Here is a 121,896-nt window from a genome sequence, read left to right on the forward strand (position 1 = left end):
GGGTTTGATCCCCGGTCAGGGCACATAGAAGAATCAACCGACGAAGGCATAAATAAGAGGGACAACAAATCAATGTCTCTCTCCCTCTCTCTCAACCCAATAAATTTTTTAAAAAGTCTCTCTTAGAAAGAGCGTTGCTTTAAACATGGAAGAAATGAGAGTACAGCACCTGGCACGTGGGGAGCGCTCAGTATGTATCAGCTGTGACTTCATCATTACTTTATTAGAAGACATAATAATATGGTACGTAATTCCAAGGTACAATTTTTTAAATCTCTCCATAAAATTCAGTGCAAGCTCAGGCAGTAGAAAAATCGTAAGTGACCAAGAAAGAGACAGCAGAGCCCAGGAGGTGGGCAAAGGCTGCGCCCGGGTCAGCCACACGGGTGCCGGTGCGACTCTGAGGGACCCTTGCCCGAGCACGGCCCGCCGCACCGACCCAGGAGTGCTCGCCGGTGGGAGGGGGCTTGGGCCCTTCCTCACTCTGCTGCGACCATTGATCACCGTCACCCACTGCTGTTCCTTGTCCAAATTATGACGCTGATGACTGCCAGATGGTGACCTACTACAACCATTATTTCCCGCATTTATTAGTTGACGTTTTACTATAAGAAATAATATTGTTCTCATTTATCTGTTTGTATGACTGTATCTATATGGACTCAAAGACTTCTATTTGACTCAATGGCTTGTCATTATTTATTTTGATCCTCAAATTGTCACAGATTTGGTCATAGAAGCCACATCAAGACAGTGTCTGTGTCCTTCTGACACATTCTCGTCATTCTCCGAGGAAGCCTTCACATTCTGGTAGGAGGTGTTCCACGCCCATCTCGGCACTTCCCTGCCTCCGCCCTGAAACCAGCGATCTGTTGGAGGAACCAAGTTTCTCTGCGGTGGAGAGCGGTGCGGGAACCAGGATCTGAGCACTAAGTGTACCCATTGCTAGCAGGACGTCGGTCCTCCTAGGTTCTTTCACCGCACAGAGCCAGAAAATACATACACGGGCACGCGCACACACACAGTCGCATCTGTTTGCATTTCTCTAGCTGTTTCTCTTTCTGTCCACCACTTACAGTGACACCACCATTTATGCCGACAGCTCCGGTTTCAGTCCCACTCCGTGAAGTTTGTTCCCGTTTCCCCTTGCCACGTTTATGCCCCACCACCAACAGCAGAAAACCAGCCTCCCATCTTCTCAATCCACCTGAAGGTAGCTACTCTCCGACACCCTTGGGTCACGCCCCCTGGCTCACTCCTCCTTGAGCTTACGCCCTCCGGACTGGGTACCTCCCTTGTCCAGGTTTTTTGATGAAGAAAGAAAGCAGGGAAGCCAACAAATGTTTTCCAAAGACAGGAAGATAAAAGAGAAGGGAATGGAAAGAAAGGGAGGGCAGGAGGAGAATTGGGTTACCTTCTGATTTGTATGCCGAATAGAGCGCTCGGCAGATCTTCAGAAAAAGAACTGAATAGGAGCAAGAATGGATTCTCCTGTTACTCGTCCTGGCATCCGCTGCCCTAGGTAGCAGGCTTTAAGAAAGGCTGTACAGACACATTTAGAGAAGGGAGGAAGTGGGGGCAGGGAGGTGGCCAGAAGGAGGGATGGAGACCAGACGCTTCCCAGAGGGATTCGCCACGAACTAAACTGTGTTTTTCTTTCCTGAAGCGAGAGTTGCTGCTCTCCGTGTAGTAAAGGACGGAAAAATCAAACTGAAGTGTGTCTTTCTTGTTCTGGGAAGAACCTCTTAAGTGGCTTCCTGCCGTTGCGTCCATACCATAGTGATGTTAGAGCCATTGTCCTGTAGCCGGGCGGGTAATCCCGATCCCTTACTCAGCCACAAGTCACTCACGGTCCCCTTGAGTTACACACACGTAGGGAAAGTCGGCCCTTTGTCCTGGGAGAAGGTGTGACAGCATGTTTTTTTCTTTAATGGAATTTTAGACTATGGGACTATCAGCAGTTCTCAGTTACACCTAAGGGTCAGACCATCCAGCTGCCGGGCTCTTTGCACCATAAAACCCTAGGTTTCTTGGTCATTGACTTCACCTTTCTGGCCAGTCACTCTCAGCACAGCAAATGCACGAAGTAGACACTTGCAGTGACCTGGAACAGCGGAGCACCAGTACACGGAGGAAGCTGCCAGTTGGGACAGACGGACTCACCACCTGCTGTAGAAACCTCTGCAGAGTGGTTACTCCGTTTTGAGGAACTTATTTTCTTGTGAAACATGCCTCACTTTTACTCCATTTTTTTAAAACTATGCAACCTTTGCATAGTTACTCTGGTTTAGCGGAGTTACGTTCTTACAAAATGTGCCTCATTTTTACTCCCTTTTAAAAAGTGCTTTTAAATGTACTTCAGAAACACTCTGAAAACTCCGAGCTGGGAGTGGCTGGGTAACGAACATACGGGAGAATCCGAGCGCCACATGGTCCCTAAGCGGACACAAATCTCTGTGAATGTTACAAGTGTACCTGCACGCATTGTCACCAAATGCGTACACAGCCGTGGAGTTTCTGTCCCCACATTTTTCCAGCAAAGTCGCTGTAGAAACTGGGGCATATTAACAACTTCAGAGTATGTGCATGAATCACTTAAAATATGGATTTAACTGCACTGAGGTAAAGAGAAGCTGCCACTTAATTACACACAGTTACCAATGCAGACTTTTATTCAAGCTTAAAGTAAAAAGTAATTTGATCCGAGAAAAATGAAGTACCAGATAAGCTGCGACATACAGTGTCACAATATGATGGCATTCATTCTTCCCTTCCCCTCTCTCTCCCTTCCATCCCCATCATTCCCATGCAGACCCGACAATCCGGTGCCTCCTGTGAGGGAAAGGATTAAAGCCTGTGTCCCGGCTCCCTGGGGTTCCAAGTCAGGACTCTATGGCCTGGTGGCAGGCTCAGGGGCTGGGCAAGAAAGTTCCCGTGAGGTTAGAGAGCGTCTGGCATTCCTAGCCCTCAGTATCAAGAGTTACCGCATGGCCGGATCTTCATTGAGCCAGACAGGCCCACCAGGTGGCAGGGGCTGGCACCAGGACAGTGGCTGTGTATGTGTGGACAAAAGAGTTGGCCGGGAAGAGCTATAAACCAGTGGCGTTCTGGAGCTGACTCATAACAGCTTGCAAGAGCTGACTGTTCATATTTCAGGAATTCTGCAAGCCAGTTGTTAAGTAGGATAGCCATTCTCAAATACTAAATTATGTAAACTCTTCAATTATATAAACAATTACATAAAACAAAGGTAATCAGCCTTGGCCAGGTAGCTTGATGGTTAGAGCATCATATTGACACATGAAGGGGTCAGGGCACGTACAGGGAACAAAGAATGCACAAATAATTAGAACAACAAATTGAGGATCTCTCTTCTCTCTCTCAAACCAATTTAAGTTTAAATTTTTTTTAAGATGGCAGCATAGGCAAACACGGTTTGCATACTCACATAACCATATCAAAATTACAACCAAATTATAGAACCATCATTCAGAACTCTCAGAAACTGAGTCAAATGGAAGTCTCACAACTATGGAATTAAAGAGACCACATCTATCCAGACAGGTAGGAGGGGCGGAGACACAGGATGGGCGGGTCCCACACAAAGGCGTGGTGGATAAAAATTCAGGAGGGATATTGCAGGAGGGAGAGTCCCAACCCACACCAGGCCTCCCAGCCCAGAGTTTCAATGTCAGGAAGATAAGTCCCCATAATTTCTGGCTGCAAAGACCAGTGGGGATTGAGTCTGTGGAAAAAACTTCTGGAGTCCTAAGCAGCTCCTCTTAAAGAACCCACACACGGACTTACTCAGTCCCTCACTCCCTCTGAGCACCAGCACCGGAGTAGCAGCTTGAAAGGCACCCATGGCTTCACACCTGAGGTCTGCCTAAAGCACTCCCCTCACCTCTTGCTGAGTGGCCCCAGGCCGGGCACTAGCAGCAGCCAACCTAGGTTCACAGCTTAGCTTCACCTGGGAATCTCCAAGCCCCGCACAAGTAGCAATCACCTCAGATTGCTTTATAACTCAGGCAGGGTGAACCTGGGCAACACACAGGTGGAGGCTGACATTGGCCAGCACCACCCAGGAAGCCCCAGGACCTGCACACCCATTGGGCAGCTACAGACCACACAGGAGCACCACCATCCTGCCCCTGCACAGCTGATCCTCCACAGAGGGAGGAAGTTGGTGGTCAGTGGTCACAGCCAGTCCTTGCAGCGGACAGGCCTGGGTAAATCCCTCCCATTGATCTTCCAACAGCAACCAAAGAGGAGGATGTACTCAGCCCACACAAAGGGCACACCTCGAGTACCCAGCCTGGGTGATAGGGGAGGCTGTGGCACTGGGCCCTACAGGACACCTACTACATTGGGCCACACAACCAAGACAGAGTCAAAGCAGCTCTACCCAATACACAGAAACCAACACAGGGAGGCTGCCAAAACCAGGAGACAAAGACACATGGCCCATGTGAAAGAACAGATCAAAACTCCAGCAAAAGATCTAAATGAAATGGAGATAAGCAGTCTATCAGAGGCAGAGGTCAAAGCACTGGTTATAAGGAGGCTCAAGGAACTTAGTGAGGACCTCAACCAAGTACAAAAGATCCAGTCAGAAGCAAAGGATACACTAATGGAAATAAGAATGATGTACAGGGAAACAACAGTAGAATGAATGAAGCTGAGAATCAAATCAATGCTTTGAAACATAAGGAAACAAAAAGCAACCAATCAGAACAAGACACAAAGAGTCTAAAAAAAATGAGGATAGTGTAAGCAGCCTCAGGGACAACTTCAAGCGGTCCAACATTCACATCATAGGGGTACCAGACGGAGAAGAGAAAGAAATTGGAAATCCATATGAAAAAATAATGAAAGAAAACTTCCCTAATTTGGTAAAGAAAATAGACATGCAAGTCCAGGAAGCACAGAGAGTCCCAAATAAGATAAATGCAAAGAGGCCCACTCCAAGACACATCATAATTAAAATGCCAAAGGTTAAAGATAAAGAGAGAATCTTAAAAGCAGCAAGAGAAAACAAGTTAGTTACCTGCAGGGGAGTTCCCATAGGATTGTCAGCTGATTTCTCAAAAGAAACTTTGCAGGCTAGAAGGGACTGGCAAGAAATATTCAGTCACGAAAAGCAGGGTCTTTATAGCCAAGATTGCTCCACCCAGCAAAGGTATCATTTAGAATCCAAGGGCACCCTGGCTGGTGTAGCTCAGTGGATTGAGCGTGGGCCTGCGAACCAGACGATCGAGGTTCGATTCCCACTCAGGGCACATGCCTGGGTTGCAGGCCAGTTCCCGGCAGGGGCCAGTTCCCAGCAGGGGATGCACGAGAAGCAACCATACATTGATGTTTCTCTTCCTCTCTCCTTCCCTTCCCCTCTAAAAATAAATAAATAAATATTAAAAAAAAAAAAGAATCGAAGGGCAGATGAAGAGTTTCCCAGATAAGAAAAAACTAAAGGAGTTCATCATCACCAAACCATTGTTACACAAAATGTTAAAGGGACTTATTTAAGAAAAAGCAGAAGATCAAAACTATGAACAACAAAATGGCAATAAATACCTATCTATCAACAATTGAATCTAAAAACCAAACTAAGCAAACAAGAAGAATGGATACAGACTTATGGATACAGAGAGCATTTTGGTGGTTGCCAGATGGGAGGGAGGGGTCGGGGAAGGGGTGAAGAGGTGAGGGGACTAAGAAGTACAAGTAGGAAGTTACACAATAACCATGGGGATGTACAGTACAGTATTGGAAATGGGGTAGCTAAAGAACGGATACACGTGACCCATGGACGTGAACGATAGTGGGGGGATTGCCAGAGAGAGTGGGAGGGACTGCGTGAAGGGGGGCTAAGGGGGAAAAAGTGAGACAGCTGTAATAGCATAATCAATAAGATAGAATTCAAAATAAAATCAATTTTAAAAAAGGTCATCAATACTCAAAACTCATCACTTACTAATTAATTTACTACAGTTTACTATTATCTATGCCCTTGAGATGATTTACATGCATTGTACCTGCATGGTGACAACTTTATACATAAAGGCGAGCTACTCTGCATCCCTCACTCTACTTCACGGGTGTCACACTGGGAACTTGAAACCACTCGTGGAGGGAGCATTTGCACCCCAGGAATTGGCAAACTATTCATCCGAGCTTCCCTCTAAGCCCGTAGCTCCCCAGGGGAGCCAGTTATTAAACATTTAGCAGCACACCCCCAACTAACCCCTGAAACTCATTCCTTCATCCCCTCTTTCCTGGCTGAGACGAGTTAGGCTGTGATGTGCCCATGACTTAGCACACACCGAAGGATCTGGAGCAGCAGACTCGGAACTATCTTGATTCTCCTGGTTTGAATGATTCTAGAATTGCTTCAACTTCCTGAAATTCTTAACTTCCATCCAAATAAATCAACTGCTATTATGTTATTGATCCAGCTTTGCTTCTACCAAGTTTCTCAGTCACCTTGAGGCAATATTATTCCTCAGGCCAAATCTCTGCTGTTGTGTGTCCATGAGATGCCCAACATCCCTTGAGGAAGCAACAGAATTGAAGGACCCCAGGGAATTTCGGAGCAGTCCTGGCCGTTGGGTTGAGTATACCCACCATTAAGCATAATTCTGGTGAGTGGGCCAGTCCTCAGAAAGATGCTATCACAAGACAAGGCAGGCCACCATGGATAGAACCCGTTGCTGTTACCAGAGGGGGAGACTTCACACAACTTCTATGTTTTAAACATGACCCACGTTGGCCCAGCAAGCCTCTCTGCCCAGTGAGCTTACTGAGAGGGGACTGAACAGGACTGGGCAGCTGTTTGCATGCTAGGACCCCTGGACACAAAACGTCGGTGACAGATGTGGAAGGTGAAACGCTGGCTTCTTCATTTGGACTTCCAGCTATTACCAACATGTGAGATCCTGAACGACACCCTCCGGCAACCAGCTGCACCCAATCATTGCATCTTCAACTGCAGAGAGAGACAGGCTACTTCGATAGACAGGCTACTTCCTTTGGAAGGAAGGAAGGAAATTAGAAAATTTGAAAGGATCTAATTCTCTCCAGTATCTTCCATCTCAGTTCACAGTATCTTCACTTTCCAGTGGCTCGGGTCTGGTATCATTCTTGACTCCTCTCCTTCTCTCCAACCCAGATTCAGTCCATCATCACCTACAACTTCAAAATGAACTCAGAATGCAAACTCTCCACCATTTACCACCGCCACCACCAGGTGCCACCTGCCATTATCTCTGTCCTACATGGTCACAAAATCCTGTTTCTGCCTTTCCCAGTTTTAAACTGAGGGATCTTACCACGTCACAAGCAAAATGACGATATTCTTCAGCTCAAGGTCTTCTAGTGGCTCCTGTCCCAACCAGAATGAAGGTCAAAGTCCTTCCTCTGACCTTCAAGGCCCTGCTGACGGGACCCCCACCCTCTTTGACATCCATTCTAGCTGCTTCCCTCTTGTTCTCTGTCCCAGTTCTGTTTGCACCTGTGTTCCTGACTCTCCCTGACACACTCCCACTTCAGAGCCTGCAGAGTCACTGTCGTCCCCCCAGGGCACTGCTTCCCAGGGGGCCCCACACGGCTACCTTCCCACTGTGCTTAGTTCTTAACTCACACATTATCTTCTCAGTGAGCCTTCCTTGGCAAGTCTTCCCCAAAGGAAGGCCAAACCTTCCCCATCCTCCCATGTTCCATACTCCTCCTTTCTACTTTATTTTCTATCTTTGGCTTTTATTCATATTTGTGTGTGTCTGTGTGTGTGTGTGTGTATTGATGTTCTCTTCCACTAGCCGGTGGGTTCACGAGAGCACCGATTTTTGTTTTGTTCACTTTCCAGATTCGAGAACAGTGCTTTGTGGGTGGAGGGAAGGCAGGAAGGGAGGCGTGGTGGTGGGAGAAAAGTAACTGGAAGCTTAGAAGTGAAAGAAATGAGTTGGGAGGGGGGGAGGAGAGGAGAGCGGAGGAGGAAGAGAGGGAGAAAGGGCGCACAGCCTCCCTTCCTGAGTGTGACAGCGGTGGCAGGACAGCCCTGGTGCAGAGCTGCCCTTCCCTGCCCGGCTGCCGCCCCCCATTGTCCCCCGTCTCCCTCATACTGCCCAATGACCTGGCTCGGAAGGAGAAGTTCATCAAACAACACACAGCAGAACCGGACTGCCCTTGGCAGAATCTTACACTTTGTATCCCAGGTTCAAATTCGAGCCAGGGCGTGTTTCCAAGGGAAAAACAACACAGCGCTTTATCTTGATGTAGCTCTTCCCCTCGGTAATTTCAAAGCAGCTTTAGAAACAAGCACTATCGTTGTAAAAAGGGAGGAAGGGGAAGGAAACTAGTAACATTTAAGTGACCAATGGCAAAGTCATTGAATTAATGGTATAGTGACGCACAGCAGGTGATTATGTAATGATGTGGCGGCCAGAGCAGGCTTCGACTGTATCAAATTAAAAACATAATTTGGAAGAAGTGTAATATAAAAATTTCCACATCAAAACCGAAGCCAATCGGGATTTAAGGAGTTAAGAAATAAAAATAGATTTATACCAAATTAGAGACTCAAAATGTAAAAGTTATTAGGATACTAAGAGTGGGTTTGCTTTTCAAAGAGTTTGGGACAGTTTAGTCATCTTCCAGGACCGCAGGTTTTCTGGGCCAGGGGGGCCAATTTTTCCTGAACCAGCCTGGCATATAGTTGTCTAACGAGGGGGCTTTGCAGACCAGCCTTCCGGCTAAAACCAAGTGAAGGAGGTGAGCTTGGGTTTCTGAAGTTCCAGCGCCTCAATCCAAAGGGACAGGCCTCCGTGTTTCCTGGAGATGCTGGTGATGCCCTGAATGGTGGTGTCACAGCACGCGAGTCCCCTGAGCGCCGGAGTTTCTGGAAGCTAATGGACCAGAGGACAAGGCAGCATCACATTTACTTCAACCCACGTCCTCTCCGAACCACTTTCAGCTTCTCACATGTGCTCACTGTAGAAAAACTGGGGCCGCTCAAGGAGTCATTTCTCATGTGTTGGTTAGCACTGGGTTTGGCAGCAGGAGGCGGAATTCTCCTTACCCCTCTCTCCTGCCAGAAAATGAAAGCGGCTTAAACAACACAGGTTTACTTCTCTTTCATAGAAACATGGGTAATAATTCAGAGACGGTAGAGTGTTCCACAGTGTCAGGAAAGATTCCTTTTCCTTAATTTTTTTTCTTGCCTAATCTTCAGTTCCCAGATCATCTTGTCGTCCCAAATAGCTGCAGCATTCCAGTCGGGGGAAAGAAGAAAAAGACAAGGAGAAAGGAGCACCTCCTTGCCCTTGAAGAACACTTGCTAGAAGTTGCTCACACTATTACTTAGATCCAAGTGACTGAACCTAAAACGGAGTCAGACTGGGAGGCGGAGTCTTTCCAGAGCACACGCCTGGCTAACTAGCAAAGGTACCAATACTAAGGACTAGAGGGGCAGGCAAATACTTCGAGACAACTGTGAGTCTCTGCCACAGTTTATCCCCTTGACCTTTCAAAAATACATGTGTACCCTTCTTCCCCCTCGCAGGACACACTGCCTCCCCAAAGGAGGAAACCCCAAATCTTGTCAAGGAACGTCCTCTGGTACAAATTCAAGGTCTCTGGGTGACGTGGAGTCTTCCTGTCTGAGTCCAGATTGAGTCCACGGTCTTGCAAACGAAAAGACTGATTATCTGCCCCTCCCGAGCTGCACATACAGTGATGCAGTAAGAGGAGGAAAGAAAGCCTCAATGAAAACCACCAGTCGGAAAACGGGAAAACCCCAGAAGTCATGACCCACAGCAATGACCGAATCCTGCTGAGCAGGAAGAAAGGGGGCTGTCTTCTCAAACAGAAGAGGTCAGCTGGCTGTCCTCTGGGAGGTGCTTCCGTGTCCACTATCCTGCGTGGGCTGCCATAGCTGAGCCAGAAAGTGGCCAGTATGCCCTTGGGGGGNTCCTCTGGGAGGTGCTTCCGTGTCCACTATCCTGCGTGGGCTGCCATAGCTGAGCCAGGAAGTGGCCAGTATGCCCTTGGGGGGGGGGGGTGCACAGCTCTCATAGCCTGTGTCCTGCTGATGCAAATTTGGAGGCATAGGGGTTGCTTTAGACACTGAAAAGTCACAGGCTTTCGCAGGTTCAGCTTACAGTTTCTTGGGCAGTGCAGTTCCCCAGAACCTCAGTGGGCACCTCTTCCATTTGTCTTCTATCACTTCTACCACAAGTAAGAGCAACCCCAGACCTTGTCGAAAAACAATTTTAAACTTGAAGACTCAGGTCTTTCACTTACAAACCTTTGTCCTCTGCCACCTTTCACCCTACTTTAGTGGCAGTTAGTTAAGGCCATCTAAAACAATAAGTGATGGAAGGAAAGTGACATCTTTAATTGGATAACTGCTGAGTTGTCATCAATTGTCCAGCAGAGAAGGTTTTTTTTTTTTAGATATTTTATTTATTTTTAGAGAGATGGACGGGAAGGAGAAAGAGTGGGAGAGAAACATCAACGTGTGGTTGCCTCCCATGGGTCCCCCACTGGGGACCTGGCCTGCAATCCAGGCATGTGCCCTGACTGGGAATCGAACCTGCGACCCTTTGCTTCACAGGCCCGCGCTCAGTCCACTGAGCCACACCAGCCAGGGCTCCAGCAGAGAAGTTTTAATGGCACTTACCTGAATGGAACTTTCTGTAGCTGTAGCGTTGCTGCCTAGGACGGAACCTTTTGGGGGCTCAGAACATTTATATTTTTCACATTTACGTTCCCAAACCACACCACTGTTGGTCAAGTTAGAGGGCAGGCCAGAGGCAAAAAGCATAGATCCCCCACCACTTTCCCCAACTTCTTAGAAAGACTCAGCCTAGAATCCCACTGCTTAAGGATTTTAGGATGGTAATAAGGAATGACACTTCCCCACCTCACCCCCAATCCAGGTACCAATTTATGCCGTAGCCAAGGTAGCAGAATTGCTGCCAAAGATAGACCTGAGAGTTTAACCATGCTGATACAAAGACATGTATTTTCCTTTCATGTAACTGCCCAGGATAGGGGCCCCAGAGACTGTGTCTGGGGGGCCCCTTGAGGCTGTGTCTTCACCAACCAAGCAGCCATGCTAATGTGGAGGCCGGGGCCCCAGCCGAGGCCTTTGCTTGTGAAGAGGTGTTGATGGCGTCTCCCTGCAATTTACATAGAAGGAAAACAAATTTTGCTGGTGCTCCAAACCCAGTTTTCAGTGAACAGAGTTCTGTGTGTGGCCGTAGGGCATCTCTGGTACAGACGCTCATTCTCCAACGGAGAGATCGGCTTCCCTCCTGCCCCCAATCTGAACCCACAGGCCCAGGGCGCTCCTGTGAGCTTTGCAGAAACCTGAATTCAAATGTCCCCCACTACCACTGTACACCACCTGTGTGACTTCGGGAAACTTAATTACTCTTTCTGAACCTCAATTTTCTTAACTGTAGACTACAGACTTAAAAAACAGAACTACCTATATTGTGCAGACATGATTTGACGTACATTTGCTATATACTTAACTAAATGAATTTATTTACATTTATAAATATTTTTAAATTATGTATATGCAATGTTTGGCACTGGGTGTGTATTTAATAAATGGTAGCTTCACTTATCTGAGGCACATGCAGTTTGGACGTTGGAACTTGGATTTGGATTTGGACGGATCCGGGTTTGCAGCCTCACTCTGCCCATTGCTACGTTTGTGACCACGGGTAAACTCTGTCCTTGCCAGTTTCCTCATTGGTGAAATGGGAACCATAACACCTATCTTAGAGTGTGGTTGAGGGGATTACACACAAAAGCACAATTAACACACAGCATGGCAATTAGTACATCATAGTCATTCAATGTGCAGTTATTAGTTTCTAAATTGTGTGTTAATTTCTTATTAAGGAGGTTCAACTAACTCTGGAAAATACAAAAAGTTAGAAAGGAGAAAATAAAAATTGACTGAATTCCACTACCCGGGATGACACGGTCGGTATTGTATCTCAATGACTTCATTACAGTCGTCCTTTGTCTATGGGACTATTATTTGTAAGGTTGGGGACTACAGGGGACCCTTTGATTCTATACATAGGCAGTTCCCCACTTTGTGTTATGAAAGGGAAGCCAGAGGTCTCGACCTGTCTGGAAATAGAAACAAAAGGGCCCACTTTGTAGACACTGAGTTCCAAGGGAACAGAGGATGGCTCTTCCCAAATTAGTCTGGATTTGCTGCCACCTTGAGAAGAACTGAACCCTCGGGGGCAGGAGGCACTGGGACCCACCCAGGGGCATGGATGAGTCTGGGGCTGCTGGAGATGCTGGGCTGGTTTTACAATCTCGCCTCCGGCTGTCTCTGCTGGGGAACATCCAGTGCCCGTCCCAGTCAACAGGGTATTCTGGTCACAGCGGGGGTAGTGAGATTTGGCAAAGAGCACGGAGCCAGAAATGCAGACAGAAACACTTAGAACTTGCAACTTGGCACAGGGCAGAAATAAACCCCAAATCTCTGGACACACATATCCTGACATACCCAGTTGAACTGGAACAAAGATCAAAAATGTATAGCGGGCAGCTACCATCAGGATTTATTTCTTCTCCAACGGGCTGTGTAGAATCGGTCCCCGAGGACTATTTTTTTTTACAATAATCAGTGATAATCTGATAACAGCATAACAGACCAGTTTGTCATTTTTAATTCCTATACCTTCCCTTTTTATTACCACCGCCTAGACATTCTGCATTAGCCTTTAAAATGTAAATTTACCTACAGCTGCTCATTCTGCCTATTCTAATGCCAGTCGGAGATGAAAGACAGCTACGCCAAGGCAAGTCTGAGATCTGCGTCTCAATCAGGAAAACCTTCCGTGGAACCTTGCACTACTCAAGCAAGCCAGATCTGAGCTCTTGATACAGTTCGAAAATGTGACCTACTTTAAAACCCCGCAGCGTGTGTGTGATGAAATGAAAGTGAATTGTTTTGCTGAAATCTGACACTAAAAATAGGGCACCGGATCCTTCCCCTGCTGGAAAAAAAAAAAAAAAAGAGGCATTAAAATGAGTGTGTGTCTGTATGTCTGGGACTATGTCTCCATGGCAACCATTGTCCCACCTCTCCTATCAACAGCATTACCCCTCTCTACAGAAAGAGGTCATATGAACGCCTTTCCCAGTGCCCCTCCCACTCCCTTACTCCATGAAATCTAATTAAAGAGTGAAATGAATTTTAGGGATGGTTCTAGAGGCTGGGAGAAGTCCAAGGTGCGGGGTGGGGGGGGCGGTGTTGAGGTAGGATCTCTGGTTGGGGGTTGAGGGGGGATCGGGGAGTCCTGCCCTTCCACACTGGAGCGCAGCACACAACCGGCTCTCGTTTTTAAAACGAGCCACAGCTCCCGCACTGGGGAGCTGCAAGGGAGCGATAAACCCGCCACGCAACGATGTTATTACTTTAATGGATACAGGGCTGGTTGGCACTTTATTTCCACCAGGGCTTTTCGCATTGTATCTTCTTCCCTTTACACAACACCCAGCTTTCCTGAGACACCCCTTCCCCTTTATGAAGGAACCTTGTCCCCATTTCCAGTCCCACTGGGTTGAGGGGAGCAGAAAGCATTACTTGAGGTAATAGGTCTGTCTCTAGAATGAGGTGTGTGAGAAAATCACACTTGTGAACAAGCCCCACCCCCAACCCGAAGTACCCTTTTTGTATAGATTAGAAGCCTGAAAAGAATGGGGGGCGGGGTGCTGGGATGGCAGGGGGTGAGGAAGACACACGGGGGGTGTTGAAGCTGATTTGTGCAGAAGACCCTCAGGGACGGGTTTTTTTTCAGCATCTGCTGGAAACCCCCCTTCTTCCTTTCAGCAGCTGCCCCCCTCTCCTGCTCCTTTCCCCTCCCCCCCCTTGTAGTGTCCAGTTAGCCATGGCCTCAGGCACTCTCTCTCCCTCACTCCGGCCACCCTGCCCTCGGCTGTATGCGCATCTGTTCCTCATTCCTGCATCTGAATGTGTTCTCCAGGTTGGCTCTCTGTCTGGCTGGGAGCCGCACCGGCCCGCTGGGGCAGAGCCGTCTGCCCAGGGGTATGGAGTCAGGTCTGGGCTAGCCCGCTGGCAGGCAGGAGAGGGGCCTCCTGAGAAAGAGGGGAGAGTCTGTCACGCACAGGCTCCAGCCCGTGCCCTGATTCAGTGGCGGGGTGACAGGGGGGCAGGGGCAGGGGTGCAGCCTGAAGAGCAGCACAGTGTTTGTCACACGGACCTGTCTCCACCGGCCGCTCACGTGTGGAAGGTGAAAGCCATGCTTCTCCAGGACGGGTGGCAGGCCACAGAGGAGGCTGCCATGAGGCAGCCACTGTGTGATGCTGGGCGTCTGCAGGGAATGGCACCTCCCCTGCCAGCCCTGCAGCTTCAGGAGAAGGCGCCTCCCTGGAGAGGAATGGACAGCCAGCCTCTCCCAGGTGGGCAGTGGACCTCCAGCTGGGGTGGCGGGGGCTTCTGTCTTGCCAGCCAGTGGAGGCAATGAGGACCCCTTGCTTGCCAAATGCCCCAGAGGCCTCTTGGAAAAACTCAGGGAAGCTCTACAAGAATGGGTCAGGCTTGAGCCAGGGAAATCCCTGTGACTGTAGTTTTTGCCAGGATGGTGTGTGCCTTGGAGCACACGACTTGCACAAAATATAATCACGGGAACTAGTGTTTACTGAGCACTCGCTCTCAGCCAGGAAGTTTCCTAAGCATGTCACATATACTTACTCACCTGGACTTCCAATTGCCTGGGAAATGGACGCCACTTGACGGGTGAGATAAGAATACGCTCAAGAATCTATAACTACGGAGCAGCAAAGTCAGGGTTAGAGGCCAGAGGCCGCCGCCAGCCTCCCGGAGTGGGGTGCGCACTTTCACGGCACCGCGCCCGCCCATCTCCGGTCTTCATTGTATCACCTTCCTTTGTTCCACATACTTAGGACTTTCCAGAACACCAAGATCATTACGCAAATATTATAATACCACTAAAGGCATGTTTAAATGAGAGGGAAAAAGGAAGTTGCTGCTAAACCCACCACCCCACTGCAGCCGGTTTTCCACAGGCCTGTTTCTCCAGTGCATGCGCTCACATATTCCACGCAGTGAACACGCGAGTCTGGTTTCTGGGTGTTTTTTAGGGTGGCATTCTATTGTAAAGGTATTTCCACAGGGTGATTTTAATTTCTGCATAGCGTTTCTTCTAACTGATGCACCACGGTTGACCTAGCCAGTGCCCTACTTTGGACACCAAGATTGTTTCCAGCTGGCTACCACTTCAAAAGAAAAAAAACAAACAAAGAAAACAATCTTTGCTTCCATTTTTCCCTTTCACTGACTATTTTGACCCTGTCCAGAGGAAATCTGCTTAACCTGTGCAGCTGGAGCCATTTTGATGACCCTTGACCCTTTGGCCTACATTGAGGTTCATTCAAAGGTTGGACGTGTGTGCTGGAAGGGTTGCCCTAGGTGCGATCCCTTATTGAAGGACTTGGGAGGAATGAAAGTGTGGATGGGGCTCCCTGGAAACACTACCACGGATGTGCAGGCTGAGGACCAGACTCACAGAAGTGATATTTTTAACTCGGTAACAGATAGGCAGCCAATGGTCACAGCGAGAAAGACCAGGGCTCCTTAACCCAACAGGATACAGGCATATGACTCAAATGCTGCCCACAGCAGAGGGACTGCCTCTGTTCACCTGCCGCAGGCCAGGAGGACACCTGTGAATATGCAAGAGACGTGAGTGATATCGCCCCCTGACCTCTGCTGTTCATACTTCTAGTCTCAGACGGAGCCCTGTAAAACTCTGAACCACCACCGACCACATTCTCAACTCCATCTGGGCTCAGCCCTCTGGACTAGCGGGAAAAACCTCCGAATCTGGTCTCTGCTTAGACCAGACAATTCTGCTTAAACCCTGATAGAAATGAGCCACCCCCCTTATCTTAAAAGCTCAATGTTGGGTGCTACCTCAGTCCAGAGAAGAAAAGGGACCCCTACAGCAAGGCAAATATAAGGAGGTGTCGCTGTCAGGTGCTGACCCTGAACTTGCACCTCTCTGGGAATGCCGCTTCCTTAAGCTTGGTGTCCTGGGCATCGAACATGCCTGGCCCGAGGCCTGGTTCTGCCCTAAAGTCACAGCAAGGCTCTGGCTTGATCTCTGCTGACCTTCTCAAGCCCCCTCCTCATCAGACGCTGAATAACTAGCCAAACCTGGGCTCCCGATACTGGCAGGTAAACGAAACTCGCATGCACTGCAAGGTGGCCGTGATGCAAGGGACAGACTGACACAGCCTTTCCATGACCAGTTTGAAAGTATAAGCTCATGGACTCCAACCAGCTGCCACCCAGGCTTGCTGACAAACGAGAGGGCCAGGCAACCCAAGCTGTGACTTCGGTAGGGACTGGCACCCATGCTTTTAAGCTTGCTGTGAGGATTAACATTCAACAGCTGTGCGTACTCACACCACCGCATGCGTATTACACAATATTATCAGACATTCTCCTACGCAGAGCAGCCGTCTTGGCCCACTGGGTGATTCACAAGGTTCCAACCCAAGAGAAAGGGAGCTATCAAGATTTCGGTGATGAGAGAAATTGTAGCACATGGTAACAGAGGCAGACAGACCAGGTACCGTATTTTGCCGAGTATAATGCACACTTTGGTGCCCAAATTTCTGAGGGGAAAATAAGGATGTGCATTATACATGGGTATAATGATTACACGCCATGGGTATAATAATGGGCATAACCATCCTGTGTATAATGCGTGCACAAATGTGGGTACACATTGTACATGGCAAAATAGGGTATCTATTTTTCAGGCTGGATCAAGAAAAGCTCTGACGGAATGGGACGTGATTTTCTTTTATTTGAAGCAGTATTGGTCTAAGGAACTTGGCACAATTTCTTCAGGGTGTGGCGCGATGCTACACCCTGGACAGCTGGGAAAAAGAGACATGAGAAACGAGAAGGGGGCCAGGTGAGTTCACGCTTGAATAATAGATTCTCTTGGTAACAAAACCACAAAGAGGGCTCGAGCTCTCCCAGGTCTGGAAGTAACAAGCACCTCTCCCTTGGGTCTCCACCAGCTTAGATTTCCTCCTATGCCACCCTGACCCCACCGCTCCCAGCAGCAGAACCCTTCAGAGCGTTCCCACTGTCTGGGCCAGTGGCCTCCGACCTGGGAGGTATGTGCACCAATTTACTGGAACACAGAAAAAAAAAAAGTTAGCATCATCTTTAATGATGGTTTGGGTCCTACCTTAGTTTTGTTATTGGAAAGGTAGAATAATGTACGTCATATATTAATACAGCAGTGATGAGTATTCCTTTTAACAAAGAGTGTCAAAAATATACTAATGTGTTGCACGATCAAAAGTGTTTGGAAGCCAATGGTCTAAGTAAGAAGATGGATTCGGGGTTCTCTGTAAGTTACCTATTAACCTCCTCTGTCACTATTTCATTTCACCCACTTGCCATCAAATAGAACCAGTCATCGGCGATTCCCGGTTTTGTTTTTGTTTTGTTTTTTAACACTTTCTTGCTTCTGTACCTTGGCTCGTGGAGTACTGCAAATGAGATTGTGTTTGCCCAGATACGCAGAGCCTGCAGCCACTTTAGTAGCAGAAACTCCAGTCCTTCCCAGGACATCCCTCCCCAATTAAGCTCTCTGAGGGTAACCCCCACATTTATAATTCTCAGTGAAATACAGCCTTACTACTGTCTGCCGAGGAGAGATGGTGACTCAGATGTAATCAAATCTCATGGACAAATACTACAGTTCCTGCCTCTCCCACTCACGGCTTCCCCCATGGCTTCCCCCACTGCTCCGTAGACTAGAGACCATCAACACGACAGGAATTATTACTATGGCACTGCAAAGTAAAAGTGATTCTGGGAGGTACAATCTGGGAACCCAGAGAAGACTTCCTCCCTCTGTCATTCACTCAGGCAGGGTCCTCCCACAGCCAAGGTGCGAAGGGAGGGGCGAAGATGCTGCAGGTGTTTCTGCAGCCTGTGCACAGAGATCAAGCCTTCGATCTGCTACCTTTTCCACAGTACCCCCACCCCGCCCGCAGATTGCATTTTCCAAGCACAGTAGCCAGAATAGCTCCCATCTATCATGATCTGATAAGGTGACGTGGACGCTCCTCCTGTTCAGTAGTGAGGTCACAGTCACCCTCCCCCCACCCTTTGGGCTTGGGTAGCTCTTTGTGACCAGCCCAATCAATAGCGTATGGCAGAAGTAATGCGACTTCTGAGGCTAGGTCATAAAAACACATGCACTCCTTCAAAGATCTCCCCAAGTCCTTCTTTATTATCTGGGGAACTTACCCCTCCAGACGAGCTGTGCAGCTGTGGGCAAGCTGCCTACATTCTTGGAACCTCGATTTCCTCATCCATAGAATAGGGATAATATTGACACCTACTTCATGAGGATGAAATAAGGCAATCCGTGCAAGGACTTAGTGTGATGCCTGGCATATAGTAAGCGCTCACGGTTAGCAATTATTATCAACATGTGGCATATGGTGGGGGCCAGTCCACATTTGTCCACTGATTAATCAAAGCATGCTATATACACAGAATGAAAAGATGAAGATCCGGTTTTTATCCCAGGCAGAGAAAGTTCTTCGTGGCCAGGCTCTGCCCGTTTCTCCTGCCTTCTCTGAATCAGCTGCTTGGGCGCACCAGCACAGGTCATCCCCGTCCCCACACCTCACACCGCTGTGCCCCCTGCCCCAGTCTTCTCTGAGGTTTTCCTCAAACTCCACATTGCCTTTTGGCATTTCCTTTTGCAGGTCCCTCTTCCCGAAGGATTCCCTTCATCTCCTCATCCCCAGTCCAGCTCATTTTATGGCTTCAGCTCTCAGTTTTGAGAGTACCTCTCTGGAAGCCTCTCCTGACCTCAAGATTAAATAAAGGCCCCCTCCCCACTTACCCTATCACGGCAGTAGTTCATCTTATGGCAACCACCTGCTCATTTGTCTGTGTCCCCCATCACCCAAAAGCTCTTGGAAGGCAGGATCTATGTGCTGTTGACCACCGGGTTCCCAGGGGTTAGGAGAGTCTAACCAATAATAGTTACTTAGTAAACACCTGTTGAACAAATCGTTGCCAATGAGTAACAACTCTAAAACATTAAAGAAAGGTTACATAATGTTTAGCACCATCACTTTAAGAAAACGGAGAGCTGTATAATGCATTTTGAAAAGATTTCCATCAAAACAGTTCCATATAAAATCTTGGCACCTAATGGAGCAAGTTTTAGTTATCTGGAAATATAATTTGCTTGCAACGCTTTAAAGGAAGATGGTAACTAAGCGAGAATGTTACTCTCTGATTTTTTCACGGGCTTCTCAAACAGATAAGCTCTTGGGAGGATGGGGGTGGGGCGGGAAGAAGAGACCACATAACTTCCACAGTGCCTCAAAAACTTAGTCGCACAGTGCATATTTGATGACAGGCTGTAGAAGTTTCAGGCTGAAAGGGACCTTGATGACTGACTGAAGACTGCTGGATTGGAAACCGAGCTGTCGCTGACCCTGGGGAGTGGACCACAGCGGTCCACTGGGTCCACAGCGGTCGCTGGCCAGGAGAGGAAGGGAACACCTCTGCTGCTCCAGGGATCTGGTCCTGGTGTCTGTGCTGAATGGCTTTCCAGGAACCCTAGCTGTCTCTGCCAAGATTGCATTTGCTGATTTAACTGCTAAGGCTTTTTGTACAGAACAAGGAAATATCTGCCATATATTTGGTGCAAATTTGATTAGCGCAGCATTCTGTACTATTCGCTTGCAAGGAAAGCGCACCCTGCCTAAGCTGGGGAAACACCCAGAATTTCCACTGTGGTGAGACTCACCAGGGCGAGGCTGACAGTGATTTCTCACATAACCGAGGCCGTCTCCCACAGGAGGGTTTCTGCCACTCAGGTCTCCACCTTGGTCTGTGTGGCCGGAACCTGTAGGGGCACTGCATGCCGGAACCTGCGCTTCCACAGATGTGACCTATTGTGAAAAAACCTGAGACTCTGACATAACGGCAACAATCTTGGGAAAGCTGCCCAGGTCTCCTTCCTGCCTGGGAGAGCCTTCCTCTGGACAGGACGGGACACGCTGGCCTGGGAGGTCCCGGTTCACATTTTTCTGCTGCTACCGCGAATAACACAGAGGTAGGCGTGTCCATGCAGATAATGCCTCTCCCTCCTTCTTTCTTTCTCTTTTCCTTTCTTTTCCTTTCCCCTCCCTCCCTCCCTCCCTCCCTTCCTTCCTTCCTTCTTTCCTTCCTTCCTTCCTTCCTTTCTGTCTTGGTCCCCTCTACTCAGTCCCTTTCCCCCCTTTGTTTATACACATCTATATGTACCTTCAATAGTACTTATACCATTATAATGTAGCCCTGGCCAGGTAGCTGTGTGGGTTGGAGCATGATCCCGATACACCGAGGTTGCATGTTTGATCCTTGGTCAGGGCACGTAGAAGACGCAACCAATGAACACAGAAATTAGTGGATTAACACATCAGTGTCTCTCTGTCCATCTCTCTCTCTCTTCTTCTCCCTCTAAAATAAATTTTAAATTACTACCATGTAATTGCTGGCTTGTATATTCATCTCCTCTTTTAGACTCTTGTCTCCCTGATTCACTCCTATTCCTTGACTCTAATGCTATGAATGCTGTTCCCATGTGTCAGATGGAGAATGTGGGGTACAGAGCCTTACTAGCCAGAGTGTGACCTGAGGACCAGCAGCATAGTCACCACATGAAAGCTAGTTAGCCCTGCAGACCCTCAGACTCCACCCCTAGTCAATTTAATCATGATCTGCATTTTGATAGGATTCCCCAGGGGGGTCTGTATGCACATCTCTATTCGAGAAGCCCTGGGTTGGAGGCTGACACCGGTGGATGGTGAGCAGGTGTTTGTGCGGGTGTTCCCACACTCTGTATGGGGTGTGACCACCCTCAAAGGAGGCCCTAATTGGGAGCCTCCGGAAGCACCCCCTCTGATCCCTCAGCCTGGCTCTAGTCTCACGCACAGCCCTCCCCCGGGGTGAGGGCTTGTGTAAGAAGTAGAGGAAGGTGAGCCTGCTGGTGGGGCTCCATTCAGAGCAGCAAAGTCCTTGCTGCTTCCTCAGAGCAAGTCTTACTGCCACAGCAAAACCGGCATGGCAAAATCCCTGGCACCGGGAAGGGTTCTAGAGTCCCGCTGACCATCTACTTCTTTCAAGGCAGACTTACACCAGTCGGTTCACCTGCTTGTTGGTGAAGTAGGCTTGGCATTGGATGAAAATTACCAACTGGCAAAATCCTGCAAGTTCTCCGGGACTGTAACTGGGAGACCAACCCACTGAGTTGTTACATGATCAGGCTTCGTCGGGCAAGTCCTGGGACTTTCCCAAAGCTTGCTCACAAAAGGCGGATGAACCCGCGCATGCCTATTATAATTGACCTGAGATTGCTTTCGAAGAAAATTCTGGATCTTCCTTCAGATGCTCATTCCACGTGAGCAGCTTTTAACTCTCTGTCTATTAACAGACTGAACCAAGACCTTTTTTATTTTTTTTTTCAGTTAAAAGGACCAGGATGGAGTGGGAGACCATGCCCACTCCAGGTTGGGTCAACTCGTCAAACCAGCTTGCTCATGTTCTAGATGAGTCAACTGAAAAAAAAAAACAACACTGAAATTCTTACTTTTTGACTCTGGCACATGAAGATCCTTACATGAAATCAAAACTTCCTCATTTCTGCTGTTACTGCAATGAGCCAGGACATTGGAAAAGAGATTTTCATAAATGTGTCAGACCTTTGGGCATCGTTAGCCTTCCAACCAACCCTTCCAATGCCCCCGCAATCCTCCAAGGAACTAAGTACAGGGGCGCTTCCTAAGCCTCCTGAATCTGCTTGGAGAAACTACTCCAGCTGAAGAGTAGTTTCCATCTCTGTCCTCACTGAGACCGGTGCCCCCTCCTCTGCTACACAGCAGTCCCTGGTGTCCCAAACCAGCCAGCGGGGATCTCCAGCAAACCTCACCAGGTCCCTGTCTCTGAATCCACCCCTTTTTGTTTGGGCCCTTTGAGAGACACCCTTTTCTCCTTAGCTTAGCTCCTTCTGCCCTTACTCATTTAGTAGGATGAGACTTCTTAGAAGAGTATCATGCTAGCGTTTCTTCCCCCAAATGGGGGAAATAATTCCAGAATTTAACAGTAACCATCAAAATAACTTATCAGGTAAATTAAGTGGCCTTTCAACATCTTTTATTTGCTCCGTAGCTGGATCTGGGAGTGCTAATCACGTGTCCCTGTTGGCTCAGCTGCCATCACCTTTATGGGCAAAATCTTCATTGACATGGGCAGATTCCATAGTGTCCCTTCTACTGAGATTTATACAGGTCCCTCAAAACCCCTTCCTAGAACCAGTGAAAACCCCCTAAGTGGAGAAACCATTCAAGACACAAAGTCCACAATAGAGTAAGACTCAGGGACCCGTTGTCCCTCGTGCTCATCCCTGGGACAGTCCTGTCCAGGACCTTCCAGCAATAATCAATGTTGTCACCCCATGGCGCCCTGCTGCTCCTGACCCTCACACACTGCTAACATCCCTCCCAATTGAAAGTGGATTATTTACTGTGATTGACATATGCAGTGCATTCTTTAGCAGCCCAGTTGATGAAGCTAATCAATATGTTTTTGCCTTTGCTTCGGAAGGAAAACAATTCATTTAGGCAGTAATGCCTCAGGGTTTTACTGAGAACCCTTCTTACTTCTCACAAACCTGAAGGGTGATCTGGACGATACACTGTCCCATGGGGGTTCTACTCTGCTACATGTGGAAGACATGTTTTTTCATTGTCTCTCCCATGCCTCCTCACAAGAAGACAGGATCCGCTTGCCAAAGCTTTCAGCCATAAGGGACACAGAGTCACCCCAGAAAAACTGCGGTTTGTGCAAACCCCAAGTTCAATATTTAAGGCAACTGACATCAGAACAAGGTCTGCACTGAGGTCCAGATAGGGTTTACAGTGTCCTAAGTTTCTCCCAGCTCACAACCAAGAATCAACTGTGAGATTTCCGGGGGCTAATTGGCCACTGACAAAACTGGCTTCCAAATCTCTCCCTATGGCCAGACCTCTGTGTGTTTTACTAAAGAACAACCACCCTGACCCAATTTTATGGGAAGAACTTTGCCCTTTAAATAAAGCCTTAAAGGAGACTTTAATAGGCCCACCTGTCCCTGGGTATCCCAATGATCAGGTTCTTTTTTTATACATGAAAAGAGAGAGAATGTCCTTGGGGGCCACCACTGACCCTAAGGGTATTACAGCCAGCCACTGAACCCCATGGCACGGAGCATCCCCTTTGCCTTGGGGCCATTACTGCTGCTGCCCCTTGGGCTAAGGCCACCGAGGAAATCGTCTGGGATCCCCTTTAACCCTCACTGCGCCCCGTGCAGTAGGAGCCCTCCTGAATTCTCATCACATGGGACATTTCCCAGTCGGCCGCCTCACATCTGTGAAACCCTTTGTGACTGCTCGTCACATAACTCTGTCACTGTGCCATAACGTTAACCCTGCCACTCTTCCAGCCTGTTACTGACAACGCCCCGTGGGACGGTTTGACACTGACAGATCCCCTCCTGACCCCGCCCGATGACCTGCTGGGAGCTCCTCTGAGGAACAGCACTTCTCACGGTCTGCAGGTGGCTCTTACGTAAAGGGTGGCAATGGCAGATACTGGGCTGCATAGGCAATACCAACACCCTTGGGCGTAAGTGAAGCGGCGCCTCTGCCGTTGCGCCTTCTGCACCTTTGCCAAGGGCCACACTGCTGACATCGATCCTGATGGTAGATGTGCTTTTGCAAGTAGCTCTTGACTTCAGAATGTCGTGGAAGTGCTGTGGTTTCTCTTACCTCTGGTGGAAATGACATTTGAGATGGCCAGTATGTTCAGGAATTATCGGACACCGTATTTTTACCTGCCGCTTTAACCCTCTGGAAACTACGGGAGCTCACCTTCCTGACATTTCTGCAAGGAAGGCCGCTCTTAAAGGGGCCAACGGCAGCTAAACCCTCATCATGGTCAAAGGGATCGCTCCCAAATGATAACTTAGAAAACCTGTCCAGAGAAGCCCGACACTTGGTCTCAGAAAAGCAAAAGCAAGATTGGAAATCTGACAATTGTTGGTTTTATAAAAACAAGAAAGCTTTGGTTCAGGCCAAATAACAACTCAGGCTTACTGAGGACCCTAAAAACATCACTGCTAACTACTGTGCGCACACTCAGCCATTGGTCCACGGGCAGAACCATCGCATCTGTGAATCCGCACCTGCGGAGAAGTGTTAACAAGGCTGCGGAAAGCACCTACCTCACTCACCCCACTTGTCCAAAGCATAACCCAGGGAAGCGTGTTCACACGGCTCCATACCCTTTAAGCTGCTGAACGGACCGTTTGAACTTTAGTGAATGGATTTCGTCCTGTTTCCCCCAAGGTGTGGATACAGATATGCTTTAGCTATGGTCTGGATGTGTTCTCGCTGGACTGAGGCTTTCCCCTGTAGACAGGCCACTGCTCTCTGTGGCTAGAGTCCTTTCAGAAAAGACTGTCCCTTCCTGGAGAACACCTCTCAAACTCGAGAGTGACTGGGGAACCCATCTCGCCATCCAGGTGTTTGGACAAGTCTGTGCGGTCTGGCTGGTTTTACACTTTCATTGCACATACTGTCCTTAATCCTCAGGTTTAGCCAAATGCACTAAAGGCATTATTAAGACTCAACTGGAAAATTTTGTAGAAACCCAGCACGTACCTTGGCCAAAAGCACTGCCACGGGGCCTTCTAAATTGCACATCCACCCTCTCTGACACTCATAAACTCTCCCCTTTGAGAGTCACAGGGCGCTTGACGCACCTGGCCCTGCGTCCTGATCCGCAGCTGATGAAAGACATACTTCAATACTGTAAAGGCCTAATTGTTTCTGTCAACATTAACCACATTCCGATAGAGCAATCTTTCCACAATGTGCTCCATGAAGATGAAGACCTTAAGCAAAACACTTTGCAACCTGGAGATCTCATCGACTGGAAAATGCACCTCCAGAGAGACTCCTTGACCTCACCAGAAAGGCCCTATCACATGCTGCCAAACCAACCCTCACCGCCAAACTCCAGGGGACAGGCTCCTGGACTAACGTGACATGCGCAAAGAAAGCAGCTAACCCTGACTGGACCTGCACACCATCTGGTGACCCGAAAGTGAAGACTTCCCCAAACTGAAGCAGATGACACCTAATGAGACACCTTTCCCCAGCTGTTCAGAGCAGGCCCGTCAGAATGTTGAAAACCCACAGAAGTCTCCCTTTCTCCTACACTGTTCACTGACTAGATTCTCATCCAAATTCACAGACCCCGAATTTGCAAACTGCGGGCTATGTCCCTGGGGTAACAATACTGTTGATTTGCTTCATGTTTTATTCCTGCGTTGTCTTCCCAAAGTACTTACTCCTTTCAGACCTGAGTGTACCTTTGCTAAGATACATGCTTTCGATGGAAATGCCTGGCGGAGCTCCCTCCCCCACCCTCTTGTTACTGGAAGGTGACCACAATAGGCTTCCCACCTGTGCACTTCCCCTTTGAAGAGGCACACGGCACCCAGAAAGGGTCCTTCCTGGGGGCACTGAGGGACAAAAAGTCACTGAATTCAGAAACACCAGACTCTTGATTATCGATGCTTTGGGAGAAAGATCTTGATCAAAAGGGGGGAATGTAAACCAAATAAACAGAAACCTCATTTTCAAAGGAGCTGGGAGGCTGGAAGGGAGAACTCCTACGCACATGTCACTCAACACACACTACTGACCCCGCCAGGAAAAGACTACCTTGCGTCTGCAACAAGGGGTGATGCCATTTGACTAAATCAGCAAGAGGGAGAAATAATTCCTCCTTCCCCGGGAACAGCTCAGCCAATGGGACACTGCCATGACTCAGCCAATGAGCAACCTCTCTACTTGGAACTCTTGGTTTCTTCCAATGAACTCTTGGTTTACACCAGCCCCTCCAAAGTCTGTAAAAGAGCCTTCCTCCCCTTTGTTTCTCTGGTTTTGGGTGTGGTTTGGCATTAGATGACGGGTCCCAAATTGCACTTCTTTGTTCTTCCTGAATAAACCCATTTCGCTGGAGAACTACCTGGCTATTTGTTTAAGGTCAACACATTGCTTAATTTTAAATTAGAAAACGTTAATTAAGTAGTACAAGAGATAAGAAAGCCTCTAGGTTTTCCTGGCTGGAAAAGGTGACTGACCTTCACGTTGGGGAATTTATAAGCTGGGTTAGTCTTGCTAAACCTCCCTACCGGGTGCTGTGAAGGTGAAGCTGGAAGGTGGGCTGTAAGTCACATCATTTTACCCAGGCTGGACGGTCCGCTTGCCAAGGAGACTGCCAGGCCTTTGCATTCCTGACCAACCAGCCCGGGCCTTTCAGGAAGTCTTTCTGCCCGACCTGAAGCTTCAGAAAAGAGAGATGGGCAAGGCCAGTGCAGCATGGCTTCCTCGCACAAGAAAGCCCAGGGACAGCGAAGCCAGCAAAGCTCCTTATGCCAAAGGCAAGATGGTTTCTGCAACTGGTGACACTGGCAGTAACGTTTTCCAGGAAGCCGATCTAACTCAGTGATGGCCAGAGCTTGGGAGCGCGGGCTGCCCAGAAGCAGAGCTCTGGGAGGGCGTGGCCAAAGCTAATGCCTGGAGGTGCTGGTCTGGCAGCTGGAGGCTATTAAAATGTGGCGCAGGCTCCGTCCTTTGTTCTCAGGCTCAGTGTGCAGTGGGATGAGCCCCTCGGGCAGGGAGTTCAGTTCCAGGAACAGGGACTCAGGACTATTCAGAGGAATCCTGACTCAAACACAGGAAGCCGTTTTTAAAAACTTATTTATTGAAGTAACAGACTTCTTCAAAAGCATCCACAATTCCACCCTCCCCCTCAAGCAAATTCACTGTTTTCATTTTTCCATGTTCTCCTCCATAACTAATGCATTTTTTATTGCCCTTTTAGTCATGCCTAGATTTCTCTTGTCTCCTCCCCACTTCTAAAGGCAGCACTACTCAAATTATTGTCATTTGCAGTTTTCTGGGATTAGTGGGAGAAGGGCAAGTTTCCTCCATTCTCTGTGTCTCTTGGCTCACCGCACACCCAAACACACACACACACACACACACACCCCTCCCTTCCTCCAAGAGCCCTCCTTTCTGTTGGCGTGTTTCATTAACTCACTCTAGGTTATTCCCCACTTTGATGGGAAAGACACTGGTGAGGAACAGAAATGTGCTTTTTTAGCCTCGTGCCCATTTTCACCTTCGTTCTGCCCGCAGTGTCAACCCGTTGCAGACGGATGGACAGAAGCAGCTGAGCTCCCAGATCCCAGCTCTGGCCAGGCCGTCCTGTGGCCAGTATTGCCCTCCAGCTCTCCCTGCCCCTGAGTTCTCCTCCTCCCCACTGAAAACAGCTCTCAGAAACGTCACTTCCATTAAGAGACTCAGGAAAGGGTTTCCTAAAGGATGTTTAGTGCGTGTGTGCCATCATAATGCATTCCGTCTTTTACAACATTCAAAATCTTAAAATTGTGACGTTGGCCTTCCCAGCAGGGACAGGGGAAGAGTCAGGGACTGTAGTCCTTTCCTACCCCTCTAAGCTAGCACCACTCGGGATCTTGCACAAAGCAGGACCAGGACACAGGACTCGGGGCTTTTCCCAGAAACTTCTGCTTCCCATCTCCTGTGCCACAGACTCTAATTTGAAAACTCCCTTCGGCCCAGGTGGCCCTCATGATCCTCTGGCTGCCTGTTTCAGCCTTGCTGCACACCCGGATCTCTGGCACATCTGAACCTAACCCTAATTCCCGGGTGCTTGTTTGCTGAGGTTTTCTGTTCAGGTGTTCCTTCTTAAGAGTAGGTCAGCTGGCACGAAAAAACACAGAAATGGGCAGAAATGGGCAGTGAGGATGCAGGTCACAGATTAGAATTTACACTCCACCCACTAAGTCTGGGCTAATGTCCAGTATTCTGGGTCTCGGTTCTTAAAGGTACATTTTTCAATTGCTAGGTTTTCTCTTTTTAATGAATATGAAGATGGTCTAGATAAGTTCAGGGACTTGAAAACCCGTATTAGGAAGATGAAATAATAGTGTACGTTGAAGTCAGAGAGGCCTGTGATGGGACCCTGACAGTGCCACACATTAAACTTGATAAACTTGAAAAATGTGCTGTTTCTTCAGCCTCGAGTTGTGCGTCTGTGGTTACTCTAACTATATCCTAGTGACATTAAGTGAGATAATATATGTAAGACACTTAGCACACTGCTTAGGCTGCACACAGCCCTTCACAATTTTTTTTTGAAAATCACTCATTAACAGCAAGTGAGAATGCACTATTTAATTAGTAAACTAATTTGTATTAATTGGTATAAATTAGTATACACTTGATGTCAAATAACAAAAACCCCAACACAAATGGCTTAAAAATTAAGAAAAAGTTTTTTACATAACTATTAGTCTCCGAGGAGGGGAGGAGGGTCCAAGGTTGACAAGTTCAGTGGATCAACAATGTCACAAGGACCCTTGTGATTTCCATGGTCCAACTCCACCATCCTCGTCCCATTGGCCTCGTCTGCAGGTCAGCTCCCCTCCGGTCTATAACTGGGCTCACACACAACCATCCTCACGACCAGGGACAACAGCATCCAAGAAAGAAGACACCATGTGTGCAAGTGGGCTACATTTTTTTTAAGATAAAAGAGACTTTTCCATTTTTGGCAATAAATGTAACTTATATTGGAATTGCCTTCCTGCCAATAAAGAACTACAGAACTGAACAAAATATATGTATTTTTAAAAACCCATTTTCCACTACGTAGACAGGCAGTGCAGAGAAGGGGGGCAGGGATAACCCCCGCAATCGCCCCGACTGTCTTCCTGGAGATGTTTCTGGATCACAGCGCAGGAGGGGACCAGGGCAGAGCAGGGCAGCTCTCTGAGCTCCGGAGGCAGATAGCAGAGCCTGCGGATGTGGAGATCGGGAGCGGTGGGGAGTGCTGGAGGGACAGAAGCTACACAGAGAAAGACACCAGCAACCTGTTTGAGGGGAACCTTTGAGCCTTTGGTTGAATATTAAGCTGCATACACAGAGTGACACTGTGCGAGGCCAGGCAGTTGAACAGCTCTCCACGCTGCACAATCCCCAGTGTCCACACAGGAGCGAGGGTTGTTTATGTCCGGGCCGACCGGGGTGGGTGGAGCATCTTCTCAGGGTACCTGGGCAGCATTCAGTAGGGACGCCAGGGGTCATGCCTTCATGGAAAGGCTAAACTAACCCAAGAGTAAAGGCTGTTTTAACGTATGTCTTTAAAAAATCATCAAAAGAACGAAGCTGTTTTTTTTTATAGAAGTATGTCTCATGCAATATTTAGACATGCTTATAATAAAAACTGCTCATTGTTTGAGGTTCAAGATTCACGGTGTTTTCTGTGCTTTTATTTGCTAAGTATGGCAACCCCAGAAAAAGTACTGTGGTTATAGAAGCGATCAATAGGGAGCAAAGCCGGACGAAGGAGACACAGAAACCCTGGGCTGCCTCTGCACTCTTCTGGAAGTCTAAAATCACTTCAAAATAGGCTTAGGCGTGGTTTAAAAAAGATTTTTAATGGCAAGAAAATGTTAAATGGGGAAAAAGCAGAAAACAGAGCAGTGTTTTCATTATGATATCATTTATGCATTTTTAAAAAATGAAATGCATCCTGAAAGGCTAAAAAACACTACAAGGAAATAAATAAATGTTAAGGGTAGTTATTGGTAGAGGATTACATTTTATGTTTTTTTTCTTTTTTATACTTTTCAGATTTCCAAGTTTTGTATAATAAGCACACATTACTTTTAACAATAAACAATTTTAAAATACTTTTTAAAAAATGAAGCTGATCTGTAAGTGACTTAACTGCCTGACCATACCAAGCCTACCACTTCTTAAAGGGAAGACAACAAACATGAATAAATAAACAAGTCAAATAGAGGAAGACAAAAAATCCAGATGCTCAGCAATCTAATCCGCCAACGCCTCATGTCCAACAGTTACTGATGCACAGAGAAAGCAGAGAAATACACCTCTCAGCCAGGAGAAAGGTCAGTGAACAGAAACAGACTCAGCAGTGTCATTCAGAGTGAAGTTTTGGAAAAGGGAATTTGAACAGCTAGTATAAATAAGCCCAAGAATTCAAACAAAGCAGGAAGACAATGAAAACTATAAAAATAATGGAGTGGAACTTCTAGAACTGAAAACACAATATCTGACATGAAAAATCCACTGGCTGGGCTTACCAGCATAATCAATGCGGCAGAAGAAAAAACCAATGAACTTGAAGACGGCAATGAAAGTATCCGAATTGAAGCACAAACAGAAAAATAATATTCAAACAATGGGCAGGGACCTATGGAAGCATATCAAGTGATTAACATGCATATAATTGGAATTCAGAAAAACATAAAGGATAATGGGGCAAAAATATATTTGAGGAAACAGTGGCCAAAATATTCTTAAATTCAGTGAAAACTAAAAACTATAGATCTTAAAATTTTAATAAATCCCAGATAAGCCCTGGCTGGTGTAGCTCAGTTGGATTGAGCACGGGCCTGCAAACCACACGATCGCGGTTCAATTCCCAGTCAGGGCACATTCCTGGGTTGTAGGCCAGTTCCCAGCAGGGGACACACAAGAGGCAACCATACATTTTTATTTCTCTCCCTCTCTCCTTTCCTTCCCCTCTGAAGATAAATAAATAAAATTTTTAAAAAATTTAAAAAAAAACAGATAAGACAGACATAAAGCAAATCACAGCAAAACACATGTTAAAATTGCTGAAACCAGTGATAAAGATGAAATCTGAAAAGTAGTCAAACAGATACATTATATACAAGAGAACAAAGAAAAGAGTAATAAGTGCCTTCTTGTCAAAATCAAAGCAAGCCAGAAGACAATGAAATGACATCTTCAAAGTACTGGGAGACAAAGAAACGTTACACCCTAGAATTCTACATCCAGGGGAAATAGTATCCTTCAAAACTGGAGACAAAATAAATATATTTTTAGGCAAACAAAAGCAGAAGTACACTATAAGAAATGTTAAGTAAGTTTTTTAAGTGGAAGGAAAATAATACCAGATGGAAATTGGGAACCACACATAAAAATGAAAAGCTTTGAAAATGTAAACATATGGATTATTGTGAGAAAATTTTTCTTACTCTAAATTTTCTTGAAAAGATAATTGACTGTTTAAAGAAAAAGAACAATAATGTAATATGAGATTTATGGCACATACAGAAGAAAATTAACAAAAACAATAGCACAGAGAAGGAGAAGGAGAAACAGAAGTAAAGTGTCGTTGGGCTCTGATATTTGCATGAAGTAACCATGACGAATTAAAGACAAAGACTGTAAACACAAAAACCACCTTTTAAAATAATAGCAAGCAAGCCCTGGCTGGTGTAGCTCAGTGGATTGAGCACGGGCCTGTGAACCAGAGTATCACGGTTCGATTCCCAGCCAGGGCACATGCCTGGGTTGCAGGCCAGCTCCCAGCAGAGGATGCATGAGAGGCAACCATACATTGGTATTTCTCTCCCTCTCCCCTCCCCTTCCCCTCTAAAGATAAATAAATAAAATCTTTAAAAATAATAGCAAGCAGAGTCAAAAGAAGAGATAAAAATGTAAAAAGCACAATTCAGATAAAGGTAGAAAAGGAAAAGAACTGATGAGACAAACCAAACAAATAGCAGAATCACCGCGTCTCAGTCACAAGGCAGAGATTCTCAGGGTAAGAGAGTAGCTATACCCTGTCTACTACCATTGCCCTTTGGATATAAAGTCACAGACAGGCAGAGGTTAAAAGTGAGAAGAGATGTACCACACAAACATGAACCTGAAAAAATATCTGCAAAACATATATCTGGTAAAGGGTTTGTATTCAAAATATACAATGAACTTATAACTCATTAACAAGAAGAAAAACAACTCAAAAATGAGCAAAGTAGAGGTGACCCTTGAACAACACAGGTTTGAATTGCATGGGTCTACTTGTATGCAGACTTTTTCCAATAAACACTATAAACATATTTTAATGTCCTTATGATTTTCTTAATAATACTTTCTTTTCTCCAGCTTTATTTCAAGAACACAATATATAGCATACAAAATACTGTTAGGCCACGGCTTCTGTAATCAGTAAGGCATCCAGTCAATGGTAGGCTACCAGTAGTTAAGTTTTTGAGGAGTCAAAAGTTATAGGTGGATTTTGAACTGCACGTGACTCGGTGCCCCTAACCCCACACTGTTCAACAGTCAACTGTATCTGAATAGACCCTTCACCGAAGAAGATATACAGGTAGTAAACAAGCACATAAACATGCTCTCCACACAAACAGTCACTAGGAAAATGCAAATTAACACCACAGGAAGATTCTACTACAGACCCACCAGAATAGCTTAAATTAAAAATGTCTGAGAAGACCAAGTGTTGACAAGGGGGTAGAGTAACTGAAACTCTCACATGCCAAATAATGTGTTCCAAGATGTTACTTTGGAATACAGGGTGGGCAGTGCCCTATAAACTAAAGTGTAAACCCACCGTAGGATCCACTAATAAACCTCCAGGTAAGAGAGATGAAAACATGTCCACACGCTTTCTTAAACACATGCATGTCCCTTTATCCACAACAGACAAAAACTGGAATGAACCCAAGTGCATCAGCTGAGGAACGGGTAAATCAGTTGTGTTATATCTGCAGAATGGAATACCGGTCAACAATATCCAGGAACACGCACGCATCTTGAAGCACCGTCCTGTGTGACAGAAGCAAGACATGCAAAACTATATACGAATCAATTTGTATGGAATTTCAGAAAAGACCAAAACCACAGTGACAGATAGTGCGGATCAGTGGTTGCCCAGGCCCGGGTGGAGGGAGGGCACCGACTGCAGAGGAGTCCAGGGACCTCTCGGGGAGAAAACGGAACGTCCTTTATCCTCATAGTGGTGGTGGTTGTATGACCGTCAAGATTTGCAAAAACTCATCAAACAGTACACTTAAATTGGCGAATTTTATTATATGTAAATGATACCTCAGTAAAGCTTAAAAAATAAATAAAAAGACACAAAAACAAGAAAAAAGTAATCATAAGAAAGCTGGAGTGGCTGTATTAACACAAGAGAGGATCATTCCGAGAACCTCCCCAAGAAGACTTGCCCTCGCATCTCATTGGCCAGAGTTCGTCACATGTCCATGCTGAAACCAACCACCGATGGGTTTGGTTTCACCAATCACTGCCAATATGCGAGAATTCGAGTTCAGAGTGTTAGAGAGCTCCCACTGCAGAGCAGTCAGGTATTTATTACTCATTGTCGGGGACGGGCAGGATGGAGCCAGCTCCCCTCCCCACCCATAAGGCACGGGGCTCAGGAGAGGTGGGTGGTGTCCTCACCGACAGTGAGGGTCTGTTGTGAGGGTGGCTTTAGCAGCTGAAGCAAGGACCCACATTTCCGTGACTTGGCACCATCAAAGCTCACTTCTCCCCAGCATAAGAGACCGGTGCAGGCGTGCCTGGTTGGAGGCAGCTTTCCTCTTGGTTGAGATTCAGGGGCCACTGTTTCTTCCTCATCTTCTGGCTCTGTCATCTTAGGCCTCTGCTTCCAACCAGCAGACAGGGGGAGAGAGTCTGAGAAGGCACATAACTGCCTTCTAACTTGCTCCCCTAGGAATTACATATGTCATTTCTGCTTGCACTCACTGGCGGGACCTGGCCGTGTAGCCGCATCTAGATGGACCCCCACACCGAGGAGGCAGCTGGCCCACCACTCTCAATGTCCACACTTTGCCTGCCGTGGTGGACAGGTGGACACTTGTGGCTGGGTGACAAAGCAATGGCTTCTGCCACAGAAATGTGTTCTTTACCCTTTCTCGATTACTCCGGAAACAGCATTTTGCCATAAATATTATTATTGTCCCCATTTTACAAATGTGGACATTGAGACCCAGAGAGGTGAACTGACATGCACCGGCCAGGTCCAGTGGCTTCTGTAAGTGGCAGAGTGTGACTGTTCATTTACACTGTGTGACTGGTGACTAATACGAGTTTCTCAACCTTTATTCTAAATGGCCTGAAGACAAATGTCACCACTTCTTTCCTCATCATCTGACTTTCGCAGCTTCTGGCTCAAGTGAGTGTCAGAAGGGAAAGTGAGAGCCGGCCACAGGGACGAGGAGCCCTGCCTGCCTTCCACTCACCGAGTTCTCTTCTGTCGCGGGTCGTGGACCATGGAAACCCTCCATCGGCCCTCCTTTCTGGAGTAATGTTGACCCATGTCTGGGCAAATAAGGAGAGTTTGGTATGAGTGTGTCTGTTCAAATAAGCCCGAAGCCTCTCGTTTTACAGGAGTGAGCAGTTCCCACAACTCACATGACACCTTCCCCCCGAAATAGATTGTTTTCCTGGGTTTTTATATTTTATGTTGCCATGCAGTGAGGAGTGCCAATTTTTAAAATTTTCCTTGGTTTTCATCATAATCTTTGACGATCCCTGGCATTCTGTTATCACACGTGCCCAAGACTGAGGCAGAAGGATGGTCTAGAGGGAGGAAGGGTGCAGAAAATAAGGGGAGGGCCTGACGAGGGTTTTTCCAGTTTATTAAGATAATAGCACCATCCGTACTTTATTTTTTAGTTAAAAACGACCCCCCGCTTTCCCTATAGCTGCCACTGTCAGATGAACAGGTTGGAGACGAGCACGCTCAGTTCATTCAGATTCAAAACCCCTGGTATGTTGCCAAAAGATGTGTTTACAGGGGTGAATTTCTTCTCTGAGAAGAGAGAGTCTCATTCAAGCTATTCACCTCTTTAATCAGAGCTCAGGAACTTCCCAAGTTAATTTTTTAAAGCAATTTTCAGCTGGAAATTCAGCTCAGAGGTGGTCATACCCTCCATTTGAAGTGCGAATAATTCACATTATAACTCCAGCTGGCTCACTTGTCTGCACTTTACATACTTTGTGAAATCATTTTAATATTCTACAATCACTGTAATATACTGGGTAATCTTTGACAAGTTACTTAGGCTTTCTGGTTCTTAGCTGCCTCATTTGTAAAATGAAGGGGTTGGACGAGGTAAGTGGCTTTAAATTATTTTTCCCCAAATAAAATTTTACATGGCACTCCATTAGATAAGACAGATGAAACTATACTAGTTGAACCTGGAGCATTCACTGAACAGACCTATTTGTCACATGCTGTGCTGGATACTGGGACACGCAGCTGAGTGGGCCACAGCCTCTGCTATTGCTCTAGGGGGGCTACAGTCACAGTTAGAGATGGGCCAGGGCATTTGGGAGACACCAGCCTGAGGCAAGACGGAGGGCTCTCCGGGGAATAGCTGTAGCAGATGGCCCCTCTCCATGCGTCTCCCTGAACCCATGGAGGACAGTCCCATGCAGGCTGCCAGTGGCCTGCTTCACACACCTGCCTGCATCAGAACTCCAGACCAGGACAGGTGCACCCCAGAGGGACCTTCCACACAGGGGGTCCGGGTGGTACCCACTCGGTAACACGCGCTTTATCGACTTTCTCCTGTTTCCTGACTTGTTCCCCTCACCCCCTCTGCACTGCTCTCTCAGATCACTTCCCACATCACGACACACACCCAAGTCAGCGTGTCGGGTCTGCTTTCAGGCAACCTAACCCAGTGGCCCCTGGAAGAAATGTGAAAGGCACTGCAGAGGGAGGCCCTGGCAGCAGTAAATGCTCAGAAGTGAGAAATGGCAGAGTGGAGGGAACCCTCTTTCCGGGGCTGGCCGCACCACCATCGAATCTGAGCCGTCGACCACACAGCTCCCAGGGTAGACCGTCCTCCATGCGCTCAGGCTGCTCGCAGACCACCAGTGCAACCCTCCAACCACTGTGAGCTCAGAGAAAACACGGGGGAGTCTGCTGTTTGCTCACCAGTGTGGACGGATGAAGAGTGCGCTGGGGCTCGGGGAGGAAAGGGCCAGGCTGCCACTCTCGGAAACAATGTCCTTCCTCAGGGCTCCTGTGACTGACAGGTCTCAGTGCCCTCTCTCATCCCTCCGGGCCTTGAGTTCAAGGGCAGCTGGCACAGCCTAATCACATTCTAGCCTTTCCCTGGAAGCAGGCTTCACTGCGATTATTACCTCATTGTATTTAATCTGCAAATGAGGAGTTAGAATTTAAATGTCTCTCGAAGGGCAGGAGGTGTGGGATAGAGTTTTATGGCAGGGAGGAACAGTGCGCCGTTCCTACTTTGTGCAGCCGCGCGGACGTCATAAAAGACGTGAAAATGACAAGAGTGAAATGAGCGAAAGGGAAATCAGGAGCGGCAAGGTGAGGCGGAGCTGGGAGTGAGGCGATTCACAAGCCCTGTGAGCTGCAGGTTGGACCATGAGCTCTCTAATAGCTGCCATGAAAAGAAGGACCCTGGCAGTTACGACGTTCACAGAGTCCAGCGGCAAAAAAGAAACGAGTCGCTAAGGGCAAGTGCGACTATCTATAGTACTGAGACCGGAGTGAAACTTCTCCGTGGGTCCTGAGCAGGGAGGCTGCTGCCTGATGCAACCAGGCTGTAAACCTGTCCTCCCAGGAGACACCGTGACACAGTGCGTACAGCTGTTCCTTCGGGCATCCCTCAGTGCAGACTGATGGCATCGTGGCAAAAGGCAATTCCGTAAAAGCAACTATATGGGGTGCCGACATGATAGAGCCAGATATCAAGCTTACCGATGGCCTACTTAATCATAGTTCTGGGATAGATCTTAGGGCACCCAGAAGGTACAGACTGCATTAACTTCAGGCTATCTTCCACAAATACTGTTTCTCTGAGCTGAGCTTTTAAGAGCATTGAGAAGCAATAAGTTTGAAGTCAGCACCTGGATGGTGTCTGTTCCCAGTGGCTGATTAAGCACAAAACCACCTGCTCTGTCCATCCACCGGCCCACCTGGGGCAGGGCTGACATCCTCCTGTGACTATGCAGGGGCCACGGCTGGACGGTGGCTTGGAAGTGGACCTGCAGGGTGTTCGTGGCAGGGAGCCCAAGACTCTTGCAGAAAGTAACTTTGCATTCTTCCCAACTCAGAGCAATGAGAGGGTGATCTAGCCTCCACAAGTTTTGTGTCGTAAAGCGTGGACACAACAATTTTAGTCCAAGGGAAAAAAAGCATTAAAGCAGGGGATATAAAGCCACCAGTAAAGCACAGCAGTCCCCCATTATCTGCAGGGAAGACGGTCAGAGACACCCTGTGGATATCTGACACCACGTATAGTACTGAGCCCTATGCATACTGTGTTTTTTCCTATACACACACAACGATAAAGCTTAACTTATAAGTCAGGCACAGTAAGACACACCAAAAACTCATAAAATGGCACAATCATAACACTGTATGGAAATAAAAGTTATGTGAATGTGGTCTGTCTCCCCAAATATCGTACTGTGCGGTACTCACCCCTCTTGGGCTGCTGTGAGATGCTACCGTCTGGCGGTGATGAGACGAAGTGAGGCAATGAGCAGGGACTGTGAGGTACCGTCAGGCTACTACAAAGGTTACTTGAACGCAAGCACCAGATTTGGTCTGATAACCGACGTGCCTACTAAGTAACAAGCCAGCGGGGAGCGTCTGCGGTGTGAAGACGATTCACATCTCGCAGAATGGAGCGGACGACATCGCGAGATTACATTGCGAGATTTCATCGCGCCATGTAGAACCGCACACTATTTCAAATTTATGACTTGCTTATTTCTGGAATTTTCCATTGATATTTTCAGACTGTGGTTGATTGTGAGTAACTGAGACCTCGAAATGTTAAACCCTGGATAAGGGGGACTACTGTACCCATGACGCGGCTGCCTGGCAAAATGCCACTCCCCAAGCACCTCCCAAGATTGACAAATTCCACGATGTATCCCTGTGCTGTGACTTGCTAGAGGGGATATGAGCTACAAGTGGGTAAAAAAGGAGAGATGTCCACCAAAAATGATGGCTTGGTTTTAGAATAATGAGTCTATGAGTCTTCTCCAGTAGAGAGGAGGTAGGTAGCAGGAGTAATAATCCTAGTTTTTCAAAATAAAGCTGGAGTCACGCGAGCTTGCCCTGCTCTCTAACACTGCGAGACATACATCCAGCCCAGCCCAAGGGGTGGAAATTCAATAAGAGGAGGAGCAGGAAAAACAAAGGTTTAACTTCAGAAGAGAGACTGGAAAAGAGTTGCTGAACTTAGATAAATCGCACAATCTTGAGGTTGCGAAGGACTTCCTACAGGTCAACTCCTCTAGGGCCCACCCAATGCAGGGATTCCCTTATGGCGGTCCTGCTGTGCGGGCGTTTGATCTCTGGCTGAATGCTCTTTGGAGGCCAGAGGATGGTGGCATCATTGAGCTAATCAGTGATGCTAACTCAGCTGGGGAGCAGCTAGGCCAAATCTGTCTCCTGGCAGTTTTTACCTGGTTACACAAAACAACACCTGAAGCTAGTCCATTCTGAAGATAACTGCCCAGAGGCCCCTGTTATCTTATCTGAGTCATCAGAAGAACCCATTTCCATTCGAGGTTAACTCCTCCCTGAATGATCAAACAGATTTATCGAAGAAAAACAAGGAATGCCCTAGTTGAATTTGAGTTTTGGATCAACAAAGAATCCTTTTTTAGTGTAAGTATGCTTCATGTAATATTTGGGACAAATTCGTGCTAACAAAGGGCACCTTACTTATCTGAAATTCAAATTGGACCGGGCATCTTGTATTTGTAGCAACTCTCCTTGAATACATTTTAGTTTGCTTTTTTTCAAAAAAAGTATATTTTATTGATTATGCTATTACAGTTGTCCCACCCCCCCCCTTTATTCCCCTCAGCCCTATACACCACCTCCCACCCACACTCCCCGACTTTAGTTCATGTTCATGAGTCATACATATAAGTTCTTTGGCTTCTACATTTCTTATACTATTCTTACCCTCCCCCCCGTCTATTTTGTACCTACCATCTATGCTATTTATTCTCTGTGCCTTTTCCCCTTCTCTCCCCACCCACTCCCCTGCTGATAATCCTCCATGTGATCTCAATTTCTGTGATTCTGTTCCTGTTCTAAATATTTGCTTAGTTTGTTTTTGTTTTTGTTTTAGGTTCGGTTGTTAATAACTCTGAGTTTGATGTCATTTTACTGTTCATATTCTTTATCTTCTTTTTCTTTGATAAGTCCCTTTAACATTTCATATAATAAGGGCTGGGTGATGGTGAACTTTTTTAACTTGACCTTATCTGGGAAGCACTTTATCTGCCCTTCCATTCTAAATGATCATTTTGATGAATAGAGTCATCTTGGATGTAGGTCCTTGCCTTTCATGACTTGGAATACTTTCCAGCCCCTTCTTGCCTGCAAGGTCTCTTTTGAGAAATCAGCTGACAGTCTTATGGGCACTTCTTTGTAGGTAACTGTCTCCTTTTCTTTTCCTGCTTTTAAGATTCTCTCCTTATTTCTAATCTTAGGTAACTTAATGATGATGTGCCTTGATGTGTTCCTCCTTGGTCCAACTTCTCTGGGACTCTCTGAGCTCCTTGGACTTCCTGGAAGTCTATTTCCTTCACTACATTGGGGAAATTCTCCTTCATTACTTGTTCAGATAAGTTTTCAATTTCTTGCTCTTCCTCTCCTCCGTCTGGTACCCCTATGATTCAGATGTTGGAATGTTTAAAGATGTCCTGGAGGTTCCTAAGCCTCTCCTCATTTTTTTGAATTCTTGTTTCTTCATTCTGTTCTGGGTGAATGTTTCTTTCTTCTTTCTGGTCCACACCATTGACTTGAGTCCCAGTTTCCTTCCTGCCACTGTTGGTTCCCTGTATATTTTCCTTTCATTCACTTAGCATAGCCTTCACTTTTTCCTCTAACTTGCGACCATATTCAACCAATTCTGTGAGCATCCTGATTACCAGTGTTTTGAACTGTGCAGCTGATAGGTTGGCTACCTCTTTGTTGCTTAGTTATATTTTTTTCCTGGAGCTTTGATTTGTTCTTTCGTTTGGGACATTTTTTTTTTGTCTCAGTGTGCCTGTTATGTTGTTAGGGGTGGAGCCTTAGGTATTCACCAGGGTGGGGCAACTACATGTTTCATTGTGATGCTGTTTGTGGAGGAGGGGCCCAAGAGGGAACTATGTTGGTTGCTCTACTCTGCCGGTTTTCAGTCACTTCCTCAGCTTCCCACAAGCAAATTGGGCCCTTCTAGTGTTGATTCCTGGGTGGGCGGGTTTGTACACGTTCTAGGACCCTGTGGGTCTCTCCAATGAACTCTCCTGTGAGGCTGGGAGTTTCTCCTGCTGCCACAACCCCCACAGGTGTTTGCAGTCAGAGGTTTGAGGCTTTATTTTCCCACACTGGAGCCCTGGGTGTGTGGTCTGTCTCACTCCCCAGCTGTTCCTCCCGGTTTATCTGCACATGAATATGGGACTAACTGGTCCACCACTGCCGCTTCACTGGGTCCGCCAGCCGCTGCCTTGTCGTGAGTCCTCTCTGCCTGGCTGCCCATCTCTGCCCCTCCTATAGGTCTGGATGAATGTTTCTTCTTTAACTCCTTGGTTGTTGGACTTCCATACTATTCGATTTTCTGTCAGTTCTGGTTGTTTTTTATTTTTACATTTGTTGTACTTCTTATGGTTGTGTAAGGAGGCACAGTGTGTCTACCTATACCTCCATCTTGGTCAGAAGTCTCTCTTTTTTTTTGAGAGAGAGAAAGAGAGAGAAACATCACTTGCAACCCCACCAGGACTCAAACGCACAAACTTTTGGTGTAAAGGATGATGCTCCAGCCAACTGAGCCACCTTGCCATGACACAAATGTTTTTAAACGCAGGGCCTAGAACTTAAGACAATTTCAGTTGAGCTCAGAAGTAGAGCTTAAGTGGGTTAACAAGGCTGGAAGGGGAATGAAGGACATTGCCCACCCCTTCTTCCCCATCTCCACCCCTGCTTCTGTATGAAGACTAGGATAAAATGCCTCCGCAGAGGGCATAAAGCCCCCTCCCCCAGCTCGGTGTCAAGGCACAAGGTCAGTCCAGGTTGGGCACCTTTGGGTACCACCAAGGTTAGCAGCTCTGGTCTTAGTAAAGAATCGCTTCCGACATCTCCAAGTCCCTCTGGCTATTTCTAACTTGCTGTGGCAACACTTCTTTTCCTAATCAACTCTGCAGTCTCTATTCATTGTAGGAGGTTATTTTCAGACCAATTGATAGCATGCTTGCAAAATATTATGCACACAATGGCCTGTGCCTCTCCTATCTACTTACCTCCCTTTGAATTTCCTTCCCTCTTCTGGCATTAGTGCTTTGGACCCCTTTACAGCATTCCAGGTCTTTTGCTATGTAAAGCTAGAATCTAAGCTTGTCTAGGGCAAGGGCCAAGTACCCTGTTAACATAGTAACACCTCACTTTGGTAGAGAGCTTTTATCGTCCCATTCCAGTTTCTTAGTTTCTCCTCACACCCTTCCACACCACTGTCCCTGCAGGAGCAATCGCTAGGGGTGGATACTCAGGGGTACTCTGGCCTGGCCAAGGTGGAAGAGGGGACCTAGTCATCTACAGACACTTTCTCCACTATTCTCTCTTTTCAGTCTTTTAAGGCCAGAGGTCACAGAGCACAGCCCAAGCTTAACCCATCCCAGACCCCTGGCTGTTTCTGAAGCCTGTCAGCTGAGCATTCCACGACTTCCCTCCAGGCCTCAGCAGTATTGAACGGCTCTCACTCATCAGGAAAGGAAGGCTTCCTCTCCCCACCCCTCCCTTTTTTACTCTTAATTCCATGTTCTAATTCTATGATTACATCTTAAACTTCTGATAAGTAATCCCTTGTTTAACTTCAACAGGGGAAACATATACCTGGAAACAGAAGGAGAACTATTTTAATGAAAATAAGTAGTGGAATGAAGTACTGCCATGAAACACCCCCCTTTCCCTGCCACTCCCTGAAGCAGGGTTGCTCACAGCTGTCTGGAGACGGCACGTTGGGGTGGTGGGGGGGAGTGGTGAAGACTCCAAGTCTGGGTGGATGCCTGCAGCAATTCCTTCAGTGGGGCCTTTCACATTTCCATTCTCTACTTTAAATGATAAGGTGATTTCACGGATCTCAGCAGGGAAACCCGTTAGGAGTGTGAGGGTGAGGACCCTTTCAGCCGCAGTGCCTACAGACACACGCACCAGCGAGAGACAGTGATGGCTGGCTCCTGTGGCCAGACCTGAGAGTCACCATGAGGTGGCTAAGGAAACCCCTGGCCCGTCTGGCCTCCTCCAGGACAGGTGTGGGCCAGAATTGCTGGCGAATGAGTCTTCCTGCCCTAGGCAAGCCCATCCGCTAGGCAAGGCAAGGACACCTGATTGGGACAAAGGCCTTACCTGTAGAGGAGGTTACTCACTCTAGCTTATAAATATCTTTCATAATAAAAGCATCATCAGATTACAGAGTCATGAATTGACACATTGTGCCGGGCTGCTGTTTCTCTGGTTAGAAATGCATCTCATCCTTTGGTAGTTGTGGCTATCCACAGGGTGTGGAGTCATGACCAACTGTCTGGAATTATTAATTTATGCTTATTCTCTGCTACAAAAACGGCTGTCTTGGGCTGACTCTCGTGACACAGGTGACTGCCCACCACTGATGGGCTATCCACTTTAGTCTTCATTCCACTTACCCTGCCTCAATAGCCTCGTTTATTCTTTTTATCTCAACCGTTAGCCACCAGTATTTCCACGACTGTAAGATGCACCATCAGTTTTAATAATATCCAGAGGTGGGAAGGGGAGGGGAGAATTGCTCTCATATTACATACACAACATCTATTGTCAGCTCACAGCTACGCCTCACAGCCAAAGACCTCCTGATCCTCTGAAATTCATCTCACAGTCCTTTCCTATCACATCCTTTCCCAGCACTGGCCACTCCCCTGTGTCACAACTTGCACATGCTGTCACACCTAGTACAGTCATGATGTCCAGGCTGTAAGCACCTCAAGGGCAGAAACTGCCATATTTGTCTCTGTATTCCCAGGGTTTAGCCCAGTGTCCGCCATTAATTCGCTCTATCAATGTTGATGGAAGACCTACCATGTGCCAGACACACTCCCAGACTCGCATTTGTTCATTAAGCAGAAGCATTTTTAGCAAACGCCAGCTCCGCAGTGACATGGCAGATAGCACAGGAGAGGGTGACAGTCTCTCCGGCCCTTCTGTGATTAGGCAGAGACGGGAGCAGCGTGCATGCTGTGCTGACTTAGTTGGCTCAGGCTGCTGTAACAAACACCAAAGACGGAGTGGCTCAGGCAACAGACATTTGGTTCTCACAGCTCTGGAGGCTGGGAAGTCCAAGGTCAAGGCACCTGCAGATCCTGTTCCTGGTGAGGGCCCTCTGCCCTGCTGTGTCCTTACATGGCACAGGAGAGCTCATCTCCCTACGTCTCTCTTCATAATGGCACTAATCCCATTCCTGAGGGTTCCATCCCTCAGGAAGAACGGCAAGAATCCCCTCAGGTGATTTGGTAATCACCACCCTCCCATCCCCCCATGCCAAGGTCCCATCTCCAAACACCATTGGGCACCTGGGCTTCAGTATACAAGTTTGGGGAGGGACACAAACACTCACTGCATTGCATGTCCTGAGAAAAATGTAATTAAGTGCTGAAGTGCGTGGTTCAGACAGTCAGTGCTAGGGGTAGTTAAGAAGAGAAAAGATCTAAGGGGCCTGGCTTCACTCTTCTTTGCAGCTCCAGCATCTCCCGAGGACCAACGTGAGGCCTACATTTAAGGTGGATCGAATTAAACTTCCCAAAGAGATTCTAGAGGGTTCTGTGGGGCGGGAAGTGGAAAATAATGGCAGAGTGAGTGCACAGCACAGAGGAAGGCTTGGTGTCAGGGATGAATGAAAAAATTTTATTATGCTAGAATATAGGTAACACAGAATTTACCATTTTGACCAGTTTAAGTGTCCAGCCCCGTGGCACGAAGTCACCAGGTCCTGCCCCATTGTTGTGCCACCAGCGCTGACTTTCTGAGGATCTCTCTCATCCAGGCATTGCACACACCTGGTTGACCACGCATCTGTTAGCAGAAGCAATGACGCACCCCCGGAAAAGCAGTGCTCCCCTCCCCACGAGGGCAGGTGCCCCACTGGCATCCGTGATTTGCTTTGCGTGTATTAACCAGAGGCTGTGGTGTTGAAGGCCAAGGGCACCAGGGCTGCTCCCTGTGTCTTGTTTAAAACTTCAAACGATGGACACTAATTTCCCCCCAATACTGAGCGCCTTTTGTATTCAAATCAACAGCACAAAGCCCTATTGTGGGGGGAAAATAAGACTCTTCACTGGCAACCAGTTAAAGCACCAAATGTGAAGTCTCAGGAGGGCTTTCCCTATGAAGTACTGCGGCTACGGATGCACTCGGGGTGTTGTCTTTCTTTGTTCTCGCTTTTTGATGAGTGTGTTTGTGGCCAATATTCTAATCAGTGCCAAGGCACCCGGGGAGAGGGAAGAGGGTGGGCCAGGGAAGACGAGGCCCACCCAGAGGCAGGGCAGTCAGCACGACCTGTGATACCTGGGGCCTGGCCTTGTCACTTCGCGAGGAATCCTGGGGCAGGTCACCTGAACATGTAAGGCCTCGGAACTCTGCAGAGGTTGGAATCCAGGGCTTTCTAAAGTCCTTCCACCTCCGTCCTATCTGAATACTTTTTAACGAGGTCCCATCTGCTAATAGGTGGGGAGCTCACCTTGGGACCAGCGGGCGAGCCTGCGGGCAGTTTGCGGTAGGAACGATGGACACGCGTGGGGGCTCCACAGTGGTGGAACGCAGGGTGTCCCGGAAAGGAGCTTAAGTGATGGGATTTCCAGACAAGTCTTCCCACGGCCAACTTTTAAAGGTCGGAGGAAAGTTTGTCGTGGGGCGGGCGGGGGGGGGGGTGGCCTGGAGAGGAGTGCAGGGTGGGCTCCGCCGCCTCCTCCCCTTTAAGCGGGCGGCCCCGGGCTCCCTCCGTTACCTGGAGCGGGGAGGGGCTTGGGAAAGTTTGTGTTTGTTGCTGGCAAAGCGCCCGATGGGAGGCGCGGGCGGGCAGGCGCTGCGGTTCTTCCCTTTTGCTTTCGGGAAGCGGCTGGGGCTGCACGCTCAGCGCGGCGGGCGGCTCTGGCGCCCGGCTCCCAGTGCCCGGAGGGCCTGAGGAGGGCGGGAAGGAGGTAGGCGGGGGGCGGGAGCGAGGGGCGCACGTCCGCCCAGCGCTGGGATTGCTCGGCTGGCGGGGAGAGTAGAGCAGGCGCGAGGCCCAGGCGGAGGAGCGCTGACTCTGGAGCAGCCGGAGGTGGAGGAGGAGGAGGAGGAGAGGCGGCGGGGAAGGAGGAGGAGGCGGAGAGTCGCTCCCGCCCGGCGAGCGGCGAGCATGGGGCGCCTGGCGCCCAGGCCGCTGCTGCTGGCGCTGCTGTCGCTGGGTGAGTGCGCATGGGGTTTGGCGGGGCGCGTGGGACCGGCGGGGCCCGGGGGCGCTCGGCGGGGCGCGGCTGTGGCGCGCGGCCTGGGGCTCCGTGGGGGCCGGGGCCGTTCCCGGGAGATCCCGCCGGGGTACACCGGCAGCGCACCCCGGCGGAGAGCGGCCGCGGGGCCACCGGGAGCCAGGCGGGAGCCAGGCGCGAACGCGGGCCGGCCACGGGCCGGCCACACGCGGGGTGTCGATCCTCGCTCCGCTAGGCCGAGCCTCGCCCCCCACACGTGCGAGGGGAGTGGCCCGTGGCCGGTTGCCCCCAGCCCTCCCTACCTGTTGGCCACCGGGAGCTCGGCTCACCTTGAACTCCCGGCTTGGAGGGTGCCAGCGGTCCCTGGCCAGTGTCCTCAGCGTGGAGGCGGTAACGGGCGCCTTTGATCTGCCCGGCCGTGGCCGACACCGGCTGACTCGCTCCCCACACACAACCCGGGCTGAGGCGCCTTTCTAGGGAAGCGGGAGGAAGCACCAACTTCCTTCTACGAAGGTCTCGGTAGCCCAGAGCCCTACGGTGCAGGTCGGCGTGCGAGTCCTCTGCCGTGTTCGCTGAGGCTAGACGCCTGTGCCTCCGGCTTTTGCTTTATTTCTTCTCGAAGGTGCCTCCCTCCATATTTACACACAAAGACCGAGGAGCCTTGGCTTCTCCAACTTTTCCTACCTGTTACTTTCCCCTCCTTCACTGTGTCCCCTGCCTCCCACCCTCCCCAGGCCTTGGCGCCTCGACATAATTTGGCCCAGCACCCTCCCCCAACCGAAGGAATTTATGGTGGTTTTTTTTCTTCTCTGTGTTCCTTTTATACCATACACCCAGACACCATCTTCACATATACATATGGTTATCTTAAATGGTGATATAACCACAGAAATACATCTGTTTATTAAGTGCCTACCAGGGTACCCAGGGCCGACCTTTAAACGCTGTGATATTCTTGGAATCTTTCGGTCCCTGTCAACCAGAACAGAATGAATCCTCGGACCCCACCGTGGGTTTTCCTTCCAAGCCCCTTGAGAAGACGCATCAGAGTCTTCTGTGGAGCGCGTGGTGTGTGGTGTCTGTCCCAGCCAGGCCCCAGCTGCGCTCAGGGTAAATGACTGCTCTGCACTTACGGTCAGGGGGTCCCAGTGGAGAGGCCTTCCACAGCCACTCCCGCCCTGCTGGCACCCGGGCTTACTGGGCCCCGCCCCCATGACTCCTGCTGCGGGGCCAGCCTTTCTGGCTGCTTCTGTGTTTTCTTCCTTCACCCCTGAGGGGTTTTTTTGGAACTCACTCCCCGGGAGGGGAGAGCTTCTCCGGGCACTTTGCTTTAGCTGCAACCACGTGCAGGAGGCTTCCAGATCTTTCATTTAGTTCTGTAGCATTTCTTCTGCGGCCTGGGGACCTAGTGCCTTGTTCTTTCCCTTTCCTCTGGCACCCGTGTAAGCCAGGGTTTGCACAGATTGTGCCCCGAGCAACTCCAGAGTTGCTATTCACTTTACCGTCCGTGTGAGAACGACGCCCCCTAGAGTTGTGCAGGTCGCAACCTGCGTACCAGTTCAGGTGTTGCGGGCAGGTGCAAGTCTGAGAAATGAATGTCCTTGAGCAGCTCTGACTAGGGAGAAAAAAGGAGAGGAGAGGGGCCAGACAGAGGCTGGCAAAATCAAGAACAGAAGTGGGGAGGGGAAGGAGAGTCTTGCTTGTGTACCAGTGAATCCTGCCAGTCCTGACTGGGCATCTCACGTTCACTACACACAGGGAATGTCTGTGGTGTCACCAGCCAGTGCCTCTCCTCCTAACGGTTTCTTGAACTTGAACATGGATAACTCTGCCCCTCACTCAGTGTGGCTTTAATCTGACCTCTGGGATGCCCTCTCTGTTACACTCTAGCCCTGTTTTGATTCCGGAAACTTAATATGTTGCTAGGCAAGATCATCTTTCCTCTTGTATTGCAACTTGGGCATAATCTTACTGTCACGTTCGTTGACCTCCGTGTTCACACTGCCCCTCAATTCTGTGGCTTTTTCTGCAGTGCAGACTCCAGCTTCTTGCCGTTCTTCTGTTTCTTATAGCTGGTCCTCTGGCCCAGGTTCTGACGCTTCTGAACACCGTTAGCTTGGTCTACCTTTTCCTTCAGCTCCCGTTCTGAGTTTATTATTTTCCTAATGGCTGACTTTTGGGGAGGGGGCATTCTTTGCATGTTGGTTCCTTATGATTTTCTTACAAGGTCAGGCTCCCCACGTGTTCTCTCCCCTCTAGTCTCCCTTGGATTTAGACACTTCGTTCTAAACAACCTGTTTGCTCTCCTTTCCCTAGAATAGTTGTGAACTTTCTGGTGTTACTATTTCACTCGGCCTTGGAATGCCCCTCCTCTTGCCCATGTTTCTCCTTTTCCTCAGAACTCGCTTCCTCCATGAAGCTCCCCTGAGTCTAACTCTCGCCATCACATCCGAATCCTCCCAGCCTCACAGAGCACGTGCATGCTCCGAGGGCCTAAACCTGACTTGTCTATCCATTCAATGCAGCAGTTCTCGAGTGTCCATCAGACTCCGTGAAAGCATACAGACAAATGCCTCACTGAGTGGTTGGTGGAGGTGGGTGGACGGCGAATAAGACGGCTAACGACAGGACAGGATGAAATACCTACATAGAAACTGAGTGCTGGTAGGAAGCAAGGAAGAGCATGGTTCATTTTGACTTGGGATGGGGGAGAGATGGGACTTGATTTTGCTACAGAGGTAGAATTTGGGCTGAGCCTTGAGCACCAAGAATTTTGAAAGAAGGGATGGGAGAGCATTCCAGGCTCTGGGGAAAGGCGTCAAGTGTGGATGAGTGAAGGCTCCTTCAGAAGTGGCATGAAAGGCCCGTGTAATGGGAGGCAGGAGAGGGGTGTCATGGGAGAGCAAGCTGGGAAGGAGGGCTTGGGGCGGATTCTGAAGGCTTCTGGTGCTGTGTTGAGGAGTCTGGGCCACGGAGGGTGGGTTTGCTGGGCTTGGGGGTGCTGCCAGGCAGCCTGTGCACCTCCCATCATCACGCTTCCTTAGGTCACTGTGTGTAATGGTCTGTTCCTGGCCAAAGTTCCCACTCCGATTATAGCACCCAAGTCAGGGACCATGCTCATTTTTTTCACTGTAGTATCCCTGTTACTGATAGGGTGCCTGCCATGCAGTTAGTGTGCAGTGAATGTGGGCTCTGAACACATGTATATATCCCTTTATCTGTGGGTAATGGGCAGCCATTGAAAGTTAGTACAATGAGGCGATCTGTTTGAGAAGGCAAGTCCTCGCTAGTATGAAGCATGAATTAGAGAATGGAAGGTATGGAGCTTGTGGAGAGGGGTTAAGATATTTTTCATTTGCTCTGGCTGGTGTGGGTCAGTGGATTGAGCACCGGCCTGTGAACTGAAAGGCTGCCGGTTCAACTCCCAGTCAGGGCACATGCCTGGGTTGTAGGCCAGGTCCCCAGTAGGGGGTGTGTGGGAGGCAACCCATTGACATTTTCTCTCACACAATGATGTTTCTCTCCCTCTTTCCCCTTCCCTTCCCCTCTCTCTAAAAGTAAATAAATAAAAATCTTTAAAAAAAGATATTTTTATGTGTCTTTTTAAAAAATTTTGCAAATCCACTGAAGTAGTTTTTTATTTTTAATCCTCACTGGAGGACATGCTAGTTGATTTTAGAGACAGGGGAAGGAAGGGAGAAAGAGAGAGAAACATCTATCTGTTGTCTCTCATATGTGCCTTGAGCAGGAATTGAACCCATGACCTTTTGGTTTGTGGGATACTTCTCCAACGGACTGAGCCATCCCAGCCAGGGCTGAAAAGCATTTCATCTGTATTTTAAAATTCCTGTACCAGAGAAGACTATTACACTAACTAGGCAGGCCTTACTGCTCTAACAAATGGACTGAAAGCACAGTGGTTCCGACAATGGGGTGTCTTTCCAGCACTCCCAGGGGATGTTTCAGATGAAAAGTGTGGGTGGGACCCCCTGCCTCCCACAGCTGTTCTGACTCCCAGGCCAAGGGCAGTTCCATTGTCTTCAGCCTGTGGTGCTTCTAAGGTCACTTTGGTTGTCACTGTCACCTTTCCAGCCCCATAAAGGGTGAAAGAGCATGGAGGAACATGTATGGAGGCTTCGTGGCCAAGCCTGGAAGTGGCACATGTCATGTCTGCACACTTTCCATCCCACAGAATTTGGTCCATGCTACACTAGCTGCAAGGGAAGCTGGGAAATGCAGAGAAGCTGGGCAGCTGAATGCCAGCCTCCATGGAGGACGAGGCTAACAGATCGGCAGGATAGCTAGCAGTCTCTGAGTCAGTTATAAAGGATGTAAGGTGGGAAAAAAAAGTACCTACCTTTCCACTGCCCAAGCGCCCCACTTATGAATAGTGTACATTTGTCTGTCTCCTGAATATTTGGCTTGTTCTTTCTCAGAGCTCCTACACAGGGCTCTGCACCGAAAAGGCACAGAACGAAAGTAGCAGTTACTATACAGGGCGTGTGGATCAAGCGCCAGGCTTTTACATATAATATCTTACTTGATCCTCACAACCATGCTTGGAGGAAGGTACCGTTATTTTCTCCCTGTTACAGGTGAGGACACTGATGCCCAGAGCAGTTCAGGAACTCGCTCAGTGTCACCCCCGAGCTCCATATGCCTCTGTGGAGGAAAAGCTGGCTTGTGGTCGCTGTAACCTGATGCTGTGTGTATCTCGAGGTTCGTTTCCTTGAAAAAGCAAAAGTGGTTTGAAAGCAGAAGTGTGGTTGAAAATAAGAGGGTCTGGGGTGAGCGCAGTTCGGGGAAGGTTCCTGCAGCCTCATGGCAGGTCACCACGCCTTCTCTGAGAACAGGGACCGAAGTGCAGCTTCCTCCAGAGAGCACCGAAGAGGCAGGAAGCCTGGCGGGAGGGACCCCCGTGAATTCACCCAGCCTGCCGGCCTTTAGAGTGCTGTGGCCTTCAGAGATTCCCTGGCACTCATTGGAGCCTTGTTAAGAGAATTGCTGTATATGCCAAGCTGATTAATGCCTGCCCTGGCTATAATTATTCTTATTAGCTTGCTGAATAGGAACTCTAGTTGTCAGTGCTCATTCCTTACCAGGCAGTTGGGCTGGTCGGCATTTATATGGCTGTTTTGTTTTAGTGACGGGTGCAGAGCGAGTTTTAACCCGGGAGACAGAACGTGCATTTTCATATTGGCACTGCGTCTGGCAGTTAAATAAGGTGTGTGCTTGTCTGTCAGTGTGTGACTGCATCTCACTTTATCAAATGAAGTTGGGGGGAGCTGTCAGGGCCGTTCACAGCCACTCGGTTTAATTGCATCAGTTTCTTAAAGGCAGGATAGCAAGGCTGTTGGACTCACTCTCTGCTTTGGGAAAATAACTTGAACTGGCAAAAATTCTTCATAATTTATCTTCTGGAAAAGGCCAAGTGCTGCAGTTGGCACTGTCGGTGGCTCTTTAGATCTTGGAAGATTTCCCCCCACTGTGGTCTTCGAGAAGCAACAGAATGAGGCCCGGTAGTTATGGCTGACCTGGACCCGTGACGCGAGTTCCAGTAGACTAGAGGTGATGGCACCGCGTGCATGATTGAGTTCTTCAAATGCTGATTTTGCCAATATTCCCTAAGTGTGTGTGCGAGATTACGGAGTCACTAAGCAGCCCGGTTCAAGTTTAAGTACGATGTGCTGGGACCTTAATTGCGTCCTGCTGCGCACCTTCATAAGCAGCTGGAATGTGAAGGCACTTGCATCACTCGGGGTGTTGCAGAAGAACGAAGAAACACGCCTTGCTGAGTGTCGCTCAGTCTGGGGGGAATCTGGCTCAGAACCGTGCTTAAGCGTTCAGGGCACATTGCAGAACGGGTGCTACCTTTGAATCCTACTAAAACAGAGGCAGTGTGCGGGCAGATGGGTTACCTCTCGGGCCTTAAAAGTGATACCAAGCAGAGAACATCTTGATAGCGGCCCTTCCTTTTTTTACTTAGAGCTGGACTGGGCCAGAACTTCGCAGCTTTTGCTCCTTGGTAAGAGACCCACATGAGTTTCAGGTGGCTTGTATTTGTGTCATGCCACCCAACCCCTCAGCCCCCAGCCCCCAGGACCAACAGGTCAGCATCACCCCTAAGCTAGAAGCCGTGTTCACCCTGAGAGCCGTATGGACAGGATCACTTCCTGTGTGGGCTGTGATTTGATGGAGATTGGCAGGGAGCTCCTCTACCTGGCAAACCGCAGCCCTTTAGCCCCAACCTGGCCTTGACACGAGCTGTTTGGGGATGCACATTGAGAAGCGCAGGCACGTGAATAGTGGCGCACTTACTCACTCAGCCAATCCTGAGAGAGCTCTTGCTAAGCCAGGCCCAGCATCCTTCTGAGTGCTGGGGATTCTGCTGTGCACAGAGCCGACTTAGATCTGCCCTCTAAGGATGGGGCAGGATTCACCGGACCTGTGGTCAGTGTTGCCAGAAAGGGGAGCCACCTGGATGATTGAGGGGAGGGTCAAGGGCAAGTTCTTGGGAATGCCTGTCAGGGGACAGGAAATGGAAGGAAGGGTTGCCGGAAGGAATGGTCAGAGGATGGCAAAAGGACCAGGACTACTCCATCAGGAGCCAAGTAGAGATGGGTGGGTTGGTCAGGTGCTGCTGAAAAACCACAGAGGTAAAGACAGAGTAGCCTTGGACGTGGCGCCCCCAAAGAGGCCCGGAGTGAGAGGTGCAGGGAGATCGAGCTGTCTCAGGGTTCGCAGCCTTTGCAGCCCTAAGAGCAGCCACAGAATCCCCAGATGTGCCAGCTAGAGGTTGTTCATAAGTTCCCTTCTATTCTCCGCACAAACGGAACGTTTCCCCGTGTTCCAAAGGATGGCTACTTCCATGCCGATTGGTGGAATTAACCTCCCTGATCGCTGCTTTCAGGCCTTCAGCTGTTAATTGGAATTTCTAGCACAGGGACTTTGTGGCATTTTAATAGCACCTGTTTCTCCCATCTTCATCAGCTAAGAAGATTTTGATAGTTTGTATTACAAATAAACCATTCCATGTTGTGTATCTAAACTGTTTCTGCTCTTGAAAATCACTTACGAAGAGGAAGAGCAGGGCTCCGGCTCTGGAATCAGCCCTCTGTTTGAGTCCCGCCCCCTCTTCGAGGGGCAGGATTCTTAACCTCTCTGAACCTCAGTTCCTTCATCTGTAAAATGGGACTAATACCTCTCCTGCAGGTTTGTAATGAAGATTAAAGAATCATATAGCATCCTGGCCTGGTAGCTCAGTTGGTTAGAGCGTCACCCTGATACGCCAAAGTTGCGGGTTCAGTCCCTGATCAGGGCATGTATGAGAATCGACCAATGAATGCATATATAAATGGAGCAACAAATTGATGTCTCTTTCTCTCTCTCTCTCTCTCTGTTCCCCCTTACCCCCTCTCTAAAATCAATTAAAAATTATATGGCCAGAAAAATGAAAACATTTAACTCTATGTTTGTAAATCCCTAGAACATTAGAGTGAGGTTAGGGACCAGCAGTAGCGGCAGCACCGGGGGGAACCTCGGGGCCCAGCCCGGTCTGGTGACTCAGAATGGGCCCTGTGCGCAGATCCCAGTGGACTCCTGGTCTGGGAGAGTTCTTGACACCCAGGTTATTTGGTGGCCTGGATGAACGCTGAGGCCACGGTCAGAGTCAGAGTGAGAGGAATGTGGCAGGTGGTCAGTTAGCCATTAGGACGGGTCAGAATAGGTCTGGAGTGGAAGCAATCAGCCTGGTTTCCTGAGTTTACCCCGTTTGGCAGCCTAGCACCTCACGGCACGATCTGTCCGTGCGCCGTGAGGGTAAGATGAAGGATGCAGGAATCGGCGGGAGCTCCACCACAGGGAACGCTGGCCAGGGAGTCCACGTGGGGCCGCAGGTGAGCGAGGCTGGGAGGGCTGGTAAATGGCAGCAAGTTTGAGGGACCCGAGGTTGTGATGGGGGTGAAAAAGCAGATTCAAGGCCCAAGGGTGTGGGCGGGCCTGGAGCGGGGGAGGTGGGTGTCCACAGAAGTGACTGCTTCCAGGGCCTTGGAAGTGGGGCTGGCAGGGGGCAGCAGGCTGGGCGGGCAGTCTCCAAAATAACGTGTATCCAGAGTTTTCACCTCTCATGTGATTTCAGCCAGTTTATCTCGAATGTCCAACTGGGTTGGGTCTGAATGGATTAGGAGACAGTGGTGAGACTTTTTAGAAGCATTAGTCCCAGGTAGTGTTGGGGGAAAGTGTGACTAAGATACGCTGTGGTTTGGGGACAGCTGTGCTGAGAAGGAACCAGTGTGAGGGTTCTTTCCTAAGAAACTGCTTCCTACCTTCAGCACTTACATTTCGCCAAGCACTGCACTTTTCATATATTTACATCTTTGGTAGGTGCCATTGTCCCCCTTTGGTAGATGTGGAAACTGAGTCACAGAGAGGCGAAGGGACCTGCCTGAGGTCAGACAGCCTGTGGCAGACAGAGCTACGGGGATTTAAATCCAGATGGCGGGGTCCAGCGTCTGGGCTCATAACCACCCTGCCCTGTTCCACCTCTGTGCTAATGTAGCTATTCAGAGTCAAACATATGTTTGGAAACATAGAAAGGAATTGATACAATTAGCCAAAATGTGAGAACATTTGTTTCCTTGTCTTCGAAAACACGAGACTTGGATTCTGGCCCTGGGTCTTCTACTCACTAGTTTTGCGACCTTGGACAAGTTGCTGAATACCTTTTAGCCTCTGTAACGTCAGGGGCTGGGGCTAGCTGATCCCAAAGGCCCCCCCTTCCGTCTCCAGAACTCTTTGAGTCCACGCTGACCCCTGCTGTTGGCCATATGGGCTGCTTGGTCCAGCCCTGGCTCCCCGCCCGTCTCCCCCAGCCTTCCTCCTGTCTGCAGCCTGTGCTTCTTATCTCTCACCTGCCCAGCACCTCTCCACAACCGGGCGGCGGGGGCCTCGCCAGGCTCTGGGAATTGTTTGTCATTCTGTCACTGTACCAGCAACTGCTTCCTCCTTCCGGCCCATTCCCTGTGCTGGGAAGCTGGCATCTGTCTTTCCCCAGGTTCTCTAGGTTATGGGGATGTCCCTTTCAGACAGACTTCTGGGAAAGGTCACAGAAATGATGGAACCATTAAGACGTTTCTACAAGACAGATGGTTTCTTATTCCTGATTTTTGTGGCAAGTTTTGTGCAGCATCTCAGCCATGAGTAAGCTGGGGTTGAGTGATCAAGGCTCAGCCCTCTGGAACGTGACCTGAGTTTCCCTCCACTTAGTCCTCAGGTCTGGAGAAGAGGCTGGCAGACGTTATGCCCCACAGGCTCTCCCTTTCCTAATCCGCCCCCGCCCCCCGCCAGACTACAGTGAGACAACACAGACAGCCTCAAATGCATCCAAATGTCTCCTGAAGGTAGGAGAGATGAAATTCAGACATCTCCCATCAGTAGTCCTGACTGGCTAAGAAATGTGCTCCTAGGGTTTGGGGACTTCCTTCCTTTTCATTCTCTTAGTCTGAGCGGGGAAGTTTCAAATCGATGGTGGAGGCAATGCCGGCTGAAAGGATCCAGCCTGGAAAACTGCAGGCCTGCGAGGAGCCTTCGTTTCTGCCCTCAACGCCCCCACCCCCACCCCCACCCCCGCCAGGCCACTTGGAGGTGCGACCGCTCTGCTGACTCAGTCTTGGATGTGGATGTTTTCTAGGCTTGCTGGGAACCCTCTGGCAGTGGGTTCCCGGCTGCATTTGAAGTGTCGCTGGCGGTCGCTTGCCATCCCTTGCCATCCCGGAGGTGAAGGGGCTGCCAGTGCTTCCTAAATGCACTGCCCCTCTCGGTTCTTAGGACAAGAACCAAATACGAGCTGGACTGTCGTCTGTCCAACATTGTGCTGCTCTGCTTGTGCTCCAGAGACGAGTTAAACAACAAAACAAAACAAAACAAAACAAAACAGCTTTTGGCCTGGCTATTCGTTTTCCCATTTTCTGAAGCCTGGCACATCCTGTGATTTCTTATTTATTAGAAGGCATTATAGTCCGTCATCTTGGAGCAATCCACACAGTGAGTTTCAAGCGAAGACCATGGAGCCTGGCACGGAGCCTGGCACATGGTGGGCGGAGTCACGTTGCTCAAAGTCGCAAACTGATGCCCAGCTATTACCCTGGGCTGCTGTACAAGACACTCCTACTTTTCCTTGTGGTCTTATTTTTTTTAAAAGATTTTATTTATTTATCGTTAGAGGGGAAGGGAAGGAGATAAGGAGAGAAATATCAATGTATGGTTGCCTCTTGTGAGTCCCCTGCTGGGAACTGGCCTGCAGCCCAGGCATGTGCCCTGACTGGGAATTGAACCGCGATCGTGTGGTTCTCAGGCCCGCGCTCAATCCACTGAGCTACGCCAGCCAGGGCACCTTGTGGTCTTATTTTTTTACTTTTATTTATTTGCTTTTGAAAAAATGTATTTATTGATCTTTAGAAAGAGAGAGGGAGAGAAACATAGATTTGTTGTTCTGCTTATACATTCATTGCTGGTTCCTGTGCGTGCCCTGACCGGGGATCAGACCTGCAACCTTGGCCTATCCGGACGACTCTCTAACCCACTGAGTTACCTGCCAGGGCTGGTGGTTTTATTTTTTAGAACTTGAGCATCATTTGAGGAGTATTTGCCGTGTCCCCGACACTGTGGGAGACTGCAGAGGAATTAGGAAACAGAATCCAACACGGAAGCTGAACCGGTTACACTGAACAGCAGAGTGAATTGCTGGTGCTTTTGAAGCATCTGAGCGGATGAATTTTTAGATCGCGGTGCATATGGGACTGTCAGAGTCACGTGGGTAAACCGGGGGCCTGGAGCTGTTATTACGGAGAGCCTTCCTGGAGCAGGTGGCACTGGAAAGTGGTTTGAGCCGGGAGCAGGAAAAGCACTTCTGGTATGAAAGTGACCAGTGTCATTTCTCAGAGGTCACAGCAGGCCTGTATGTGTGGGTTGATATCCCGTGTGGGGATTAGCTGACTTGAGCTGAAGTCATCAGACCTCAGGGGCTGTGGGTGCTACACCCCTGGCGGGGAGGCTGGCCAGGAGGGAGCATGTGAGCAAAGCCGCCCTGAAAGGTGCCGCTGGTGCCCACGGAGCAGCTGAGAGCCCACACTTGCGAGGCTGCCGGGTCTGCTGGGGCTGACGGGAAGCGCGCCTGCTAAATTAAGGTGATACGTCAGGCCATAATCCTATTTTTGGTTATTTCTTACAAGGAAAATGGCTCCTAAAACAATGACTAATATTCCCCCTAGGTAGTTTATCAGGATATTTTGTCTAAGGACTATCACCCGGTAAGAGACACAGATGAATTTTAGAGGGGGAATGGGGGCTTTCAGATGGTTTTCCGTGGAAACAAGCTCTCCGCAATTATGTGGTCTATTCATCAGAGTCCCACTTTAATAACAGTTTATCCCACAAACAAGTTTCCTCTGGAACAACAGGATGAGACCCAGAAAGCTTCGCGCTGTGCCCGGCTCGCGAGTGACTGTCCTGCACCGCACAGTGCTGAACCGCCCAGTGGCCCCCCAGGGACCCGCAGCCGAAACCCAGTCCGCGCACTGCAGGGTGTCAGCCAGTCCCAAGGCAGCGGCAGGGAAGTGGCAGCCTGCTGGTCCCCGCAGAGTGGTGGCCCGAGGAAGGCATTGGGACCTCAGAACAAAGAGACGCGAAAACCAAGCGCAGAGGCGCCTCCCGATGACTCCCCCTCGAGTTTCCCCTCGTAGCCCTCGAGCCACAGCTGTGGAAGCCGTCGGACGGCCCATGCCCGGGTTGCCCCTCTTTTGTTTTCATATTGACTCGGAATGATTTCCATTTGGAACTCAGTCAAGCCTCACTTCCTGGGAGAGCAGGGGACACGTCTGGACCCTGGCGCTGCTGCCTGTAGCCCGGGCCGGCCTGTGGCAGCTCCTTTGTCGTGGTGGTCAGTGAGCCACCTGCGCGCAGAGCACAGCTGTCATTGGTCTTTCTCACCCGAGGGGTGAGACAGCAGGGCCACGTCTGGTTTTATCTCTGTGCCTAGGGAATCAAGTCTTTGAGTGAATAAACAAATTTATTTTTTAGAAAACACCTGCATACCCCTGGCTGGTGTGGCTCAGCAGATTTGAGCCCTGGCCTGCGAACCAAAGGGTTGTTGGTTCCATTCCCAGTCAGGGCACATGCCTGGGTTGCAGGCCAGTTCCCAGTAGGGGGCGTGTGAGAGGCAACCACACATTGATGTTTCTCTTCCCCTCTTTCTCCTTCCCTTTTCCTCTGTATGAAAATAAATAAATAAAATATTTAAAAAAAGAAAACACCTGTATATATATATCTCATACATACATATATCACGTATACAATGTATGACGCATATGAAATCCATATATAGTCTGTTGGTGGACCTTGAGTCATCCAGGGGGCAGAGGTCAATGATGTGTCCTCACTATCTTTGGTATGTGTGCCTACCATCTTTTCTTAGTATTTCTCAAAGAGTTGCTTGTGACTTCATTGCCAAGGCTGAGATTTGGGGGGGGGGGCCACGAGAAGGGGGATGAGAGGGTCCCCATTCTTTCTCAGCCTCTTCCTTGGCAGCTTGTGTGGAAGACAAACGACTCATGGCTTCTCTTCATTGTCTCTGCTCTCCCTCCACCCCTTCCTCCCTTTGTGGGGTTGACACAGCCCCTCCCAAGCCAGACTGGCATCTGCTCCCCTGCTGGGCCTCGCTTGGTCGTCCTCAGGGTGGAGACGCAGACTCCTTCAGTGCCAGTGCGTGCCCCGAAGGCCTTGTGGCTGGGTTCGTCCAGACCTCAGCCCGCCTGCTTGTCCTCACCGCTGTGGCCACGTACAGGGGACCGGCAGTGGTGCTGTCGCCAACCCAGTGCCTCTTCTTACTGTCTACCTATTTCATGACCACTGTTCATTTTCTGTGCTGCACCAGGCATTGTTCCGGAGCTCTGGGCCCCCAAGGACAGTCCCTGGACTCCTGCAGATGCCAGTCTCGATGCGGACATGTGATGTGTACACAGGAAGAGAGGTGGCATTGCAGAAGCCTCCAAGGACTGTTAGAAAAAAGTGCTGGAAGTTTTGAGAACAGGGAGAATGTTCTGGGCTAGTCTAGACGGAGGGGCTTTTGCAGAAGAGGCTGGATGACTGGCATCACCCTCTGTGCCTGTGTGTGTCACCACTGGGGTCCCCTCTCCTCCTGTGGATCCGTTTTAGGCTTTAGTGGCCCTGTCTGGATTGGGAAGCTTTGGGAAGGACCCAAAGCACCCAGGTCGTGGGCTGCTCCAGCCCCAAAGAAGAGTGATAATAAGATAATGAAGCTAATGGAGCAAAATCCGGGGTTTGGAGTGTTGAGTTTGTTTCACCCCCTGGGTGCTGAGAATGGGTCTCAGTCTGGTGTGTGTTTTTCTCGCCGTGCGCTTGCTCTTCATTTCCTGTGAAGAGCTGAGCAGAGAGCATTTTGGGGGAAATTATTGACAAGGGGCCGTTTCTGATATAAACCGGATTAGTTACTCCTGTTATAACCCACCGAGATGGTGATCCGGAGATCAGTTTAGGCTCTGAAGTTCCAGCCTGCAGAAACTCATGCAGTCATGACATCACCAGACAGGTCGCTGGGCTGGGAGTGTGATGATGAGCAGGGAGCCATCGGCCCCTTCACGGGGCTCATAGCCCAGCGAGGGTGGCAGCTGAGCTCCAGGGTCATGGCAGCCAGGCCCAGCTGACCCTCAGCAGGCACAAGGTGAACTGTGCCTGGGGCTGGAGACCGAGCCTGGAGGAGGATTGGGAAAGGCTTCTGCAAGGAGGAGCCATGTGAGCTCATTGAGTCTTTTATTTTTTAAACTCTCACCCAAGAATATATATACTGATCTTAGAGAGAGGGGGAGGGGGAGAGAGAGAAACATGGATGTGAGAGAAAAACATTGATTGGTTGCCTCTCATAAGCACTTCGATTGGGGATCGAACACACAACCTAGGTATATGCCCTGACTGGGGGTCAACCCCACAAGATATTAATGTTGGGACGATGCTCCAATCGACTGAGCCACCTGGCCAGGGCATGCACTCATTAAGCCTTGATGATCAGTAGGGTTTTGTCTGGCAGAAACAAGTGGATTACTCCTTGCAGGCAAGGGAAGAGCTTAGGCAAAGAAACACACCTGTTTATAAGAGTGCGCTGCTCTTCCATAAAGAAAACATTTTTTCTTATGGCTGGACTAGGGGTTGAGTTGTAGGGTCCTTGGAGGGAAAGGCCTAGGTTTGTGAAGAGCCTCGAATGTCACCTGCAGGAATCTAAGCCCCATGTTCTAGGTGAACTTGTCTGTTTTTTCTGGTTCAGACTTCCCTAGAGTGCTCTAAGTCCCTCATGTCTTTTATTTACTTGATATTTTTAAAGATTTTCATTGGTAGAGGACTCATCTCCTTCCAGATCTTTTGCAAAGTTGCCACACTGTCCCGTCCTCCTTGACTCTGATGCTTGGCAGGGATTGGCTCATCAACTTACCTGATGATGTGCTTCTGCACACAGTAGGAGTGCAATAAAGAGCTGCCAAGTGAAGGAATGAAATCTCGGGTTGATGGAGTTAGTCTTTTTCTGCTCAAGCCAAACCACCACCTTGCACTCCTTACTGAACCCCAGTGGGGAAGCTGGGTGTTGACCTGCACCCCACTCCGGGCTCCTGGCAACCGGTCTGTGAATGTCAAGGGTAGGCTTAAGGGGTTGCTGGGAGGAGGGATGAGCAACACACAGGAAGTGGACGCGAGAAACAGTAAAATAGGGGAGACCAAGGTAGGGAGTGTAGGAGAATTTCAACAAGTTATCTCAGGTGCCTTTCCTGCAAGTTTAAACCCTCCATAAATCCCCCATTCTCTTTAAAATAGAGGATAAAAGAGAGGGCCAGGTGTTCGCAGAGAACTTGGCAGACTGTGCTGGCCAGTCCCAACACGGAGAGGACAGAAAATGGCTGAGTAGCGAGGAATGCTGGGCAGTGCTTGGGCCTCTTGCAGCTGTTAATGTTGTAGAACGCTTTAAACTCATCCTTGTGGGTAGCTCTTGCCTTGGCCTTTTCTCTCTGGTCCCTACACAGAGCTGTTTAAATCATTTCTTGTTTATTGAGTTATGTGGGTTACTTACCAGCACAGGATATCTCGACGTGTTTTGCATCTTTTTGTTGTTCGTGGGTCCCCTGACGTCTGGGAACCTCAGTTTCCCTATGTAAACCCTCCGGGGTTGAGGGATTATTCACGTGGACAGGATTTGCGAACTGTAAAGCTTGCTAATAAATGTAAGTGCTATAAATGTAAGGTGGTTTTGTCAATTACTGAGCCTTGAAGGGCAAGGCTGTCTGTTTAATACCCGGCTTACAGTGTCAGTTCGGGCTCCATCAGGGAAGCAGAGCCACGATGAATATCATGGAGTGGGCGTTTATCAGAGGAGTTGGACTTCACGCCGTTGTAGGAGGAGCTGCAGAAGCGAAGGCCTGAACAGGAGGGACAGAGGATTCTGGAAGAGCCACCGGTCAGCCAGCCCTCCTGAGGCCCAGCTAGAGCTGGCGGAGGAATCTGGGACCGACCGAGGCGGAGTGGGACTGCTGCAAAGGGAAGAGGGCGGGCGCAGGAGTGGGTGGGAGGGCGATGTCTCTCTTCACAGCTACCACTTCGCCAGCCCAGCATCTGGTGGTCTCGGGGCATGCTGGTCAGTGAGGGCAGCAGTTGGGAGAAAGAGCGAGGACCAACTAGTGCCCACTAACACCTGTGCATCTGTCTCGCCACCTTTCACTGTGACAGCCCCCAGAGCGTGGCAGATGCTGCTTTCTTTCCACTTCCCAAATCTCAGATGCACTTCAGTGTTGTCCAGCTGTAACCCAGAGCTGCACAGGGAAGAGGATTCTGGGAAATGTAGTTCCAACATATTGAAGTGGGCACATATGAAACCCCACACTTTCCTAATGTAGAGTTAAAGATTTTGCATGGCTCGGCCTCCCAGGGGCCCTCAAAGGCCAGTGAGCTGAAGGTGATGTCATGGTTATAGGATCTAGATTTTCACTGCTTGGAAGTCCAGTTAGCAGGTGATCCACTCTTTAAGTGACTTGCACTGGGTGCCTCAGTTGCTGGTGGCATCAGATCTCCTGGCTTCCTTTCCTGCCTATAGTGCCAGAGGTGACGGCTGTCTCAGTAGCAAAAGCTGAGGAAAGTCACACTGACCATAAAGAGCCTGTCACTTTGGGGCGGGGTGGGGGGTGCAAAGTCTCCTGTCCCAAATTCTTGTTTGACCTGGGAGACATCAATACTTAACTCCTCTTGGCCCCGTGTGAAGGCTGAAAGATTTCCAGATATGAATGCCTGCAGACTAGAGCCAGAGACTGTCATGTGAAAGTTCAATGAGAACAAGGTTCATCCCTCTGGTCCCCACCTTGGTCTGTAAGTCCCCGCGGCCCCTGTGCTCACGTTTGCGCAGCCAGCTGGGGCCAGCAAGGACCTGGGGCTGCCTTCTGTGGTAATCTTGGGCCTTGGGACAATAGCACACCTGGACCTGGCCGTCCCTGGGTCTGTCACCTTTTGGACTGCCACCTCTGCTATTTCCCTCTGTGACCACTCTCTTCCCTTTACACCTCCCAGTTCCCTCCTGTCTGTTGAAGCTACTCTCCATTCTCACTGTCATGCCCTGATCTTTTTTTTTTACTTGCCTTTATTTTACTTAAAAAATAATTGTTATTTTTAAATTACAGTTTCTACTCAATGTTATTTTATATTAATTTCAGGTGTACAGCATGGTGGTTAGACAGGCAAGTGTTTTACAATGTGTTCCCCCCAATCTGGCCAGTGCCCACCTGGCACCCGACGTAGTCCTCACAGTACTATTGACGGTGTTGCCTGGGCTGCAACCTGCATCCCCGTGACTGTTCTCTAACTGCCAATGGTCACTTCTCCATCCCTTCTCCTTTTCTCCCAGCCCCCAGCCCCTCTCCCTCCGGCAACCATCAGACTGTTAATGCCCCCGGTCTTGAACATTCCTTTTTTCCAGCCCACCAGGCCACTGCCCTGGCTCTTATCCGGGGCAGACATTGGTGGTCGGCAGTTCAGCAGTGAGCCCGTTACCATCCTTGGACCCCCTGCCATATTTCTTTGCCAGCCTTCCTACCATAGGTGAATACTGCACACCAACCACAGTCTCTGAGCTCAAGCCTGGTCATCTTGTTGGGGGAAAGAATCTCAAAACCTGCTCACAGGCATTTCCCACAAAGTTAGGGTGTCTGTGCTGCACCCGAGCCTCCTGTGTGTCCAGACGGCACTCGTTTCCTGTTGTAGTCACTGTAATGCCTGTTCTGCACCTTCCTTGGGTCTCCAGGACCTGAACCCCTCTCTGCTCCTTTACTGAGACGAGGAACACCAAGCTAAGTTTCCTCAAGCCTTTTTGTCTCAAACTTCTGTATTTTTACCCATCCTTGTCTCCTAAATTCTGGAAAAGGTGAGCCTCTATCTTTGGCTCTTTTTCCCTGTTTATGTACATTACTCTGCTTATGTGACCCCATGCAACCTGTGGCTTTAATACCATCCATGTGCTGATAATGACTTTTCAGTGAACGTCTTTGCTTGGATCTCCCCCTGCGCTCCAGACACAGGCATCTGCTGCTTCCCCCACCGCACCCCTCTCTCCTGTCTGATGGGCATCTCACTCTCAAAGTGGTCAGAAGCAAACTTCAGCTTTGCCCAACACAAATTCGCTTCCTCACTGCGGTGAATGGCTTCACCATGCACCCTGGTGCTCCTGCCAGAGCCTCGACCATCCGAATTCTTCTCTCCCCTGCTCTCCACATTCAAATGGCATTCTGCCTTTTCATTTTATAATCGAGATATATTTTGAATCCAACCACTCCTGAGACTCACTGCCACTACAGTCCAAGGCTATAGTGTTCATCATCTTTTACTCGGTCTACTGTGGTGTTCGCCGTACTGGTGCCCTTGCTTCCTGATTGGCCCCGCCGTGGGTCATCTTTCACACAGCAGCCAGGGTGAACTGGTACAAGTAAAGCAGCCCTGTCATTCTCTAGTGCATGAGCTTTCCCCGTCCACCAGAATCCAAGCCCCCCCCCACCATTCCTTTATCATATAGTCCAGTCACACTGATATTTGTCTGTCCGTTGAACCTACCAAGCTCTCTCTGTCTGGAGCCTTCTTGCCCCGAGTCAGCCTTGCCTCCTCCTGTTCTGGTCTGAATTCAAACGTGACCTTGCCAGAGTGGTCTTCCCTGACCACACTGGCTAAAAGCAGCCCAACCCCCCCCCACCCAGTCACTACATATTAGCATATTTTATCTAGAGAGCCTTTGTCAGCCCTCTGGGTTTGTTTCCACACTCTCCTTCCTGGAACACAAGCTTCTGGTGAGCAGTTACTCTTACCTGCGTGTCGCCAGTGCTTCGCAGGAACTGCGAAGCTGACTCTCCAGGATAAACCTCCCGCTGGTGCCCTCCCTCTCCTCCTGCCTGCTTTGGGGTCTTTTTCACGGTGCTGCCCCCCTTCCTTGCATCTTTGATGGTTCCCGGTCTCCTGGCTCTTTCTCGCCAAATACCATGCCACACCACTGAAAAGGCACTTCTCTGAGTCACCGGGTCAGCCGTCTTTTCTCAGCACCCATCCACCTTGACTTTTCTGCAGGATTGACGCTGTTCACTTTCTCTTCATGAAACATACGCTGGGAGTCTGCCCTAGCTATTGTGCAAGGTGCAGGCCTGGGTCCTGCCTCCGGAGCTTGAAGTTCACCAGGAGCAAGTCCAGGGTGTGTCTCCAAGTAAACCAGCTGAGGCGCATGCGCAACCCTTTCTCCTGCAAATGCTTGTACCCCTCCGCTGCTAGGATGGAAGACTTCTCTGGTGATCTTTCTGAGTGGCTAGTATTTCTTTTTTCTTTGCTAGTGTCTTTTTCTTCTGCCTGTGTCTTAAATATAGGTGATCTCTGTGGTTTTTGTCCCTCTCCCTCTTCTCTGGACTCTGTCCCTCCGCGACCTCTTCGACTTCCACACCTTCACCTTTAGATAGATCTCCCTTCCACCCACGTCCCTCCAGGCACATGGCTGCACATTCATCTAGGGGTCAGATATCTTCTGGGGGCTGCCATTCCCACCACCTCATAGATCCTGCACCTTGGCTGACTCTCACAGACTGACTTTCTCCACTGGTTCCCTACCAGCTCTTAGCTGCCCTTTGACGGGGGTGTCAGCTGCCCCTAGCAGCGTGCCTGTTGGGGCTGTAGCCTTCCTGGTCCCAGCACTGCCCTCAACATGGTTCCTCTGTCCCCTTGTAGGGGACTCCGGACCGAGCTGCCCTGTGTCTGCTTGCAGTCTCCCTACCACTCCCCAGAGCCCCCTCCAAGGTCTTTGCTTCTGCTCGGCCTTTGAACTCCAGTCACCTTCCTCCTCAGTGTCCCCGTCCAGCCTCTCCCCTGCCCCGACACCATTTTTCGGAGGCCCAGCTCAAATGTTGACAATGCTTCAGCCACTTCACTAGGCTCTTTGAATGGACACACCCTCACTGTTGAACTCCCCGGCACTTGTTAGCACCTCTTTGGTTATTTCTATCCTGCCTCCTGTTACAATTTTTATGTGTACCTTCTGACCCTGAACGCATCACACATTAAGTCCCCTGAAAGGAGATCCAGACGCCGATTTACCTTTCTGTGCTGAACGGGTGACATTGTTTGTCTAGTGTATCAGTGAGGTCCTAGCCGAACCTTTCTGTAAAAAATGAGGATGAGGCCTGCTCAGGTCGAACCCATTTTGTTCCGATGGGATTTTGAAGCACTGCCATGTGTGACTTCATTACACACCCTCCGCTGGCTGTGGCTTGCCCGGCGCGCACACTGCTGCATACTCATCACTCAGGGGTTGTCTAGGTGTGAGCCATGCAAGCCCTTCCTGCCGGGCCTCTCAGCCGCAGACATGAAGAGACAGAGGTTTTTCCATTTGTTGATTCAGATAGGCCAGTAAAGGCTCCGTAAAAGCTTACAAGTTCGGCCTCTGTGTTCACTTCCAGCTCACATGTGGACCGGGGACTTGACCTCTGTGTTCACTTCCAGCTCCTGCGTGGGCTGGGAACTCCCTGTGGCAATCCACAGGTCTCCAGTCTCTCTTAAAGGCACCTTGCAAGGTCTCAGGAAGGGGGACTTCGGTGCGTGTCCTTTTGGAAAGCAAACTAAAACACCATCTTTTAGTGTGTGTCTTGTTTCGGTATTTCAGCGCTACTTGTATGCTGGGTTCGAAACTGCCGATACGTCCAAATGACTCTGATTGGAAAGTCAGGCTGTTTGCTTCTAGGCAGCTCAGTGAGATGATAAAATTTGAGCAGTAATAGAAACAATTGCAAAAATCCTTTACTGTACTCTGCAGGTCTTGATTTAGAATGATGCTGATGATAACCCAAGAAATAAAATCTGTTTCCCTCAGGTATCATGAGGGGTGGGAGAGGGTAGAGAAATTCAGTTTAGCCTTTTTCTAAAAAATGTTTTATTTATTTATTTATTTTTAGACAGAGGGGAAGGGAGGGTTTAGAAAGAGAGAAACATCAATGTGTGGTTGCCTATCGTGTGCCCCCCACTGGGGACCTGGCCCACAACCCTGGCATGTGCCCAGACTGAGAATCAAACCCGCAACCCTTTGGTTCTCAGGCTAGTGCTCAAACCATTGAGCCACACTGGCCAGAGCTAGTTTAGTCTTTATTAGCTTGTCTCTCTCAGTGAATGAGTCCTCATGGTTGCTGATCTTGCCCGTTGTACTAAATACTGCAGGGACAGATTACCTTGAAAGACAGGCCTGACTTTTCCTGCCCACGCCCATCCATTCTGCGTGACAGAAAAAGATGAGGCCAAAGGTGGGCCACTGTTAATCTGGAAACAGTGCCCTCTTGATTACTAATTGCCCACGCTGCTGTGATTACTAATTCCCCGAGCTGCTGAAAAGTCAGAGCAGTGGGCTCCACAAAGCCCTTCCTACAGGATTTTGCAAGTTCCTTTTATCTTGTCTGAATTTGAAAGTGTGAGATGTTAGAGTTGGTATCACTTAAAATAACAGAGATAGTATGTCAGAAAAAATGTTGAAGAACCTGGAAGATATTTTTAACAATCCCATTTCTCCATTTCTCTCATCTGTCAACTTCATCTTGAGAATATGTATTTCTTCTCTTAGTAAAGCATGTCTTTTACTCTCCCGCCTATCTGGTTGACATTGCCCTGGGAGAATTTGAAGTATTTTATAGGGAATTTCAAGCTTTCCCCCTCCTACTCAGAACAAAGACAAAATCAGTGGAAGGTGGGAATATCAACAGCACAGTTGGAGGCAAACCAGCCCAGCCGGCCTTGCCAGGTGGGGACTGCTGGGTGGAGACAGCCAGATAAACCGGGGTTTGAGGCCCTCCCCCAGGAGCTGTTAGGGCTCGTCAGCAAGTTCTTTGACTTCTCTGAGTATCAGTTTCCTCAGGGTCAGTCCTCTGTCTCCTCAGTTCTGTGATAGGGGTGGTAGTGTCCACCTTATGGTTCTGTTCTGTGGATTGACTGAGATGATTTAGGAATAGTTTTTACCTCAGTGCATGGCGTACAAGGTAGATGCAGTATGTTATTATTTCAGTCATAACTGGGGAGAGATATTCAGTGATGAATCCAAGTGAACACACGACAAAGTAAAATACTTGAGCAATGCTTATATGATGTGAGCTGAAAGTGTGGAGTCTTTGATTAATCAAGTTTTTTTTTAATTATTCCCCTCTGCCCTCCATTGGTTTATTCCTTATTCATTCTTTCATTTTTGTGGTTATTCTAGAGATTAGAACATACATTATGGAGTTTTTAGTGTCTACTGGTGGCCCTTTTATCACTGCAGGATAATGCAAAACGCGCAAAGAATTAAGCCCTGTTTACTCCCCTCTTTCCCTCGCTTTTTGTGCTGTTGACGTCCTACATTTTCATCATGCATAGATTTTAAATTCCAGAAGGCATCACTGGTATGGTAGCAGAGTGTCAGTGTTCAGCAGACTTACCCCATCGTTACCCTTTCTTTTGCTCTCGTCTGCCTTTCCGTGATTCCATCTGCTATCAATTTCTTTCTAGTTGAAGAACCCCCTTAATATTTATCTTCATTATGTCTGTAGTATTTCTTTTCATTGTTGAACGTTGGTTGGAAGCATATTTATTTTACCTTTTTTCCCCCAAGGATTCTTTTGGTGTAGAATTTTGGGTCGGCTCTTTCCTTTCATTGCTTTAAAGATGCCACTCCATTGTCTCATGAGCCTGTCTTCTGTTGAAAGTCCGCTGTTGGTGCTCTGCCGCTTCCTTCTCGGCCCGTAGCGGTTCTGCCCTGAGCTACCTGGGTGTGGTTTTCTCTGTGTTTACGCTGCGTGGGATGCATAGTACTCCTCCAATCCTGGGTATGCTGTCTATTGTTGGTTTAAGAAACCCCTTAGCCACTGTGTCTTCAAAAATGAACTCTGCCTAATGCTACCGCAGTCTGTCTCCTCTTGGGACTCAGTCAGGCATGTTTGAGCTCTTTTACTGTCTCTCGTGTCTTTTAAGTTCTTTTCTGTATTTTTCATCCTTTTTTACACACTGGGCTTCAGTGTGGATAAGTTATACTGACTTCTTTTCTGATGCACCTAATCTGCTATCAAATCCATTCACTGAGCTCTCAATTTCAGATATTATATCTTTTTAGTTTTAGAATTTCAATTTGATTATTTCAATAGGTTTTAGGTAAGAGGTGAAATCTTGTTGTCTATTTCTTTAATAACTAATTGCGGTTGAAGTCTGTGTGTGACAACGCCAGTGTCTGGATCGCTGTGGGTCTGTTTGTGTTGTCTGTTTTTTTCTCTGGTTTTCAGTCACTTGGTCCGGTCATTTGGAATGTTGCTAAGTAATGACTGAATACTGAAAAATTACGGAGGCTCTGTAAGATATTTTCTTCTTCCCGAGATCTACTTTTTTAGTTTTCCTGGCAGGCTTGGAGAGTAAGAGAGGTGAGACCATAATCCAATGAGGAATTGAGTTGCTTTGAGACTGGATTTTGGCTTTGATGAGAGCTAGTTGTTTTTGAACTTTGCTCTTACTCCAAAGGCAGTGTTTACTGTATATAGCCTACCTTCCTTGGCGAACTTTACTGTATATAACCTACCTTCCTCTGTTTCCTCAGTACTGTGAGATGGTCAAAAACTTTGCTTAACCTTTCAGCCTCTTTGTATTTACCTTGTGCTTAGTTTCTCAGCCACTCACAGTGCCCCCCGCCCCCCACCCCAACACACCCAAGCAGCCTTCGTAATGTCAGTCTCCATGACCAGAAAAGCAACATGGTATGTTGACTGCTACTCTGCTGCCGACTTTTCTCCTAGGATCTTGGCTCTTCAAATTATGACTTTCTAATGGACCTGAACTTCAGTTGTTGTCTTCCTGGCCAGGAGCTCTTACCTATTCTCGGACCTGTACCTCCTAAAGTTGGCAAATGGCCCAAGAGAAGGGGCAGTGGACATTGCCAGGTCTTTCTGGGATCTTGGCCCCTTGATCCTGGATTGCTCAGTGGTGTGCTCAGTGACCTGTCTCTTGTCGTCTGTCCATCTCTTGTGGCTGTTCTCAGGGTGGGACTTGATCTGACACAGTTGCTTTGTCACAGCGGAAAGTGAGAGTCCCCTAGAAGGGGCGATCTCAATTCTAGGTCTTTTGAAATTTATACCCTACCTACCCTCCTTCTCCCCAAAAAGTATTTGAGGTAATTTATAGTAAAATATACATGTACATGCAATAAAAACCTTAAAATAAGGGTAAAAAAAATCAAAAGCACAAGAACGGCGGAGAAGGCAGAGGAAGGTGTAGAGACAGCAAGGGCATTTAAAGGAAATTTAAACGGTGGTGGTTTCCACGGTTGACCATGATGTTTACTACAGGACTTCCTTGCTACTAAGGTATAAAAGGACATGTGAATGTTATGTATGTTGGGGAAAACAGGACTTGGCAGTTGGGATAGAGAAAAGATGAAATTAGCAGTAACACGTGTATTCAGTTTTTTGGTTTTGTTTTGTTTTGTCTTTTGGCTGTTTTGTTTTTGGTTTTGTAGACTTAGACAAAAACTTTTTCAACCAAAGTTTGGGGGCAATGGAGGGTTCTGAAACTCACCTGAGAGGGTCCGGTCTAATCAGGATGTTACACGCGCCGGGCTGCTTAGTGACTGGGATCACTGATGGTCTGGCATCGAAGCCTTAATGCCGCTGCACAGTCAGGCATTAAAATGCCGTATTGCCCTGGCCGGGGAGCTCAGTTGGTTAGAGTGTCACGGCTGTGGTTTCAGTCCTGATCAGGGCACATACAAGACTCCACCAATGAATGCATAAATAAGTGGAGCAACAAATCGACATTTCCCTCTCTCCTCTCTGCTTTCCTTTCTCACTAAAAATCAATAAAAATTTTTTAATACCCTTGAGTATTGAAGGCACTCTGGGGCTCTGGTACTCTGGTTTAAGTGGTAAGAGATGCTTATATATTTCTTGTCCTTTGGTCCATCAACAGATATTTTTTATGGTACTTAATTCTAAGGGAATTTTATCGTATGGATTTTTGTGTCATTGAACAACACAGTGGTGTCCCCAGGATTACTTTTAAAGGTGATGAAGAAAATGCTTTTCATATGATGGTTCCTCATATGGACACTTGAAAACAAATTAAACCATAATTTTAAATCAATATCAGTAAAGACTCTTAATTTGAAATGCTGGTGGAACTTAGAAAACCAGAGGAAATTTTTATTTTTCCCCCTCAGTTATCAACTGTTACAAGAGATTTTGACAAAAAATTGGCAACGTGTGGCTGTGCAGATATGTTTTCGATTTGAAAAGAGCCATATGCTTTATTTTTTACCATTTATATTTATTTAAAAATATTATTAGCTGTTATTTAACACTATTGAAGGAACTCTGTGCTAAATACCAGATTGCCTGTAGTAAGAGGAAATTCTCTTACCAAAACTGAAAATCTTGATTTGCATGACTGAGGGGACAGCTCAGTTCTGCATGCAAGGCACAACTTGGGTTTGTATCTTTTCAGATTAGAATCTGGTCTTTCAGGCATCCGTTCCTGTCTGCTTTGCTCTTCCCAGCGGCACTATAACGCAGCCAGTTGGAGGCACGCCGCAGGTCTGGCTGGAACCTGGAGGCAGGAGTGCCTAAGTGACCCGGGGGGATGGGCGGGCTTTGCAGAGGGAGCCGTGCTGGGGCTGCTCCTTGCACGAGGCTGAGAGGTGGCTGGGAGGGCATTCCAGCCGCAGGAGGCACAGAAGCAGAGGCCACGGGTCATGAGAGAGCACGGCGTTTACAGAAAACGAAGGGTCCTGGCTTCTTCACAGTTCACATCACACATGGCTCCCTGTGACCCCCGCAGACGGGCCTGGGCAAGGGGCTCCCCAGCACAGCCTTCCAGAATGAGATCTGTCCCTCCTTCTCGTCCTTGGACTCTGAAGCCTTGGACCGTCTCCCCACCACTTTGGCCATCGCCGTGTCTCCTGGGGTCTTTGGGGTCATCATTTCTTTTCCTGGAGTGTAAGCATTATGAGGTGAAGAGGTGCTCGGAGAAGAAGCAGGAGTGCTACCCGTGGGCCAGCCACGCATGATCTGCTGTGTCTTTTATCCAGTGGCTCAGCTAGCAAATATTTATTGAACAAGTACCATGAACCAGGCTCTGTGTGTGTGTTGTGTGTACATGAACAAAACAGCCCCCCCCAAATCACCGCTCATGTGGAACTTACACTCTAGTGGGAGGAGACAGACAATAAATAGTCGTAAAACATACAAAATGTACATGAAGTGTGTTAGGGATAAGTGAGAAGAAGAAACTGGGCAGGACTGAGGACGGGGGGTGGGGGCGACTTTAAGGGGGTTAGGAAAGGCCTTGCTATGAAGGTGACATTGGAAGAAAGATCTGAAGCCCATGAAGGAGCCGGGGTAAGTGCAATCGCTCCAGGCGGAGATGTGCAGACGCCCTGAGGTTGCAGCAGGCCCGGCTTGTTCTAGAAACTGTAGGAAGAGAGCACAGGTGACATAGGGTGGGTGGAGCCAGTGGGAGAGGAGAGGGGGGCTTGAGGAAGGTCAGGTCTTGTGAATGAGGTCTTGATGGCCTCTCAGAGGACTTTCAGCTTTTAGCTGAGTGAGGTGGGGAAGGATGGAAGAGTGTTGAGCAGAATAATGAAATCATACAACTTAAGCTATGAAAAGATCAATTTTTAAGACCAGAGGTCAAGAGTATAAATCAGGAGGTTAGTTGGGAGGTTGTTGCTGTCAATCGGGTGAAGGGGGTGGTGGCTTGAAGCAGGGTGGTCACAGGGGGGCCTCTGGAAGACAGATCATGTCCTGTGGGGGGGTGAGGAGCCATTAAAGGCTCTGGGCCAGAAAACAAACCTGAGTCGTGTGCTGAAGAGGTGGTGTTGGCGACCCTGTGGAAGCAGGATTGGAAAGGCAAGGAGCTGGATCAGTTTCTGAAGCTCTCATCGGAGGAGTAACGGTAGAGACCCTAGCTGGGGCCCTCTGGGGCAATTGTCAACCCTGGCCACTTTCTTTCTGTTTTAAAGTTTTATTTATTTATTTTTAGAGAGAGGGAGAAAGAGAAGGAGGAAAACATCAGTGTGTGAGATAGACATCAATCTGCTGCTTCTTGTAGGTGCCCCAACTGGGACTGAATCTACAACTCAGGCATGTGCCCTGACAGGGAATTGAACCTGTGACTTTCTGATTTGGGGGACAATGCCCAACCAACCGAGCCACACCAGCCAGGGCAACCCCGGTCAACGTCTTACAAGGGATAGATATTGAAAAGATTTGTACGTTTGGAAATATCTGTGCAAACCTTGTCAAGGAAACGAAGTCAGCGACTGTGGTCAGGTTTATTCTAGAGGCGGCCTGCAAAGCCCACAGCTGCCTAAACTCACCACGCTCTAGGCACGGTCAGGGGCGCTCTGTAGCTCCGTCCATCGTGGGAAGCGTGGTCACTGTTCTCTCCATTTCTCAGGTGGGGAAACCCGGGAGCAAAGAAGTTAGGCACGAGGCTCTGCTGCCTCTTAAAGATCGTCACTCTGGCAGCTCCTTCTGAGAAGTTTCTTAGGGAGATTCAGAACGGTCTGGTCTTTCCAACACTGCATTGGAAAAGAGATCTCTCTCCTTGGTGAACTGCAGTGGTGATGGCTTCACTGCCACGTAGGCATGTATTAGGTCAACGCTCTGAGTTGCCAGTGACAGAAATTAGGTTAAGGAACATAAGTGAGAGTGAAAGGAACCACAAGAAATGGAAATGTCCAAAGGAAGAGGCGTGCGTGTGTGTGTGTGTGCACGTGTGCAAGCCTGTGTGGATCTGGGGGTGGTGGTGCAATGATTTAGAAGATGTGGCTACATCCAGTGATGCAGACAACCTCGTCAGGTCACTAGGCACGTGCTGTCTCCTCGCTAGTCCTGGTGTTGCTGGCCGGGGTCTCTCCTATGGTGGGTGGCTCCCCACCTTGTCAGGAGGGCCCCCCACCTGCCACTTCAGCGCAGGTCATCGTTGCAGGACCCTGTTCCCAGAGGAAGTGACAGTGTCCCCCTGAGGAGTTTCAGTGAAGAGGAGGTAGGAGAATGCTGATTCACCTGGTCTCAGCTCCGTTGTCCTTCCTGGGGCTGGGGTGCAGGGTCAGCCCCATCTGAGGGGCATGGAAGGCATGTAGGGCAGCAGCCACGGAGAAGCATTTGCAGGAAGTTCCAGGTGCGAGGTCACAGATATGGCCGTCTGGGCACACCCTTAGGAGGAAGGGAGCAGTGTGCTCCAGCCTTCTCCGGGGTTGGTGACACTATTCTCCATGGGAAGCGATGTGACCCATGAGTTGCCAGCACTGGTCACTTTATTTTTAGGGAGTCCCCCAGCTCAGAGGGCCCACTAACCCTGTTGTCCCTTCTCAGATGTGAATGTTCCCTTTTTTCCATCTCAAAGTAAATGATAAGGGGTGGAGAAAAAAACGAGAGATGACTTTAAAAAAGAACTTCTCAACTTTTTTTGTTTACCTTGACGCAAATTAAGATAAAAGATGACTTCATATTGTGGGATACACACACCTTTGTTTCCCTAACAAAACTTAATGAAACACGAGTTATTTTTTACTTGGTGTAATAGACCCTAATATTTTCTGTTCTGTTTAATTTCATTAAAACACACACATGCGCTGATCACAGCCATTATAAATTCCTTTTACAGCCCACTGAACAGTGGCAACTGGAGCTTGGAAAACACAAATTGAACCATTGAAAAACAAGTAAGAATTCTGTATCAGATTTGCTGGGGCAGCTGTAGCAAAGCCGCACAACCTGGGTGGCTGGAACCACAAAAGTGTATTGTCTCACAGTCCTGGAGACCAGCGGTCGAGGTGTTGTCAGGCTCGGCTCCTCCTGAGGGCGGGGACTGAGAATCTGCTCCACGCCTGTCCCCTGGCTGCCGGGGGCTGGCAGGCCGTCTTTGGTGGTCCTTGGCTTGTGAATGTATTCCCTTCTCTCCACCTTTGTCTTTACACGTGTCTCTCTGTATACATGGCTTTGTCCAAATTTCCCCCTTTTAAGGGCACCAGCCATTAGATTAGGGGCCTACTCTACTCCAGGAGGACCTCGTCACGACAACGAGTGACGTCCGTCTGCAGTGACCCTATTTTGAAATAAGATCCCCTTCTGAGGTACTGGGAGCTAGGACTTCAACATAGGCATTTCAGGAGGAAAAGGGACATAATTCAACCCATAATAAATGATAAAAATACAAAATTGGAAATAAATAATGAAAGTTCTTATTATGCGGCCGACTCTCAGCTACATATTTAATTTCATGAGCTCATTGAATCCTTCTGGCCCCATTTAATAGTTGGAAGGCAAGGCTGAGAGGCCTCTCAGATTTGAACTTGGGTCTCCGTGATTTCAGAGCCCAGCTGTTCCCTGTGTACCTTATTCATAGACCATCAAGAAGGAACCATACAAGTGCAAGTTCACTTGGTCTGGGGTGCAGTGCCAAACACAGGTGGTAAATGTGCTAGGGAATGGTGTCAGATTTCATTGCGATGAAGACGTCTTCAGGGTCACGCAGGAGTGCCAGCGAACTCTTGGCTTTGTCCCCAGTCTTGTCCCCTGTGAGTGACTGCGTTCCTAACAACGTCCAGCCCAGCGACCAGCCGGACCACACACTCTCTCCCGTTGTGTTTTCCTATCCTCGTTCTGAATTTTGATCAGGGCGAAGAGTTGGGAGAAGGAAATGAGCCAGAAAATAGAAAATTAACACTTGGTAGAGTCATCATATTTTAGAATTTGTGGACAATGTGGGATAATCGGAGTTAAATCATGTTATCAGCAGGCTGCTGTAGGATTTAAAAGTTGGCATCCATCAATGTAAATCAGGTCCCGGGAGCCCCAGGGGATAGTGGTCTCCAGGGACGAGGGCTGGCACCGAGTGGGCAGAAGTGTAAATACTTGATTAGCTGTGTCCTTTTTTCCCCCACAATAGCTAAACTGCTACATCCCATAGGCTGGTAATGGTAAGTTAAATAGTAACGGGAGGGAAGAAGCTGTTCGGGTTTATGGTTAGCCTACTTTAAATACGTATCTTCCTCCCTGTCCATCCTAGGAAACTGTTGAGTGAGAGGTACTCATTTCAGGGGTGTCCTCCTGGCTCACGAGTCTAGAGACGACCTCCTTCCGCACAGACGCAGGCGGGACACCATCTCCCCCCGCTGTTCAGATGTCACATTTCTGCCACATGCCTGCAAACAGGAGCAGCCACGGGTTTGCTGCATTTACCTGGGGAAGACTTGGCCTGATTCAAGAGCTGCCTTTTGTCTCTTGTCATTGCAGCTCTCTGTCAAGGGCGTGTGGTGAGAGTCCCTGCCGGGAGCCTGGTGCGGGTGGTGGGCACCGAGCTGGTCATCCCCTGCAACGTCAGCGACTATGACGGCCCCAGCGAGCAGAACTTTGACTGGAGCTTCTCGTCTTCGGGGAGCAGCTATGTGGAGCTGGCCAGCACCTGGGAGGTGGGCTTCCCAGCCCAGCTGTACCGGGAGCGCCTTCAGCGGGGCGAGATCCTTTTGAGGCGAACCGCCAACGATGCCGTGGAGCTCCACATAAAGAACGTCCAGGCCTCGGACCAAGGCCACTACAAGTGTTCGACCCCCAGCACAGATGCCACCGTCCAGGGCAACTATGAGGATACAGTGCAGGTGAAAGGTACATCCTCATGGGATGGGCAGGTCACCATGCCAGGGGCCAGACTTTCTTGTGCCGCTTGGCTGTGGGTGACTTTGTCAAGAAACTTGATACTTGCTGAGATCTCGGCTCCCCCCTCTAATGGAGTAATAGCGTCTTACCTGATTAAAGGCAGGGGGTGGGCCAGGCGGCCTCCAGGGGTCCTTTCTCTGCACCACGATCCTGAGCCGTCCCCGGGCTGGTGAGCTGGGGGCAGCAGGGCGTGGTAGTGGGGAGCCCAGCTGTGAGGCAGGTGGCCTGCACTCCAGGAGTGCAGTTCCTGGCTCTCCCACTGGCCAGCTCTGTGGCTTGGGCACGTGGCATCAGCTTTCTCCTCTGTAACGGTGCCTTTCTCGAAGCCATTGAGGACAGGGGAGAAAGCCTCAGAATGGTGCCAGAGTAAGCAATCAGTGATGGTCATGATGATAACGTTTGTCTCTATGGGAATAACAGACGCTTCAAGCTCACGTCCTTCTGTGTGCCCTTCAAAACCGAAGTACCTGTTAGCGCGGCATGGTCCCTGCTCGCTTGCGATGGGACGCCACAGGCTTATCGGCCTGGCTGTGCAAGTCGTCACACCTGGGAGAGCGGCACGGTTTTTCTTTTTGTTTCTTCCCATTTTCTAAGTCCTGTTAGATTTACCAACACATTCAGTTCTCTGAATTCAGCGAAGAAGACAGGGCAGGATATTTTCTTAATTCACACATGAGAAAATGGGAGAGTAGAGGTTAATTACTCTCTTAAAATCACATAGCGAATTTAGTAAATGAGCAAGAACAAACCATTTTCATTTGGGGCTAGCCAAATAGAAACATTATTATTGTTATGTTTTTATAATTAGTTATGTACCCTGCCTTGTTCCTGAAAGAATGGATGTCAGGGACCACAGTGTATTTTAAGAATCACAAAAGTAGAAGATGCACAAGGGGACATAAAAGTGGGGTGGATTCCCGCAGTGACAGGGCGTAGCACCTGCCGCATCTCAGATGCTGTTCCGTCCATTTAGGTAGGTGTTAAAACGTCAAATCTACCTCTTCTATTACCTCTTCTTATTCCTATAGAAAATCCTCAATATGTTTCTTAGGAAAAAGCGTCCCGTAAGACATTTTTGCATTGCAGTCACATAACACGTTGCTCTTATAATCCGCACATGTGGGCCACACCTCCATCAGGTCAGGTGCCCCTCGTTTCCCCTTGTAACCGAGAGCAGGTGGGTGGCCCACAGAAGAGGCTGGTGGGCGGCCCAGGTGGGGGAAGCCTCTGGCGGCTGCCGTAGGTGGCCCAGAATCTGCCTGGCCCTCAGCTTTGTGGGCCCTGAGGGACGACTGGCGCTGCGTCATGCTGGCTGGAACCGCAGGTGATGTGGATACTGGAAGGTCATTGTATCCATTTTGCAGCAGAGACAGGCCTTTCTGGACGTGTAAGGTTTTTCCCTTCTTCCCGACTGGCCCCTTTTCAAAGACACCACAGTAGTTTCTGAGTCTGGGACAGTGGGAAAAGCCAAAGAGGTGACGAATTGGGCTGTTCCAGCGTTCTCTTCTCCAGCTCAGGGGCAGGCCTGAACGATCATCTCACTCCCGGGAAGACACCTCCTCTCTGGCTCCCGGCCTATCACTTCCCTTCCAAAATAGCACTCACAGCCCCGGCTAGTGTGGCTCAGTGGCTTGAGTGTTGAACTGCGAAGCAAAAGGTCGTCAGTTCGATTCCCAGTCAGGGAACATGCCTGGGTTGCAGGCTAGGTCCTCAATTGGGGGTGTGACAGAGGCAACCACACACGGATGTTTCTCTTCCTTTATTTCTCCCTCCCTTTCTCTCTCTCTAACAATAAATAAATAAAATCTTTAAAAAAACAGCACTCCCCAAAGTTCCTTGATCCCTGGCCCTCTTTTTCTAGATTTGTAGAAGAGCCCAGCCCTTCCCCAGATGGCCAGGAGAGAACAAAGGGCTGAAACTCCTGTTTCCCTTGATGGGTTCTCAACGCTGCTCACTGTAGTCACTCTAGGCAGTTCGCAGGCCGCGAGGCCCAGGCAGCGTGAGCCGAGCTTCTCTCTGCGACCGCACCGCTTTAACCCCCAGAAGGTCCTCCAGACTCCCTGCTCCCACCCTGGGTCCTAGTGAAGGGGTGTCTATGGCCAGAACCGGTGGCTGTGTCATGTTTGCCGAGTGCCAGCACCGCCCCAAGCACTTTCCCGTGTAACTCAGTGAACTCTGTCAGCTCCGTGAGACAGGTCCACTTGTGACCCCATTTCAGAGATGAGGAAACTGACCCCAGTGGGGAAAGGAGCAGATCCAACTCCCAGACAGGTGTTTTCACCCCAGTTCTACCAGGGGGTCTTATTAGGCCCTCTTTTTTTTTTCATTTTTTTAATTTTCAAGTCAGAAAGTCAATTAAGATTATAGATGAATTGAAATGGGAAAAAGTACCCATCTGGGTATGAGAAGAGGGGAGGGGAGGGGGAAGTTGTCCTCGGTCACAGCCTGGCCTGTGGTTCAGGGCTGGAAAGGGCGCTGGTGCTTGCTGGGGTGGGGGCTGGGGGGGGGGCTGGGGTGCTCTGCTGAGGGTCCGTCTCCCCTGCAGTGTTGTCCGACGCCCTGCACGTGGCTGCCAGCCCGCCGTCCTCCCCGGGCCAGGGCCTGAGTCTGCGCCTGGGCGAGCCCTTCGAGCTGCGCTGTGCGGCCGCCACCTTGTCCCCGCTGCACACCCACCTGGCACTGCTGTGGGAGCTGCGGCACGGCCCCTCCTCGCAGAGCGTCCTCGGCCTGACCCACGAGGGCCGCCTGCACCCAGGCCCTGGCTACGAGCAGCGCTACCACGACGGAGACGTGCGCCTGGACACCGTGGGCAGCGATGGCTACCGCCTCTCCGTGTCCCGGGCCCTGGCCACCGACCAGGGCACCTACAGGTGCGTCGTCAGTGAGTGGATTGGAGAGCAGGGCAACTGGCAAGAAATCCAAGAGAAAGCCGTGGATGTGGCCACCGTGCTGATCCAGCCAACAGGTGAGCTTCNGCGAGCCCTTCGAGCTGCGCTGTGCGGCCGCCACTGCGTCCCCGCTGCACACCCACCTGGCACTGCTGTGGGAGCTGCGGCACGGCCCCTCCTTGCAGAGCGTCCTCGGCCTGACCCACGAGGGCCGCCTGCACCCAGGCCCTGGCTACGAGCAGCGCTACCACGACGGAGACGTGCGCCTGGACACCGTGGGCAGCGATGGCTACCGCCTCTCCGTGTCTCGGGCCCTGGCCACCGACCAGGGCACCTACAGGTGCGTCGTCAGTGAGTGGATTGGAGAGCAGGGCAACTGGCAAGAAATCCAAGAGAAAGCCGTGGATGTGGCCACCGTGCTGATCCAGCCAACAGGTGAGCTTCTGGAAACGGGATATTTTAGATTTTATCTTATTTTCTGACCAGGGATGGTGTAAGAACTGGGTGGGAACCGCCCCCCCCTCCAACCTTTCTGAGAAGATTTCTGCTTCTCTTGTGAGGCCTGGTGTTTGGGGTGGGGAGGGAGGAGGGTGGTTGGCCCTTGGGGAAGGTGGATTCGTTTTGTGCTTTATGCCCGTAGCGTTGCTTTACAGCCACTGTTCGTCTGGATTCTTGCCCCCTGGGAAGCTGCAGGCTCCCCACGATACTAAGACAATGTTCTGACTGAAAGACAAGTCCCTTTAAGTGCCAGAGTGAGGCCTGGCCTGGTGTCCAGAGGGACCTTGGGGTGGCGCTGCCCCACCCAGCTCCCTTGCCTTTATCTTGTTTGGTGTTTCCTGTGTCTCCGGATCTGCCATCCCTGCTCTACTGGGGACGTGGGGCTCACCCGTCTCAACCTCTAGTCTGACTTGACTCTCTAGGCCTCCCTCTCAGGTCCCCTCAGATGCTCCATCCCCTTCCAGGTGAGGAGGTCATTAGGGCGGGGCCTCGACGTGTTTCCTCTGTGACCACCCCAGGGAGCACCCATCCAACCCTGAGGGCACGATGCCAGGTGTCCTTTGTCCTGTCAGCTGGGAGCCAGCTCCAAAAGCAAAACAGGGGACAAAAACCCCAAAACACTACTTTCTAATCCAGTTTGAGAAGTAGTTAAGAAAATACGAAATGCATTTTAGAAAACCCATAAAAATAAAAGAAAAACAAATAAGAAAGAAAAACGAGCCGTTACTGATTCCATGTCCCACAGCTTCAACAAAGAACCTACCAGATGAGCAGCTGTGTCCTGGGCCCTGGGGTCGGAGTTGCTGGGAACATTCCCAGGCCCCACGGCACGTGGGCTTTGGCAGAGACAAAGTGTGACGAGACCGCCCCAGCCTGATGTGGTTGCTGTGGATGGGTGGGTGGATGCGCTTGCTTTTCTGGGAGTCCAACAACCTCAGACCTCAGAGCCCTTTACTGCCGGAGCAGCTGCCCCCGTCTGTGAACTGGGAAGACCTTGGCCGGACTCGCTTCCTGAGCATAAACATAAGTGTGTGGTCATTCCGTTGCTCAGATGGGAGGGAAAGCGGCAAACAGTGCCCACGGGAGTGTTTGTCCTCTGCAGGCTGCCTCGTCCTGAGCGTTATGCCCTGCATGTCCACCACCGCACGGGAGCTGCATTCTGTAAAAGCAAGACTGAAGTTCTCAGTGACCGTGGCCGTCGCTGTGGTGGGAGGTGGTGCACTTGCCACGGAGGGGCTGCCCACCGTGGTCAGCCTTGGTTCCCCTGGCTGCAGGAATCACTTCCTAGATGGACTCGGGTCACCTTCCCTTTCAGAAGTGACCTGCCTGGAATCTGCCTTAAGAAACCTCGGCTATTCAGCTTGCATCCAACAACTGTTTTCACAGGCAGAAGGGTTGAGATTTGCAGCAGGTTTTCTTGTTATGCAGGAATTTCAGTGGCAAAGGTGTTTTTTATTCCAAACAAGCCACAGAACCCGTCATACCTCGTTACAGGACTTGAGCCCTCTGAACGTATTAGGCAGGTACTAGCATTTGGCTCTCACCTGAGCCTGGGCATCGGTAACCTTTTCGTGTCGCAAGCTTCTGTGACAGTCCTTTGGGGCCACAGACCCTTCTCAGAATTAACGTGTTTTAAGGCATAAAATACATTCAGAGGGTGATAAAGAAAAACAGATTTATTGAAATAGTTATCAAAATATTTTCAGGACAGATTTGTTACAGAACAATATTGTGCTTCATCCGTGTTTTTCTAAGTGATAGGACGTGGCCGGCCCACCTCACAGCTGCTGGGCTTTCTAAGGGGCCGCGGGTGTAAGCGGTATTTTAACGCATCTACGACAATTGTGATGCAAAAACACCTGTGGCTTCTCTTGTGGCAAAATCCCGGGGGCAGATAGGACCACACTGGTTCATTGCTTAAGCCTCGTAATGAGAGGAGGTGCGGTATTTCAGGTAGAGATGAGTAAAAATAAAGGCAAATTTTTCTCTCATCCATCCTGGATCCTCCTGTGGAGCTCGGGTTGAAACCCCCGCACCAGGTGCCTCTCCTCCTCTCGCTGACCCCTGCGCTCTCTGCAGCTAGTCCCTGAGTATTCGTACCGCCGCGTGGGGATGAACAGCAGGAAGCTACTGGAACCGTGGGGCTGTGGTACCCGTGTGGCAGTATTCATGCCCACGCCCCCCTTACGAGTGGCCTGGTTGATGCAGATTGCCCTGTCTCTTATGGAGTCACTTAAGTTTAGTAGGAGAAAGCCTGACCTTACCGAAGGCTCGGCCTGGGATCCTCTCCTGCATTACGAGGGCTTAGAACTTGTTTTGTTCTTTAGCCTGCTCCTTCCTGTTTCCCACAAGTGACCCCCCCAATCCAGAACATGTGGTGGTGATGGTTAGCGGTGTGACAAGATACTCAGCCGCTTGCTGAGAAAATTACAAAGAGAACTACCCAGTTGAAAGACATTTCTTCCACTGACCCCTAAACCTAAGAAGACTGTGTTCACTCCTTATGGACAGTCTGCAGCTATATGTCGACCACTTCCTCACTCACCTGGCTCCTTCCTGAGCCGCCTCTACCTCCAGGTGACTGGTACACAGGGGCCTCTAGCAGCAATCCTCCAGGGTCTCTGACCACAGTCGTTACACATGGGGCAGCTCCACCCGCAGCACAGGCTCAGGGCAACGGTTTCCACACTGACCCCTCTCAAAAGACACCCTCAGGTGACTTTTCACCCCTTTAATAGGGTCACCCTCCGGAGGAGGAAGACTTTGAAGGGTGGGTGGAAGTGAGAAATTAGACATTTTAAGTTCCTTTTTTAAATTACTGTGCCCACCTTGTTTTCTGTCTTCATCAAGGTGGGTCTCGAACTTGGCCGGAGACACTTGCTTGGAAATATTCACGAGAAAGCAGTTTACTGCAGGGGCCCGGGCTTTGGGGCTGGTCTTCTCTGAGCTGGGCGCTGGCCTCTGTCCCGGAGCCTTCCCCAGACGGCGGCCCAGGCTGGGCGGGAGCGCAGGACGGCGTCATCTGAGCAGCTGTTCCCCCAGCATTCCCACAAGCTGGCTGTTTTTCCGCTCTGATTGCAGATGTTCACCTTCTTTTTAAAAGCCCCCTAAATAAAGTACAAGGTCTCCATGTAGAACACTGTGTCGGGGATGCTGAAACCCATCTGCCTTGAGACGGTGGCAGCACGTCTGTTGGCGCCTCCTCTGAGTACAGCCCCCTTCTAATCATCCACACTAACGAGAGGGGGCTGTGGCACGGAGAACCCAAAGCCCTTGTTCGGGTTTGAAACTGTATGCCTCGCGCTGAACGCTCGGGTCGTATGTGTAATGGAGTAAAGGGGGTCTACGTGTACCACGTTTTGAAGACTTGACTCAGAAGGTGTATGGTCTGGTTTCAATTTCTCGGTCCTTCTGTTCAGGATCCCCCCCCCCTTTTATTTTTTTTTGCCCGAGAGATGGTTTCACCCTCACCTCCAACCCCCACACTCAGTCCCCAGCCAGTGATTCGTACCAGTCAGAACTGAACTGTGTGCTTTCTCTGTGGGGTCCCCCCCATCTGGTCTTGCACGGGGAGAAAGTTCTGATTTTCTTTATGAAAGTGTGAAAGCGAGGTTCCGCAGACTCCTCTCCAAACCGTGGTGTGTCAGTTAAAAGCAGAGTTCCTGGAGGCAGGCAGCCTGGGTTTGAATCCCAGCTCTGCCACTTTGTTACCTGTGTGGCCTTGGGCAAGTTACTTCACTTCTCGGTGCTTCAGTTTCTTTATCAGAAAATCAGAGGTAATAATACTACCTTACCTGCTACGGCTATTTTGTAAGTTACTATTTATGAAGCACCCAGAACGGTGCCTGGCACATAGTAAGTGTATGTGAGTTTATATGAGTTAAAAGGAAATGCAGTTATGTTTCATGAATTTATTTAATAAATATTCCTTGGGCATTTATAACTGTACAAAGTCTTCTAACTTTAATGTCATAAATGAGAACGGAAAAGGAGATTATCTGGAGGTAGGAGGAAGGGACGCACACTGTCCAGATTCTCAAGGTGTATTTGTTTTTGATTTTCGAGTTCTGCGAGTGGCCGTGGGCAGGAATGTGTCGGTGGCCGAAGGGAAGGAGCTGGACCTGACCTGCAACATCACAACCGACCGAGTGGATGACATCCGGCCCGAGGTGACGTGGTACTTCAGCAGGACGCCTGGCAGCACGGTGCCAAGCCCCCACGTGCTGGCCCGGTTGGACCGAGACTCCCTGGTGCACGGCTCTCCTCACGTCGCTCTGAGTCACGTGGATGCACGCTCCTACCATTTACTGGTTCGAGATGTGAGCAAAGAGAACTCTGGCTACTATTTCTGCCACGTGGCACTCTGGGCCCCGGGACACAACAGGAGCTGGCACAAAGTGGCAGAAGCCATGTCTTCCCCGGCTGGCGTGGATGTGACCTGGCTAGGTGAGTGGTTTGGAGGGCAGCCCTTCCTCGGGGCCATGAGGAGTCATCAGGCGGGGTGCGACACGCGCTACTGTGGCGTTCTTGGTGTCGGGACAAGCATACTTTAGCCTGGATGGGTCCCAGACTGGGGGTGAAAGCAGAATTGGCCGAAATGGAGTCTGGCAGGCGAGGGCAATGCTTAGATAATGTGGCCTCAGTCGTCTCAATACCCTCATTTAGGGGGATAGAGTTTCCCCTTGTTGTCAGGACTCGCAGGGTCCAGTCCTGCTGAATGAATGGCTGGCTCTTTGAAACGCACAGGTGTGCCGGGGTCCGCTGTCATTCCCCCTTTCCTTTCCTAGACTCCTAGCGAGGTGCCCTCTGGCCGGAGCTGCTGCTTCCAAAGCCCAGGGCGGAAAGAGAGGATTCCTGCCGTCACTGGGACACGCTTTTTCCACGTAGAGTCCTCCAGTGATTTTATTTGCAGATACCAGTTGAATGAAAGGGCCCTCCTGCTTGTCCAGCGGTCCTGGTGGGCTCTCACCCAGGCGCGATTCTCGCTGGAGGAGCCATGTGGCTGTCAGCCGTTGGTCACCTTGCCACCCATTGATAACAACTTGTCACAGAGGTGACAGTCATTGCCGTGTTCTTTCTCTTTACCATTGCTACCTTCCCCACCTCTGATTGTCCTGAATGCGTGCCCGGCAAGACAGACTTTCCCTAGTTTCTGTCTTGTAATGAAGTAATTACAAGTCCACCTAGGCAGGATGGAGTCGAGGAGCACGTGCCGTCCTTCCCACTTCCCTTGTCACAAGGAAGGAGACAGGCCTGTGGTCAGACTCTGCCCTGTCCTGAGCAGGAGCGCTCTGCGGTCCCCAGGCCGTCCTGGGCCCTGTGGAGGCATTTGGCATTTGGCTCTGGTGATTACGAGTCAAACATCTGTGAACACCAGGAAATCTTTCCTCCCTCGTCTGGTGCTCAACATCCTCCCACCGTGACCCCCCAGCTCGTACGTGGCTCTTCCTTCTCTCTGCGTTGAAATCTCCTCATGGGTCCGTGGAGCCGTTTGGTCCCGACAAGCCTTTACTTGGCGAAGAGGCAGAGTTCACAGGTTGGGGCCGAGGGGTCGGGGCGAAGAGGAGCAGTGGGAGAGTGAGCAGAAAGTGCATCCCCTGCAGAGGGAGGCTGGGCAGGGTGTTCGTCATCCCCGGTAGCAAAGTGCTGCTTTGATGTCGGAAAAGCGAAAGGAAACGGGGTTTATCTGGCTTTGATTCTTGCCGTCTGAACCCCACGCAAGAGACGCGCTCTGAAGTACTGAACTGGAACAATGTTGGCCCAGCCAGGCCTCGCCTTAGCAACCTTCAAAATAAAACAGATGTTGTCAGCACTGCGAGATGTTTCATCTCTGGGGCTGAATTTGTCTCTCAGCGCGGATCCTCAGAGCTTTGGGGGATGTTGTCAGATCCCGGCCCTGCCCCTCCTGCCCCTCCCCCTCTGACTCAGAATCACGGCTCCAGGGGTTTTTTTAGAATGTGCAGCCTTCTCTCCAATTTGAGAGCCTCTTTCAAGTGCTTATGCATGGGTCCAGGCATTGGGGGCGGGGTGTGCAGGGACTGGCAGAGAACTGGAGGGGGGCTCTGGGAGGGAATGGGCTCTCTGGCCCGGAAGGGATTTGTTGGTGTCTGTGTTCTCCAAAGGGAGAAGGAACAGAGACCGAGTCATGGGAGAAAGTTCGGTGACTTTCCTAAGGATCGTTGTTTGTTTTTCTGCAAGGTGCGGGCATGGTTGTTGCAAAAGTCACCCTCGTGCGTTTCCCTGGCTGGGGCTGAGGTGCACAGGACCCCACACCTTGCCTGGCGCTTCGTACGTACCGGGCACTCAATACACGTTGGCTGGCTGGGTAGATAAACCAGCACCAGACACATGGGCAGTGTTGAGACGGGCGCACAGGAAACCAGGAATTTCAGAGAAAGCAATGATGTCCAACTCCGACTGTTCAGGGCGGTTGCCCCTGAGGAGACCTACAGGGAGTGAAAGTGGTGTCAACCGTCAGCCTTCTCCTCCTTTCTCCCTCGGAAATCTCCTCCTTCCCGTGCCTGTGACTCACCCCCTTACAGCTGCTGGGACACTCGCCAGGAGGCGGGTCCAGTGTAAGGTCAGCAGTGGACTTTCTTTCTCCAGCCTTCCCAGCTGGACCGTCTGCCCAGAAACCCGTGCACCTGCCCTGACATGTGCTTCTCTCTAGACACACACTGTGTCCGTGTATGGATGTGGGCGCCACACCATGCCGCTGGGGGCCTGTTGGAGGTGACTGAGAGGTGCCCCAAAGGGACAGGGAGACGTGACCTGCTAAGTACTCCCTCTTTACCATAGGCCATCTTGTGCTGCGTGACTATGGGATGTTGTCACAAAGAGTTCTTAAGAAAGTTGGTTTCCTCTTCAGGTATTACACAACACTCCCAATTTTGTTAATTGACCTATTAAAATATTAATAATAATGAGCATTTATTGAACACTTGCAGTGTGCCAGGCACCAGGCTAAGGGCTTTTTACATGTGTTAAACAGTTAATCCCCACAGCAGCCTTGTGAGTGAGGCGCTGCCCTATCCCCACCTGGAAACCACTGATTTTTACTTGGCTTACAGTTTTGAGGGTCTGGAATTAGGAAGGACTCAGGGGACTTCACCTCTGATGCGCAGGGGACAGCCGGGGTGGCTCTGTCTGGGAGCCCTACAGGGAGTGAAAGTGGTGTCAACCTTCCAGACAGCTTTCTCATGCACATGTCACCATGCTCTCTGTCCCCACACGGTGTCTCATCCTCCAAGCCCTTTCCACATGGCTTGGGTTTCTCAGAACACAGGCTTATTGGGGCGTCCCCTCCTTACAGGGTGGCTGGCTTCCAGGAGGCAGGAAGCGGAAGTACCCAGCCGGTTAAAAGCTATCCCAGGACTGACACAGTATTGCTTCCACTGCTTCCTGTTGGTCAAAGTTATCACAGAGGAGGCTCAAGTTCAAGGGGGTCGAGAGAGACACCCCCTCTCTTAATGGGAGAGTAGCAAGGTCCCATCATAACAGGGCATGTGGCTGGTAGGTATTGCTGGAGTCCTCTTTGGAAAACAGGGTCTATAACAGTGGTTAATGCCTGTTTTATTTCAAAAGAAATGTCTAAGACGGCTTAGAATGATAACCCCGGGTCAAGTCTATTCCAAGGGTTGTCATCTTAAGTAGAGTCTGTCTGAAATATGGTTACCTTATGTGGAAACCTTTTTGGCTTTGGGAATCAGCTTCACTCCTGACTCACAGGGGTGTCCAACCCGTGGTCTGCGGGCTGCATGTGGCCCAGGATGGCTATGAATGTGGCCCAACACAAAATCCTAAATTTCCTTTAAACCTTTTTTTTTTTTTGCTTATCAGTTTTTGTTAGTGTTTGTGTATTGAATATGTGTCCCAGGACAACTCTTCTTCTTCCAGTGTGGCCCAGAGATGCCCAAAGGTTGGACACGCCTGCAGAGCATAGAGTCCTAACCACTGGGACACTCTTGTCCTAATTTATCTGGGGTTGGTGCTCGGGGAGGGTGAGGGGATGAGGCAGGTTGGGATCCTCTCACGTTCTACTGTGTGGCCCAGACAGAGAGGAGGGCAGCGATGTGAGTGGCCCTGGCAAGTCTGAGAGCATTTGGAGCCGCTGGGAGGCCCATGGTGGGTTCTCTCTCTCTCTCTTTTTTTTTTTTTTTTTGAGGGAAGAAACAGCCTCTTTTACTTAGGGCTCATGTCCTGCTTTTGAAAGGGAAAACTAAGATTTAAGTTGGCCTGCAAAATGAATCTCCATTCAAAGCAGGAGACATAAAAATAAAATCAAAATCAAAGGATAGATAGTACAAGTTGGGTTACTGTGTTTGAACCCTGAATTTGCCTCTGAAGTTTTGAAGAGTTGGGCAAAAAGAAATGCGATTATGCAGTTCTCCTCTGCTGAAGGAAAACAAACTCAGAGAGACAAACTTTTTCTTGGCACGGAATTGATCACGTGCTTTTTAATTTAAGGGGCACTAGATAACATAATGGACAGTGGTTTCAACTGTTCTTTTACAAAAGGCCCTAAGTGATTGTTTAAATGGATGTTTCTCATATCCCCTCTCTGTGAGAGCGGAGGGCATACATCTTAAGTGTGTGAAGGAGTTTCTTCTGTAAGGAGCTGAGTTACTGTGGGGGACAAATGTTGCTTTGTGTCGATCCCATTTAGTATATGACCCAAACTGGAGAGGCTCTGGAGGAGCAGCGAGTTGATCCGCATGTGTGCCCCCTCTCGCTGCTGTCAGATGTCTAAATGGGCCTTTGGCACGCGCTGGATACTAATCAGTTCGTGGTTGAGCTCTCTGCCCCAAGTACCAGACTTCCGTGGTGTTAATTGGAGAGGCTTCCACGGGCTTCAGATATAAGAGCAGGAGGAAGCGGAGTTGAGTTCTGCCCGTTGGGGCTTAAGCGCCTGATTTGCATTCTTCCCCACCAGAGGACCGTCCCCTCTTCCAGCAGTGTGCCAGCGAGGAAGGCAATTATTTTTCTTGAAAAGGAGCCGTTAATCTGCTAAGTACTTGGTAGGGACTTCCGAGTTCTGTGCCGTCTAGAGAAGACGAGAGTTAGGGCTGCAGACTCTCACGGGCACCTGTGATTTGGGAGCTGTCTGTCCGGGATTGCCTCTGGCGGCAGCAGACCAGGTGGGCGAGCGCTGGAATCCTGCTTCCTCAGCTTCTGGGTGTGCTGTCTCGGGTGTGTCACCGAAGCTTTCTAAGCTTTGGTTCTCTTGGTTTCTGCGTTGCCACCCATCCAGGCCAGGCAGGTTTGTGGGGTTTGTGCAGACGGAGAAACAGTCACGGAGCCGTTGGGGTGTCTGGTGTGCCTTTATTCACGGGTGGGCGAGCCGCGCACGCTGCAAGCTGCCTGTCTATCTGCATGTCTCATGTGGTGGCCCTTGCTCCCCAGTGTGGCACCCATCATGACACCTGTCCCCTTGTGTGTCTCTCCTCATCATCGCCCCCAGTAGGGAGTCCCTACCTGTTTTAAGTACTAGGAACAAACCTGGAAAACTGCCAAACCCTTACACAACATGCTAGTTCTGCACATGCGAGCTCACTTTATGTTATGGGAACAGTTTATCGGAACCAGTCTCAAGGCTACGAGAACACTGGTTAACAGGCCCCACCAAGGCTATGGGGACGCTGCTCCCCTTACCTACCCAGACATCTGGGCGAGGGAGCCAGACTGCCTCCACTTACCCTACAGTTCCCTTCAATAATGCATGAAAAAGTGCTAAGCACAGCGCCTGGTGTTTAAGTGCTCAATACATATTCACGGTGGTGGTGATGATTTATTGGTGTTTGGGTGGGGGAACAACGTGTCACATACTTTTTCCCACCAAGGTCTTAAACGAGTAAGACTAGGGAGGGACCTGTCTGGGGCATGGAGGAACCAGGAATGTGTGTGTCGGGGAAGCACCCCTCCCAAGAAGAGGGGGTTGAGCTGACCACACCCAGCCCCTTCCCTGCCTCCACCCCCAAATCTGGTAACTCACTCTCCCTTCCCTGGGAGGAGTGGAGGGAAGAGGAACGAGAAAACCGCATGAGCACTACTTTGTGTGGGGGGCATTACTGGGTCTTTCAAGTGATATTATCTTTATTGCTCTGTTGGGGCTAAATGCAAGGACAACCTCATCATAATGGTTCTCCTGCGTTGGGGTCCAGCCTCCCACCCCAGAACAAGCACTCCTCATTCATAGCCTCAGTGGAAACGTTAGAGAACATTCCGTCATTCTACACAAGTGCGAGAGTGGCGACTCTAACCATTCGTCAAGCTGCTCCGTTGCCTCTGAGGGACCTGCCCTGTTCGAGATGATACAACCTCATCAGCAGAGAGGAGGGCACACGCCCTGCAGCCTGTTCATCTCATTGGTTCCCTGGGCATCAAAGGGGTATTAGAACGTAGCCCTGTTGTACGCGGTTCGGGACTCGTGCCGGGGCCCCCTCGTCTCTCTCGCCCTCTGGGATGCAGGAGGCTTGGTGAAGGTGTCCACAACTGGGCGTGGAACGGGGTCGTGCACTTTGGTCCTGGCGCCGCAGCCGTGCCGGGAATTCTGCTCACACACACCATGCAAAACCGTAGTCTTCGAACTTCGGGCCTCTGGGCTTTGGTGTTTGTTTTTGTTTTCCTTTTAGGAAATGCACCTGCAAATAGTGTCTGTCACCTAAGGTTGTTATGAGCATTAAGTGAGAACACGAGTGAAGTGTGTGGCACGGTTGGTACCTGGCTGTTAGAAAGCCCTTGACAAATGTCTGTTGTTGTCGTTGTCACTGTCAGGTGGGGATAATGACTCCTTCCTTATAGAACGGGAGGTAATGTATGTGAAAATTGGTGGTAAGGTTGTTTCATACAATAAGCACAGAATATCTGCGTTTACAAATTAGCCAATGATTCTGACAGCTTTTTATTGGTTTAAAAGTTGTAACAAGGGAGTTTCATGACCCATATGCAAAAACTGTCATCTTTCATTAGAGGGGACATTCACACTGTTGGAGACCATGGCTTCCCAGGTGGCGTGTACGTGAGCAGAGGCCACCCAGGAAGCATGCCGGGGAGCTGACCCTTGCTTCTCCAAATGTGAGTGACGTCACCCTCAGGCCACAGTATTCCGTGAGAGGGCTTAGTCACACGTGGCTGCAGTTGGAATAGAATTTACCAAGAAATTTACACAGAAGTGGAAAGAACCACCAGCTTCAATAATTATCAATAGCTTGCTAGTCTTATTTCATCTCTCTTCCTTCTCCCAGACACACATACACACACACACACACACACACTCACTTTCTCTCTCTCTCATTTTTTTTTCTTCACAAAGAATATAAAGCACATCCCAGACTTCATGTCATTTGACCATGAAACACTTCAGTATGCATCTTCAACTGATAAGCATTTTTAAAACATAAGCACCATTGCATTCTTAGCTGATTTCTTGATGAGATCAAGCAGAATGGAGCGATAATCAGTGGTGGAATGCTTCTGCCCAAAATTAACATTTTTATGCAAAAATATTAAATTTAGTTCAGTTCAGCAAGCGTGGTAATATCTTTCATGTGCAAGGCACGGCATGCACGGCACACGTGGATGAATTAGGCAGGTAGGGCCTGACCCTGTGAAGAAGGTCCGCGGGGCATGTAACCAGAGTTCAAGGCTGTGTTCAGAGGAGCTTCTCAGAGAGCTGGAAGCCCAGCGCGGGGTGGGGTCTCTGAACGTTTGCTGAGTTCAAAGTAGAGGTGTGAGCTGGGCTAGGTGAGTGCAAAGGGGGCATTCGCTGTTAAGCAGCAGAGGCTGCGCAGACGAGGTGTGTGCGTGACGGGCCTGGAAGAACAGGCATGATCTCTGCACACGGAACAGGGAAGGAGAATTTCCATCGTGCACCCAAACCGGAGAGACACGAGGACCCGCCTCTGCTACTGTCCTGACGCAGTGGCGTCGTGTCTTCTCTAGGAGTGAGGACAGGTCTCATTCGACCTACGAGGCTGGAGAACAGTTCAGATGACCTTGGAACAGCCTTTTAGTCCCTAGAACCTACCCCTTTGTAAGCTCAGAAGCTGAGAGTCCACTTGTTTTTGTTGGTCTTTGCATTAGGCCTCCTTTGGGGGCCTGAGACTCGGTTTCAGCAGAGAGCGAGGAGACCAGCAGCCCGAGAAGCGCTCTTCCTCTCCTGGAACTGGATGCATGGCCCCCGGGCTCCCTGTTCTCCGTGCCTGGGCACGTGGGGGTGGAGCAGACCCCTTTTGGGTGGAGGAGAATGTGAGAAACTGCTGGGTGGTTTATTCAGCTCCTTCCTGAGCAGGTGTCCCAGGGTCTGGGCTGGGGAACAGCAGGGAGGGAGTCTGGAAACCTGGAAGCAGAGGAGGTGACAAGGGAATGCTGGGAGGTGTCCCTGAACAGAGTCTAGAACCTACAGGAGAAGGCAGTGGGCCGCAGGGCTGGACCAGCAGGCGAGGCTCCCACTGAGGAGGGCCTCACTTGCCAGGCCAGCGGGTGCTCTTCCTCCCACGGGGAGAGGAAGACCCCCCACAGGTGGCTCGCCAGAGGATGACCCTGGAGCCCTGTGGGCCCACAGGGCAGTGGGGTGGGAGGTTATCACAACGGTCCTGGCTGGAGGCAGAGGCCCAGGAGGAGGCTGGGGTTCATACGGTTCTCACTTTCATTCACAAATACAGGGTCCGGCAGAAGTAACGCCCGTGTGGGTGTGGTGGGGAGGGTAATAATGTGGGTGTAATAATTCATAGTTTTCATTTGAGCATTTCACCTAAAATGTCACATGGCATGCTTCAGTGTGATACTGTTGTTACATGCTATGTTACATGCTATGTTACATAAGAATTACATGCTTATGATTTTGCAATAAAAGTGAGCATTATTTGGGCAAGAACCTGTGTTTACAGAGCAGCTACTGTGTGTGAGGATGACGAGGTGGAACATGTGAGACTTTGGACCTTGGAGCAGAGTCAGAGCTGGCACAAGGTTCCACCGAGCTGAGCGGCAGAACGAGTATGCGAGTGCAGCCGAGGGAACCACGATGGGAAGTTAGGAGGAGGAGCTGGCTGTTTGTCTGGAGTGGGGCTTTAGCTGTGTGTGTGTATGAATGTGTGTGTGCATGTGTGCACAAGTGTGTAGGTGTGTGACTGTGTATGTCTGTGTATGGACGTGGTTTGTGCATATGAATGTGAGTGAATGTGTGTGTGTTGGCAGAGGCAGGTGGGGAGCAAAGTGAACTAGGTGTTGAATGTGCGACGCTGGAACGCCCTGGAGAGACCGGGGCGGGAGGCCCAGGACCCAGCTCTGTGCCTGGTCTGCGTCTGGAGCCTGAGGAAGAGGGGGCCTGAGCGGGGCAGCAGCCGGGTTCCAGTCCTGGGGACTGAGCCTTGGGGCGTGGCTGGGCAGGGTGAGGGGGCGAAGCCCAGAGCCACTTGCCGGTTGGTGCCGGTACACGTCTGACCACCATTGCCGTGTGTCCTACAGTCAAACTGCTCACAGACCTGCGGGTTGCTGTTCTCCACCATCTTTCATGGCACCTTGAACAGCCTTTGTTTTCAAAATGCCACTGTGGAAGAAGATGCTCCGGGGGTGGAAGGGAACCCTGAAGGGGTGAGGGATTATTATGGACAAGCTGGTCATCTGTAAGGAGGCAGAGGGAAGTCCCCGCGGGTGGCCTCCTGGTGTTTGGAGTTGCACTGGTCCGCTGGGCTGTGGTGGGGGCTTGGCCGTGCCACACCGGCCATGGCATTCAGTGCTGCTCAGAGTCGTGCCAGTCCGTGGTACTTGGAACGTTCGAAGTTTAGGGGACAGAAAGTGTGACTCATCTGAGAGGTGTGCCAGGAAGGATTCGGCCCTGGGTTCAAATCTGCCACTCCCGAGCTGGATGGGCACGTGATCAACCTCTTTAAAGCTCCTCCTCCTCCTCGGGTATGAGATGGGAATTGTAAGTAGCAGTTCGCAGATACATATGTGTGTGTGTGTATGTGTGCCCATCCTCCAGATGCACATACATCCCAGGCACCAGTCTGAGCATTAAATGTATATTTTAACTCAGTCCTCATAGAAGCATTGTGAGGTAGTTTTGTTATTATCCCATTTTTATATATCCGAGAGGTGAGGTAACTTCCCCAAAGTTACACAGCAAGCAAATGGCAGAGCCGGGATTTGAATAGCCTGGCCCCAGAGCCCTGGCTCTTCACCACGATTCTTTGCTGCCTCCCAGTTGGTGGTTCAGGTTGACGTGGTAACACACGGGATAGGTCTTCGCCTCTTGTGTGGAGTGGAGTTGGGGCCCTGTAAGTGACAGTGGCTGCTGCTGCTGCTGCTTTGGGAGGACTCTTAATGTGATGGCAGTCCGGGTCGGTCCGGACAGGACCAAGGGCTGCAGTCTCGCTCTGTGCCGGCCGGCTCAAGTCTGTCCTTTCCACACCGAGCAAACCTTGTGGCCTCCGTCTGTGCCCCAGCGGCTCTGCCTGAAGCCGTCGTGCTGAGAANCTTTGCTGCCTCCCAGTTGGTGGTTCAGGTTGACGTGGTAACACATGGGATAGGTCTTCACCTCTTGTGTGAGTGGAGTTGGGGCCCTGTAAGTGACAGTGGCTGCTGCTGCTGCTGCTTTGGGAGGACTCTTAATGTGGTGGCAATCCGGGTCGGTCCGGACAGGACCAAGGGCTGCAGTCTCGCTCTGTGCCGGCCGGCTCAAGTCTGTCCTTTCCACACCGAGCAAACCTTGTGGCCTCCGTCTGTGCCCCAGCGGCTCTGCCTGAAGCCGTCGTGCTGAGAAAGGGTCTGGCCCCTGGGATGTGCAGCGGTTTGGGACTAGATGCCTTGGCTCATGCACGTGGCGGTACAAATACATTTTGGGGGTATTTGTTCCACAATCGGTTGTTGCTAGGGAGGCGGTGTTGTGTGTCAGCACTCTGCCGGGAGGCAGCAACCCCCAGCTGTGCAACCCCCAGCGGCTTGCCTGTGAGGTCAGGAGGCAGGGTGACAGTCCCGGAGCCCTCTGCTTGTCTGTGGCGTCCACACCAGGGCAGGGTGTGCTCCCGTGGGTGGGCAGGGCCACCGTGGCTCCACTTTATGCGGCACAGCGTCCAGCCTCACTTGCAACTCGGTGCTTGTGAAGATGGCATTTGAGGGAATTAGGATTTTGAGTTCTTTCCATTTCCTGGCCCAGTGAATCATTCTGGGAGAAGTCACGACATTACACATTTCATGAGAAGCGTAAATCAGAAAAGAACAGTTCCTTGACCTCAGCAGTTTATAATCTAAATGAGTCATAAATAAAAAAAACCAACGTTAATAAAACTACACTCTTTGATTGAGGTGACAGGAATAAAGGTGGAGCTGGCGAGTGGAAAGTTCTGTTCAGGGAGAGTGCAAAAGGCAACGTGCGGAGAGAAAGAAAAGTGTCGCCTTTTCTAAACGCCTCGCCTTTAAAAGCAGCAAACGTTAGTGCCTGCTGCATACGGGGCTGTGCAAGGAGGCAACAGTGGGGTCGCTGCTCGCCAAGATTACGTGTCCATCTAGTGGAAACGCAGGGAAAGACTGTTGCGCTGTGGGGACCCCGAGAAGGGGGCACAGAGGAGGTGACGCTGCAGAGTGAGCAGAAGCAACCAGGGGGACAGGGCGCCGTCGAGGTGCCTGTTCTCCGGTGACTGGAGAACTTGGGGTGATTGGGTGTGACAGGCCGAGGGTGGGGATGGAGGGAAGGAAGCGACGAGAAGGTTCCAGTGCCACTTCCTCAGCAAGTTCACGTGGAGGGAGGCCTTGGGGTCAGTGTGGAGTTGAGAGATGGAGTGAATCAAGGTTGTGAGCCTCAGAAGGAGGGGGTTTTGTACAGGTGAAAAATAACAGGACCATGACAGAGGCCACGGGGATGCTGGGAGAATGATGGCTGTCCTCCCCCCCGTCAGATGTCGGGGGACCCTAAGTGAGCCAGGAACTGCAAGGTCGACAGTTACATGGGCGAGTCCCATGTGGCAGTGAAAAGAATGTCGTTTGGGGAGTTTGAGGATGGGGATGGAACAGATTGGTGAGGCATGACCCGAGGGGATGATGACCCGAGGGCCTTGGGTTTGGGGTGTAGGCGCAGGTGGCAGGGACCCAGGCCATGGTGGGCCTGATGGGCCTCAAGCGCTGGAATGGCCTCTGGCCTCTGGGATAGGGTTTTCCAGTGCCCCTCCGGGCGGGTGGGGGGGGTGGTCTGCGGCCCTGCTTGGCATTCCAGGGAAAATCTTGGTGGAGTGTGGACACCAAGCTTCTTCCACCCTTCTCAGAAGGAAACGGACTGCAGGCCTCAACCCTGTGGAAAGGTCAGACTCTGACTGGGGACATTTGGCTTCTGGCTTCTGGCTGCGGAAGTGTTCTTGGGGGCAGACTCGTACAAGTTTGGTGATAGCAGCTCTCACAGGGTCCTCCCCACCCCACATAGGGACTTTCAGCGCTGTCCCGTAGTTGGTGGGATAAGCATTTCATTGTCAGGACAACAGGAGAGCTTGTCTTGTTCCTTTCATTCGTTTCTGCTGTGTCGCTGTCTGATTGTTAACCCTGCTCCTCTCTCTGCGGTTCAGAACCAGACTATCAGGTGTACCTGAATGCCTCCAAGGTCCCCGAGTTTTCGGACGACCTCACCGAGCTGGAGTGCCGGGTGGTGGACATGAAGAGCACAGAGCCGCGCGTCCGGGTCACCGTGTCCTGGTACTACAGGATGAACCGGCGCAGTGACGACGTGGTGACCAGTGAGCTCCTTGCCGTCATGGACGGGGACTGGACGCTGAGGTACGGAGAGAGGAGCAAGCAGCGGGCCCAGGACGGAGACTTCATTTTCTCTAAGGAGCGTACGGACACATTCAGCTTCCGAATCCAAAGGACTACAGAGGAAGACAGAGGCAATTACTACTGCGCAGTGTCCGCCTGGACCAGACAGCGGAATGACAGCTGGGTGAAGAGCAAGGATGTCTTCTCCAAACCTGTCCACATATTTTGGGCATCCGAAGGTGGGAGCTTTGTTCTCGTTCTTTTTTCTTGTGTTGTTTTGGCTTCGGTCACCACACTGTATGTTTGCAGATGCGTAGTCACCTGCAGGTTGCCGTGGGTACCAGGAGTCCAGGAAACGCGTGCTCGGGTGACTGCTGCTTTTACCTACAGCACGCTGCCCTTTAAGATGAGGGTGCTGGACAAGGGTGAGTCCTAGTAAGGGAGCTGGGGCTTGGGCAGTGGCAGGTCCTTGTCTTGCAGGAGCTCACACTGTGCCCAGCGTCAGCCATTGACACTGTTGCACCACTGGGTGGTTTCAGGCCAGACCTCGCACAGGCCACTGGGAGTGTGTGTGTCCACATGTTGCCGCTGGATGCAGGCACGTTGAGGTACCAGAGAGTGAGTGGAGCCCGCAGGCCATGGCTGAGCTGCCTGTCGTCCATTCGGAGAGGTGGTTGCCAGGGAGAGGCGGCCAGGAAACAAGGGAAACAACTTTTTTCATGCCTCTCGTCCCACGTGCTCAGAGCACTGCCGGCCGTGGGATGTCCGGTTCACGTCTTTCCTGTTCTTGTCTGTCCCCAGAGGCTCCCCAGGTTGTCCTTCACTCGCTGGTGGCAAGCATCATACGGCCCCGCAAGCCCCTGTTGACTCATTGACACCTCTTCTGTCATCGCGGGCCCCAGGCAGGGCCCTTTAGACCGTGGCAACATTTCTTGCTCCCCGAACCTCATGGCTGAAGGTTCCTCTCTCTTCCTCATTAAACATTATCGACCTCGCTCTCCCCCGAGCTCCCTGTGCCCCCAGAGTCCTCCTGAGCGGTGGCGTTTTCTTCCCACACCTCTCTGCAGCTGGGCCTGGCTGGGGACAGCGCCTTCCTTGTCCCTCACTGCAGCTTCTGGACCATTTCCACCCCGTCCCCGCAAGAACGTCAGCTCCAATCTCATGTCATTAGGTCGTCCCCCCTTCTCCTTGCCATCACCCATTGACTCCTGGGTCCCCCTCATCCATTCTTTGAAGACATTAACTCTTGTCTCACAGCCACTCTGTCCAGAGCCTCCTGTCCTGCTTGGCTTCACTCTCCAAGCAGGACATTGGGTCACACCGTGCCTGCCTGTAGGAGTCACCCAAAGAGATTTTTAAGAAAAGTGAAGTTTGAGCCCCACAGGCGAGTCTGTCTTAATGGGCCCGAGGGTCTGTGCAGTCAGGATGTTAGAATTTTAAGTGCTCCTGAGGTGGGTCTCCTGGACAGCCAAGGCCGAGGGCCCCCATGCAAGCAGGCCTGTCACTCTCAGTCCTGGTCCTGCTCTTTGGTCACCATGCCCTCTGTCCTGTTGCTGCTGTTCACGCCCCTGCTCACAGCCTACCCTAACCTGTCTCACGTCTGATCATTGAAAGACCCCCATACTCTTCAATTCCAAACATTCTACTCTCTGCACACACTCCTGTCTTTCTAGATCATTCTCTGTAGTACTCCCACATCAGGTCTTCAGCCCACCAAGACGATGGACAGTGCCTTAATCCTGCTGCCTTGCGCTGCCCTTCCCGCCCATCGTCTTCACCTCTGTCTCACAGAGGGCAGCCATTTGCGCAGGGTGGTCCAATGTATACCTGTTGTCTCGTGGACTTTTTAAGAGCATCTTCTTCATTCTTAGATACATTGGGGGTGGGAGGTCGAATAAGTTGGGGTCACCCGGCTGTTACCTAGCCCACGTTCCCAGGCACAGTCATCCCCAGCCCGTGCCCTTAGCTCCGGGCCTTGCTAAATCCCGGCTGAACCACAGCCCGGTTCAAAGCCAGCCCTCGGCCGCCCGCTCGCGGCATCTGCAGAGCTGAGTGTGGCTGGAGAAAAGCACGTGAGATGCTGAGTGGCCTCGTTTCCGGCGAGATCTGCGATCATTCAGTCAAGGGGGCTGTCGGCACTCCCTGGGCACCCTGCTGCGTTTCCTCCATGGGTTTTCTTCCCTGCTCTCTGAAATGATTACTGCACGTCGCCGAATCTGAGGAGCTCCCCCCGCCCCTGAACAACAGAAATGGGGAGAATTCCCGCACACCCTCCCTCCCAGTTGCGTGGCCTCGTGTCCTGACCGCCGCCAGCCCCCCTCGCTCCTCGGCCACATGGCTTCCCTCGTGTCTTCGGTGTTTCTCTTTCTGGACCTTTCCCTTTGGCTTCTAAACAGGCGGTTAGATCTCCTCTCTCGGGTGTTTTTTTTTTTTAAGCTAAACTAATGTCCATCTCCCATCCCTTCCATCTTTCTGTCCCCCACATGCCCCTGACCCCCTGTTGCTTTGGTTTTTATTTCACAGTTGTCCCCCACTTCCCCATGGCTTTACTTTATGTGACTTCAGTTCCCTGTGGTCAACCGAGGTCCAAAACTATTACATGGGAAATTCCAGAAATGAGCAATTCCTATGTTTTAAGTTGCACGCCAGTCTGAGTAGTGTGACGAAACCCCGCTCCTTCCCTCCGTCTCCCTCCTGGGACTCAACTCATCCCTCTGTCCACGTCTCCACTCCGTGCAGGCTCCACCCACTAGTCACCTAGTCACCGCCTGACAATCGGATCAGCTGTCATACTGCTGTCCTTGTGTGCAAGTCGCCCTCACTGTACTTCACAGTGGCCCCAACATGTAACCGTGCAGTGGTGCTGGCCATTTGGATGTGCCAGAGAGAAGCCATGACGTGCTTTCTTTATGTGAAAAGATGAAAGTTCTTGACTTAATAAGAACAAAAATCATATGTTACCCTAGGTATGAATGTATAGGAAAACATAGTATGTACAGGGTTCGGTACTCTCCGTGGTCTCCAGAATCCAGTGGGGGTCTTGGAGTGTATCCCCCACGGATAAGGGGGGACTACTGTGTAACCAAAGTGTCTGATTTATCTTTACTTGGTGTCTCCAGTTTCTCTCGTGCCATTCTCTCTGGTACCTAGTCTACTCGCTTTCGCCCTCTCTGCTTGTGATGGGAAGGTTACTAGTGGCCAACCTAGTGCAAAACCCGATTGTTCGTCACCTTACTTGACTTCGCAGGATTTGGGAGCTCTTCCTCTGGGCCCCCGGCTGGTTCCCCTTCATTCTCCTGACCCGAACCCTCGACCATCAGACCACTTCAACACGTAGGCCTCGGGCCTTTTGTCTGTAAACTTCACTGGTTTGGTGATCGCCTCTAAGCTCATTTAAATGCCACCCACCCTCTAGCGACTCCAACTTTGTAGTCCTACCCTGGACCTCTTCCCAGAACTCTGGACTCAGCATTGTGTTGGCTCCTTGACTTTCGGTCTTCCCTCACCTTTTCTAACACCACCGTTCTCGTTGTTCGGACAAAAACCTCATCCTTAATTCCTCATTCTTCAGAGTTGATTTCTAATCTCCCCACTGGTCACACTGTGCCGTCACCAGGTGCACCCCCCCCATCTCCTGCCTGGATAACATCACTCGCCTCCCGACTGGTCTTCTTGGTTCTGCCCTTGTACGTGGGCAGCTAGAGCAGTCCCCGTGAAACGTGGGTCAGGGCCCGAAACTCCTGCTCCAAACCTTCAAAGGCTCCCTGTCTCCCTCAGAGAAAAATCCAGAATCCTTTCTGTAGCCTCGGATGCCCTGTACCAACTGGCCTCATTCCCTTCTGACCTCAGCTACGACTCCCCACCCCACCCTGCCAGCCAGTCTGCCTTTCCCACAGTTCCCACGATTCCCACGGTTCCCACGGTTCCCACGGTCACCTGGTGTGCCTCAGCCCTGCGCTTTCTGTATGCTGCACCTGTGCCCGGAGTGCTGTTCCCCAGATGGACTCAGGCCTCGTTCCCTCACCGCTTCGGGTCCTCGTTCAGATAACTCCTTCTCAGTGAGTCCAAATGTGGCCCTCCCCACCCCCCACCCAAACCCACATTATTTTCTTCTTTCCCTGATTTGTTTTCTCTTAAACACGTATCAGCATCTCACCATCCCATATGTTTTACTTACTNCCTCAGAGAAAAATCCAGAATCCTTTCTGTAGCCTCGGATGCCCTGTACCAACTGGCCTCATTCCCTTCTGACCTCAGCTACGACTCCCCACCCCACCCTGCTCAGCCAGTCTGCCTTTCCCACAGTTCCCACGATTCCCACGGTTCCCACGGTTCCCACGGTTCCCACGGTCACCTGGTGTGCCTCAGCCCTGCGCTTTCTGTATGCTGCACCTGTGCCTGGAGTGCTGTTCCCCAGATGGACTCAGGCCTCGTTCCCTCACCGCTTCGGGTCCTCGTTCAGATAATTCCTTCTCAGTGAGTCCAAATGTGGCCCTCCCCACCCCCCACCCAAACCCACATTATTTTCTTCTTTCCCTGATTTGTTTTCTCTTAAACACGTATCAGCATCTCACCATCCCATATGTTTTACTTACTTACTTTGTTTGTCTTCCTCCACTAGCGTGGAGAGGAAAGCACTTCTGTATGTTTTGTTTATTGTTGCATTCCCAGTGCCGAGAATAGGGGGGGCTCTCAGCAAGTTAACAAAGGAGGAGATGGCTGAAGTCACAGTGGACTCAGGACAGAATCAGGGTGGCTCTGTGGGGCCTCAGGAACCAGAGATGCTGGAGAGACACCGTGACATACACACTGTGCTAGCAGGTTTGGGGCAACAGCTATTCCCCAAAAAAACCCAATGTAAAAATGTCATTGCGTAATGGGACAGACTATAGGATGCATCATCTCATGAAAGGATAAAAAAAATGTTTAATTCCTTTGTTCATCTAATCAACAAACATTTAAGAACCTTCCAAGTGCCTGACACTGAGCCATTTGAACATAGATGACTTCTAATGTGCTTAGGGATCATTATTTTTTTGACAGACAGGTGGGGAGTGACACACTGAAGACCTAAAGTTAGTGTGCACACGGACGCTGCTCAGAATGCTCCAACAGCATCTCGGTGGAAGCGACTAGATTCCAAGTGTGTGCTCCCATCATTTGGGGGAAAATCTGTAGTGTCAGCGTCGTGTGACTACACAGAGAGCACATTTCCCTCTTCTTAGCAGGCTGGCTAAGCTAAGGCTTCTTCCCCTGCACCCAGCGGGCCCTCGGGGAGGAGAGGCACGCGGCGGCGCCTGCAGCCTGTCTTGCCCAGATCACCGAGCGACTCTCCCGCACGTCCTAGGAGAGGGGTGGGAATGAGGCTTCCCATATTCTTTCTTTTAACTCATAATATTTCTAGATTTTATTGATTTATTTTTAGAGAGGGGTAAGGGAGAGAGAAAGAGAGGGAGGGAAGCAGTGGTGTGAGGGAGGAATATCAATCAGTTGCCTCTGTATCTGCCCTGACCGGGGACTGAAGCCGCAACCCAGGCGTGTGCCCTGACCGGGAATCGAACCGAGGACTTTTCGATTTGTGGGACAACACACCAACCAAGTGAGCCACACTGGCCAGGGCCCAAATTCTTGCTCTGAGTAAAACTTCTCAGGGAGTTGAAAAGCCTTAAAACCAAATCTTCACCCATCAATTCCCTCTTCCCTCACACCCAATAAGTCTCTTTAGGCTGCTCTCCTTCATCCAGTGGTGATTTTCTTTCTGAGTTTCCAGATTGTCTGAAGTGCTATTGTGTGACAATTTGCAAATAAATTCCTATCTCCTTGACATTGCTCTTTCAGATATGTATCCACTGTAAGTGATCCCATTGGAAATCACCTGTTTCTGCTACTTCGTTGCAGACTCCGTGCTGGTGGTGAAGGCGAGGCAGCCAAAGCCCTTCTTCGCTGCAGGAAACACATTTGAGATGACTTGCAAAGTGTCTTCCAAGAACATTAAGTCACCGCGCTACTCCGTTCTCATCACGGCTGAGAAGCCTGTTGGGGACCTCTCCAGTCCCAACGAAACCAAGTACATCATCTCCCTGGACCAGGATTCTGTGGTGAAGCTGGAGAACTGGACAGATGCCTCCCGGGTGGATGGCGTCGTGTTGGAAAAAGTGCAGGAGGATGAGTTCCGCTATCGGATGTACCAGACTCAGGTGTCAGATGCGGGGCTGTACCGCTGCGTGGTGACAGCCTGGTCTCCTGTCAGGGGCAGCCTGTGGCGAGAAGCGGCCACCAGTCTCTCCAACCCCATCGAGATTGACTTCCAAACCTCAGGTGAGCGGACAACCTGTGCAGTGGTAGATGGAGCTAGGAGAGACCCTGGGGGTTTGATCCAATGGCTTTATTTTTTTTAACAGCTCTACTGAGATACGATTCATATTCCATACACTATTTAAAGTATGTAGTGGAGCTTAGACCCTTGGCTTGCTCCTGCTCACAGAGGTATGCAGCCTCTTTCTCCCCAGGGTGGTGGTTCTCCAACCGGCGTCCGTGACCAACTACAGCTTTGCCTGGGAACCTGTAGGAAATGCACGTGCTGGGCCCGCCCCAGGCCGGCCAAACCGTGCTCCCCGAGCGCGGGCTTACACTCACAGTCCGAGTCTCACTGGCCCTCCTGGCGACTGTGGTATAAACTGGGGTCCAGAACCTCTGCTCTGTGCGGGGTTCTCCACCTGCACACTCGGAAAGTTTTGACCTGGATACTGGTTGTAGTGGCCTGTCCTGGGCTTTGGAGGTCGGGTCGCCAGGTTCAATACAGGGTGCCCAGTTTAACTTGGGTTTCAGATGGACAGCACTGTTAATTGGATTCAAATTTAACTGGGAGCCCGGTACTTGCTGTGGCCACCCTACCCAACTGTAACTTTTATCTGCTACAGCGGGCAGCCCTGGTTGTAGGACGTTAAGCATTCCTGGCCTCTCCCTGCTAATTGCACCTCACAGCCCCACCCCTCAGTGATGACACCTAAAAATGCCTCCAGTGTCTCCCTCCACCCCAGCCCACCCCCACCCTTTCCCTACACATACACACACAAAATCCAGCCCCGATGGTGTGGCTCAGCGGACTGAGCACAGGCCTGTGAGCCGAAGGTTGTTGGTTCGATTCCCAGTCAGGGCACATGCCTGGGTTGCAGGCCAGGTCCCCAGTAGGGGGCAAGTGAGAGGCATCACACCTTGATGTTTCTCTCCCTGTCTTTCTCCCTCCCACCCCTCTTTCTAAAGATAAATAAATAAAATATTTAAAAAAATTTTTAAGTATATAATGCAGTGGCTTTCAGTGCATTCGCAGTGTAGTGCAGTCATCACAACGATCAATTACAGAACATTTTCGTTGTATGCCAGAGACACCCCACACCCCTTAGCAGACATCCTTCAGTTCCCACCCCTGACCCCACAACCTGCAGCCTCCCAGCAACCACTAATTGAGCCCTGTCTCTGTAAACTTGCCCAGTCTGGACATTTCACATCAATGGAGCACAATATGTGGTCTTCCTGCCTGGCTTCTTTCGCTGCAGCATAATGTCTCCATGGGGCAGCAGGGATCAGGTCTTCGTGCCTTTCGTGACTGAGTAATATTTCATCTTGTGGCTGCACCGCGTTTTGTTCACCCACTCATTCGCTAATGGCCGTTTGAGTGTTTCCAGTTCTTGACTATTTTGAATAATGCTGCATAAATATTCATGGACAGTTTTTTTGCATGAACATACTACCCTCATTTTAAAAAAACAGATAAAGAGCTGTTTCAGCCCTGGCTGGGTGGCTCGGCTGGTTGGAGTGTCGTCCCGTACTGTACCAAAAGGGGTCAGGTTCAATGCCAGGTCAGGACTCGTGTGGGCAACAACAGATTGATGCTTCTCTCTCATATCAATGTTTCTCTCTTTCTCTCTTTCTCTGTTGGTGTCTGTCTGTCTCTCTGTCTTTCTCTCCTCCCCCCTGCCTCTCTCTCTAAAAATAAACATACCCTTGGGTGTGGATTTTATAAAAACCAGCCATTTCAGAATCTTTAGGAAGCATGGCAGCGTGTAAATAAAGGCAGGGGGCGCTGAGCCTCGAGAGAGGCTGAATGACGTGCCAAAGATGGGAGATGCAGCGATAAGGCCCCAGGTGTGTCTGGCCCCTCGGCTTTCCCTCCGGCGGGTCCCTAGGACTGGAGGTGACGGGCACTATTTTAGGCCCAACAGATCAGCGCAGTATTCCACACAGGGACTGAGTGTGGAATACTGCCGTGTCCAGCCTCATGGCCAACCTTCCTTTTGGACGGGACGATGTCCTGCCAATCCGTCCAGCCACTGGAGCTGCAGTGGTGGGCGGATATGTCTGTTTACCTGGCTGGTTAAGAGTAGTTATTCATGGTGTTCATCTTTCGAAACGTTAGTGAAAACAAGGGCGTTTTTATGTCTCTTGTGAATTGATTCTATCTTTGGTAAGTGAAGTGTTTTTATCCTCTAAGGTAGAATGGTTCACCTTTTTTTTTTTTAACATGGCATAGATAGATATTTTCCAATAGAAATATTTCTTATTCATCTTGTAATTCATTAAGCTTCCCTAACAAATCTGTATATGGTTGTATGTGTTAGCAGGTAAATGACATAAAAGTCTTTGATTCCCAACATTACTTAGAATATCAACACAAAGGATCATCATTTGTGAGTTTTAGTATATGGTGCTTTTACTAAATCTGCCTTGGGTTCCAGTTAGGAATTTCTGAGCATATAAATCTATACTCAGCTCTAAAAATTCAGGTGTGTATAGTGAAATAATCTCCAGCCGCCTTTTAAGTTCTTCACCCTTAGATTAATAAAGAGTAAATGTTGATGTAAGTCCTTAGATTTGGAAAGAACAGTGGAAGCACACTGCTCTTTTATTTTTTTTAATTGTTCTCTGCTTGTTGGTTTTTAAATATTGGCTTTATTGAGCTATAGTAACTTACCTGAAAAGGCACCCATGGACAGAACACAGCTCAATGGTTTTAGTGTATTTATGGAGCTGTATCTGGTTCCGGAACTTACTCATCACTCTAAAAGAACCTCTGTGCCCACTAACCATCGCTCCCCTCTCCCCGCCCCCAGCTTTTCTGTCTCTGTGGATCCGCCCCTCCTGGACGGTTCATCTGCAGTGAATCATGGACGCGGACTTCCATTTTGGGGCACTTTCACACAGTCTTTGTAAGCTTCATTGATGTTAGCATGTCTCAGTACTTCCTCCCCTCGTGTAGGTAGATAATATTCCCTTGCACGGATACATCACAGCGTGTTTATCATTTATCCGTTGGTGGGCATTTAGGTGGTGTCTGCTTCGAACAATGCTGACGTCAACTAGCCCTCCAGCTTTGTGTAGACGCAGGTTTTCACTTCTCAGGAGTGACCCTGGGTCATGTGGTAACTGGGCTGAACTCTTTGACGAACCGCCAAACCGTTTTCCAAAGCAGCTGCATTCCCACCAGCAAAGTATGAGACTAATTACTCCATGTTTTTGATTATCGTCAGCATAGTGCGTGTGAAGTAGTATTTCACTGTCATTTTAACTTGTATTTCCCTAATGACTGTTGATACTGAGCATCTTTTCATGTAGTTATTGGTCGTAACTCTGGAGAAATATCTATTCAAATCATCTGCCCATTTTAAAATTGTTATTTGTGTTGTTGACCAGTAGAGTTTTTCTTAGTCTAGATACACGTTTCTTAACAGACTACTCTGTGGGTTGTCTTTTCACTTCTTAATGGTGTCCCTTGAAGCACCCAAGTTTTTAATTTTGACAAAATCTAATTTATTTTTTAAAAGATTTTATAGATTTATGTTCAGAGAGAGGGGAAATGAAGGAGAGAAACATCAATGTGTGATGCCTCTCGCGCGCCCCCTACTGGGGACCTGGCCCACAACCGAGGCATGTGCCCTGACGGGGAATCAAACTGGTGACCTTTCCGTTTGCAGTCCAGCACTCCATGCACTGAGCCACGTCCACGAGGGCCCAGTTTATTTTTTGAGTTAATTCTTTTGTGTGTGGTATGAGGAAGGGATTCGGCTTTATTCTTTTGCATGTGAACACCCAGCTGTCCTAGCACCGTTTGACTGTTCTTTCTCCCATTGACTTGCCTTGGCACTCTTGTCAGAAATGGTGTGATCATAACTGTAAGGGTTTATTTCTGGACTCTCGGTTCTCACATTGATTTATGTGTCTGTTTCTATGCTAGTAACACATTGTTTGATGACTATAGCTTTGTGGTAGTGTTTTTAAAATTTGAGAGAGAGGATTGGGAGAGAGTAAGAGAAACATCAGTTTGTTGTTCCACTTATTTGTGCATTCATTGGCTGATTCTTGTATGTGCCCTGACCAGGGACTGAAACCTTGGCATATTGGGATGGTGCTCTAACCAACTGAACTACCTGGCCAGGGCCCATGAGTTTTGCAACTAAGAGTAAACCTCCCGACTTTATTCTTTTTTAAGTTGCTGTGGCAATTCTGGGTCTTTTTTGTTTCCATATGTAGTTTAGGATAGCTTGGACTTTGGTGGGGTTTGTATTAAATCTGTAGATCAGTTTGAAGAGTATTGCCATTCAACACTGTTGTGTTCCTTTCCACATGGAAGGTCTTTCCATGTGTTGGAGCCTTCTTTAATTTCTGCCAGTGGTGGTTCGTAGTTTTCAGTGTATAAATCTCAAACTTCTTTCTTTAAATTTATCCTAAATACGTTCTGATAACTCTCATAAATGGGATTATGTGCTTAATTTCCTTTTCAGTCAATTTGTCTCAAATCTATAGAAACACAACTGAGTTTTGTATATTTTTCTTGTATTCTACAACCTTGCTGAACTTATTTTTATAGTCTTTTAGCTGATTCTTTGAGTTTTTTCTTTAAGATTTTATTTATTTATCTTTAGAGGGGAAGGGAAGGAGAGAGAGAAATATCAATGTATGATTGCCTCTCATGCATCCCCTTCTGGGAACTGGCGTGCAACCCAGGCATGTGCCCTGACTGGGAATTGAACTGTGATCCTTTGGTTTGCAGGCCTGCGCTCAATCCACTGAGCTACACCAGCCAGGGCTATTTTTTCTTTTTATTTAAATTAAATTTGTTTTTATACGAGAGAAAGAGGAAGGGAGAGAAACATTGATTTGTTGTTCCACTTACTTATGCATTCATTGGTTTATTCTCGTGTGTGCCCTGCAAATAAAGGTAGTTTTACTTCTTCCTCTCCAAATTGAATACCTTATATTTCTTTTTCTTGCGTAATTTCCCTGGCTAGAACCTCTAGTACAGTGTTTAATAGTGGTGACTCAAATGGACATCTTTGTCTTGTCCCTGACCTTGTGTATGGGGGGAGGGTGTGCTTAGTCTTTCGCTATCAAGTGTCAGGAGACCTGTACGTATCCTGTAGCCGCCCTGTTTTCAGTTGCGGAAAGTTCCTTTCATCCCTGGTCTGCTGAGTGTTTTTATCAGAAAGAGGCCTTGGTTGTTTTCAAATGCTTTTCCTGTGTCCGTGAAGATTCAGATGATTATGTGTTTTTTTCTCTTTTATTCGTGTATCTTTATTGTCTGTAGTCATGTATTCCATCTTATGTTTCTTACTTAAAATTTCTTTAAAAACTGATACGAGGAAGAGGGGAGACATAAAATCTCTTGTATCTCTGGGTAAGGAATGGATATTGAATATATTTCTCAATTCTTTAAGGGTCAGCATAACAGAAAAAAATCGCTATGGCTTCCAGGGTGAATAGACTGCCTAAGGTCTTTATTTAAATCTCTGGGGTCATCACGTCCAGTTCACAGTTGAAGAGGTACTGTCATCAGAACCAGCAGCCGGCATAGTGCCGTAGCCCTGAATAGCTCCCAGCAAACACCGACTTGATACCGAAGAGTCATCGCTTCTTGGAAATCAACAGCGCACTGTCAGACGCACACAGCAGAGAGGCCCTCCCTGGTGGCCCCCTTCCTGTTCTGGACCCCAGGGTATTTGCCTCTCGGTGGAAGGACAGTGTTAAAGGTTCTGGTCTGTTAAGAGAATACAAATAAATTTTTTCTCTATAACAGAGAAATGGGAAAATATAGTAAAGTAGAAAGAAGGAGAAGAGGATCAGCGATACCCTTAATTTGCAGTCTCTGTCTTCCTAGAATTTTTCTCTTGTATGTTGTCTCCATAACTTTGAGATCAGACTGTATATACAGTTTTATGACCTGCTTCCCCCCCCACCCCCATTTAACATGATGAGATAAACATTTTCCATGTTATAACAAATTCTAGATAAACACCAACTGGAATGACTAAACCTACTAGAATTTGGTTAGCCGTCACGCTATTGGTGGACACCCAGATGGTCTGCAGTTTTGGCTTTCACAGAAATATTGCTGTTAACAGCCTTCTTTTATGGGCTGGAGTTGGAAGATGGTTTGTGTCAATGTTTGTATTTAAAAGCCAAGCAATGCATACACTCTCTGCAGACTTGGAATCTGGGGACCCCTAGTGACTCTGGGTTTTCACTTAAATTCTCTGTGCCTTAGTCTGTCATCTTGAAGTTGACCAGACAAATCCCTGCACAAAACAACAATGCCACAGAAACTGGCCATAACGAAAATACTTCTAAGCCCGGAATAATGACCCACGTTAGCAGCGAGTGGGTTTCATAGCAGAAAAACAGCCTCGGGCAGAGTTCACGATGAAGGCCTTTTCCTGTCCTGGCCTGCACGGTGGGCCGCGGCACAAATGCTCCACTGTCCCCACAGCCCGGGCCAGCGGGGAACACAGGGACCGCAGCTCGTGACCTGCAAGGCGTTTGGGGTTTTCTCTGGTAACGTAAAGAAAAGAAAGGGAAATTTGTCCAAATTAGGTAAGCCTCCCCGTGCTGGTTCAAATTAGGTAAATGAAAACCTAAATCCAATACGAGAATCTCTTTATGCTTTGTCACATTGCATTCTCCTAGAAGGGGCCTGGATACTTGAAGAAAGCCCCCCCGATATAGCTCTGTTTTATTACTGTGAAACGTGGTCCCCACTGTTCACCTGGACCCACGGGTGGCCACGTGTGGCATGCCGTCCCCCAGGTGTGACCTCCGAGCCAGCTCTATCCTTTCTCCCCTCGCTGCCATAAGCAGAGCACATGCAGGGTGGGAAGGACCTGGGGCACCATGGCTGAGGGCGGAGGTCACTGAGGGAGGCGATGCCTAGTGGAAGGTAACATTGCCTTCTGTGCTTTCCTCCCTTCCTGTTTCCTGGGACTGCTGTTCGGTCCTGTTCTCCATCCCTCGAGTTAAATTCCCTCCTTGTTAATCTGGACTCAGCCAAACCCACCCCGGGCTGTCTAACCCCACAAGGTTTCCACATTCGCCAACCGCCCTTCGTCTTTCTCTCAGCAAAACAGATGACTCAGGGACTTGGTGTTGGGAAAGCAGTCTGACCAAGTCACCCTGCAGGTCACACAGGAAAAAAAAAAAACAGCCTTTTTCCATTCTTTGCCTGATTGGGCTGCAAACACGACCTTTTCCTCTCTCATCGTCATTTTTTTTAGATGTTGAAAAAAAAAGAAAGGGACTGTTTTATTTCTGGTAATCCGATTTAAAAGGTGGTAACACCTATATTCTTAGCTTCTAATGAGTTTCAGAATCAGTGCCCAGGGCCATCTGTCTTTGCTTCCCAGGAAGCTCCACGGAAATCCCATGGTGTTGGTATTCTAGAATCTTCTTTGGGTTTGTCTGTCCCTAGGTGTTATGAATTAGGATGAAGTCAATGCTGGGCTGTTTAGGCTCAGGCTGGCTTAAAGCTGCAGAATGCTGTCCCCAAAAAGTGAGCCATGAAGGGGTTAAAAAGCAAGTGGAGTCCCTAGCTCCCTCCTGCCTGAGAAGGGGACAGGAGCCACAGATACTTCTCTTGATGTGCTCAGGCTTTACCCTTTTGGTTTTGTTGCTCACGCGTGTGCTCATGGCCTTGCAGCTGGAAAGCTCGGAGGCAGCAGTCCTGCCTTGTGGGAGATGGTACTGTGGGGAGTCGGCGTGGTGTGGGGAGGGCCAGCTTCTGGCCTTTGGAGGAAGGAGAGGGCCCTTCTCTAAAAGCGCACCGGGTAGCCAGGGAGTGTTCTCAGGAGGGTGTGCAAGGCAAATCCTGTCCGGGCAGCTTGGTTTTTTTAAAGGCATATCCCCACCGCCCACTTCCCCCAGCAGATCGGCACCTTGCCCAGGACACGTGCTGGAAGTGGTGTCATCGTCGGCATGTGTGGCTCCTTCCCGCATTTCAGCCTCTTAGCCCAGCGCCCTGTCCCCAGCACCAGCACAATGAGGCTGCTCACTCCACCAGGGCCCACAGTGTCCCCGATTCAGCCCCTATTCCTCTCATTTCCAAGCCCCTAGGCCTGGAAGTGAACCACGGGGAACCAGAAACAACATGGCTCTGTCTGGGTGGGAGGCTGGGGTGTCCTCCACATGACCACGGGCTGTTGTCAGAAAAGCTGTAAAGGAAGAGCCAGAAGCAAAGTAATTCTGTTTTTTTTTTTAGAGAGAGATTTTATTTATTTATCTTTAGAGGGGAAGGGAAGGAGAAAGGGAGTGAAATATCAATGTACGGTTGCCTCTCGTGTGTCCCTCCCTGGGAACTGGCCTGCAACCCAGGCATGTGCCCTGACTGGGAATCGAACTGCGATCCCTCAGTTCACAAACCTGCGCTCAATCTAGAGAAGCAAAGTAATTCTTTAGGAAGAGTTCTATCTGATTGTAATCTTAAAATGGAGCGCATTTGGGTGTGCCTAGGCTTGGCCCGTCTCCAGGGAAGAGAAGCGGCCTTGGCACACCTTTTATTTTGCGTTTCTAGTCGCATCCCAGGGAAAGGGAGACTCACTCAGATGGCCTCACTTAGAGAGTGGGACTTGGAAGTGACAGAGAGAATGATGAGGGTCGCTTTCTTCCAGGCCCCGTGTTCAATGCCTCTGTGTACTCCGACACTCCGTCAGTCATCCGGGGAGACCTGATCAAATTGTTCTGCATCGTCACTGTCGAAGGCGCAGCCCTGGATCCAGGTACTTCTCCCCACCTCTTCTCCTCCCCCCCCGCCCCCCCCTCGGCTTTTTGTAAATGTGTCTGGCATCATCCCTGCTGTGTTTCGCAGGTGTGCAAGTCAGGGGCTGGGTTGTCTGTTTATCCCCAAACTGCTTGACTCAGGACTTTGTTCTCGGTAGGTGTTCAATAAGTATCTGTTGAATGGATGCATCTGTCCCTTAGATGGATTGGAAACGCATCCAGATATTTAATCTGGTTGTCAAGGCGATCAGCGGCCGCTTCGAGGGCTGATGCAGGCCGATTTGAGATCCAGCGGTGGCCCAGGCTCCTCACCTTGGTCTTTCATTCACCTACCCGCTCCGATATTTATCGAGCTCCTCGTGCACGGGTGCTGCTCGAGACTCTGGGTGTGGAGGAGCGAGCAAAACGTTCAGAGTCTGCCCTCACGGCACTCGCACCGCCGTGAGGGAGACAGACGAGAGAGAGATCCCCGTAGCATACCAGAGAGTGACCGACGCCATGAAGCAATGCCCAAAAGAACAGACAAGTAGGAAGTGACCGAGGGTTGCTAGTGTAGATTAAATTCTTAGAAAACCTTTGTAAATTTTCCTTTGCAGAAAATATTGGCATCGCTAGCAGGATGCCAAAGACGTGTGGACCCTTAGTCTTACACCCTTTCTGCCTGGCCGCCCTTTGTGACAGGCAACGTCCCTCTCTTACTTTTCGTTAAAGGAACGTCCAATGCAACTGCACTTAGATGTCTATGTTGCCGGGCAGGACCCTACCCACCTCTGCCTTCTGAAGAGCTCGTGGATCGGCTGACTCACTGCCTGGGGGCCGCCCGTCTCCTCTGCCTGCTTTGACCTTGGGCATCTTTGTGCCACCCACCCCATCGCAAGCAGAGCCATGGCCTCTCCCAGGCCACTTTTGTACCTTAAAAAGGCCAGTTCTGTACAGGTTTTGCAGGGTTCTGTGCAGAGACCGCTGGACATGTGGCCCTGGGATGGATGCTAGGAGCAGGCGTTCATTCTGTATCAAAGGCAGGTTATAAGCGAAGGGAGGGTGGAATGCAGTGAAACCAGGTCTGGCCCCTGCGGAACCACTGGTTGAAGGTGCAGGTAGCAGCCCGTTCAGAGTTGGCGAGTAGTTTCTGTAAAGGACCCAGGTGGGCAGTGCTTTCGGCCCCGTGGGCCAGGTGGTCCGTGCAGCGACGGCTTGGCTGTGGTGTGTGAAAGCAGAGATGGGCAGACAGTGGCATAGCTGCGACCCCGGCCAACTTCGCAGAACAGGCGGTGGGCCGGATTTGCCCGGCAGGCCATAGTTTGTGGCCCTGGACTAGCTGATTGATGCCAGAATTGTCTCTCTTAGGGAACCCAAACATGGCTGCGCTTTAGAGACAGGAAAAGGAAGAGTTTGTAGAAATGTAAGAAAAGGAGACAGAAACCATCCCAAACGACAGAGGTGGTTAGCGCTGTGGTGGTGGGGGGAAGGAATGAGGAGCCAAGGTCCCCCCAAGTGTGTCGGTCAGCAGCATCGTCACCATGCGGACGGACGTCGTGGGCGCACTCACACACACCCGGGTGGTCGGCGTGCTGCTGGAGTTGTGCACGCTGCACTTCTGTGCAGCTGGCAGCGCAGTGGGTGTGTTCACACCAGCATCACCACACACGTGTGAGTAACGCGTGTGATGTGACTGTACTGGCACTATGTGATAGGAGGTCTTCAGCTCCATCATAACCGTACGGGACCCAGTGTGTGGTCATCATACTGCACATGACTGTGTCCTGCCGAGGACCTGAGGACTGAGGACGCACAGGAGAATTTACAAGTGAAAACGAAGGTGAAAATAGAAAACGATGCCAGGGGAAGGGGAGGGCAATACTTTCTGAAAGCTAGAATGAGATAATGCCGTTTTTACCCTTAAAGCTTATTTATGATAGATGCAAAAATAAATCATTTAAGTGTTCTTTCTCAGTAAATTAATGGGTCACCAATGGTGCCCTTAATCTAACAAGTCTTTTCCTCCAGAGTAATTGCAAAAGTGATAGGTAGCTGTTATCGTACAGATCACACTTTTCCAGAACTTTGCCCTCTTGGACTGTGTGGATGGAGGATTCTGAATAATCAAATACAAGTTGTAATTTAGTTTTTCCTCACGCATCCTATGGGCTGTGAAGGAATTCTCTTTTCGGAAAGGACAGGTTTCATACGTGGGCCAAGTGCCAAGCCACACGCGTGCCAAGGTGCGGGGAAGGGCAGGGGCAGGTGGTGGCCATCGAGGGGTGACGTGTCAGGTCAGGTTTTCTAGAAGCAAAACCTGAGACAAGTATGTGAGTGATTAATTGAAGGTGTGCTCTCAGGAGAAAACCATGAGGGGGCGAGGGAATCAGCTCAGAGCAGGAGAGAAGCCAGGCTAAGATGCGAATTCTAAAGGAGTCCAGCTCCCTGTGCAAGCTCTGGAGGGGGGGGTGGCACCACGGAGTATGACCTGCGCGAGGGAAGGGAAAGGGCTGGGCTCTTACGTCCCCTTATTAGTCGGTCATTGTCCACAGGCTGAAGGGCTGGGATGGGAGGGCATTCCGTACCCTCCAGGAGGTGGCTTCGGTCAGCTAACACCAGTCCTCTGCAGGACAGTCAAGGTGTGAGAGCATAAGCAGCCAACACCCGCGGCAGCGGGGGGCTCGGTGCACCAGCTGGTCAGGACAGGGCCCAGGAGCCGCTGCTCCGGGCGGTAATGCCCTCCTGTCAGCAACAGCTGTTTGTAGACTTGTATGTCCAACTGTGGAGATGAAGATGTTGTTCATGGCAACCAACTTTTATTGCGCACTTACTACATTGCAGGTGCTGTTCTGCGCATCTTATGAAGATAACTATCTTAATCATGGTGGTGGTGTTCTTTTCATCTTACAGATGTGGAAACTAAGTCACCGTGAATTTCAGTGACTCACCCAGGTCATGTGGCTAATGAGCGCTGGTGCTGGGGGTGCAGCCCGCTGAGCCTGGCCCTGCCGCCTGGCCACCGCCACACTGGGAGGCACAGCAGGACTGGGCTCAGAGTCTGGGCACAAGGCACAGGGACTGGGTGTGACTTTTTGCTGTCAGTCACCCCCAGCACCTGCAGGTGACAGCAACTCTGAGCTAGACTTCTCCTGCAGGACAGGGCTGCAGGTACCCCTCTGCCCCCCACCCCCCGGGAGCCGGGCTTCCGGGCAAGAGACAACCTGCCCTGTGGAAACAGTCGGATTGTTTGCTCAGGTGCCACCGTGGCCGATGGGGAGTAAAAGAAAGTATTTTGAAGATGAGAGTAGAGAGCCGTCACCCTGGTGGCAGAGCTGAGGTTTTCCAAGGCCCTTAACATCTTTAGAGTGAGTTGAAAAGGAACGATCACGTGGATAGTTGTGTAGTAATTCTTGCAGGCGTCTGAATATTGCAATTCATTTGCCTTATGATGTGCTTTCTGAGGTTACAATGTGTATTATTTTCACTACATGGGTGTTACTTTGTTTAACCAAAATTGTGCTATTTAACCTTTGCATAGAAAGCCTGGTCACGTGAATTTAAGATAAAACGGCGTTGGTGGTGTTGCAGGTCTTTCTTGCTTGCTGGAGAGTCTCAGGCCCGACACGCTTGAAACCAGTGGGTAGCGATCGAAAGAAGAGGTCGGGGCCCGTGGTAGATACTCTCCCTCCACAGTCTTGGAGAATTACCACTTGTGCCAAAGTCTTCTTTCTCTAATGCCCGCATTAATTTATGGGAGGCTGTTAGAACCTTAATTTCGCAGCACACTTTACGATTCAGCAGCATTACTCCCTGGGACTGTTAAACTGTGTTCCATTTTCTCAGCTTGACATTTTATCCTCTGGTTCTGAACGTACGCATTTCTGCAGGGGTTGGGGGGGAACCACAGCGAACAGTAGAATCTGAACTGTTTACGACTCAAATTTCTGTACGATTCCCTTGACGAACCTTTTGTTTCTTAGGACTTTTGTGTCCTTCCAGTCTTGGGTGCTTCTGCCCAAAATGCCTCAGGACCCTGCTTTCTTTGGGAGACACAGGGTGTGATGTCACCACATGCTGGCTTTACATCCTGTGCTCTTTGTAGGAGACAGCTGGGGTCTCACTCCTCTTCCTGTGATCCTCAGGCTGAGTGGTGGCAGCAATGAGGTTACCGGGGAGGGAGGGACCCTGGGGCTGGACTCCCTGGGTTAAGACACATGCTGCGCCCCCTGCTGGCTGTGTGACCTCACAGGTCTTTGGTCCAGCACAGGGTGTGAAAGTGCCCTCCCCACAGGGTTGGTGTGAGGCCTCGGTGGGGCCTAGGCAGGCAGAGCAGCGCCGGCCCGGTGTCAGGCGCCCTGCATGTTAGCCACACATGGTGTTTCTGCCCATTGCACTGACCCCAGGGTGTTGGCTTGGTGATCCGTAGATGACATGGCCTTCGATGTGTCCTGGTTTGCGGTGCACTCCTTCGGCCTGGACAAGGCTCCTGTCCTCCTGTCTTCCCTGGACCGGAAGGGCATTGTGAGCATAGCCCGTAGGGACCAGAAGAGCGACCTCAGCCTGGAGCGCGTGAGCGTGCTGGAGTTCCTGCTGCGGGTGCATGGCGCCGAGGACCAGGACTTCGGCAACTACTACTGTTCCGTGACCCCCTGGGTGAGGTCCCCCACGGGTTCCTGGCAGAAGGAGGCAGAGATCTACTCCAAGCCCGTCTTTCTAACTGTGAAGATGGATGGTAAGAGCGACGTGCAAACAATGCTCGGGACTGCAGCTGACAGAAGCCAGGTCTCCCCGACTTGAGGAATGTGCCCAAACTCGGCCTGGCTTCCTCTGGGCCTGGTGGGGCCGGAACCAGAAAGGGCGCAGGCAGCCCTTGCTGTTGGCCGAGCTTTGGTATCAGATGCTGGGGGCACCACCGAGAAATGGTTTTTAAGATCCACTGGAAAGATTTGATGCTTTCTATAGATTCTATGCAAACTCACTGTGCCAGGCAGAGGCGGAGAACGGAGTAGAGAGGGCAGGTTCAGGGCTCCAGGCGAGACAGTAAATGGGTTCCTGCGACTTTGTCTTCTTCCCGATTCTGCTTCTTGGAAAAGGGAGGCTCCTCCTGATGTCACCAGCATGGACTCCTAGGGTGGGAGTCAGTGGAGGGGGGGGATGCGCCCAGCCTTTCTGGCCCCCACTGACCACCAGGGCAGCCTAAGGAGGGTTGGAGGGCCCCTCCCCACCCTGTTCCCTGAGCATTCCAGAGTGGGGACAGTGGTTCCTGGATTAATGAGAAACGTCTTCTCTGCAAAAAGTTCCAGAGCTGACATTAATCGAAGACAACGCCATGGAGCGAATTAAAGTTCAGGTGCCTCTGAGCATTCGGAGGTGCTTCGTGTTTGTTGCCCTGGTGATGTTGTCATTCGGGGGCGACCGGAAGGGACCTCAGGACTTCCGCAGATGACTTGGCCCTCCCGATCCTTTCTCCCCCTTTCATAAAGTTGGGTGACAGCCTCTGGCACAGCCGTGTGACATGTCAGGCCCCTCCCACAGCACCAGCATCCGCCCAGGGAGAGTCGGCACTTCTGGGGAGGGCACGCAGGGACGGAGGGCGGGGGGACCGAGCAGCGCCTGTGCTTTCCTGACTCCGGCACCATATCTGCATCTTAGAAATTCTCTCCTTGAAGTGGCTCCATATGAAACCCTGGTTTACCAAACAAGTGGTTATTTGCTGTGCCCAATGATTTACTGGTGCTACTTAAAATAGCCCCCAGTACACGTCAGTCATTTGATGCATACAGTGGGTTTATGTATAGTTCTATGTGGTTTTTTTTTTTTTAAGGAGGCATCTGCTGCAGAGTGTGCGGTGCCCTTATACTGACTTTTAAAAATCAGTCTCCTGCCAAAACCCTAAAAAGCAAGTTGACATTCAAAGACATTGAGAAATCACTTTTCTGTTTTCTCCCTGCTCTGCCCCCCACAGAACTGGGGGGAGAGATGTTTGTTCACTTCTGGACAAACAGGGCTGAGCCACTCCTATCAAAACTGCTGTGCTAGGCACTGGAGGCAGGGCCTGGGAGGTCTGATCGCATGGTGGGGCAGCGGGCGGGGCAGGGGGGCGGCAGAGGAGACCGTGGTCTTGCCTGCAGCCTCCACCCGGGTGTTGCTAACCGGCCTCCCTTTGCTGTCCCCCTCCCAGTGCTGAACGCCTTCAAGTACCCGCTGCTGATCGGCGTCGGCCTGTCCACCGTCGTCGGGCTCCTGTCCTGTCTCATCGGGTACTGCAGCTCCCACTGGTGTTGCAAGAAGGAGGTCCAGGAGACCAGGCGTGAGCGCCGCCGGCTCATGTCCATGGAGATGGACTAGGCCGGCACCGGCCGAGGCAACGACAGGGACCGCCTAGGAGCGATTTGGGCGAGCAGAGGACGGTGGCACTTGAACGTGACATGTGTTACACTAAAACCCAGTCCTCTCTAATCTCAGGTGGGACTCGGCGCTCTCTCCTCTGCATGTCAAGTTCGGAGCGCGGACACGTTTACCAGCACACAGCTTCTCTTCCCACGGCACTTTCTGAGGACAATCGAGTGTGTCTTTCCCAACCGCGGCTTTTTAATGGTTAACCTCTGTCTAATTTTTTTCTCCTACTGGTTTATAGATCTCTGACGTGTGTGTGTTTATAGCTCTTGTCCTGAGGGATTGTGGTGAGGATGGGGGTGATGACATTGGGAGTTCTTTGTCCTGGGTGAGAGCCGGCCCCGGGGCCGGAGGCAGGAGTTGGGGGAGCAGCGAGGCACCCCACTCGGCACTGGCCCGGAGACAGCACGGACCTGTGCCAGAGGCAAACTTGCAGCTTTCACTGCCCTGCCCCATCCCCTGTGTCCAGGGGTTAAGACCACATTGGAAATCCAAACTTGCAGTATGTAACTTCCTGTCGAGCCCAAATGCATATTTTGGTTTTGCTTCTCTGCCCCTTTCCATGACTTTGCTCTTTGCTTTACATGAGCACGCTGGAATGGCTGCCCTGGAACCGAGAATTTGGCTCTCCACCGAGCACCTTACCTTGCCACCTTAGCCTTAAGAATGCATATGAAGAAATCTACACAGCCACCTCTGTCCAGGGCAGTAAGAAGGTCTGCAAGGAACGTGGGAAGGAACAGACACTCGGAGAGTGCGGAGGTCCCTGGGCCGCAAGGGGCCCCCGGGAGAGTGGAAGGCGCATCCTGAGAGCTGGGCTTCTGCATCTTGAGCCGGGAGGGTCTGTGGTGCCAGGGGCGTGTCAGGCAGAAGGAGCCACCTCCATTCCCCAATCCTGTCCTTTGCAGGAGGCAAAGGCCTTGGACACCAAGGGATGTCTGGGGGCCCGCAGAAACCCCACGTCCTTCACGGGCTGTGTGGTCCCCTTAACGTGAAGGACAGCTGCTGCTGGTGAGACTGGCTGAGTCACGGAATTGGAAATTGCCTGGGGCAGCCATACATTTTCTCTGACCTTTTCTGTCCTTCAGGCCTTTGTAAGGTCTCCAGCAAGGGCTCAGTGAGGAAGGGTAGGTTTTGTAGGCTTTGGTTTCCTATTGGGAACATGGAGGAAACCCAGCCATGTATTGCCATGCGAGCAGCCTACAAAGTAGCTCTGGGAGCAGTCTGTTTGGCCCAACTGCTCAGACCAGGAGAAGGACAACGGACCGCAAAGATCGTCCGCTCCCTGGAATATCCAGCACCTGCGCAGCGCTGGCCTTTCGGAGGCACCCCGGTGGGGCTCTTTGAGGCTCACAGGTGACTCGTGCCCTACTTTGCACTCCTCTGTGCTGCTATCGTGAAGGATCTAACACTCCTCTGTCTTCCGAAGAGGAAAAACAGACGCGTTTGTTTTGAGCAATAAAGTAATACAAAATGATGGCCATTCATGTACAGCTCTTTGTCGCAGTGGGCTGGACGAGCCAGACACCCCCCTCCCACCCCGCTCACCCGACTCCCCCACTCCGCCGCCCATGATTCCTTCTGCACTCGTCACTGAGTCCCCCCAAGAGGCAGATTCCCACTGTTTTCTTTTTGTTTTGCCCACCGAGTGCATCACTCGTGGAATAGGAATGAGATTCTGCACTGACAGTAGCAGCCCAGATGAATTCCAGGTGCAAATGAAACCCAGGAAGACAGGCAGCAGGTGTGCCCCGGTAGAGCAGGAGTGGCTGGGGGGAGCCGGAGGCCTTGGTAGCTCAGGAGCCGGAGTTTTCCACGTGCTGTTACCTAACTCCTGCTTCAGAGGAGGTGGGTCACAGGTGATCGGACAAACCGGAACTAGAGAGAGCACACAAGCACAGGTGCTGTGCTGGGGCGGCCAGTGCCCTGGAACCCTGGCACCGACCACACCGAGTAGAAGATGCAGGATTGTTGTAGCACAGGCCTTTCGTGGTAGGAGGAAAGGGTGCTTAGCTGGGACTGCCCAGGTGGCCTCAGGTGTAGGTGAAACCATGGATGGGTCCCAGCAGGCACAGTAGTAGAAAAGGTGACAGGTGCCCACACGCTGTACCTTACCCTTTCAAAATGCTATTGTAGTTCAAGGCTGGGGACGTGAAAACATTGACCGCAACCCAGCCCTCTGCCCATTGGGCCGGCCAAACTGCCAGTCACCTGGAGGTTAGCCAAAGGGGAAAATCCTGGGGGGTTGTACCAAGGACCTCGTTCCTTCCAGGGACGGAAGCTTGCCAGGAGTATGCATCCTTTCAGAAGTACGAGCTCCACTCTCACGCTGTACCAGATGGAGCCGGCAGCTAGTGAGTGCTCTTCTGGGAGAGGCTCCGCCAGAAGCACTGGGGCGGACAGAGGGAGGACCCAGTCAGGATTCACACGGATGACGTGGTACTTCTGAACAAAACCCTTAAACCATGTCACGATTTTTCCCTACTCATAAAAGTATCCCCAGAAGGAGCCTAATCTGTGTTCAGATAGGAGCCTCAAAATTCCTTTCAATTGTTTACTTTATAATGTTTACATACACTTGACACTTAAAAGAAAAAAGGAAAAAAATGCAAACTCTGACTTTTTATCAACTTTTCAGATTTTTCATGGGACCGTAGAACTTTGACTCACCAACTGGATTTCCATCTTACTTTAGAAATGTATTTATTTGTGTCTTTTCCCCCTTCCCCTCCACATGGCTTTCCTGAGACCCCACTGAAAGAGGCCCCTCCCGCACAGACCCTTGTCCATTCCCCCTCTCCCCGACCCGTGGCTCTTGCTTCTTGCTTTGCAGATGGCCTGCAGCCATGAACTTGTCACTGGCATCTGTGAGCCAAAGACCGAGCCTTTGTGGCAGGAATAATAAGCAATACTACACAACTTGCTACTTTCAGAAAACTTTTTTTTAGCTTCACCGATGACAACAGAGGAAGAAGGAAACTGGGATTTGGGTAAGTTCTCTTCCACTGTTTGACCACATTCTCAGTGATCCATATTGGGTGCAGATCACTAGGAGAAAAAAGTTGACTTTTTCTTTTGTAGCGGGGCACATAGGATCTGCCGAATTTTATGTAGACAAAGGAAGGGTCTTGTGTATTTTTGTCCATATCCAATGTTATATGAACTAATTGTATTGTTTTATACTGTGACCACAAATATTATGCAATGCACCATTTTGTTTTTTATTTCATTAAAGGACGTTTAATTTAAATTGACCTTGTGTGAGGAACGTGATATTGGCCTCGGTCACCCTTGTGTCTCCTCTGCTGAGGGATTGTCACTAAATTCCAGTTGTCACTTTAGCACCTTCTGGTCTCATTGAACCCTAGGGTAGCATTGTAGATTTTTACTAAAGATGAGAGATGAAGTGGATTTCCCAGGGTCAGCGCCGAGATTCCCATCCAGCAGAAGGGCGAGAGCCAGACCTGATGGAAGGAAGGTCTCTTGGTCTTTCGGTGAAGTCTCATGACCTTCGAGGTCTCCACCCGCCAGGAAAGAGAAGCTTGCTGTTGTTCCTCTCTGCAGATCAGGAAACCAACACCAGAGTTGTGTGACCACAGTGTGGCTTTTCTGACTCATGGCCCAGTCTGGAGCCCAACCGGCCCACAAGGCACTGGCCCTTTGTCGTGCTATTCCCCTGGCCACTGGCTTCAGGGACCTGGACAGGACGGAGCCTGTGGAGCCCTACTGTCCTGCTGGCACCCCTCCCCCCATGGACTTTCCTGGGGGCCTCATTTGTGTTCTGGGCAGGGGACGCCTCAGGTCGTGAGGTCTGAGTCCTGGTTGCTACCCTTGCTCGGGGTTGGGCTCCATTCCAGGCATGGCGAAGGTCCTGGCAGCTTATAAATGCACAGTGACCTCTCTGCTGTGGGAAGGGGCCCATCACTGCACACCGCCAGGGAGGAATCTTCTTGAGGCAGAACACCGGCACCATCAGAGCTGGTCTTTAGCAGTCTCCTACCCGCATTGAACCTGGACCTGCCTCGGTATGAACTGAAAACCAAAGCTTGCTTGCGTGCCCACTGTGTCTCTAGGCATTGTGCTAATGTCAGGGAACCAGCCACTTCCTTGCCCTTGGGGCTTGACACAGTTTGCCTAAATCTCTTTCCATCTGACTCACACTTCCCCTCTAAGTCCCTGGAAGCCTGTTCTGCCCCTCAAGGCCTAAGTGAGGACCCCTCTGACCCATGCTCTGGCAGTCTAAAAGTGTTGTGAGGAGAGGGACCATTCACTGCTATGGCCCTGGTGCCCACTTGTGACAGTAGTTAACACCGGGATTCTTACGACATGCTCCACACTTGGACAAGTGCAAGTCACCTCTAGGTGGCCACAGCAGAAGCCCTCTCACCGGCTCTCCGTGCAACCCGGTCTCCCAGATCCCAGCCCTTCCACTTCCTCTGACCCACGGACGCTGTGTGCAGCGCACTGTTTTAAAATACAGGTTTATTATTCTTCAGGTGTGGCAGGGCCATCACACCAGCAGA

General features: G+C 50.1%; 1 protein-coding gene across 1 annotated transcript; it reads left to right on the top strand.

Annotated features, from left to right (window-relative positions):
• Positions 1–45,205: 45,205 nt before the first annotated feature.
• PTGFRN (prostaglandin F2 receptor inhibitor) lies at positions 45,206–120,419 on the top strand. The gene is made up of 9 exons (XM_037038789.1): positions 45,206–45,540; positions 75,417–75,785; positions 78,382–78,801; positions 83,288–83,668; positions 95,773–96,198; positions 101,858–102,277; positions 110,890–110,997; positions 115,404–115,709; positions 117,159–120,419. Exons 1-9 carry the CDS (start codon positions 45,492–45,494, stop codon positions 117,323–117,325), a joined length of 2,646 nt encoding a protein of 881 aa, XP_036894684.1. The 5' UTR covers positions 45,206–45,491; the 3' UTR covers positions 117,326–120,419.
• The last annotated feature ends 1,477 nt before the right edge of the window (positions 120,420–121,896 follow it).

The sequence above is a fragment of the Sturnira hondurensis genome, unplaced genomic scaffold (assembly GCF_014824575.4).
Source record: "Sturnira hondurensis isolate 20B ecotype Veracruz unplaced genomic scaffold, ASM1482457v3 Scaffold0024822, whole genome shotgun sequence".
NCBI classification, from domain to species: domain Eukaryota; kingdom Metazoa; phylum Chordata; class Mammalia; order Chiroptera; family Phyllostomidae; genus Sturnira; species Sturnira hondurensis.

Excerpts from the sequence above, each read along its gene's own strand:
- PTGFRN (XM_037038789.1), top strand. The coding sequence starts at position 45,492 with ATGGGGCGCCTGGCGCCCAGGCCGCTGCTGCTGGCGCTGCTGTCGCTG. Across the intron at positions 75,786-78,381 it reads GGATACAGTGCAGGTGAAAG|TGTTGTCCGACGCCCTGCAC; the intron begins GTACATCCTCAT and ends TCTCCCCTGCAG. Across the intron at positions 83,669-95,772 it reads CGTGGATGTGACCTGGCTAG|AACCAGACTATCAGGTGTAC; the intron begins GTGAGTGGTTTG and ends TCTGCGGTTCAG.